The sequence below is a fragment of the Polyodon spathula genome, chromosome 9 (assembly GCF_017654505.1).
Source record: "Polyodon spathula isolate WHYD16114869_AA chromosome 9, ASM1765450v1, whole genome shotgun sequence".
NCBI classification, from domain to species: Eukaryota; Metazoa; Chordata; class Actinopteri; order Acipenseriformes; family Polyodontidae; genus Polyodon; species Polyodon spathula.
The window spans coordinates 45,620,382-45,764,560 of record NC_054542.1 but is presented as its reverse complement, the minus strand read 5'-3'; the positions used below and the strand labels follow the sequence as shown (position 1 = coordinate 45,764,560).

General features: G+C 35.8%; 1 protein-coding gene across 1 annotated transcript; it reads right to left on the bottom strand.

Moving 5' to 3' along the window:
• Positions 1-50,941: 50,941 nt before the first annotated feature.
• Positions 50,942-109,739, bottom strand: LOC121321290 (kelch-like protein 1). The gene is made up of 11 exons (XM_041260188.1): positions 109,200-109,739; positions 87,379-87,561; positions 86,465-86,601; positions 80,648-80,844; positions 74,387-74,596; positions 65,636-65,822; positions 58,909-59,133; positions 52,618-52,780; positions 52,016-52,228; positions 51,398-51,569; positions 50,942-51,079 (listed from the first exon to the last, which is right to left on the bottom strand). The coding sequence occupies exons 1-11, from the start codon at positions 109,601-109,603 to the stop codon at positions 51,020-51,022; spliced, it is 2,151 nt and encodes a 716-aa protein (XP_041116122.1). The 5' UTR covers positions 109,604-109,739; the 3' UTR covers positions 50,942-51,019.
• Positions 109,740-144,179: the final 34,440 nt, after the last annotated feature.

Here is a 144,179-nt window from a genome sequence, read left to right as displayed (position 1 = left end):
TACGCACTTTTTTTTTTTTTTTTTTTTTTGCACCATCACACTCAGTGTGGCAGTCGTTCTGCCTGAGAACTGTAGTGTAAATAATAGTAATATATGATGTGTAGAATGACTTTTGTCAGTATTTCAAGCGTTCAACAGGATTATAATACGTTATTTCACTATGACTTTGATGCTATTAAAAAAGCTCAGAGTAAATTGTCGGCTATATTGTTTAGATTTCAATATGCCGCATAAACTGCGGACCTGGCAGTTGAAGAAGCAAGTGCTTATAACTTATTCATTTTTAAGATTTTGCAGCTGGAACATCGTATGGGTATTTAATTCCTGATTTCCATTACACGAGAGTAGATGTTAAAACTTCATGCTGATTTGAACTCGGCTCTCGCCAAGATAAGCACCAACTAAGACGTAGCTTTACAGTAAACTAATGTGATCCATATGTGTCTCCATCCATTTGCATTTCCTTCCATATAATGATGTAGATATCCTTCTGTCTGGTGTTAATGGCTGAAGTGTAATGCTGGCTCCAGGGATCAGCTTATTTGCCTCCCTGGCACATCAGCACACACAACGGCTGCGATGCTGGTTCCGGGGATCAACCACAGTGCGGCTTCCCTAGCACATCAGCATGACAACCGTCTGGATTGAGCTAAGTATGGTACATCTTTGGGGTCTTCAAGTGGGCACCTTCCATCCTCAGGGTTTCGTCGACTAGCCCACAACACCTCGAGGGCTCGATGGTGATTCTGGAGTCCCAGCATCACCCCACTCCGTCCCCCACTCAGCTCAGCCCAGCTTACTTACCTGTACATCAGCATTGCTTTCTTTCTATAGTGCTTGAGATCCCCATCCAGAATCTTTCCGTCTCAATCATAGCCAGTTGCTGCTCCTCTCTGCTGCTTCAGATAAGTTCTTCACTGTGCGACGCAACTCTTGGCCACTGAATCCGACGTCTCTGAGAAACCGAGTTGTAGAGTGTGCCACAAATCCTCGACAACCCACTTCCACTGGGTAAACCCGGACTCTCCATCCTCGCTGTTCCGCTTCAGTGGATAGTTGAGCATACCGCAATTTCTTCCTCTCTTACGCCTCATCTACAGCATCCTCCCATGGCACTGTTAACTCTACCAGGTGAACAAGGCGTGCTGATCCAGACCACAAGACAATATCTGGTCAAAGGTTAGTGGTGGCAATCTCAGGTGGAAAAATAAGCCGTTGACCAACATCTGCCAGCATTTTCCAGTCTCTAGCAGCTTCCAGTTGTCCTGGGCAAGGACTGGTTTTAATACCTTTTCTTGGTGGTTGCTCTCCTGGGAGGAGGTATGTTGTCTTTTGTGTGTAATGTTTTGATGGAACAGGTGGCAACTTATTGGTCAGGTTACGCTTGTCTTCCATTGCTAAGGCCAAACATCGCAGCACCTAGTAATGGCACCAAGTAAACCGACCTTGGCTAAGAACCACCTTACATCCTGTCAAAATGTGCCTTAATGTTGCAGGTGATGAACACAAAGGACATGAGGGATCCTCTCCTACCCAGAAGTATAGGTTCTGTGGTGATGGGAGAACATCAGATGTTGACCTGATGAAGAAACTGATCCTGCTCTGTTCCATTGACCATAGGTCTTGCCAGCCAATCTTGCACTGTTCCACACTCTCCCATCTTATCCATTCTCCCTTCTTGGCCTGGGAAATGGCCTTTATACACCTCATCCTCTCCTCCTGCTTTTGCACCTCGTTGACTACCAGCTTCCTCCTTTGAGCTGGGGCTGCCTTGTGCCATGTAGGAGGATTTGAACTTAGACCAAGACCCCCTCTTCCAAGCTGAACTTGCCCCATGATATCACCAATTCGAAGGGCAGCCTTTGCATCTTCCACAGCTTTCTTTGCCGTCCACTTTCTTCCAGTTTTCAACACAGCTGCTGCCTCCCTTATGCATTTGTTGTGTGACTCTACTGATGTCATTTCCAGTCTGACCTTGGCGCACTTAAATTCCTCGGTTAGAGCGGAGACTGGTAGCTACAGTATTCCTTTACCATAAAGTCCCACTCTGCTGAGGCCAACCCAGCCATTTCCTGATGTATGAACCGATTAAAGCTTCCAGCTACTCTACGTCAAAGAAACCTTGTACACAGTCAGTGGCCACAGCAACCTCGTCAGTAGACCAAACTGAAAGCACCAGAGTTTTAGTTTGTCTGGTAGAGCGCAACTGTCTATGCTCTTCAACCCTTCCACTGCTTGTTGTCTAACTTCTCCCACACGAACTGTGTCCTTTAGATCCCCGTCGTACCATCTCTCAAGACTCTTCACTGGCTTCTCAGAGGCTGTTGGTATTGCCTCACCATTAATGAAGAATGTTTTATCTACTACTTTGCCTTTAATTATAGAGATGCTCCTTGATTTAGTGGGCTTGAATTGCATTCATGCCCATTCAATGTTATTGGTTAATTTGTCCAATAACCGATTAGTGCAGGCCACTGTTGTAGTCATGGTTGTCATGTCATCCATGTGTGCTCGAATTGGTGGTAGTCGCATTCCAGAAGCCAAGCGCTGTCCTCCCACTACTCATTTTGATGCCCTAATGATTACTTCCATTGCTATGGTAAAAGTCAGTGGAGAAATGGTGCATCCTGCCATTATTCCAACCTCTAGCCATTGCCATGTAGTGTTGAATTCTGAAGTTGAAAAACTAAATTGCAAATCTCCAAAGTAGGCTTTCACTAAATTTGTTATTGTCATTGGTACACTGGAAAAATCAAATGCTGCCCAAAGAAGTTCATATGGCACTGAACCATATGCATTAGCCAAATCCAGGAATGTCACATGGAGCTCCTTCCTCTCCTTTTTAGCTGATTGAATTACATTGATGTGTTCTAAGCATCCTGGGAAACCTGGAATGCCCACTTTTTGTATTGAAGTGTCAATGAAGCAGTTCTTTAATAGGTAAGTTGACAATCTCTGAGCAATAATGCTGAAGAAAATCTTGCCTTCTACGTTTAATAGGGAAATAGGACGAAACTGATTGATGCTTGTAGCATCTTTTTCTTTAGGTATAAAGACTCCACCTGCTCGGTGCCATGCTTTTGGTAAAACCTGTTTTTCCCATGCCACTTTCATCAATTTCCACAGAATTCGTAGAACTCCTGAAGCACTCTTGTACACTCTGTACGGAACTCCATTAGGCCCTGGTGATGACGAAGCCCTTGCTTTTTTCACAGCTTGCTCTACTTCTTTCCACTTAGGTGCACAATCCTCCATTTGGTATTCTGGTGGATTGATTGGTGGGATGTCTGAAGGAATTGACAAAGGCTCCTGCCTTTTTGAATCTGTATGTGTTTCCTCCAAATATCTCTCCAGCTTAACCTTACATGCTTTTAGTGTGCCATTCTTCTCACTGGTGAATAACTTCTTTACAAATTTGGACCTTTAGAAAAGTTAGCTCTCGCACGTTCCTTCTTTTTGTAGCATTTCCGTAGGCACTCAGCTCTGCGCAATGTTGCAAGCTTATCTTTTATGACCTTTTGTAAGAGATTGAGTCCCTCCTTTTGACTTTGTTCTGCTCTTCTCCATTGCTTCCTCAGCTGTCTCCTTTCTCTAACTAAGCGTTCAATCTCCTCCTAGACTTTCCAGGAATAGTTTGTACTTTATCCTTCCTATTTTCAACTCCAAACCTCTCCCTTCCATATGCGTAGATGATGTCCCCAAATTTATCCAGCTTCTTTTCAACTGTTCCACTTATTTAGTTATATTTAGTAACATTTAATTATGGACATGCACGAGATATTCACATACACAGAGATATTTAAAATTGAATAGCAATAGGCATTCAAAAAGTGACTATGGCGGTGCTAGTGTTAAACTGTTATATCGGATTTACAAGATCATTTCTTTTTTTTTTCCCCATACCCTCAATGATCCATATACTTTAAGTATCAATATAGAATACAAAAGTAGTACGGTAATACAGTAACAATAATTGTTTCTCTGCTTCATGTGCTTTGCTTTTCTCCTGCATAATGTGTTCTTCTGTTCTAGTTGACCACATATAAGTATGCTATATGGCCCGACAGGGTGTTCGTATACATCGAATATGCGGACGCCTCTGGGCGTTGTGCGGCATGAGACAAAGTCCTTATTGCATTAATAATCCAGTTTAAAAAAAAAATAAAATCATAAGTTTAGGGCAAAAAACGATTTGTTTATTAAGTATCCTAACACCAATAAAGTAGTCCCATTTATAACTTTGAAATACACACTAAAAGTTAAGCTGAGTAAATTAATTTAATTGATGCATACGTGAGTGCTTTATTTTTTAATATTCTGTACACTGGCATCGAAAAGATACACCAGGGGGTGTTTAGATGGCACTAAGTTCATTTTTTTTCCTCTCAGTGCACATGGTTTGCGCAGAACAGATGGCAGGAATAGAAATAAATTCAACGACATCTTGGATTTCTGTCATTTTTCAAGGTCTGTGTAGGAGATGGGTGGATAATGTGCAGAAGTGTCATTTTGTGTTTTTCTGTAGCATTTACAAACTGCTAAGAAGACATTACTTGAAGTGACAAAGTCAGGTTGAGTATAAAGACAGCAATTTTTTTTTTTGGGGGGGGGGGCAATTTTTTTATTTAGGCATTCGCCTACTTACTACTTTTTTTTTTCTTTTTGCTAGCAATTGGTTACTCAGTATTATAGTTACTATACATCTGTAACTGTAAACAAGATGGCTTCCAGTACTTTAAATTCTGTGAGGCAGTACAGTGTCTGTATCCATCCAATATCAATCAATCTTTATTTTATATAGTGCCTTTCATAGTGGACCACCATTACAAAGCACTTTACAAGATAATAAGGAACAGTGCATAATAGATTAAACACAGTGAAATACAAGGCACAGTACATTAAGTACAAACAATAAAAAATGCAAATACATTAAATATAAGGCTAGGATGTGAATTCTAAACATTGTGGATGCGTGTGTCATACAGAATCACACAAACAAGATGGAGTAAAAAACCTTAAATAGCAAGTTAGCTGGAGGAGGCAGCAAAGAGCCTGTTAAGTATTCAACTCATGGTTTTTACCCTCTTATGAACTCAAGAGTAAGCCAAACTTAAAGTAAACGTAACATTTTGCTTGCGGTAGAATGTAAGAAAAGTATTATTGCTTTCAATTCATGTTTTGAGTTTACCCTCACCGGTCCGTTTATTCAGCGCCTGTCAGGCGCGTCAGGTCCAATTTATTTTCACACTCGCTGTTTATTTTATTTTCTTTCACAGTAAAGCAGGTTTAATAAAAGGCACCGAATCGCAAAAGTACACTAAGTACTGCATCTCCTGCCAATCCCCACCCCTTGTTCACTGTATTATTCACATACCTCTTTATAGACATGCATACTGATAAATCCTCTCCTGATCACTCGTTTTATCACCAAACTCCACAATAATGCGATCCAAGTCATTATTTTATTACTATAACATCTCAAAAAGCTCTGAAAATGTCTGTGATATTCTTTGAGTGCTGGATGCAGAAGCAGCTCTCTCCTTTGTTTATGTCCTTGTTATCTCTGTGGTGCATGGGGCTATCAAATACGACCTTTTTTTCAGCTTCATTCACTCGGCCATTAAAGGGTTTTCTCGGCTTTTTCCAGAGAAAAAATGACTTAGAGACCTGTGCTTTACATCTGGAAAGGGAAAATTGTAATGTCAGACCTGGTCCGACATAGGACTGCCAGGGGTTAATGAGCACTATAGTAATTGTTTGTTGTATGTGATTTATACAAATTGATGTGGGTTTTACAAGGCAATTATCATTCTGCATTAAAAGCTAGAATCTAAATTTAGCTGTCTTGATAATAGATAATTCTTAATAGGTTGTCTGGACGCAAAGAGCGTGGTTATCTCGCAAGAATGAGAATTGCCTTCTGAACCAAAACTATATATATGAGACTGATTTATTGATATACCAGAATTGGGGTGTCGTTGTTTAAATTTTCTGTTTCTGTACTCTTTAGTTTAGTTAATTTTTGCTTTCTGTATTACTTTAGTTTAGTTGTTGCACCTTCAATTTGTCTTTTATTTAGTTTTATTTCTAATGAAACTGTTCATTTGTATTCACTAGAAGCATTGTCCAGTCGGATTATTTCAATAGAGGTGGGTTCTACATGATTTTGAATTCAATTAAGGTATTATATAATTACAACTTAAACTAGTCCAAATACAAACATGTCTTGCACACTACAATTGAATCTTTGGCATTCCTCTCTAATTATTAACCTTCCTTACATTTCTTTTTTCTTTTTTTTTTCTCTTTGGGTGAAACGCTTTGTGGTGGCCCTCGTTAAAGGTGCTATACACAAATAAAGATTGATTGATTGGTTGATTGATATGTCTACATATTCAACTAGAACTGAAGAGAAGCTCCTGAACCAGGTGAAAGCATTTTAACACAGACGTATCAGAAATAGTTGAGCAATTACAATAAGCGCGATTGGAAAAGGAAAACCTAAGAAAATGCAATTTAAATGTACTTACTCTTTAAAGATTCGATGGCTAACGTGTGCCAGAGGGTAAACGACTGCTCTACTCAGATACTCAGAAGCTAATTGGTTGAGGCAATCCCTGAGGTTTAAAGAATTACTTTAAGAATATGTAATTCATTTTATGTTGGGTTTAAAATGGAAAAAGTACAAAAAGTACAATCTCCTGTATTGTGTTACAGCATCAGGTTTTCTTAAATAGGTAACGAATGTAAATAAGCCCCCTTACAAAAAATAAATAAATAAATAAATAAATAAATAAATAAAATAAACAAGAATTCACTATTTAGATAGACTAGTATTAAATGTTTTTCACTGGTTTGCTAAATGTAAGCATTTTTACTAATATATAATCTATTATGTAATTTAAATGTAATTCAAATTTAGTTTTGTGTCTCAAATACCTATGTTTGCTCTCAGGAGCTTTGAAAGGGCAGTGGCCAACTTACAGAGATTCATTTTGGAGGGATTGGAAATTCATCATAGTCTCCAGGTATTTTCATTAAAAAGAAATGGCATCTTTTTCCCAGTAATGCATTTTTAACACACTAAGTAATGATCCAGTCTGCACAGCAACCTGTGTGTGTGAATGAGGGGCCAAAAACACTCAGTTGTTTTTAATGGAAACAGATTATAATTACAATTCTACAGTCCTCTTGGCAAGGAAACATCAGCTCAGAACAAAAAAAAGTCTCCTTGAAAGAAGGGAATTCATTAATTGGATTAGTGGTTCCCAGACTTCAAGCAGTAAATAAAAAGTGTGTTGTCTGTTACATATGCCCTTCAGCACCCTTGTCTATTTGCTATAATGTATCATCATGGTAACAGTCTATTTATATATATATATATATCTATATATATATATATAAGATATATTATATATATATATATATATGGTATATTATTACCAAGTAACATCTAAAAAATGCAGTACTACCATAAATAAGCTGAGAGGCATCATTGTAGATTTTTCCAATTTCGAGTAAATTGAACCTAATGTAAATACACAGATTAAAAAAATGAGTAAATAACTATTTATAAGGAAAGCCTGAGAATAATAATATATTGACCATTTTGAGATCACGGGATGGACTAATGAAACTAAATGGGATAAAAAAAATAAGGCTAAATACCATCATGCATAAGTCATTGAGTAAAATAGAAACAGCTTCAGGAACTTTTAAACTTTCAAAATGTTTTTTTTTTTTTGACTGATGCTTGTTATATACACAAACAAACAAACATTTGGACACTTTAGTAAACTGGCTTCATCTTACATCATTTACTCTTAAGGATTAAGTGTGCACTGTAATGTAATGCTAAGGATCTTAAGTAGGGCTTTTTTTTCAGTTTTTTCAGTATTTTCAGTATTTTTGTAAATCTTTTTTTTTTTTTTTTGGGGTGGAGGGGGTGGGCGGCTTTTGCTTTGTATATACTGTATGAAATTATTGTTTTAGGTTACTTTCCAAAATGCTTGGGCATTTGTTTTTTCTGACACAATAGTAGTAACTTGACAAGACCGTTTTGTTGCACCTTCTTTCCTTTGCTGTCTTCCACAACAAAATCCTTATGGTCACCGGCATATTCTTCTGGGGTTTTTAGGCATTTTTTTACATTGCCACAATTTGCAATTCTGTTTTGAATTCACACTATATATTTAAATCCAGCGAACAAGTCTTCTACTGTAATTGTGATCTCACTTTAAATCTTGTAAGCAGAGTCTCCAATAGAAATGTAGAATTTCCTGTCACTCAGTAGCTGGGGTGGGTTTAAAGTAGTCAGAACAAATCAATGATAGATACAAGTTAGGAAGGAGGGACATTGACCAGCTGCACTGGGAAAGGTGGTTTTGTTTTAGATTTTTTACTGTAGAGGTTTTTTTTTTTTTTTTTTTTTTTTTTAATAATTTATTTATTTTTTAAATGGATAAAGCCAGTGAAGTCCATGTGACTTGATTAACCATTTTCAGTGTTTGTTTTTGTATTGGGTTATTTATCTGTTGAAAACGAAAATCAGAAGCCCAAATTTTAAGGTATGTCAGTATTTTTTGTGAACACACGACCCCCCTTACAATAGCCTTGCAACCCCCTTTTGAGTCAAGACCCCCAGTTTGAGAAATGCTGATCTATGTCATCTATATAAATGTAGCACTTTGCTGGTTTCACATTTTGCAAAAGAAAACAGTTTAACCCAGTTCACTGAATCTATTTATAATAGTCACCATGGCAAATGGTGACTTTGTTTTTTTTATTATATAAATGTACACTTTCATTGATATATGCCACCTACCTGAAGTCATTTAAAGTCAAGAGGTACTTAACTACTGAATATTTAAATAGATGTGCATTGTTCATTTTGACCCAGATCCAGCAGTTAAGGGTTAAACCTCAATAATTTAACTGGCTTTTGCAATCAGTGAAGTTATGCATGTCCATCTAAATCACATACCGGTATGCAAAATCATTCCTGTACACCTTAGCTTGAGTATGGATGCAAACCCCAGCGTAGAACATGACACAATGAGTTTAGCATAACTTCAAACATATCTTTAATAGCAGTCTGTGGGTACAATCTTCATTTTTGTAATTTATAATAAGTTATGTAGAAATCATTTTGCACAGCTGCCAGAACCTACAAGCTGCAAGAGATGACTTCTCTAATTAGACCCTATTGTATTCATTCATGTTAGAATCACACCCAGGTTATCACAGATCCTCTGTTGCTCTTAGTTATTGGAACCATGCTCAGTTTCATTGTGTATTCTACAGCCTTTAAACAAAACTGACTGAATTAATGAATGGGGATTGGTCAGTTTATATCACCTACTTTCTACTAGCTATCTCTCTACTAGCTATCTTCAGAAATATTGACAACATATCCCTGTGGATTGTGTGCTTACAGTTCGCATAAGGTTACCTGTATTTGCACCTTTTAACAATTACAGCAAGATGTAAATAACATTTGTAAACATTAGTTTGACTAAGACTTAATTTCCTCTCCATTTTGATAGTTTTTGGGGTTGTACAGTATGCACACCTATTTTTGGTCTGTTGCTAATGAAGTAAGTACTGTTAATGCTAGTACTTTAGTAGAAACACTAAAGGAAATCTAATACATCCAAAAAAACAAAACAAACAAAAAAATGTTTTAACTCAAAATATGAAATGTAGTCTTTTGAAAACTTGGTGTCTAGACAAAATATAAGGATCATAGCCTTTGTCTTCATTACAGTTGTGTATGGAAACTGAATTTATAAAAAAAAAAATAATAATAATGATGAATCATCACAGTCTTGATTAACATTTGTGAAAGAGGGACACTTTAAAATTCACTGGTAATGGTGTGTTTTTCTTCAAATAGATTCATATTTTGCAGCTGGTGTAAACAGCATTTAATTCACTGGTAATGGTGTGTTTTTCTTCAGATAGATTCATATTTTGCAGCTGGTGTAAACAGCATTTAATGTCTAAGCAGCAACCACTGTGTAGTAAAAAAGGCAACTACTGTAGTAAAAAAAAGAAAAGAAAACAAAAAAAAACATTATATACTCCTTGTCTTCCGTTGCCCTATAGGACAACTAACTATAAATATTTATAAGTTATTCTTTTTCTACATAACGGTAAGAAATGTGTTGATAGAAAGGGGTCTTGAACCCAGACTAAGGCATCAAACTGAATGCATTGGACTTTCAATAATACATTACATTGCATGCTACATGTATTTAATTGGGAGTTTCAGCAAAATTAAACCAAGATTCTTCAACCATAAATTGGCCAAATTATCCTACCTCTATCTGCAGAACTTCCTCAGGTCAGTGTTTTCAAATCATCCCAATTTGATGAGTAACTGTTTTGTTAAATGTAAAAAAAAAAAAGAAAATATCTCAAAACAAATAACTTTTGTTTAATAAGAAATTAAATACCAAACTAAAAGTAATATAATGCAAAACATATAGTGTTAATTATAGGAAAGTCATAATAACTATATATGTAAGTAATAAGTCCAGTCCATTAGAAAAAAAATGAACTCAATTTGAATAAACAAACATACATACTACAGTAAAAACTACAATCACACTGTGCAGTGTGTCTCATAAAAAGGTGACTTTTTAATGGCATACCTAACTGTGCGTTTGTACTACATTTCACTCAAAAGGGATGGGGTGTATATGGAAACCATATTATGGATCTAGTTTAGCCTTAGCTGATGGTAGGAGTGAATGTGGATATAAAATTGAGCAAACTCCACCTCCGCCACCACCACCTCTTCGTCATCATCCTTCGCCTCCTCCTCCACCTCTACCTCCTCCTCCTCCTCCTCCACCTCCTCCTCCTCCTCTGCCTCCTCCACCTCCTCCTTCTCTTCCTCCTCCTCTGCCTCCTCCTCCTCCTCCTCCTCTTCCTTCTCCTCCTCCTCCTCCACCTCTACCTCCTCCTCCTCCTCCTCCACCACCTCCTCCTCCTCCTCCTCCACCTCCTTCTCCTCCTTCTCCTCCTTCTCCACCTCCTCCTCTTCCTTCTTTTCCTCCTCCTCCTCCTCCTCCTCCTCCTCCTCCTCCTCCTCCACCCTCCTCCCCTCCTCCTCCTCCTCCCTCCTCCTCCTCCTCCTCCTCCTCCTCCTCCTCTCCTCCTCCTCCTCTTCCTCCTCCTCCTCCTCCTCCTCCTCCTCCTCCTCCTCCTCCTCCTCCTCCTCTCCTCCTCCTCCTCCTCCTCCTCCTCCTCCTCCTCCTCCTCCTCCTCCTCCTCCTCCTCCTCCTCCTCCTCCTCCTCCTCCTCCTCCTCCTCCTCCTTCTCCTCCTCCTCCTCCTCCTCCTCCTCCTCCTCCTCCTCCTCCTCCTCCTCCTCCTCCTCCTCCTCCTCCTCCTCCTCCTCCTCCTCCTCCTCCTCCTCCTCCTCCTCCTCCTCCTCCTCTTCTCTCCTCCTCCTCCTCCTCCTCCTCCTCCTCCTCCTCCTCCTCCTCCTCCTCCTCCTCCTCCTCCTCCTCCTCCTCCTCCTCCTCCTCCTCCACCTCCACTAGTGCTTTTCTTGCAAGGGGAAGCTCTCAAAAACCTATTTACTTTGATTACAGTGTCCTTGTCTCAAAGGTCTTTTACATTCACTTCCAGACTGGATACTTCCTGAGTAAGTAGGCTGCACATTTACAGATCACACTCTCATTTGTCACATTATCAGCTCTTGTCAAATTTGAAGGAAAGTGTCTGTTTGAAGAATGTGCTACTACAGGAAGGTTGAATTTGCATGATGAACTTTGATGTATATATGTATTTTTTTTTTTCCTGCTGATCTCGTGTGTGGGCTGCTGTATCCAAGCACAGTTAACACAGCTGCTCAATGGAACATCTGTCAACACTGTTGCCTGTCACACATGTAAATACAGTACGCCTAAAGGGAGATTTAGCAGTTTACATATGCTGTATAGAATCTATTTCTAAAGCCTCCACCATTCTCATATTTGGGAATTATAAGTTTAGTGGAGGAATACACTAGTATGGAAATAAGAAAAGGAGGTACTTAAGAATTGTTTTTCCTTGAGCACAGATTAAAAGCAAAAGGTAATTTAGCTTTCTTCTTTGTCATTTTTCCAGAAACAAAAACAGTTGCTTTCAGCTGTTTGTGCTCAGTTTTAGATTGACGTTTACACCATAACCCTGCATACTAACAGAACATTCCCTTGCTTGCATACACAGATTTGTATTCACCATGGTAACAATATTTTTGTTATCGGTCTCTGAGGTAGCCTGTGGATGGCCAGAACTGTGTGTTTCTTCAGAGCTATGGCTGGTTTCAGGACATTTCTTCACAATATATCAAACTGTGGAGAGTATTGATGTACACCTAGGCAATTTCCTTAATAGTATCCTTATTATTGAGGTTTTTGAGGGAATTCACATTTCTTTTTTCTTGTTATGGTGCAACGATCTTGAGTTTGATTTGAGGCTAAATTATTGGCATGCTATCAAAACTGTTTTGGATGAAACCTACCTTGTCTTGTCACTTTGCCCCTGTACACAATGCCTTTAAACCATATTAGTTGCATTTAAACCAAATTATAAGTGCTTAATACAGTTAACATCTACACTACGCAACGTTTAATACAGGACTTGAGAATCAGACTTGAGACCACCTCAGGGGCACAGTATACATTTTCTGAAGCTTGTTGTGAAATAGTGGACGTGATCAGATGCCGAAATATCTGGTGTAATGCAATCAGTCAAGGAGAATTTCAGAGTTCAAAACAAAATGCACACATTATGATAAAATGTACTTTGTGTTTTTAAGAAACAAAGCCATAACGTTCATGCTAAGATACGCTATGTCTTCTGTGGGCAGGCTCCATATTTGCCGGGTTATAAACATAAAATACAGTGCATGGTGGGATGATCTCATATGACGTCTCACAGTCCATTGCACTTCTAGGAACTGTAACTATTTTAATAGTGTTTGCACGCATTAAGCCTGACTAAACATGAAACAGTACTTTAGAGTGGACGCTTTGAGCTGGATTAATTAAAACGTTTTTGAGTCGGTTCTCGAGAACAGTTACGTAGTGTGGACAGCGCTTACGTGTAGATCCCAGCTGTCGCGAATATACATTACGGGTGACACTGTATATATATATATATATATATATATGAATATATATATATATATATATATATATATATATATATATATATATATAGTGCCTTGCAAAAGTATTTAGACCCCTCACCAATTCTCTCATATTACCAAATTACAAATGGTACATTGAAATTTTGTTCTGTTTGATATTTTATTTTTAAACACTGAAACTCAGAATCAATCATTGTAAGGTGACATTGGTTTTATGTTGGGAAATATTTTTAAGAAAAATAAAAAACTGAAATATCTTGCTTGCATAAGTATTCAACCCCTGTGCTTTGGAAGCTCCCAGTTTGCACCGATGAAAGAAATTGCCCTAACGAGGACACAATTACCTTACCATTGGCCTCCACCTGTGAACCATTAAAGTTGCTGTCACATTTTCTGTAAAAAAAAAAACCACTGTTGAAGGATCATTGGTAAGGCTGTAAATCTGAAGGAAAATGAAGACCAAAGAGCATTCTACAGAAGTTAGAGATAAAGTATTACAAATGCATAGATTAGGGAAAGGGTACAAAATAATATCCAAGTGTTTGGATATCCCAGTGAGCACAGTTGGATCAATAATCAGGAAGTGGAAGCTGCATCACACCACCCAGGCACTGCCAAGAAAAGGCCGTCCCTCAAAACTCAGCACTCAAACAAGAAGGAGACTTGTGAGAGAAGCCACAGAGAGGCAAACAATCACTTTAAAGGAGCTACAGAGTTCAGTGGCTGGGAGTGGAGTAATGGTGCACGAGTCAACCATATCAAGAGCTCTGCATAGCACTGGCCTGTATGGGAGGGTGGCAAGAAAGCAGCAGTTACTCAAAAAGTACCATCTGAAAGTACATCTGGAGTTTACCAGAAAGCATCAGAGTGACCCAGCTGAGATGTGGGAAAAGGTTTTGTGGTTAGATGAGACCAAGATAGAGCTTTTTGGCCAGAACTCAAAGCGTTATGTGTGGCTCAAACTTCACACTGCCCATGCCTCAAGACACACCATCGCTACAGTGAAGTATGGTGGTGGCAGCATCATGCTGCTCTGCTTCTCATCAGCAGAGACTGGGCATCTTGTTACAATTGAAGGAAGAATGGATGGAGCAAAATACAGGAAAATACTGCAAGAGAATCTGCTTTAGTCCACAAAAAAACTGAAGCTTAGGAGGAAATTCACCTTTCAGCAGGACAATGATCCCAAACACAAGGCCAAAGCAACATTGGAGTGGCTCAAGAACAAAAAGGTGAATGTCCTACAGTGGCCTAGTCAAAGTCCTGATCTCAATCCCATTGAGAATCTGGCACTATTTGAAAATTGCGGTCCACAAGTGTCGTCCAACTAATCTGAACAACCTGGACCCAGAATGGGCCAAAATCACTCTGACACTGTGTGCAAAACTGGTACATACTTACCCCAAAAGACTTAAAGCTGTTATTGCAGCAAAAGATGGCTCTACCAAATATTAACGTGTTGGGGTTGAATACTTATGCAAGCAAGATATTTCAGTTTTTTCTTTTTCTTAAAAATATTTCCCAACATAAAACAAATGTCACCGTACAATAATTGATTTTGAGTTTAAGTGTTTTAAAATAAAATATCGAACAGAACGAAATTTCAATGTACCATTTGTAATTCAGTAATATGAGAGAATTGGTCAGGGGTCTGAATACTTTTGCAAGCCACTGTGTGTGTGTGTGTGTGTGTGTCTATATATATATATATATATATATATATATATATATATATATATATATATATATATATATATATATAATATATTGTATCAATAACACATTTTTACCAAAATGTTCAACACTTGTGAAACTGATTACTGTCTACTTGTAAAATGTATAGCAAAAGAAGGGTGACCAATCAGTGTGATAGACTTCAGTACAGATGTAAGAGTCATGCAGTTGCAGTTTGCAACCCTGATGGTGATGTACACAGAGATGGTTGAGAAAGAAACTAAAATTATAAAAGTGACATCAAGTAGAATACACAAAGGTGTGTTCCCAATGACCAACAAGAATCCAATGGGAATGCCCTCCCCTTAGATGAAGCCAAAAAACAGGTGGAAGCTTGTGAGGAGGCGAACTCTGACACACAACAGGGACTAATAGATTGAGGTAAGATATACATCACTTTCTAGTTTATCATTGGATGTGTTATTTGTCGAATGACAAATGAGATACTAGCCATCTGACTGACGAATGTCTGATAATGGAGTTGCCAAGTTTGAAAGTGAGTTCCCTGCTGAATTTCTGTAAATATTCTGATTAACTCCACAAGGAACACTAAACAGCACAACAAGATCCATGCAATACAGTTTGATTGAATCTCTCTGCTGTGGCAATGCTGAAAGTTTATATTGGACAGCAACTGATCACCCATTCTGAATTGTGATAGTCAAACTTATTGTAATTCAATATATATAAGTAACTACCTTGTGTCTTCCCAAAGATAATTCAATTGGCATTTATGGCCCACAAGAACCTGCTTTAACTAGATATATTTAACATACTTTATTTTTCTATTTTCCCTTCGTCCATGGAACTCCCTATTTATTTTGAGTTACTGATTATTTACGTTACTGCCTTTAAGTCCTACCTGAAGGCAAATCTCTTTGATAATACTTTTTAAGTCTCTAAACCAGAGGTAATGTTTACAAAACCACCTTCACAAAACTTTTCTTAAAACAGTCATTAATGTTTTTTTCTTAATTTCAGGCGCTGGTGTTGTGTCATTTAATTGCCAATTACAAACTTTTTAGTCTGTTGTTAGAGATCAGCAACAGCTTGGAACAGGCACACTGTGCATTAATGTCTCTTGTTCTTATGACTCCCCTTTTAATCTCATCTTCCATTGCTGGACTGGACATGGACAAATTCCATCTGTTGACTTGCTACATAATGTTTTTTTGAATAACTTATTTACTTGATATAACACCTTGTATGTGTCTCTTAATTTGATTGAACAATGTTATAGAAGAAAAATAATAAACTGTATTCTTTGGTTATATCAACCCCTTTGTAAGAAAACAATAAACCGGTCGCTTTTTTTTAAAAAATAGGAACTGTACTCAAAATAACAAGGCTCTCTGAATGGTCTGTATACATAACAAATGAATCTTGCTATGCATACTTTGTTAAAAAGTCCAGCGTTTGGACAGTATTTCATTATTTTTTTTTGTTAGCTTTCTGGCTCATCTGGAAATGCAGGCCGCCACCATATTGGATCCTTTCTGGCACCGCTGTTACGTCATGTCATTGACAGCCACCCACACCAGTGAACGCCGGCAGGGTGAATTATGTTGGAATGCAAAGCTTTAACTGGGTGCAAAAATAACAAAAGGAAAAACAGTAACAAAAAGTATTTTTCTGTGCCTAAGCCTTTAAACCAACAAAAGGCGGCCATAACAAAACAATGGCTACATAATATAGAAATGGGAAATATGCTCAGTAAAATACTGTGACTATAGAGCGAGTCAACGACAGGACGCCACACAAAGCGTGATGGAAGAGAGCTCCAGTACATTCAATGTTAATGTGTTTTAATAGTTTTTATATACTGATCAAGGAGAGGCTGTGCATTTTAGTTAACTGTTGAAATGGTTATATATTCATTTGCATTACAGTTCTCCTTTAACATAACTCTAACATCCTTTTAGGACCTGGCAGCTAGTGCAAGGAAGCCAAAGTGATGCGTTCATTTTGCACAGCTAATTTAAGACATATAAAAAAAAACTGTCTAGGAAGCCCTTCAAAAAGGACATTGCAGAAATCAATTGCTGATTAGATTAAGAACAGACTCTGCATTAGACAATGTAAGACAATGCATCATTTTGGCAGTGTTTCTGAGTTAAAAATAACATGTTTGCAATATGGGTTTCAAAAGTCAAATCAGAGTCCCAAACATTATACTCCAATAATACAAAACTTTGACTGCATTACATAGAAAATAGATTTCTTATTTCCATGATCTCTGAGATGATTATATTATTAAAACAGCCAACCTTTACAAACATACAAAGGGGTAGATTTACTAAAGTGTTGCATCTGTCGCAAACAGCTTGCGTGAAGTGTCGCGTGAAATGTACTAAAGAAACGAAACTCTGTTAGCATCATTTTAACGAATGCTTTGCAGCTGCAGTTCTTATTTGCACTTTAGCCTTAAATGAATATGTAATTCTGGGCGTTCCTGCGAAAATTTGCAAAAACAGGGTGGAGATATTGCAATGAGATGTACTAAAGCTGTGGGCAATTGCGACACTTACAATTGCATAAATGTGTTAAGAACTTTTGAAAGCATGTTTTAAACAGTCACAACTGGTACTGGCATTTCCCATTCTGCTTTTTTTCATGTATTGGCAGTTATGCTCATATTTTTACATAATTTAATGTGTAGCCTAACCAAAACACATTAGTGTTATTTCAGCACAATGATTTATATTTAAATACATCGAAAACTGTAAATGTACTGTATGTATATGCGATTTTATTGTATTGTTTTTAAACTTGACACCTCCTTGTGTCAGATCGGACAAACGTGTCCAGTTTAGCGAGGGACTACTGTATGATTATGAAAAGCTTTTTGGGGGTGAAGGTCAGGGCCCACGTATAGAATCTGATGGGATTAAACTGCCTTTCATTTTTTATATATATATATATATATATATATATATATATATATATATATATATATATATATATATATCAAATGAAGATGGAACAGATGACAGATGATCGTACCAATGACGTTTACATTTAACAAAAATAATGTTATTTTGATTCTTACATTTTCGTGGATATATTTTAATCAATGTATAAAAGTATAAAATCCCAAATGATTGTGTTACTGAATTACATAACTTGTTGAAACTTAAGATATTCTTTTAAGATCTTGGAGAACTAAGGTCAGCCAGGGTGTCCTCGGCTCACCGCACACCAGCGACCCCTGTAGTCTGGCCGGGCGCCTGTGGGCTTGTCTGTAAGCTGCCCAGAGCTGTAAGTTGCCCTGGATAAGGGCGTCTGCTAAGAAGTAATTAAATAAATAAATAAATAAAAACATTTATAATAATAATAAATAATAATAATAATAATAATAATAATAATAATAATAATAATAATAATAATAAAATAATAACCAGGAATACATTGTAATATGATTGGTTGACTGACAAACAATTAATAAATAACACAACATCATATGACATTCACAGGGACTGACTGGTGATAACAACAATGCTATGACGTCAAGTGCCGCTATAGAGCTGAATGAGTTAAACCACTGGCCACATCCATGATGCACAAATTCAACGTACATTCATTTTACTGCATACTTACAAACAGCTCCACCACAGATGAAATTATGACCATTTGTGAACAATGTATTTAAAATCTGCAGAATGGTTTAGACCTTACCTACAAAGCTATACATTTTTATGGCTGTCTATTGTCTGAATGAATGTTTGAAAATGATGTACCTACAGTTGTTGTTTTGCCAAGGTGCCAATACAGAACAGGTTTAAATAAGATTTATAAGCTTGTTCTTGTGGATAGATCATAGATACCCATATCATGTGAGAATGAGTAAGTACCTACACTGATAATTTAGCACTTTTACAATACTGCATCGAGCTGGAATATCATTTTATTTTTTAACAGCTGAAGGTCTACAACCCCAGTACATCATCAGTTCCACTCAGATTTTATTACAAGTACAAGCACTTTTTCAGATTTGGTTATGACTTTACAATGTCTTTATATGTATAGTCTTACCCTGTAAGAAAATGCCAGCTTCTTTGAGCAATGAACTCTATCAACACAATGAGAAATCTTAAATATTCTTAAAATGCATTCTCTTTGTCCTGTTATATAAGCTTCATAGGTTTGAACTAACTCTGTTCTTCAATGAATCTAAAAAGTCTTAGAGATCATAATGAATGTATAATTATTGTGTATGTACGTGTGCGTGAACACTATAACAGATACATTCAAATAGAGTGCATTTAATAATTATGGAGTTTTTTTTTTTTTTTTGGGGGGGGGGGAGTTCTATTACATTCTTACTGTAACATTTCTTTTGATGAAACACTTTATCAACATAAAACTCCAACTTTTAAATTGAGGATGTCAAATACTGTAGGAGTTTTAATGACTTATACATTTACAAAGAACTGGGATTAAAAAGTACAGGGTTTTTTGTCTCTAATTACCAGATTACTGCCACTTCATTGATGTAAGGTATACCATTTCCACATGGTAGCCACATTTAATGAATCTCCTGTTCACCACTCTTATTTGTAATTGTGCATTCAATATTAGGGGCTAAGGTAAAGTACAGTGTAAGAGTGCCATCTGTGGAATTAATGTTGCATTTTCAACATGGGTATTGTTAAAGATTTAAATGTACAGTATTTTCTCTTACTGCTTATTCTGCTTGTCGTAAAGATTACACTTTAACACATATTCTGTTTGATATATTTAAACTACAAGATCAAATTTCAAAAAATATCATGCTGTTAGGTTCCAGGTATTTTATATCACTGGGCCACATAACTAAAGGTTCAGACCCCACATGAGCCAGTCTATAGCATGTGTACTGGCATCATGCTGCTGCAAAGAGAGCTTTATCTAAGATGTGTTTTTATCCCTGCGTTGCTAGAATACATGTGAGACAGCAGGGAGTATCAGCACTCCCTGCTCTTTTAAAACCAGTACAGTGCCTGTGTGAGGTTGCAGGTAGGGGGAAGGGTGAGGAGGTGAGGGGTGATGGGTGAGGGGTGAGGGGTGAGGGGTGAGGGTGAGGAGTTGGGGTGAGTGTGAGGGTGAGTGGTAGGGGTGAGGGTGTGGGCGAGGGATGATGGGTGAGGGGTGAGGGTGGGGGGTAGGGGTGAGGGTGAGGGTTAGGGGTGAGTGTCAGGGTGAGGTGGGCGAGGAGGTTGCATTATGGTTAAGATACTTGTTTGCAGTGCGCTGGGTTTCCATTTCACGCCCAGCCTCCACCCTGTTGGAATACCTAAAAATCCCCCAATAAAACTGAAATAATAAATAGCATGCCTTGCAGCTTTGTGTCTTCTCTGATTGATCTCATCATACTTTACTATGCATTGTACACAAGCCCCAACACAATCACAATAATCCCCAAAATAACTTGTAAATATATTATACTAAATAAATACATCTTGCAGATTCACAATCTGGTCAGAGTGGCCTCCACTTCAAACGTGTACTTTAATCAGCACCCCATCCCAGACATCCCATATCATTTGATTATAACTACGAAACAATTAAACCCTTTCTTGAATAAACAATACACCACTTTCTGGATGAAAATAATATCTGAAGATGCCTTTCAACAGCACTTCCAGTTCCAGCCCCATCCACTTCTGATGGTGTCAGCAGCGTAAATCCAAGTAAGAGTATTCTTATTTTTTTGTTTTCCCAGTAGGAGTACGATTTACTGAAGTATGTCAGTTTTAGATAGCTGGGCTGTGGCTGACTGGGCAATACATTGGGTTTTAATAGGATAAGTAAAACATTTTCTTTCAAAGTTATTTTAACATACAGTCATTGGTGGATTTGTGGGGCTGTAAATTTTAAAAATAAATAAAATATAAGCTTACTCCAACGTACAGCAGACCTAATGTATAATGGACAAAAATGTGTCTCTCCCATGACAGCTTGTGTCTTGTCAGCATGATAAAGTTAATTTTGAACATAACCATTTCAAACTTGCCACATGGAACAAAAAGATTGCGTTTGAACCACAAGAGCAAATGAGATTTTGGGATGTGTACATATTTAGGAAGCTAAAAACTGCTTCAGATTGAATTGCAATTTGATCACATTAATACATATTATATTATATAAAGATCAGACGTGATCATTCATCATGTGTTCAGTTGCTGTTTTTTTTAGAACAATTGCCAGCATTATGATATATGGGCATTATCTAAACAATATAGTTAACATTTAATCAAAATGCTTTATCTTGTTAACAATAATAACAATACATTACAATTACAGGGAGTATTCATTTAAGTGGAATTACATAATAATAATAATAATAATAATAATAATAATAATAATAATAATAATAATAATAATAATAATAATACTGTGATGGTTAATGTTCCAATGGTTATTAAAGTTACCTTACCAAGTTTCATTTTTGGACGGGATGTTTTTTTTTTTTTCTTCATGAAAGCTGTTAGGTATGCAGGAATTAATCACTTTTCGTTCATCATGCATGGGGTTTCCATGCAGGTCAATTTACACATGAAATAATGGTGCATGTGCACGTTTGGGAGACTTACTCATGTAAATCAGGTTTGTGGCTGAAAAAAACGGCTAAAGAGAGGGATAGGGTAAATATCATTTACTCGTGTAAATGATGAAACACACAGGAAAATCCATGCCCAGTTTCACATGGAAACCCGCATTTCACATGTAAATGTTACTGAGCTTGTTTATCCTTAAGTGACATCTCTATAAATATCGTAAGGGAGCAGGTCAGTTGTTATTGTGGATTCCAAGTAAGTGGCTGATGGGCAGTTTTATGGTTAGCAGTGGTGTAGGTCACCTTAATGGTAATGCAGGCAGCTTTTTGTATTATTGTTTTTTGCTGTGTCTGGCCTGTCATGCTGTATATCTCTTGTGGGTTTACAGTTCTGTATAAAACCACTTACCATGAACTGTGGTGTACACTTGTTATAGCAGTTGTCTGAGAATACCCTTGCTGTAAGAACTACACTAAAATTAAACACAAAGAGCAAGTGAGCTGCTTGCTAAATGTCTGTAACTGAATTCCCTTGCTTTTGAGCCCAGCTAAGTCCAAATACAACACAAGTCTGCCCTCCACTCAAAATCGCTGGAGCGAGGAGGAAACCTGGGTATTAATAATTATAGTTAGTGACTTGCGTGTGTTGAGGCATTTCGACCGCCCGGAACAGCATAACAAGCATGTGTACCAACAAGTGGTTCATGCCCTCTCAGATAGAGGAATAGAGGGCAAATAAAATAAAAAAATTCAGGAATGAGAAGGAGGTGCTCTTTGGGTGGAGGACAGTCCTGCAGAGCAATACTTGCTTCAGTTACATCTGGCATAGCTATATAGATGTTGCAGTGCTTCTGAACATGGGAGTTGACAAACTTGTAAATACAGCGATGAACTGTAGTTTTATGCACCCCGAACACATTGTGAGCTACCACTATAATGCTGAACGTTGCCCTGGTGATGCGATCTGCAGATCTGTGAAAGAGTGATGCAGCACAACCGCATTCAATGCTAGTGACATGCCACCCTGTCAATGACATTTAAAAAACAATGTGGTCAAGAGCAGTAAAACACATTATTAACCAACCAGGCACAAGGTATTTTGTTTTATTACAGCAGCTTAGATTCACTCCTGTACCAGTTCTGTGCGCATGGAAACCACATTTTCACAAAATTTCAATAGTAACCTTCAAAAACAGCACAAGTACTTTACGCATTACATACCAACCCCCACCTTTCCCATTCATTTGCATGACGTCGGGTGAAAAGCCTGGTTTACTCGAGTAAAATAATGGAAACCCAAAAAAGCATTTTATATGAGACATTTTTCTTGAGCAAATGTCTCGAGCTAAAAAAAAAACACGCATGGAAACTCCACCATAGTGAGGCTGCTAAAGTCAGTCTAAATGACAATAAATTAAATGTCCGTATTGGACAGGTTTTGAACCATTTTTGATAAAGCCATTGTGATCTATGTTAGTGTTTTTTAAGTAAATATTTTATTAATTGTTTATATCCATGTGACTCAATGAACACATTTAATATTGTGGCTATGCAAGCATGTTTCTCTGAGCATTAAAGCTATGACAGAAACATGTTTGTAAACGTTCCCTATTGTGTTGCTTTCCCTTGCAAATTCTTAAAAGTTGCTGAACAGAAGTTGGAGGGTGATTAATGTAAGGGGCTACGATTTAAACACACCTTGCATATGGGGATATCCATACATTGTATAAGTAGTCTCTATATCCACTACATATCCACAATATTCCATCCACACAGCTTTGGAATTACCTAGAAATTAATTACAGGTGCCTGTTATTTAGAGATCAAGATTACAGTTTTATGAAAAGATACATTAAGGCAGTCTTGTGTTTTTGCTCCTTCTTAAATGTAAAAAACAGAAGTATCTGACACAGCAAATGGGTACTACAAGACCGCAAAGTAATCTTTGCTTGCTCTGCCTAGTTCGTCAAGGAAAAGTCTATACATTATGTATTTGAATTCTGATTTAGTTAAAAAAAAACATGGGTAGTTAGAAAGCTTTTTAACTTGGGACCCTACCTATCTGCTCTGTAAATGTTGCATTTCACTTCATCTTCCTCAACATGGTCAGCATATAAATGAAATGCTTCAACAATTCCTTTCATTTTTTTTTTTTTTTAATTGCTGTATGTGCAATTATGACAGCCCCACAATAATAGGGCAGTATATATATATATATATATATATATATATATATATATATATATATATATATATATATATATATATATATATATATATTTTTATAGAGGGCATGGGCAGTATTTACTATAAATAGGCAGATAATTACAAGGTGACTGTATGTTACCATTACTGCTGCTAATGAGAAATTATGTTAACTAAATTATTTTTTCTGTGTGAGATCTATTTATGTCAAAATGCTATTAAAAAAAAAGCAGATTATGTTTAATAAAAAAATTGTATGTAGTTATTGATATACATATATTGGAGTTGTTTTATTAGTGTGTAAAATAAAAATAAAAATAAACTGTAATAAAACCAAATTTATGAATAATAAACCGAAAAACTGTAAAAACTAAAAATAATTTCACTGGACTCTATGAATGAGTGATCTATTGTCAATGCTTTTTTTCGCCTAGGAGGCGTGTTGATTAGTTTTCCACAATGTAGCAAAACTAGTGTAAATGAGCAGCATGACCCTTAAAGTTTTTTTTTTTTTTTTTTTTTATATATGTTTTTTCATTCCTCTCTGTGTTTTATAATGCTTACCTATACTTTTTTTTTTTTTTTTTTTTTTTTTTTTTTTGAGATTTTTAGGCTACAATCTCTATATTTATTTTAAACACACAAAGCCATAATTTCAGCTGGAAGAAAATATTGTCAGATTGTGATTATGTTGCTTTGCCACAGGAATAGAAATAGTGATGGTTACAAACCATTGATTTCAGATGGCAATGGGATGGATTAGGTCCAACATACAAGGTAGACCATCATTGACTGGTATGGTATGACTCCCGTCGCAATCACTAGCCAAGAGAGCAGCCATTACCCTATCTTATTTTAACAGTATAAAATGCACAAAAAAGAAATAACTATATATATATATATATATATAGCTATATATATACATATATATATATATATATTTCATATTTATATAGACTCATTTTTGAAAATGGGCGAGTAATTACATTCCGCGTAAATCAACAGCCATTTCACGATTTACGGTAGACTCATTCTTGAAAATGGGCGAGTAATTCAAAAACGCGTAAATCAAACTTAATTTCCCCATAAGAAAGGGGTTAGGGGAAACTTTGCTTCAAAACACATTCATAAGTCTATTTCCTTCACTGTGTTTTATTTTAAACTGTGCTTATTTATTACTGACAGTAATAAAGACATTAAAAAGCCTACTAAAATAAAAAAACAATTTTTTTAATGAAATGTTTTGCTACTGTACTTATGTTGAATGCTGGGTGGGTTGGCTTGCTGGTGCTGGCGGTGGTGGTATTGGAGAGGTAGGTGTTACTGGGGTACATACTGCGTGGCATTCAAATCGTACAATTCCAAACAAACGTCCGATTGTATTAAAAAATTGTATAAATACGACGTCTGTGTTATTCCAAAAACGAGTAAATAAAATGCGCGTAAATTGTGATGTGGCTGTATATCTATCTATCTATCTATCTATCTATCTATATATATATATATATATATATATATATATATATATATATATATATATATATATATATATATATATATTATAAATATATATAATTTATATACTGAAATACATGAATTATATGGTATATTGTACTAGTTAAAAACATGACAATTTAAGAATTTAACAAGCAATAGATTTACATAGAGCCATTATTAATCCTATTAGTATTTTCCTAGAGGGTTGCACTTAGCACTGAATTCAATAACAAAATAAAATAAAAAAACATTGTGGTTATAGTTCCTAAAATCGTTTAATGTATATGTAACAGGGCAAGACCTGTGCTGGATATTTGACGTATGCATGATCCTGTGGGGGAGGGGTCGGGATATATATAGGCTTGCCTCTTCGATTTTAATCGGGAAACCTTGCTAAACGTCAAATTCCCCAAAAATATGAGTTTGACTGAAAAACATTTATATAGGATAAACTTCGGTTAAACCACTCGTCATTTTTATTATATATTTTTTTTTACCAAAAATAATATTATAGAAACCATCTCCATTCATGTAGTTTTTATACCTGCTGCCTGTCCCGTCTCTGACGGTATGGCATACCGGCAAAAGAAAACAAAATCTAGGTGAAAAAAATATATTTAACTTTAGTGTCTCTACATAGTGCAAGTATGTTTCACCTCAGGTCATGCCCTTATCTCCAGAAGCACTTCCCTTGTAGGGTACTGTACCTGTGAATTTTATGTGTGCTGGAAATCGTACCAGTCAAATCCTACTAATACATTTTGTGTTGAGTTTCGACTGTTTTATTTTTGTGCAATAGCTTTATGATGTCAAAATGAAAAGAGCAATCTAGGCCACCCAAAGTAATATAAGACTGATTCCGACAGCTTGGACAATATAAAAACATCAGACCTACAAAAAAAAAAAGTAGGCACCGAGCCCAAGCTAAATTAGCAGAATATCTGGACAAGAGCAAAGAAAACCAAATATTCCTTCTGTTGATTACCCTGATTGTTGGAGTAAACAACAATATTTGGAATACAAAGAGAAACATAAATAGCTGTTTTTTTTATTATTATTTTATTTTAAAGGTTCTGTCAGGATGCAAATGCTGTCTATTCAAGGTGTTACATGAGCCCCCAGTGGTTAGCATGTAGTATAATCCCATTTGGAAACACACCAAAACTGCAAAAGCAGTCACTATCAGAAAAAGATTTTAAATATTTAATTTATATAGACCTTTTATAATAATCGAAGAACAATTGACAGTAAAACATTGTATAACATAAAAACACTAGCAAATCGACCCCGTCCTGCCCCCTCCGCCCCTCCATCCCTACTTTTTTTTGTGCATATCGGCACCTTTTTCAAGATGGCTCAAGCTTGCATAACACAGTTAATGACTCAGGAAAATAAATGGATTTGAGAACGAATACTACTTTACAACAGACAACTCAGTTGTGCAGCTCAAGATCTGCAGTGAAAGCTCTGGCACAAGATATGGCACCAGGTGTATACTTGTGGCTGGACTGAGGTGAGAACTGTCAGGGTCTGAAGGATGAAACAGATGCTTGAGGGAGAAGGGTCAGGGACTTTGCATTGATCAGTATTTACTAAGCCGGTCAACTCAGACAAGTGATATCCAGCAACAGGATGCACACCACAGTTTGCAGAATGTCATTATCCCTGTATAATAGACAAGAGTAGTTCCAATACAGTTAGTGATGAAACCAGTTAAAGTTTATCCAGTAGAGATGGGTGTCAGAGATTCGTTGCACACTCCATGATACGGTTTCTCAGAGATATTGGATTCAGTTGACAGGAATGGTGAAGGCTCTATCCAAGGAGGCAGAGAGAGGACATCAACATCAATGTCAAGCCTTCCCGAGGTGTGGGCTAGTCGACGAAAAAACCCTGCGAAGTGCCCCACCCAGCCCTTTCCAGATGGTTGCCATGCTTTGGAGCTAGGAAGGCTGCACTTTGTCTGATCTCTGGAGCCAGCATTGCACTTCAGCCATAAACACCAGGTTAATAGGAAATTCATGTTACCTGGAGGAGGAAAAGCACTGAATGCTCCTATATTATAGTGAAGCTACATCTTGGTTGGTCCCCACCACTACAATCTCATTTTATCAGTCCAATATTAGCATGAAGTAAATAACAGTTACTCTCATGTAATAAAAATCAACAAATACTTTGGCATATATTTCTGTTTATTTTTAATTAAAGCAGATTGATAATGTTTATTTAAAACAGACAAATTAGTTTTTTTGTTTATACTAGAAGGAGTTCAATGATAGATAATGACCTGAAATGCTGCAACTTTATTGGTTGAGGCACTGTCTAATATTCTGTTTATAATTAATATCATAATTGGAACAAAACATAATGTTCTCAACCATACATTAATGAAGATGTTAGGGTTAATTAATGAGCATCTGTGACATCAAAAATCTGTTAGAGAATTGGGGTTGCCATTAACTGAAGAAATTTAGCCCCCCTCTATGTATGTTTGGAAGACATAAAATAGAGGTCCTATTGTAAGTGATGCATAGTTCACTTTTAACTGTTTTTGAGCATTGTTGACCGTATTGCCCCATTGGGCCAAAAATTACACCTCAGAGACAGTAAGCATTCCTTGACAAAGATAATTAATTAATTGTTGTATTTCCTTGTAATGCATGTATTGCCCCTGTTGCTGTTGTTGAACACACTGAGCTATATCCTTGAATTATATGAATTATTCCTTGCTTCTGGTCCTCCTTGTTTCTGGTTCTTTTCCAACCACAATTATGTTCAGTGAGAGTAGAAAGGATCTCAAGGATTTACTGTAGAAATATTGCCCACTGCATCCACTCAATAGCCTGCTTTGCTGCCTTGGTTTGTTAACCAATTCAATTCCAGATTTAAAAATGAATGTGCATGTCTAGTACCAGATCTTTCAAATACTTTGAATTGTTATTTTTAGTGCTAAAATTGCTATAAAATAATATTAGATAGAAAATAAAACAAATCAATTCAAATCAAATCAAATCAATATATATAATGTGTAAATAGCAACACATGCAATAAACACTAAAATAAACATGTTGATACTTCACATTGTGTCTCTAATCCCTGTGTATTTACATAGTAGTTATATAATTCCTGTGTTATGCATAGTTACAATGAACTTAAATGTGTCAATTTGTTTTGCACAACATATGTAAGTACACAATTGTATCAGAGTTCAGGTTTTGTGCACAGCTTTTTTTTTGTTTGCTTGTGAAGTACTTGCTTGTTTGTTGTTGATGTGAGTTCACAGGAATGTGAATGCCTTTCAGGTAAAAAAAAAAAAAAAGTTCTTGTTTTCAAAATCCCACAATCACGCATCAAACTTTTCTTTACTTTCAGTGTCTGAATCAATCTTGAATGCCAACACATTTTGTTGGCAATAACATTAGGCAAGTAATATCAATTTGAAATATAGTTAAACAAGTACGACTGCAAATAAAATGAAAGTGCAAGTCTGTGTACACACATGTGGATCACCAGTGGTTTGCATCACCATGGTAATGCAGGTACTTTTATTTTGAGATCCCTGGGCTGAGAAGTGATTAAGAATTGTAGTACATGTTTTAACCTTCTTATATATATCTTTTAACATGTTTTCAAATTCTCAGCAGTAACCTACTGTAGCTTTTACGTTTGTTTTATAATATAAAACAGTATAGCAGAGGTCAAGCTACACTTAACACTATTAAAGCAGACTTAGGGATTGAGAGAACATGGAAAACCAAATGTTCAGTTGGTGACTAGAAGAGAACTTGGCTCCTTACATATATCTGCCCAGTTGTTAACCCCTCTATAAAAGTCAGGCTTGGTTGTACATATAGTTATATCACACATATCACAAACAGAACCCATGACATACATTGGGTGTAGTCAATACATCTTTAATTAGTATGCAATATTCATGTAGCTAGCCAGTATCCACAAGTAACATCATTGAGATTTTATTTTTCATGTAATATTATCTTTGGGGACTCTTTGGTGTATGCTATTGTGAACTTTGCAAAGAAGGTTCTTCAAGTACAGACCCATCAAGGATCACTAAATAAAATCTGTGATAGTTTTAAAACAATGTTTTGTGATAACAGCTGCTAAACATGTATATAAAGTCAAAAATCCAGGACTTTTAAAGAATGTTGATGATACCAGTATCTTTAAAGATTCCTTGAAATAGAAATATGCAAACTAGTTTTTAACTAGAAAATGTAAGCATCAGCTATTTTGAAAATTACAATTGGCAAAAAGACAAATATGCAGTCACCATAGTAAGACTAATTAGCATTCTTAGTCTTGGTGTTGATGATTTATCCCTGGATGTATTGTCTACTTCACATGCAATGAGTGCACTAATTGAGGTGATTATATGAAATTAGACAGTTTCTGAGCATGCTTGTTATCACTAGGCTACATAATCCTGTAAAACAAACAAAAAAAAAAAAAAAAAAAGCACTAGCAACATCTTAGTTCTCTACTAATTTAGCACGAATACTTTCAAAAACAGTTCTGTTTACTGCCTTCATTAACAGAGCACACCATTAAACAAAATTGGGGAAAAAAATCACAGGTCATAATTTATCAGTTTTTATCCAAGTGTTGCAGTTATTGTTAATAGTTATTGTTATAGCTGATAACATTTCAATAGATTTCAAGGTTAAGAATTTGAATGTGTAGTGCAATGTAGTACACATCCTATTTACCTCAACATGTCTCAAGAAATATTTAAACTAAATAAAAACTGCATGGCTACAATAAACTAGTATTATACAGTCGTTACTAATACTACCTCAGTTAGTAAAACAACATTTACAAATGCGTTGACACCATAAGATTGAAGTACAATAAAATTCATTCTGACCACTTATAAAACATAATAGTAGGACTCATATGTGGCAGGGCAGATGCCCCCCGGAGATTTGTTGTGCTCCACGATACATCAACAGCCACTTGCACAGATAGCATTCAACTTTGTTTCGGTCATCTGGGCATTTAACAAAAACATCCCAAACAGCAAAGGGGTTTTGAGACATGTATTTCAATATAGCTTATGCCATGCAACACTTTTCTGTCGAGATGGCGAATTAAGAAATTAAAGGTTTACCTGTTGGTAAAACAAGCTGGGGGGAGGGGCGAACGGTGCTCAGTTTCCAAAATTAAAATTAGTGTTTGCGCACATTTTGTATGTTTCAAACATTCTACCATAGCACTACTCTTACACTGTCTTGTAAACTAGGTATTCAGTACATATTGTACTGAAGCTCTACCCCCCCCCCCCCCCCCCCCACTCCCTTTTTTTAAATGAGCTCATTAGGTATTTCATTCATGCAATTATTTTCTATGTCTAAAGTAGCTGTCCATTACATGTAGATGCTCAGTTTTTACAGGGTAAGAGCACCCTCTAATGGGACTGTAATTGTCCTTTCACTGAGGACCATTTCACTCTAATATACCTTATCATGCGAATTATATAAGTACCCTGGTTTCAAGTTCACTATTCAAGGATTACTAGACTTATATTATTGTTAAAAATATAACAGTTGAAATATAAACCACTTATCTTCCTCCAGATTGAACATCTTAAATCAATGTATACCTTGTCAGATAAGCCTCAGAATAATAAAAAAAAGCTGTGCATCGCAGACAAAACACTTACCAATAATACAATTATGTTTATCTGTAATGCCTCTTTTGGCAGATGTCCCTTTCTCAAAAAATAAAATATTGCTCATGCAATTTAATTACAAAATTTAAAAATAAATTACAAATAAAATGGACAGAGACAACATTATCATCTTGAAATATCATTTTTATAAATATCGTCTTCTACTGTTTGTCCTCTGGATTACTGATTAATTATGTTTTGTTTGCTGTACCTTAGTAAACTGGGATATAAATGTCGTATAGCGTTGTGCTGTACACACAGAAAAGCTTGTTGCCAATTACTATTTGATGTTTAATGTTAGGCTTGTGGCATGCCAAAGTTATTAATAGAAGAAAAATACTGTTATATAGCTCACAAATTGTACATTTTATGATTCATTATTATTATTATAGTCTGTGGTTAAAAATAATAATTAAGTATAATACAATAGACTACCCTAATCACCCACATTTCCCACTTCATAATAATAATAATAATCATAATTAACTGAATCCAAATTCTGCAGGGAGGGTGCAAGGTTCTCGCCAGTAGATTGTTGTTGTTGTTGATGATCTACTATACAGGTAGTCCCTTCCCACAAAATTGTGGAATTGACAGTTTTGCTTCTTCATATTTTCGCTCTTCTAAAACAAATCTTGCTCAATGAATTATGCTTAAGAGATTATACTTCAACTCTATAGGTGATCATTCAATCCCAGTGCTGTTGGTAAACCGCAGCGATAATACAGGCACAAATACTGCCGTTGGTAAACCGTAGAATTATACAGGCACAAATTCCCAGCTATGTTAATTGAATACATTTTGGTGTACAAACATGACTTTTTTTGTCCTTGTTTGGTACCAATGAAAGATGCTGAGTACGGCTAGTGTATAAAGATAATGTATTGCTAAGGAACAGAACAGTCTAGCCTCAAAGCAATCAGCCATCAGATGACCAAACACGAAGATAACAAAAGCGTAAAGGATGACAAATATATATTTTTGTGCTTTGCAAAGGGCTTCGTTATTTATTTATTGCAAAGGGATGCATTTTTTAAATTTGTAGTAGTGTCAGTATTTTTTTTGTAAAGAGAAACAAACAACTGAAAAAACTAAACCATAAATCATTATCATTTCATGTCATAATTAGAAATGTTAAATAAATCGTTTCGCTTAATAAAAATACTAAATGAAGAGATCTCTTACCCCCTCTTTCTATATGCTTTTTTTCCCTATTTGGTCAAATAATCTTGCAGGGCTACTTCCAGCAGATCTCAGTTGTTAATAAAGAAATGCTTAGTACAGCCTTTAGTTATAATAGGAAGTTGTGTGAAGTTACGTCTTCACTGCTGAAGTCCTGTGAACATAAGGTATGACTTTCAGACATGTTTCCATGGCCAATTTGCACAGTTTTGTAGCATGAGCTGGATGTACACACACTTCTAAATCATACCATGTTTTGGTCGCACACTTCCTATAGCATGAGGAACGTACGTGATTTGTAGGTACTAGGTCACATTCTTACCAAAATGCGCTGTGGCTCACTTCAAGATGAAATCCCTCCTACTGATTTTTTTCCCTGGTGCATTCTTTGTACAAAACAAAATAATTGGTGGCTGCCAGGTCCAGTACAGATAACAACAGGCTTGTATATTTAGAACAAAAAAATAGAATATTTTAGGTTATATTCAAAGTAAAGACATGTATTGTAAAAAGCAGTCAAGATGACTGCACTAGGTAAAGGGGATTATAACTTCTGTGATCCTGCCTTTCAAATGCCATCAGGTTATTTAATACGTGTATTTAGAAAAAGTCAAGAATGGACAACCGCTTATCTTTCATACATGGAGAGTAATTTTAATTTTAAAAGTGAAAAACGTCAAACTGACTGCCATCAAGGTTCTAGTGCTAAGGTAGAATGAATAGGGTATTCGATGTCAGGATTTTAGGGTCTATAGCAGCATACAAGTTACAGAGAAAGAGAGGCAGTAATCTCTAGTGTTGTAAACCAAAAAAAATAAAATGGTAAGTACAAACAGACTTTGATGTATATTAAAGCTATGCAAATCTGTAATGTATGTATATTTAGTAGCTGTACCTTATTTTTCTAAGTACTAATAGCTAAACCGAGTCTATCTTTGAAGAATTAAAAACAGGTTTAGAAAATGCAGCTGTGCTCATTGGAAAGCATTTACTGTACTAATGTGATACAAAAGCAGGTTCTCAATGTTAGACTACATGCAAGTACATCAGCAAATAAGTACAATGATACTGTCTTCTTATTAGCTTTAGAATCATATAAGTGTTGAATAAGCTTCAATCAATTTAATCAAAAGATGAGGATACACACTTTAATCTGAAATGTATTGATTGATATACCAACCCAGTGGCCTCCATTTCCTTTAACAGCTGTGCTCTCCAATAAACTGAGCTGTCAGTGAGTGTCATGTGTATGAAGAGCATTATACAATGCTCTGAATAAACAGCACAGTGTAACATTTTAATTACTACAGTGCCATCTACTGGAACATTGTTACATTATATTTTAAGATTTTATTAACAAAATGTGGATTTAATACTGATCTCTGACACTTCACCCAGTTCTGAGATTTATTTTTGGTCATTTTGGATATAGTGTTACAGAGTAAATTAAAAAAAATAAATAAATAACTTTCCTTTCCTTTATAACTGTTGATTGAGTATTTCTGGATTTATCAGGGAATATACTGGTTTGGCACTTTCAGCCGAGCCATTGGTCTTAACTGTTGATGTATGCTGGACTCGGTGATGTACATGAAGTGATGTCAAAAACATAAGATTGTATTCTAGAGAAGCTGATGAAGATCGAGTAGAGAGGTTTCCCTTGACAGCTGCCAAGTTAAAGCAATGGATGGTCTGCTAATTAAAACATGCTTACTTCAGTATATTTATAGACATAACATTACAAAGTAAGAGACAGAAATCAGATCCATGTTTTTCAACAATTTATCACAAAAAAAATGAATTTCAGCTGTAAAGTATGTCAGCTCGTTATACTATGTACTATATTTATATAATGTTTACTGTCCGAATAATTTAGGTTGAAAACAAGTTAATTGCATAAATGAATTGGTTGAGGAATGCCTTTGGTTTTAACTTCTACAAAAATATTCTCACAGTTCATTATTGTGACAGTGTATTTGCAATACAGATTTAAAACAAAGCTTTTCTTCCGATGTACTAAGAAATATTTACTCAGAGCCCTGGCTTTTGCCAAGGAACGTAAGTTGAGTTTTGTTTATAGGTGACCATTTTCACCACAAAACTAAGGGAAAAAAGAAAGCAGCTGACAACACTTTGAAAAGGTGCCAACCATCTGGACTTTCTGTTTGTAACGTGCTTCTGGGATTTGAAGGATATTTTTGGCTCACAGTACGTTCTGTAATGGTTACTCTGTCGCTGTGTGCAATTGAGCATTGCATTAATTGGGGAGGATATAAAAGGGCAGGTAATTAGTCAGTTGTCCATGCAGAAAACAGACTAGTAGCCTGTAGCCCTGGACTGTTGAATGCACAGATGCACAGTAAAGTTTTTTTCTCTGTGTGCTATTGTGATAATCAGTGACAGGTAATAGCAAAGTGTATTGCAGGCCAAATTGTCAGCCATATGGTAGAAGCTAAACAAATCTGATAACCATTAGGGAGGTTCACTACTGGGGATGTGTGGCCCAAATCATGCCAAGTCAGCAAAAAAGAGGTCATGAAGGGAGAACACCAGCTGAGTAAATAATACAGTTTTTGGAACGTCCTGGTTTAGCTCAGAGTCAGTAGTTGATGAATATGTTGCTCTCTGAATTACTGTTTTGTAATTTAAAGTATATATATATATATATATATATATATATATATATATATATATATATATATATATATATATATATATCGTATTACTTCAATTTGGTGCCGCCCTCATATTAAAGAAGCCCTCGTAAGCCCACTTATAATATATAATACAAAGTGAACATCTTACCTAAAACACAAGGAATAGAATGGGGTAGGATATCCCTTTTTAACCAGCAAACCATGAGTCTCAACATTACACTCATGGTCCCAGGAAGGAGATATGGTTTCCTGCTGCTATCTGTTTACTGAGAGCCCCCTCGTCCCATCCTATTTTATTATAGGTGCCCTGCTGGCTGGGACATGCTAATAAACTAAAGGTAAATTCCAAGTAACAGACAAAACAGCTTAATAGTACAGGTAAACTTATTTACAGAATAATGATGAACAATTTAAATGCTACTCAATTCTAAAATACTGAAATTGTGATTTACTAATACAAGAGGTCTTTGATGAAATAAGGTACAAAGCCTTGTACTTCTATAATAAAATAAATTGCTCAAGAGTGAATATGTAGCAATATTTTTTTTTGGTTTTTGATGTTCTTTGCCTGATGATGAGATGAAATCACTTTATCATTTCAGATAAATCACTTGTTCATCTTCTACAGATTTTATTTACCAGGATGTTTCAGTGAGATTAAATCTCTTTTACAAGAGAAGACTTAAAATAGCAGAAATGGATGTTTTTATGCTGTTACTTGCACAGTTTGCACACATAGATTGTAGTAGGTCATCGGCTGGGTTTTTCTTTTTAATTCATATAATTGAATCCTTGGTATACAATGATGGTTGGGGTTAAAGTTAGTGTTAGTGTTAGGGTTGGGTCAGCATTGGATTTGCTGTAAAAAGACCCTTTAACATTGTTATTAAACCTTTCAAGGCCAAGCTCGGGCCCTGGAACATTTACCTCAGGGATAAGCCTGAATATTTTGGGCCCTGCCGTTTCACAGGGCTGCCTGTATTGTTTTCTAATTGCATCATTTAAAATGAAGAAATGTGATCAGTGTGTACTGATAGGCTTAAAAGAGTCACATGGACTGAATGGAAGTCTCGATTAACGTTGAACCAAGATGAGATTGTAGTTAGGCGTGAAAACAGAGAGCATTCATTTTATCTAATGGAATTTGACGAGTGATCTCACAAGGTAGTTGCACAGGCTGCAGTGCAGTTAGTTTTGGAGAATGGGAGCAACTGTGATTACTCCAGTGGGGTCCAGGATCCTGATTTAGAGTATGAAGAGCTTTTGGATTTTATTTTCGCTGTAGACATGGAAGGTAAAATGATTAATTATTTTATTTTTTATCTGTTCTTTTGTTTAAGTCTTGCTCACATAAGCTGTACTAATATGCCACGACATATTACATTAGTAATATATTTAGGACGTGTTATCGTGTTTGCCAGTTGGTTTATTTACTGATTTTATATATAAATCACCTGTGAGCTTGATTGCTTATCGATAGTTATTTAGGTAGATGATTTACTTTATACAATTTTACTTTATAAAGAGACGTTCTAAGTCTTTTTTTGTCAGCCATTTTATGTCTGCACGGGTTTGTACTTTTATTTGTAATTTACCCTCTGAACGGTACATTTTTTAACCTGGTTTTTAGTAGTGACCTTGTATAACAGACATCTTAGGTACAAGGTTGCTGTTTATATTCGAGCTATAATGTTTGAGCAATGTGTGTGTATATATATATATATATATATATATATATATATAGATATATAGATATATATATATATATATATATATATAGATAGATAGATAGATAGATAGATAGATCTATATTGCAGCTTATTTGTAGTATGTTGTTGTTTTCTTTTACTAAGAAGCAAATAACTCTACCCTTATAAAGTTGATCAGAAAGTTGATATAGTTGCACTGTAATTTTGTATTTATATATTTATTCATTTACTGTTGTATTTATTTATTTTGTTATTTACTTATTTGACCTCAAGAGGTCAAATCTCATTCCATTTATGGTCTTATTATTAGAAAACTTTATTTCTCCTCAGATTTTATCTTTTACATTAACACCACCCTTTGGTGTCATTACATTTTGGTCAATAGTAACTTAAAGTCATAGACGCTTCATGGTGAAGTGAATGCATAAATAGTTATTGAAAAATGTTTGTAATTTTACTTTGTCATTTCTTTGTCATTTCTGTGCCATTTTATATTCCAGCATGTTCTGAATTATTTAACCCTTAGTGGTCCATTTATTCAGCTCTTGTCAGGCGCGTCAGGTCCAATTTATTTTCACACGCGCTGTTTATTTTACACTCACTTTTTTTTCAGAGTAAAACAGGTTTAAAAGGCCCTGCATAGCAAAAGGACATCAGGACTGCATCTCCAGCCAAGCCCCCCCCCCCCCCCTTTGTTCTATGTATTTTTCACGTACCTCTTTATAATGATTTAGATTTTGGTATAGTAAGCAAACTTGTTAAATTCACAGGTGACACAAAAATAGGAGGAGTGGCAAACACTGTTGCAGCAGTAAAGGTCATTAAAAAAAATCTAGTCAAGATTCAGAACTGGGCAGACACATGGCAAATGACATTTAATAGAGAAAAGTGTAAGGTACAGTACGCAGGAAATAAAAATGTGCATTATAAATATCATATGGGAGATACTGAAATTGAAGAAGGAATCTATGAAAAAGACCTAGGAGTTTTTGTTGACTCAGAAATGTCTTCATCTAGACAATGTGGGGAAGAAAAAAGGCCAACAAGATGCTCGGATACATTGTGAAAAGTGTTGAATTTAAATCAAGGGAAGTAATGTTAAAACTGTACAATGCATTAGTAAAACCTTATCTTGAATATTGTGTTCAGTTCTGGTCACCTCGCTATAAAAAAGATATTGCTGCTCTAGAAAGAGTGCAAAGAAGAGCGACCAGAATTATTCCAGGTTTAAAAGGCATGCCATATACAGACAGGCTAAAAGAATTGAATCTGTTCAGTCTTGAACAAAGAAGACTACGCGGCGACCTAACTCAAACATTCAAAATTCTAAAAGGTATTGACAATGTCGACCCAAGGGACTTTTTCGACCTGAAAAAAGAAACAAGTACCAGGGGTCACAAACGGAGATTAGACAAAGGGGCATTCAGAACAGAAAATAGGAGGCACTTTTTTACACAGAGAATCGTGAGGGTCTGGAATCAACTCCCCAGTAATGTTGTTGAAGCTGACACCCTGGGATCCCTCAGGAAGCTTGTGGCAGAGCAAAGCTCTGCCCTTTAAATTGGCAGGGATGGGGTTAATTTCCCCTGCCTGCCTGGGTTTATTATGTTCAGGTGGCTGGGGTTGATTAGTTGATTAGGTTGATTAACGATCAATCAGCACCCAGCCACCTGATATAAAAGGAGGCCTCTGCTTCTCATTTGGGGAGAGGGAGCTGAGGAAGCAGGTTGGTGTTTGTTTTGTGGTTTTTGAATTTTCTAAATCCAGTGAAGGCATTGCCCAGCCTGGAAACTTTATTTTTGTGAGTTTTGTTTTTGCTTTATTTATGTTTGAGTATCCGTTATTTTGCCCTTGTGCACTTTATTTTTGTTTATTTATAATAAAATTGTTATTTTTTTGAACTGCAGACTGTCTCTGGGCCTCTATCCACTCGCCAGCCTGCCACATTTGGTGTCAGAAGTGGGATAGCGCCACCTAGAGGCTCAGAGCAGTATTTTTGGTTTTGTGGAATTTTTGGGATTTTATTTATTTATTTTTTTTTTGAAAAAAAAAAAAAATGAAGAAGCAGAGGCCTCCTTTTATATCAGGTGGCTGGGTGCTGATTGATCGTTAATCAACCTAATCAACTAATCAACCCCAGCCACCTGAACATAATAAACCCAGGCAGGCAGGGGAAATTAACCCCATCCCTGCCAATTTAAAGGGCAGAGCTTTGCTCTGCCACAAAGCTGCTTGATGAGATTCTGGGATCAATAAGCTACTAATAACCAAATGAGCAAGATGGGCCGAATGGCCTCCTCTTGTTTGTAAACTTCCTTATGTACTCATGTCGTTGTAATCATGCATACTGATAAATCCTCTCCTGTTCACTTGTTTTATCACCAAACTCCTCAATAAAGATATTCTGGAAAGGGAAAATTGTAATGTTGGACCTGGTCCGACAGGGTTTATCACCAAAACTCCTCAAATAAAGATCTTAGGAACGAAAAAGGAAAGAAAATTGTAATGTTGGACCTGGACCACAAAGGGTTAAATAGTTACTGGAAAAAAAGAGTCTTCATATGGAGACAAATTACTCCTGTATCTCCTGTGTGAACATTCCTTTATCTGCAGCGCCATCATTTGGGACCTGAACCACTGAAATAAGATAGTAGGAAGATAAATTGTTATGAGGAACCTTTTTTTAAAGAAACTTTTAAAACTTTTTTTTCTGACTATTTTGTACCTTTTTTTATTTTACCATGTTATGGATTCTGTAAACAGTTTGAAAATAATATTATTCAAGTTCTAAGCTTTTAAATAGTATATGGTTTTATGGTGATTAGATAAAATTTGAATGACTTTGACAAAAAAATACTCCCCCAAAAAAACCCTGGCTCAGAATTCCAGCATAGTGTTCTAAACATGTCTAAAACCTTTGAAAGGGTTAACTAGTTTTCTGCCTGTACACTGCTAGTTGTGCTATACAATGTGGTCATTTTAGAATGTATGCATGTCTTTTAACATCCAAGTAAGAGAGATTAAACCACAGGTTGTGCTCTATCAGTCCCACATCTCTTTCAGATACACATACATAAGAGCATGAAATGGAAATATAGTGGCTTTCATAAATGCAACAAGCAGCCACTGGGTGTCACTGATATCACCAAACCCAAAATGTCTTCCTGGGGAAGAGAAAACTGGATAATTCTTACAGGGACAAGGTCTATGTTGCATAATGTATTGATTTTAAACACTTTGATTACTTGGTAATCAAAGTTTTTTATTACTTGGTGCTTAGTGATTTGTGCTTCAAGGCAGTATAGGAAATAAAGCACAAACTTGATCTGCAGCTGTTTTTGAAACATAACAGCTAAAACAAAACAAAAAAAAAAAAAAAAAAACAGACAGCACATAGAGAATAGCCTTCCTTAGACTGATATGAGTGTGTGCTCAATACAGAGAACACAGGAAGACTAATACCATTCAAAACCATATTCACCCTAAGACATCCATTCAGTCTCAAGTCAGCTGACCTGCAACACCGCTAGTTAGGAATTACACACCTGAGTGCCAGCATGAGCATTGAGCACTCTTAGAAGAATATTGCTTTCCACACATTGGGCCATTACCACAGTGCTTTTCTAGTTAATTAACATACCAGAATCACAGTGCTAACACATCACTACAATAACATTGTTAAATACTGTGATGGCCATGAATTATTATCACCTTGTCATTTCTGTTATTAAGAATAAATAAATAATAATAATTATTAAAAGTTATTTACTAAAGAAAAGTATTGAAACTTTATAACAAAATGATTAGAAATAATAAGAACAAACACAACATTTTTATTTATTTATTTATTTATTTATTTATTTATTTATTTATTTATTTATGTTGGTGCATGTGCAACATAAGATACAAAAAGTCCCTACTGTTTAGTTTCAGGTTAAAACATTTTTTTATAAATTAAAAACAATAACTTACACATTCCTACAATTAAATCAATTAGACTATTATTAGCATGACTTGCAGTATAATCCCACCTGTACAACAAGGTCACCAGTATAGTACCACATATATGCTGTAGTGTGGTCTTAGTGTAATTTATATGTTAATACTCAAGCTGTTGGAAGCACATGAACATACGTCCAGCAGGTGGAGCCAAACCATGAGTAATAACTACAATTGCATCTCCCTTTCTGGAATGGGACAAAGGCACTCTACTGTATCAACTTAAATAGACGCCTTCTATGCATTAGAATATTTATTGTGCATTTTTAAGATAAATAAAGTATGAAGTCCTGTTTCTGTGACCTATCTAACTTCAGGTACTCTGGTTTAACCTTAAATTATAAAGTTAATATTTATATGACGTTGTTTAACTTGTAATGATGAAGCAAGGGGGTAGAATGTCCGAACCTTCCGCTAAGTGTGAGGGTTAGTCTGCCCTGTTGCAGGGACTTTGAGAAACAAAAGTTAGTGCTTCTCAAGGTAATTTAGGTACCTCAGAGGTTGCCTCTGTCTTTGGAGTTTCTATATCAGGGGTTTCCAACCCTGGTCTTAGAGAGCTACTGTGGCTGCTAGTTTTCGTTTCAATCATTCTCTCAGTTACTTAATTGAACCAATTATTGGCTTAATTAGTTAAGATTAACAAGTGTTCCAGATCTTTAGCCACTGCTGTTGTAAAGACACCTATAAAACCTGTTGGACAGGGGCTCTCCAGGTCCAGGGTTGGCTCATTTTCTATGTGTCCTCTGGAATCTTGACCTCTGAATAATCCTCCAAAGGTATTGTGGACCAGTTGGACTATGGACCAAATGAAGGTTAGGACAGCCTAAACCATCTTGTGTTTTAATGAAATAAAACAAGGATTATCTGCTGGTTCTGTCACTAATTCCATACACAACACTTGCAAAATATTTAAAATCTAGAAATGCTGAGTGCATTGCAGTCATCAGCTGCATAGATTAACCGTTCAGCAGACTGAGGCAACAAACATAGGTGGCTGTAAGAAAAGGGCTTGTAACCAGGAAGTCCCCAGTTTAAATCCCGGCTCACTCACTTAACCTCCTTGTGATCCATCTTTCAGGTAAGACGTTGTTGTAAGTGACTGTGCAGCTGATTTTGCATGGTTCACACACCCTGGTATCTGTAAGTTGCCTTGGATAAAGCCATCTGCTAAATAAACAAGGGAGTGCAAACATTAGATTCTGTTTCATATTCACTTTTGTGTCTTAGCAAAATGTTGCATTCTATGTCAAGTTGTATTTTATATTCTCCTTCCAGCTTTCCTAGACCCTGGAATAACTTTGGATTTTTTTTTTTCTTTATTGCCGACTCATTAGGCACACTGGCTCTATTCTCACAACCAGTCCGAGATCTTGAATAGCTCTAGTGGTGCTTTCTGTAGTTCTGTATAACATACAGTTCCTGTTCAGTTATATCTCTGCCATTGGATAAGGTACATTGTATAACACTATGTAACACAATTTTTTTTCCTGGGTAGTAAGTATTATTTCCTAATTGCTTATGCCTCAAAAGTATAGAAAATGGCTTAGAAGTGAGTAGTTTTTCAAGATTTACGATTATACTGTATTTACAGTATAATCATAAATCTCGAAAAACTACTCACTTCTAAATCTTTTGTAGTCATTTTTGTATTACTTTAGTATAAATACATGTTAATTTGGATTCATATGTTGTTTTTTTCTGACTTATGTGAACGAAAAGACACACATTTGCCTGTTTTCCCATTGGAAATAGTGATATTTTGAAATATCACTGTCCTGGTCACAAAAGCAAAGTTTGTGGGGAATAATAGACATTTTCTATACTTTTGAGGCATAAGCAATTAGGAAATAACACTTACTACCCAGGAACGAAAAAAAAGAAAAAATTTGTTACATGGTGTAATCTTTAACTGAGACTTTGCAGAATCTTATATGATTTCTTTAGGGCATCCAAGTTAGCTCCTTTATACAGATTTTCAGGAATAACTGTTACATCAGCTCCTGTGTGTATATTGAAATAAATGTTAGTCTTTCCCAGATAAATCTTTCCTAACCATGTCTATTCATCTTTTAATGGCTATCTGAAGTTCCTTTCTACAGACTGTTGCATAAGGGCCCTTCTTTGATCATGTATTGCAAATTGCATCTTTAACAGGACATTGTTTTCTGCTATAGGATGGACTTCTTCCACATCTTGTGCAGTTCGTCTGTTTATTAAACCTAAATTGTTTCCATGCTGTTTTAGTTTAGTACTGTATGGTTTCTTTTCAGTACTCACTGAAAACTATTTCTCATCATAGCCTGTTGTTTTATTACTGATGCACTTGAGCGAGCAAGGTAATACTGCTTTATTCAATGTGGATCAGGGTCTGATAGGAGCCTTTCTGATTGCTTTGTATCCCACAACGATTCTATCACGTGTCATTTTGCTGTATAATGCTCCATAGCTGCAATGTTTCTAGAAACAATGCAGTGTTGTAATAAAGCCATTTACAAAATCACCTGCTTCTTGCTGTAGCTCCTACATATAGTGAAATGTGCTTCCAGTTCTTTCTTAACTCTGTCATATGCAGGCATCTATTGAACTGTAAGGCATAAAGAGCACAGTACATCATTTGTATTTACTTGGGTTTCCTTTGGTTGTTGATCAAGGCCGGAGGCTAATCTAAATCTTCTAATAAAAATGACCCATAATGGGGTATTTGGAACAGAGATGAGTCCATTATACAAAAAATGATTAATTAATTACATTTCACCATCCTCAGAGATATAAAACATGACAAGCGAAGAATGCTCAATTTACATCTGCTGTACATGCCCAAGACTAAGTAAATTAAATTGGAATGTTTCTGTAATATCATTCTAAAATCTTACAAAGTTGTTGTAAACACCCTTTATAATGTAATTCACAACTATATAATGTCATGGTTCACTTGATGCTTGACATCCAAAATATTAGCATAGTCCCTCCTTAATTACCATAATATGACACCCACTAAGAAGTTTGTTGTAAAACCATGCCAAATAATAAAAAGTACAGGGTCAAGTGGGTTTTTGTTCAGGAATAATAGCTTCACTATCATAGCGTGCTACCTATATTTTTGTTTAAAAATGAAATTTCATTATCTATACCTGTTTATCATTTATTGTCATCTAGTGTTCCCTCCTGTTTAAGTTAATATGCCTTTTAATGATGACTTTAATACAAACTGTTTTTAACTTCAGATGCTTAGATGGTAGCCAGACAATGACAGTCTGAAGTCCAGTGCAACTGAAGTGATGTAATTCATCACCAGGAGCTATTCTTTTTAGGGGTTTGCGAACCTCAAAAAGTTCTACTTTGTGGACTTAGGACCAGGAAAAGTTTGCCTATATTTTCATAAATGCAAACCAGTTCCACCCTACTATTATTGCTTCAACATAATGTTTTGTAGAGTAAATAGTTCAGAAACCCTGCATTTGCTATACTAAATTTAAAAAGATAGATTAAACATATAGGAAACAGACTTTACATTGAGAGATAACATTCAGAGGTAGTGCACTAGAACAGAGATTTTCATCAAGCATAAAAGGCATCAACAAATAAATGTTTAAATTGAATACAAACATGTAATAGGGAACAGGGTAGACTTTTAAAAAGACATTACCATGAAAGAACACAAAGTATTCTTAGAGGATCCATTTTATTTCTTCAAATAAATATGTTAAATAGTTTGCAATAATATGTTTTTAACAATTAAGAGCTAATGCCTGTAAGAATTGACAGATTTCCATGTTAGTTTCACTCTCTGTATCTGGCCTGAAATCAACAAGGAGTGGCGCAGCTTGCACAGAATCATCTTCACCTCCACTGATGTTTGATCATTTGCTAGCATCTCTCTCTAAAACTCTGCTTCACAACCTAACATAAATACAAGTCGCTTACAGCATTAAAGAGTGGACAATAGGATTAACAATTGTTGCTTCATAAAGTCAAATGAAACCAGCTGAATAATGTTAAGTTAAAATATTGAACATACCGCTTTGCAGTTTTCCATATATTTGATGTATAAATGTGACATTTTGAATTCTATCATGAAGTACTTTTCTACTATTACAGATGTCATTTTGTAGTTCCTTTGATTGATGTTAAATAAAGCATCTAAATGATGTCTCAATCCTAAAATTCTCGGTGATGCAAAACTTTTTGCCATAGCTGTACAGTACTGCTTTATAACAGCACCGCTAAAAAAAAAAAAAAGAATAATAAATAATGATAAATGTAAACCCAAAGTCTGAGCACAAGGGTCAAAATTTGAAAAAGGCAATGACATGAATACAAAGGTATTCGCTTACATTACACTGTGTAACAATTTTTTTTTTTTTTTTGTTCCTGGGTAGTAAGTGTTATTTCCTAATTGCTTATGCCTCAAAAGTATAGAAAATGGCTATTATTCCCCACAGACTTTGCTTTTGTGACCAGAACAGTGATATTTCAAAATATCACTATTTCCAATGGGAAAACGGGCAAATGTGTGTCTTTTCGTTCACATAAAGTCAGAAAAAAACAACATATGAATCCAAATTAACATGTATTTATACTAAAGTAATACAAAAATGACTACAAAAGATTTAGAAGTGAGTAGTTTTTCGAGATTTACGATTATACTGTATTTAAAATTTAAGATGAAAACCTCTAAAACTTCTTTGTAGAGGTCTCTTTTACTAAATTAATAAAGGCTTTACGTAAAAGCCCAGAGCTTGTGAGTGTGCTCCTTAATGTATGCACCCCTAGGCGACGCAGGGATTTCTTGCCATTTAAGTAATTTAATTATGCTACTGATCTCCAAGCTCCTTCTCATCCAAAGAGAGGGTTCTCATGTCATGAAGGTTCATTACCATCCTGTGATTATATTCTGGAAAAAAATCCTATTAGTCAGCATTAGTAATATAAAAATGTATGTAAGAAGAGCCTTTTATCTCAGCAGAAGTAAAAGTTGTCCTTTTTCTTTAAGCAACAAACAACATTTGTAAGGCATGACATTCCCTTGTTCTGTTGTCTCCATTAAAATACTCAAATGTGATTCTTGTTGTTACTAGAAAAAAATCAAGTTTAAAATGTTGCTTCATTGAGTAGTGTGTAATCAAATGCATTTATTTGTATGTATTTGCTAAGATGAAGTATTAACAGTAAGAAATCATGATGTAATATACAACTTGTGTTTTACATTCACCTCTGTACTGCATGCAGGTACTGTTGGAGTGTAGAATAGGAATAAGCAGCAATTGGTATTTAATAAGCTTATTTTATCTTGCAATGGATTGTGATTGATTCTTGTGACAAATTCAGAATTCTCTCTAAATATGGAAGTAATAGGAAGAGCTCACATAAATTTCATAAAAATTATATAGAAAGATATACTATTGTTAATTGTTCTGGATTGCATGTGGCTATTCAGTGTCCATATTAAATTACATTGTGGAAGGGGAAACACAAGACTAGATTCAGAACGCTTCACTGCGGTCCTGGTATTGATAACGTTAATTCTGCTATACCACTGACTGAAATATTTGATAATAAAACTGGCATGTCTGTACTAGAAATATCACAAGCCCATAAAATTTTGTTTTATTTGTACATTTGCTAATTCCTTGTGGTTGTAAAATAGGAACAAGAGAGAAAACCCAAAGAATCAGTAAGTTACTGTGAGTGTTTGTAACTACACGGTACAATCACACAGTAATGATGTCTTGTTGTGTGGGTATAATGCACTACATGTCTAATGAAAAATGTTACCGTGGTTGTGCATTTACAATATAATTACCATATAGCCACAGGTAATGCAATTACATTGTAATTACAGTATACTGTACTGTAGTTAGAGACACCTCATTTAACGTGCTACAGAAGAACGACATTAGTAGGGAGAGATAATAAGATTGTTCTCCTACCACAATTTAATAGCATGGATTGACAGTGTTTTTTTTTTCAACAAATAAGAATACAATAACAAACAAAAAAAGAAAAACTGGCAAATAACCAGTATCATATCATCCGGTAGGAATCCGAATTAGGATTAAGAAAGTCCAACTGTCAGTCATAGCATGTGTAATGTGAAGAGGAGAGAACAGACATTTATAAACTGGGTGTCACTTTTTTGGACGAAATCCAAGCTTTTCTTTTTTTTATATAACTCTGATGATCTTGCTTTTTTAGACACATCCACTTTGACTTGCAATGCAAGATTATAGCAATTATTCAACAGAAATACATTCTGAATGATCTCAGAAAACCTAAAAGTAGTTGACAAAGTTAAACCTAGTCAATAATTCAACTGCAGAGTAGAGACCCGGATCAGAGCACACAGCTGAGAAGAAACATACTTAGGACAGAGGGAAGGAGGCACTTTTTTAGACAGAGTGATGAGTGTTACCAAGCCACATTGACTTGGTTTATATGCAAAATTAAAAATAAATCTCACCTTTTGGTCATGTTATTTTAGTAGTAGCTTTTGGGCAAATTGTGTTTTCATTTAGGGAGAGAAGTTCTTCATTAAAATTCATATTAACCAACAATAGTAAAATAAGAGAGGGTATATTTCAATATTTCTGTCAGTGTTCCAGTTTGGGACAGTGCAAAGCTATGGCCAGTAGAATGTTGTTATAATATTTTGTGTTATTGAGGATTCAGTATACCAATAGTCCATACGAGTTCAGCAAATTCCTCAATAGATGTTAATCCACCTGGGCATTTTTGTAACTTGCTGCAAACTGCATATTAGTCTTTTTTAACAAAGTTGTGGAACCAACAGTTTATTTTTTTTTTCTTTTTCCTGTTTTAGTTCTTGCCCCATAATTAGGTTTAAGAATTTTTACTGCAATAGCAAGCATTGTTGCTCAAGCCTGGTGCTGAGGTGGGTAGCCCGGAGCAATACTATAGGAGACCATTGGCATGAATTCCCAGCTATGCTAATTTAATTCACTTTAGGCTACAAACATGACTTTTTTGTTCTTGGTAGGTACCCATGAAAGATGCTACTTAAGGCTAGTAAGTAAGTACATATATTTATTGATATAGTGCCTTTCATACAACAATATCTCAAAGTGTTTTACAAGTCAATAAAAACAACAATTACAATAACATTAATTAAAACATTGCTTAAGGCTCATGTAACATGAACCTTACTGCTAAGGGATGGAAAAGGCTAAGCTTAAAGCAATCAGCTATCTGATTATCAAACACGAAAAAAAGTAGAAAGAAATATCTTTCTGTACATTATGTATTTATTCATGAATTGATTTTTGTTTTAGCTTGGGTATTATTTTTTTTCTTACAAAACATCTAAACTTTAAAGGACTCTCGTTTTAGGAGTCATCTGTAAAAAACAATAATTTGAAATGTTAAATAAATAGTGTTGTCTAAAGAAAGATGTTTTTCTATTTGGTCAAAGAAGCCTTTTTAAATATATTTTTTATACCTTTACAAGTAAATGTATAACATGTCTGTGAACACAATATAGCTAGGTCTTCTGTTTTTTGGTTTTAATTCATTTCATTTTTAGGTTATTATTTTGAATTATTTCGAGTTTTATGTAAATAATTTTTTTGGGGGGGGGCTGTCGCTTTTTATACTGTTGAAATTTTTGTTTTCAGTTACTTTCCAGAATTCTTGGGCGTTTTTTTTTTTTTTTTTTTTTGTGTCACAGTGTGTATAGTAACTTGACAGTTCCACAGCTAACTCCTTATGATCATGGGCATATTCTGTTGTGTGTGTGTGTGTGTGTGTGTGTGTGTGTGTGTGTGTGTGTGTGTGTGTGTGTGTGTTAAGGCAATTGCTTACATTTTGCAACAATTTGCAGTTCTGTTTCAAATTCCACGAGCATGTAAATCAACCTTAAAACTGTAATATATCTTTCAGTCTTGAAAGAATGAACAATGCTCCTTATTAAATTGCAATCTCATTTTAAATCTTGCAAGCGTGTACAATCATCCAATAGAAATTTAGGAATTTCCTGCCACTCAGTAGTTGGTGTGGGTTTAAAGTATTCAGAACGAATCAATGAGAGATACAAGTCAGGAAGGAGGGATATTTCCCAACTAAACTGGCTAAGTATTCTTTTTTTTGTAGGTTATTTTTTATTTATTTTTCAAGGGGAAAGGGTTAAAGTAAAGATGACTTGAATAACCATTTTCCAGTGTTTAAAGGATATACACCAATTACATTGTTTTTGCATCAGATTTATCAGGTTTTATCAGTTAAAACCGAAAATCAGAAGCCCTAATTATAACCTCACAAAATATAAACAATAACACTTTAAATCACAAGGGCATAAACAAAGTCAACAGGCTAGTTTATTTTTTCAACACATTTTGAAACATGCTATAATTTACATCATGGCATTCCACTGAGTCATGGATAGTAGGAGTTTTGAGGTGAAATATATACATACTTGAGTAAATAAATGAGTGATTCTGAACCGAGAGCCCTATGTTGCAATGTGCGTATTTCTGGAGAAAATACAAGCAAACCATTTGAGGCTTTCATTTTGGTTTCAAATATGAACTGTGGATAATACATACTATGTATTTTAGATATTTCTATAAAAATGTCCTATTGCATTAACATAGGACCTTTTAAATAAATAAATACACAAAAAATAAATACATCGATAAATAAATATTACCGAACAACAGTGGTCTACATTCATGATAGTACATTCAAGTTGTTTCTGTTCAGGTTCAATATACCATTTTAACATTATACATTTTGAAATGCTATTTAACTATTAAATCCACATTTCCCTTATAAAGTTTCATTTTAAAGATGGGGGCTTCCAACTGAATTAAAGCCAAGGTGATACTTAAAGATGCATATATTGTGCTGAGCAGAGCTAATGCATTAAAATTATTTAATACACCAGAACTGTTATTATATATACTAAAAACAGCTTAAATGTTACTATTACTTTTAAGGTCTCGTTGTACAGTACATAATTTTATCAATATTCTTTATTATTCTTTACTGCAAATAGGATACCAATTAAAAAAAAAAAAAAAAAAGCATACCGCATATTTTTTGGACACTTTTCCTGCTTTTGCAATCAATACACATTTTTTAACAAGCACACCAACTTAAAGATGACAATTTTAGCACAATTAAAGCCTAGGCTGAGATTCGGGGGAGGGATTATGAGTACTTGTCCCTCCTTTGATCAGTCCCCCTGATGTTCAGTTTTAACAATTGTTAGTTTATTCCATATTTCTAAGACAGAAAACTGTATCTAAGACATCATCTTGTGTATTTGGTAAATGTACTTAAATTATGATTTGGAAAGGCATGAAATAATAATAATGATATTTTGAAGTTCTGTTAAAAACTCTTGATACTGTATACATGTGCATTGGCATGGGGTCAAGAAGCCATTCTTTACACACAGAACAATATAACTAATAGTAAGAGAAGAAGTTTCACAAAATGAAATTATACTCATAGTCTTGTACATGATGCACCATGTTACATCTGTTCTCAAAATGTTGGTCTAAAACATGCCTTACAGTGTTGATTCAGTTAGAGTTTATATACAAAGGTAAGGTGCTGAACAATAATTCTTGGTACACAATGAAGATTCAGTGAAAAACATTTTTATACCACATTTGGTATTGGTTCATTGCATATGGGGCAGATAAACACAGTGCTTCCATTCTCTTATCAATGGATTGATGTGCACTGCATGATAGAGTGCTCTCAACAAAGGAGGGTCAAGTGAGTAATACAATAAAAATCTGAAAGGTGGACAGTGGAGAGGAACATAGGTTAGGGAACGGATGATTCTTAAGGCCTTGGTGCACAAGCAAATTTTGTTGGCAAGCATCAGCCATGATCCATTGACACTGAAAACAGTTTGTGTACTGTGATTGGGCAAAATGAATGTGACATATGCAGAGTAACATTCTTGTTTTTGTTTAGATTATTATTATAATTCATTCAATTATAAGTGGAAATGGAGGCTTTTTTTTCTTTCCCCCACAAGTGAAAAACATACAGTGGCATCCTGTAGACGAGCACTCACTCCCTGGCATCTGGAACTAGTAAGATGGGAAGCTGGCAAGAATAACATAACATAGGAAAACGTTTTGTAAATAAAAGTATGCTATACATCTTAGACATTTCATAGATGATGGCCTTATATCTAAAAACATGTGTACACCTTTATAAATACAGTGAAAACCGCTTTATCACTGGTTAATTGAATTAACTAAAAAGAAGGTTCCATCTGGGTCCGTTATTTCTGCTGTAAACATACCCATTGATAGGAACTGAAAGAAAGAGAGGCTAACACTGTCTTTATTTAAGCCATTTTAGGATGCATATACTTTGTGAACTGGTAGATCAATCCCCTGTGGGTTAGAGAAGGAGAAGTACCAAAGACATAAGGAGAAGGCTCTGATGTTTACAGAATTGAAAAGCATGATGCTTATATTATAAAGTACATACAAATTACCACAAAATAAATCCAGTTTAAATGAACAGTATACAACCAAGATAACCACTCATTTTCTGCAGGTTTTAAACCCAGTCCCTGCACTCTGAGGTAGGTCATCATCCCCCCTCAACCCCCCTACTCCTGGCTGAGTATTCTGGGTAATTCACATTGTATATTCTGTATAGCCATCTGATAATGAGACTGTTAAGGCTGCTTGATAACAATGACACATGCGCCAGCTCTTCCAATGTTCAGTGATGACATCTGTGTAAAAGAGAATGACAGATTGTAAAACAATACACACAAAGAAAAGGATTACAGCATGTTCACATTATGAAGAGGATTATTGCCATTTGTCAGGTATCTAAACTACAATTGTAATACTAACTGAAAGAATAATGAACATCTACAAGCAATAAACTTGTCTGCAAATAACATGTTGATTACATATGTAATAACACAATTAACATCATTCTGGTTTGCTGTTGATACCCTTCTCTTGTAATTATGGAATGATTTCTACATTGACAACTTGCCTGGATTTGGCGGAGTGATATAGAGTAAAGGTACTTTTGTAGTTACCTTTGTCCATTCATTTGTCTCAGGATCATATGATTCCACTGTGTCCAAATATGTTTGTCCATCATATCCACCAACTGCATATAACTTATCTCCAAGAAGGCATACTCCGACGGCATCTCGAGGCAAGTTTAGTGGTGCAACAACTGTCCATGTGTCTGTTTTTGGGTCATATCTAAAAAAATAAATAAAAACATTATATATATATATATATATATATTATATATATATATATATATATATATATATATATATATATAATCTATATATATATATTATATATATTTATATATATATATATATATATATATATATATATATATATATATATATATATATATATATATATACAATCTTAAAATATATCAATCATTTAACAACATGAACTTGTAAAAAGTTTCAATGAAGAATATTGTACATTATTATGTTTTTTGGGGCATAGCAGGAGCACCAAGAAAAGATTCAATAACTCATGAGTTAAAATAGTTGTGAATATGATTTACTAAAATGTGAATAAATACAGATTAATAACAGCAATGTAAATGTGCTATTATATAACTGTGTGCTGCACATAATTTGTTGTCCCACACTCACAAATGAATTGACTTTATATTGAAGTACCTCTCCACGCAGTCTGAAAGCCGTGAGCAATGATTGGAAGCTGGAGCATCATGCCCCCCGACCACATATAGAAAACCATCACATGCTGCGACTCCTACACCTCCTCTTCTCTTGGACATCGGTGAACACATACTCCATTTATTAGTGTGAGGGTCATAGCACTCCATTGAACTGAGGCAGGAACTTCCATCACGGCCACCAACCACACACAGCCTGTTAAAATGATATCAGTATAATGTCGTTTTCATTTATTACAAAAAAAAAGTTATGAATTAATTACATATGCAATACATTTGAAAAGATATGTTCTCTTGCAACCATGAGCAGCTCATTTCAAGTGTAGGAGAAGGTGTGCACAAGATCCCATGGTCATGAATAGGACAGAGCATTAAAGTCAAGCCATCACTATCTACAGTGCAATACAGGTACATCTAGGTAATCCCTCCCTAGAAGATGTAAGAAAGAAGCTCTGTTTTCATGTAAGAGTGATTGGTATCCCCAGCTTCATAAGATAACGTCCTAATTCATTTATCATATACATATGCACAGGCAGCAAACATTAGTAACATAGCTGTGCCTTGGGTTTTAAGGAATCTACCTACTTTCCATTTAAAGCTGCCACTCCAGCCGTGCTCCTGGCAGTAGACATACTTGCAACAAATGTCCACTGCTGACTTTGTGGATCCCATCTCTCCACTGTGTTCAGGTAACTCCAGCCATCATGGCCTCCAACAGCATAAATAGGACCTTCTAACAGTGTTACTCCTTGAAACAGAACAGAAATGGTGCAACAGAAACATTAGGCATACATTTTGCCCTTGAAGACATGCCCTCCCCTATGCACTTTTACAGTATATTGTCCAACCCTTTTATTAGTTACAGTATATTTTTCATTACTCCCAATTTAATTGCAACCCTTTTTAATGCATTGCCATCCCTGTAAAGGTATGAAATTATAAGCCCCTTCTCCATGTCTTTCTAAATAACTAATGACTGAAGTATTATCCAGAAAATGAAATGCTTGATCCAATAAAGTTTTCATCAACTTTAGATCTACACTGAATCATTGAAACCAATGTATAGTTACATCTGATATGGAGTACTTTTAAATACAGAACAATACAGGTAATTTCCACTTGCAAATAAAAGAAAATGCTAAAATCAAGGTTCCTATGGAGTCCAAAATTATTCAAACAACCTGCATAAGCATACACTGAGACTGAGCATGTTTGGATTTTGGAAATTTGAAGAAACATTGCCGTGAAAATGAACTGTTATCTACCGACACAGAAAAACAGATTGAATGGCACACCACAGATCGGTATCACACACATATTCTGTAACGGCATAATAATCAAATTGACTCCTGGAAAGTAGGTACAGGTACAAGAGAAAATATGCAGCGAATGCTTACATTTAATTCTAAAAATGATATCACCTTTCCATCTCTGTCCCCAATTTAAATGTCTCCATGCCTGACAGCCACTCACAAAGACATTTACAGCTAAAAAGGCTGTCGTGATGATTTGTCAAGACAAGATAAAAATGTACCTTCCAGCTCACCGCTGCCTGGTTTGACTGACCTTCTAAAGAAAGAGTAATCTGTGAACACCACATTGTACTCATACTAATTGTTAAACACAGATTAAGGATAAAATGGTTTATGAATAATTATTTCATAAACCAATGAAAATAACCCCAAATGGTAAGACATCAAAATCCCGGAAGTATTGATAGAAATACTGATTACCACATTTTTCTATTCACTTCTACACTTTGTATTACTATTCAACACAGACACAGACATACTGTGCTGACAGCTATGAGCTCTAGATCTTAACCTTGCCATGGCAACACTTATCCCTTCAAAGCAAGCAATTGCAATTGCTCATTTTGAAATTTACGTTGGGAAAAATAAATAAACAAAGTGGGCTAATTTAATAAAGAAAGTGTAAAGGACTGCTGACCTTTAAGTTTGAATTAATTCTCTTCTCCAAGTATAGGTGCCTTTTTTCACTTGAAGAAAACTGTTGCAAACTCAATGTTATTAAGGACTAAAATACTGTATCTACTTCTAACTGGGGTTCTGAAGACTGCTGGAGCGCATGTTCGATTCTGAACAGATCACATTTCTTGTGTCCAATCCATTCTCTCGATTGCTTTCTGTTCAAGATAAAGAGGTGATAATCCTTGCTTGATGTGGGCAAGCAGTGTCATGAAATGGCATTTGATATGAAATGACTGCACCAGCATACTCACCACTGGATAGAAAATCTAACTTCGGCACTGAAGAGCAGTGAGGGATCCATTCCGGAAGATGTGGGTGTCTGACATTACCACACCATTACAGATCCTACTTTATATCTATTTTGTTCTGCAACATTGGCACGGCAAGAAACGTTCACCAGGCAGTATAATTAAGACAACATGTGGATTTATCACTGAAGAGAACTGTTATTCAATCATTCATTTTGACACTATCCCTAGCCCATTTTGAAATCTTCCTGGATGTATCAGAGGTATGGAGATTAATGGACCTCATACCAGGCTCTGTATAGAAACTGCAAGCCCTGTTACATTTTAAAGCTTATTTCTTAATTGGGTAGTGTTTGAGGGTAATCAAAGTCTGTGGTTGACTTTGACTTTTCATAAAACTTTGTTTAGAGGGTGTGGAACCTTTACTGTCAGCCTAATTAATGACTTTATTAACATTCTTTTTATTTTGCATCATTATCCATCCATTAACACAGTCAGTCATTCAGTAAATGTCACAGTATGAAACTCCCACAGGTATTTGTTGAAATTGGAACTAATATATAACACCCACACAAACACACACCCACACCCACACACCACACACACACACACTGTACATAGAGCATTGAGTCATTAAATAGTAATAAGACTCAAAGTTTGTGATTTATTGTCAGGATTTTTAGTTAATTACCGGAAGACCCAATGCATACATTGTATACATGTATATATGTAATTAACAATACTTCTCCATGGTAGGCATATGTGTTCTGTTCGGGCTTTCTCAATTCTATTTAATATCTATATTATTTGCTATTAGCTGCTGCTTGCTATTTCAAGTATTATGTTAGATCGTTTCAAATTGTCACATATAGGAATAGTAATATATATATATATATATATATATATATATATATATATATATATATATATATATATATATATATATATACACACACACACACACACACACACACACACACACTGTACATAGACAATTCATCCAGTTTATTATAGTAATAAGACTCAAAGTTTGTGATTTATTGTCAGGATTTTTAGTTAATTACCGGAAGACCCAATGCATACATTGTATACATGTATATATGTAATTAACAATACTTCTCCATGGTAGGCATATGTGTTCTGTTCGGGCTTTCTCAATTCTATTTAATATCTATATTATTTGCTATTAGCTGCTGCTACTATTTCATATATTATGCTACAATCATGTATTATACATTTCTCTGTATTTAAACTATTATGGATTTGCTTGTTGTTAACCCTACATCTTGTAAAGCACGTGTGATGGTGGTCTACTATGAAAGGCACTATATAAAATATAGCTTGATTGATTGATATTGGCTGAAAGTAATTTATCACAATAATCCAACTTGGCTACACTATACGTAATGCATCAGTATAAAGTGGAATCTAAAGTAATAATTTCATATATTTTTTAAAAAGTACAACTTCAATATTAAACTTTTTTTTTTCTTTAAATGTTTATGAATATTGCTAAATCTTAAACAGCACATTAAAGGTAAAGCAATGCCTAAGGAAACATCCAAAATGTTTTTTTTTTTTGTTTTTTTGTTTTGTTTTGTTTTTTTTTTTCAACTAGATTTAAACTACAACTTCTCTTTAAAGCAATTTCTTTCTAATTCACAGCATGGATAATGAAAGGAAGTATTTCTAGCTCATTTCTCACAAAAAAGAAACAATAATTATTTTAACATTCAATTAGTTAGCTTTAAGTACTTTTCCAAAAACCTAAATCATTATTTTGCTGTGTAGTTTGCCTAATACAATGACTCTTTTGAAGGCTTAAGGGTAACGAATGTAAAACTAAAGGTAAAACTTACTTAACAGCCAGTAATTTCAGTAACAGAAGGGAAACATGGCAAAATTAAGTTTCCCAGGGAACTGAAATATTAATCATTTATAACAACATATGTACAATCTATAAGTCACGACAAGATTACAGAAAAAAAAAAAAAAAAAAAAAAAAAAAAAAAAAAAAAAAAAAAAAAAAATTCTCCTTACTATATATAAGTCCCTTTGTGGTTTAGGGCCTTCATATTTGCAGGAACTGTTAGTACTGTATGCCCCTAGTCATAGATCAGCAAATGCTGGCCTTCTGGTTGCACCAATAAGTTGGCTTAAATCAGGAGGGACCAAGGGTCTTTAAAAGTTATGCTCCATGCCTTTGAAACTATATTCCAAATTATATCAGGAAAGCTGGCACAGTTGACATTTTAAAATCATTTTCAAAAATATTTGTTTGAGTTAGCTTATTTTTGAGCTGGATTGCTAGGCCGCTGGCTTCCCTTTTATTGTATTGTTTTCATTGTAAAACACCCTGGGATATGCTTGCATGAAGAGAGCTATATAAAAGTAAGTTATATTGTAATGTAACCAGACTGGACACGTCCCACCTTCCCACTGAGGTGTAAGGACACCATAAACTTAGAAACCTGTATATTCAGGGCATCTTGAGAATTGTACACAATATTGGTTGATACTTATTTACTAGAATGGGGGTGTAAGGTTTTAAGGGGCCCAATTCAAAAGGCAGGGTTGATACAATCATAAGGGCACACAAGACTTTCCTTTAGGTATGCCATTTCAAGTATGGAAGCAGGACTTGAAACAAGCCTTTCCCATTACCTTTTGGAGAGTAGTATTTTCCATAGAAGACACATCCTGGGTCTACCGTTTATAAAATGTAATTTGTGTTAAATCCTTGAGGGTGCCTTCACTTAAGAGAACATTAGACATGAGTTACTCCCTTTACTGTGGCATGACCCATCCCACACAATGAAGAGTTCTTGTGATGAAGTGTACTTTCTATATTTAATAAGAGTACTTGAAAACAATCCTCCCATATCCAACTTTGGGTTTCAGTCCCAGCCCTACAAATATGACAAATTATTCAATTTTCAAAATAAAGCCCTAGGAGGAAACACTGTCCCTGCTAAGGTCATCTTTGCTTTCACTTTAATTACAAGTCTTGCCTTCAGGGAGCCGTTAGTACAAAGTGAAAAGGAAAATTCTATTACATTTAATTGGTTTTTGAGGGCTCTGGTTGTTGAATTATTTATATGATGATATTGGAATAAGATGCTTTTTCTTCATGCTACAGCTGATGTCAGTGAATTCAAGGGATCTATTATGCTCATTTTTTACACATCCCTGATAGCCATATTACTGTCAATTTGAGCTCAAAGCAGTACTGCTGTGTGCACCAAAAAGTGATGACAGAAATGGAAACTTATTTTGTTAGTTTCCCTTTCCAAATGTACATTATACAGAGAACCCTACAAATACCACTACATTACATCTCCTCTAAACCTTAGATAAATCCAAAGGAAGTGATACCAAGACAGGATTTTAGTACAATTTTCTTGAGTGAAGGTATAAGAAAGGTTGTGTTAAAGGCGCTAAAGAAGAAGCTCTGGATGTATGGGTGTCTACGGTATCCCTTGCTACAATATCAGGAAGTATTTGGAGTATCTTGCTTTGGGGAGCATCTTTGAACCTTGAATGTATTTTTAATGAAATCTAAAGCTGCAGGAACACAAAGTCACTTTTTCGGAAACAATGGCTTGAAACCTAGTTCCAGGAGTCTGGGAGACCTATTTTGAGGCAACTTTGCTGTATTTAACCCTAAGTCTTCCCTGGTGTGCCATGCAGTGGCCTGATACCAAGTCTACTGAAACCAAGTTCCAAGCCACTAAGTTGCTTTGTGTTCCTTTAGCTTTATACAGAATGTACAGTACATGTTCACCTTGCCAGAGGAAAATATATGATATAAGTCAATACAATTTATGAAACATGGTAATTGTTTTTTTGACAAACACTGCAAAAATACTAGTCAGTGTTTATATGTCTCTGTAATAACATGTCAGGAAGCTTGGACTCAATTGCTTACTGAAGGTCAGTTTAATAACATCATGATGAAATTTATTTTTTAGTGGCTACTTCACGAAGAATTTCAAAGAAAGCAATAAAGCATGCAGCTGGAGCAAATATTCGAGTTCTACAATAGATCACATTGTTCTGGTGTTCCCTCTTTGCCCCTAAGAAAAGGATTATGATTTGCACAATTTATACACATCTTTTTTATGTTCAATGGAGATAAAGCCCCCACATGTTTAGATCCTAATTATTTCAGCTAATGGATAATCTGTCTCACAACTAAAAACCTAAACACAGCCCGTCCTTGCGTGTATACACAATTGTGCTAATCTGCCTGTTCCAGGCTCAGAGAGATTCAGTGATGGGACTTGAGTTAATATGCTTGTGGTGTACTAATGCATTAGAACCTCATTACAGTGATGTAGCTTTTTGTATAAGTAGAGATCTTTCCCATGAGTTAATGCAAGTTTAAAGAGTGGTGGTATTTAAATCTTCCTCCGAGTATAACTTTAATAATATGCAATTTGTGTTATAAACAATAAAAAGTAACACACATCAAAACAGCTCCACACCACCTATATGTGTGTGTGTGTGTGTGTGTGTGTGGTGTATATATATATATATATATATATATATATATATATATATATATATATATATATATATATGATATATAGTATATATATAAAAATGAGGGTGCATTTCACATATATTGTACTTACCAAGTCCATGTCTCTGAGTTGACATGGGGGATACAATGGTCCAATTCTTTGATTTCAGATTGTAACATTCAACAGTGTTTAAAGTCTTCAAGCCATCTCTCCCTCCAATAACATACAGATTTTCCTCAATGACAGCTACTCCAAACTGCAGCCTCCTGCCATTCATCATCCCAGCCTGTGTCCAAGAATTTGTTCTCAGATCATATTTTTCGATGGTTGATGCACCTGGAAATACAGTCATCAAAGCAAGTCATTTAGGGTGTGACAAAACAACTGACTTTTTGTACATATACATAAAAGTAGAACTTCTAAGAGAGCTATGTGACCTTATCTTTCTGTTTCTACAAAATGCTCTTTGTCAAATTTAATGTATATCTGAGGAGGTGATATTTTTATTCTTGTATGCAACAGTCAGTTCTACGTCATATTTAAGAGCAAAACAAAGTCAACTTTTTCAACAGGTTAAAAAATATGGGGGCTGGAAATCTTTACATTTGATCTTAGCACATTTATAAATTTTCATAACCTAATTAAACTAATTAAATAATGTGTTACAACTGTGAAGTGGTCTGGCTATCATATATTTCAGTAGACCATTTATTACCTATACAGAAAAAAACTATTTTTTTACATTTTTTACTCGTCACTATTAGGAAGCTCTAGAGCTATCAATGTTGCTAATTGTATAGTTTTTTTTTTTTTAAAAGCACATGTTGCAACTGTAGCTGTATACTTGGGGGTAGATTAAATATAGACCAAAGGTGTCATGTGCATTATGAGAAGCTCTGATAACTGCATGGCTTTCCAGTTTTTGCTGCATCAAATCTAGCAGTAAAATGTAGGTCTCTGCAAAATATAAAGAGGCACCTATGTTTTTTTGTATTCATTTTGTTATTTTATCATACCGTATGTCCCAAATGTAACAGATTATGCCAAGTCAATACCCTGGTTTGAATGATCGTCCCCCATTAGTTTCCATTTTTTGAATAACCATCACAAATAATGCCTAAGGGGAAATATCACGGTTCTTGTGAATAGAAAAAAAACTGCCAAGAAGTAGTTGCTCTGTGCATTAATTATTCAGGCAATTACTTTCATCATCAATGATGAAGGTTCAGATGATGAAGACATGGACTTCGGTGGTTTCAGGTCAGATGATACAGACTCCGCAGTCTGATTGATTATGCTTTTAATGCTATAGTGCTACTTTGGATTCTACGTTTATCTTTTATTATGTGTTGCGTTTTCACACTGGCCACTGATTTCTTACTTACAGAGATAATATAAAGCCATTCATTTTAGTGGACTGAAAATGTATTTCACCAGTCAATACATATGTTAACTGGACTTCTTGATTATTTAGCGTGAATGTGTGCTGTGTTCTGCCTTTGAATTTTAAGCATGCCTAACTGTAAACATAATCTATGTACCTAATCTTAATAATGCCCCCCCCCCCCCCCACTCCCGCACCAACTACAGTTGAACACTTACATGATTAATGTCTACGTTGAAAAAACATCTTTATATAAGCAATGCATGGTTTATAGCTGTGTGAACAAGACCCACCAGCATTTAACACAAAAGGAACATGGTACTTGTGTTTAACTCAGCAGTTCACTAAAACTCTAATTAAAACATAACAGTAGAAAGCAAACAAATTAAATTACTGTGACAGAACTATATTGCTTTTATTATCATCCAATTACCAGAAATAGCAAATTACATCAAGTAGTTCCAACAACAGCTTTGTGGGAATATGCTAAATCCCTTGCCAATGTTATTCTAAAGAAAAAGTTATTTATTTCAATTAAAGTTCAATTTCTTTTTCAATGAATGTAGATTGTAAATTAGTCTACACAATAATATGTCATGTGTATTGCAGCACTGATAATCAGTTTTACTTTATTTTGTTATTAGAAGCACTATGGAAATAAACTTATATTTACCTTTATAAATGCATAGTCATTTAGCAACAACCAAACCAAATTTTTTTTTTTTTTTTTTTAAATTGTTGCAATACTGTGCCATTGGAAAGTTCAAGTTAAGCATATGTAGAAATAGTTTGTTACTGTATGTTTTTATGGAAATTCACATTTTACAAAAACTGCTTAGCAGCTGAGTAAAACTTCCCCTTGCATTATAACCAGTCCTTTCTATATTGCTACAGTAATCCACTGTGTTGGATCAGTTGTTGTTATCTGGGATATCATTCTGTTCTCATTAATATATTTTCCTGGAATATGTAATATAGCAGGCATGGGCATGTTTGTTGCAATATCTGCTTTGAGGCCATTTGAAAAAATCAAGCCAGTATTACCAAGGTCTTGGGTGTATCTGCTTATGAGTCAGTTATTTGCTCCTTACACTCAGCCTGTGATTCATCCATCAGTGAAGATCATAGCAGTTTCTAATACAATATTGGCTGATTTCAGGGAACCTGCTGAGCTAACCCAGCTGCAGAGATACAGCTGATTATTTCATGAAGATTCACCTTTTCTGTCATTTAGGCACTAGATCTGGTCATATTGTATGTAAGTCTGTGACTGACTGAACTGAATGCAGCAAACTGGTCAAATGCGTCATTTTTCATAATCTATCCCCAGGTGTTATTTTCTTGCTGTATAATTATCTGAATCTGTTAAAAATGTCACACACGTCACATCTTTTTTGTCTTGGAAGTTAGCCTCTGTTGAGTGAGTCTAGAGTTTACAGTCAAACCCAGGTGAGCACCAGTTCTAAATAACAAGCAATTGTAGTATCTGTCAGCTATGCCACATCTCATGAAAACTGTAGAATATAGTACCACACAGTTTAAACTCTGGAGGGAAATCAGGCGAATGAAATATAATATAAAACACAGACATATACTGTACAGGCAGTGAATTGAAATAAAATACAACAAATAATTAAAATTGATATACAGCAACACTGACATTTAATTAAGTAACTGGCTGTTAATTGCATTTTCTGCCTGACTATTTTAGTACTGTTGACAGTTTACAGATCTCTAATCTGGTATATTAATGTACCCTGCAAAGGCAGTTAAATGATCCATGCACATCACAGAAATCTGACAAAATGCTTAACAATAATGCATACTAACATTCCCTGAATGGTAGCAGAGCAGTAATTTCTAAGAATGAATGAAGTCATTAGTCATTAGAAAATGTATGCCATTTCACTCTGTCTAAGTAATTAACCAGACTCATCTCTACTGTAGTGTTACATCATTAAAGTGTTAATCATATAAAGACATTGTATGGCTAGTTTTTTTTTTTTTTTGTAAGAGGTCTGACAGAATGATTTGCAATGGCATTGTTCTGTAAATTGGCACAGTAACAATGCTGCTGGCTTGTAATTGATGTTGAGATTACAGAGCCCACATTTTCCAAATAGGCATTACTAAAAATCAGTTGAAGAATTTAAGAAAAGGGTCTGAGCAAGACACAAAAAGAGACAGAGAAACAGTGTCATTGGGTAGCATGCACTTCTGGTATGACAATGGAAATGCATGACAACATTTGGGTATATTAAGAAAGCCATATTTCACAAGTAATAAGAAAACATGAGGAAAACGTTCTATCTGCATGGAAACACAACATTTTGCAGCGTTCCAAATGTGAATTGTGCCCATTGAGAAAAGTTGAATGAACGTAAAATTCAGGCCAGTTTAAATTATGTTCACAACTACCAGAGCATATGTCAAAAAATCAAATTATCAAAACAAGATAAAGCTAATGATTGGAACTATTTCTGACACATGACACTTGTAAAGTACTACGTACCTATCACATGTTCTAAAGAATATCATTTGAGCCACTTTCTCATGCAAATGCTGGTTCTCAGCCATCTCAGAAACACCTTAAAAAGACCCATTCACGCAGCACAAATTGCACCATCTATGCCAGTACAATACCATCATAACCCTTTCACACAACCAAAGGGATCAGAGAGTCAAACTTTCAAACATGTAAGTCAACAGATCATTCTAATAGCAACAGAAACCACTTTAACAAAATCACAAAAAAATGATGCTGTCTTTGGCCGAAGAAGTGGATTTGGCTGCTTTTTGTTTGCTTTTAATTTTCAGTTATATTATACAATATAACAACATGTTAAATGTCAAATTGCAGGAGCTCCAGGCACACAATTCACTCAGATTGCTAGGTTCAGCACTCAAAAGCCTGGGCTGAGTAGAAATGCCTAAACATTTTCACTTGCATGTGATTATAGACACATGCATGTATTTAATGCCACTGTAACCACTGGAAAGAAGGATCGTGTAGACACTAACGCCACATTAACCTTGACAAAAGGAAAAACTTGTCAAAGCCGAGACCAGAATGCAGGTTCTAGTCAAAGAACATATGGCTAACTACATTATTCCAGTAAATCTTCACTAATATGTACAGCCAGGGTGGGGAACCTTTTTCCTATCATGGGCCATTGGCACATAATAAAATCAATCATGGGCCACACAAGTAAAAAACAACTTAATTTATTTAAAAGCAGCACAGAAATAGAGAATATGTTTTACAAAAATAACTAACTCACCCGCTTTTTGAGCTATGTTAGTGTGATGACTGAGTTTGCTTTTCCTTGGCGAGCATTGTGATATCAGCTGGCACTGAAGATGTTGCAACACGCAACTGGTTTTGCAAATTGTCTGTTAATCTGGCGAGCAAGTGATTCTTTGTAAGCTTGGAAAAAAAAACTGTTCACAACAGTTTGTGGTACCAAAGAGAAGCAATTTTCAGTGCATGTCTCCTCGAGTTTGGAAATTCATTGGCACCCACATAGAGTTTATAAAATTTTAGCAGAGGCAGATTGTTGTGTTTAGCTTGAAGTTCACTGTTGCTTTGCAGTTCTATGACTTCAGTTGAAAGTTCTCAGGTACATCGACCGCCTCAACATTGAAAGGAGTTGCAAAAATGGTTAATTCAAGTTCTTTCGATTTTAGGTCTAAATTTCTCGAGAACATTTGAGTACTCCTTGGCTACACCACTATTGATGTTGGTTTGTGTCCCTCAAGTGTTGGAAAATGCGTTGTGTTGCCTTTTTTCAGTTGGGTTTACCACAGCTTTAATTTAGATTCAAATTAATTTATGTTTGAAAGCAGGGAAGGAAGAAGGCAATTAAGGCCGTGTAATTTTAAATTGAGCTCTGAAAGGTATTGAGTTATGTCGACCATGAAGACCAGGTCACATAGCCACTAGGTGTCACTCATCTCGACCACGGGTTTACCCTTCATCTCCATGAAAAGCTTCACTTCTTCCCTCCGTTCATAAAACCGCTTCAGCACACTCCCTCTGCTCAGCCATCGCACTTCACAATAATAAACTAAATCACAGCACTCTGATTCAAGGTCTTTCAATAGCTTTTTAAATTGCTGGCTATTTAATCCACTACTTCTAATAAAGTTAGTGCTTAATACTACTACAGTCATTGTGTTATTCAGTTGTATGGACTGTGTGCACAGATTCTCCTGGTGAATGATGCAGTGACACATTATCAACTTACTTGAATCAAGACTGAGATGGTTCATTTCTTTCTTGATTAACAAATCCATTTTGTGATCCAACCATAGCTGGGGCACCATAATTATCAAGACCACTGAATTTTTCAAATGATAATTGAAGCCCATGCACTGCGTACTTACCCTTTACAAAACAAAAAAAAAAATCTCCTTTGATGGTGCAATGCATTGCTATTAAAATAAATCCTCTCACATCTCGAAATCTGGTGTGATTCCACGCAGACAAATGGCCAGCTGGGCTTTATTTGTTATGTCTGTGGTCTCTTCAATAGCCAGAGAGAGGAACTCAAAATCTGCCTTGAAATCTTAGAGACATTTCAATACTTCCTACAGGATAAGCTCACACTCTCAAATAATTTAATTTTCTCTGGAGCCAATAAGGCAGAGGTCGCAACTATGCACTTCTTTACAAACTTTCCTTTGACTTCACTCACAGCGTAGCTTGCTTGTACAAAGCTGTGCAGCTCTTTTCTTGGTTTTGTAAAAATGACTTGCTGTGCATTCAAATTTTATCTGCGTGCAGTTGTCCCAAAAATCTTTTATACACAGAGCACAGAATTTTTTTTACAGCACTTGAAGCTACCCAGGATACAAGATTTTTTTTTTTTTTTTTTTTGAATCGGCAATTGTATTTTATGCCATTTTCTCCCCAATTTGAAATGCCCAATTTGTAAGCCTGGCTCACCGCTGACCTTGTAGGAAAATAATTATGTTTCTTTCCTCTGTAACTCCACTCTGCTCCTTAGCAAGCACATATGCAATTGATGAATACCTCACTGAAGGTAATTTAGTCTTTGCCATAATCAAACAATGCATTATTGTCTGCTTGATACTATGCAAATCAACTGAAACATGTCGAGGACTTTTTTTTTTTTTTTTTTTTTACTGTCTAATGTGGCATTTCAGTGGATTAAAAATGCAAAAAAACAAAAACAAACAAACAACAAAAGTATATTGCAATTGCATGTGTAGAGTCAAATATTGAAATTAAAATTCCAAAAATTCTGTTTTCAGAATGTAATGAATTGGCATCTGGCAAACAGCAAACTAAACGGTTCAAAGACAAACATCTTACCATTCAACTAAAGAGCAAGCACTGTAATTGAGAGATAAGTATGTGTCTTATGCTGATGTCAGTAGTATACAACTCATCCGCAGCTAGGAGGAGATCCATTACAAGTTTGTATTCACCTTTGTTGTTGTCCATCCCTCCTACTGCATACAGTGCTCCAACTGTAGACTTCCTTGGTTTGGTCCGTGGACTTTGCATTAGAAGTCTTCTTTCAGGCAGGAGATGATATTTCATTGCTTCCAAGATAAGCTTTTGACATTCCAGGTCATCTTTGAAGAGAATATTATTCTCCAGATCTGCCAGAAGCTGCAATGAACATATATATTGTAGGCATTATACACTGTTTAGTAAAAGATTACTGCATTTCAAACAATGTCTCCTATCTTGTAAAGCGCTTTGTGATGGTGGTCCACTATGAAAGGTGCAATATAAAAATAAAAAAATACGTTTTAATCCTTTAATGACGGCCAAATAACTCATTTATGTTTTTTGTGCAAATGAACGTTTTTTTTTTAATTTTTTTTATTATTATTATTTTTTTTTTTAATTATTATTATTACAACAGTTTACCATGAAGGGTTTATTAATGATTTGTTAAATGTATTAATTCATACCCAAATGAGGTATAAGAGTCCAAATGATGTATGCATTGTATACATTTAAAATATTCAAATTGTACTATTTAAAATTTAGTTTTATTTCTGTTGATATTTTGAGTCTTATCCAGTCTGAACAGGTTTAGCACCTAATGTTGCTTTTACACTACACTTTCTCGATGTCCTCAAATTGCACTAGTATCATTTTAAATACTTGAGAGAGTACATATTTTACATTCAGTAATGGTAACACAAGTGCATGCTAAGTAAGATTATTGTTATGAATGAGTAAAATGATAATAATAAAAAAAAAAAAAATTCCAAGTGATTTACCAGTAGCAAAACACACACAGGTCAAAAGCATTCCAATCCTGCAACTGTAACTAAACACCGGGATCGTATTACTGATTATGATAAGGCATGTGCTGCAGACAGGTTGCATATGCCACATCTGAACACATAACTACATCATAACATCTATTCTTGACCTTTTTATTACTTTTTATCTTTTGAAAATAATTTCATCAAACTTTATTGTCTTATAATGAACCCAGTCTACAATTTATAAAATATGAATCTTGCCAAAGGTGTTGAGAGGGGAACATGCTATATGCTTTATTATCTAATTATGTTTATCTCCAACCATAATTCTTTATACTGGCAGATCAGAGAAAGCAATTACAGTGAAGTTCAAAGATCAGCATTTTGTTCCAATAGAGAACTCAAACAATTGTCTTTACCAAATGATACATGCATCGATTAGAATGTCTGTATTATGTGTTTCTAAGTATTGCTTTTTCAGCATAATGATTCTTGAATACAAAAGCTAAACATACATTCAGATGCAAAATAATTCCTACCCAAAGATCAAGTACATAAATAGACCTGAATCAATCAGAAAGAGTCAAGCAGGCTCCCAATATTTACAGCATTATTTACATTTGTTAGAAAAACTACCAGTTAAAATAAGGTTCACGGGGCGGGAATGGGGGCTACGAGATGAAGGGAGTTTTTTTTGTAACTTTGGATTGGAGGCTCGGCCTCTAGACAAGGGAGAGAGAAAAGGACGGGCCGGACTCCAACCGAGGGAGCCTTCCCTATGGAGTCAAGACTAGCCCTAATGGTCTCAGGGCCCCTGAATAGACTGAGTTATAGGCTCGGCCTTGCGACTGGGTTCGACCCTCAGAGGATGGAACGGCTCATACGAAGCCTTGACGTAAGGAAGAAAAGAAAATCTGAAAGAACACAAATAATTGTTAGTTTTGGGACTTGAGCACCAAGAGTAAGAGGGCCACGTCCAAGGAGGGTAAAGGAGGAAGGAAGACAGAGTCTTCGTTCTTGAGGCAAGATATATCACACGAGCCAAGAAAGAACATTGTGGCCGGTGGAAGTGTACAGGATAGGAAAGTCAAATAAAATAGCAATGTGAAGCCTGTTTCCAAAAATGAAACTTGACAGAAACAACAATTCGGCCATTTCTTAGTACTTGCAAGCAGTCTAAGTCAGAATTATACTTGAAAATGTTCCCTTTTAGAAAAATAAAATGAGCTTGGTATTGATTTCTGACTACAGTCTCTTGCTGTGGAACACTGAGGACGGTTGATGTCAGGTTGTACGTAGGAATGTCAGCTGTAGGGACAGGAAGTGCTGAACCTGAAGATAGCACCCATGATTGAAGTGGTGAATAATAGGCTTGAAGTAATGGAGATTGCTGCAGTGTTGGAAGCAACCCGTTTGTCCATATCATTGAGACATGTATTAATCAATACAATTGAGAAAATGAGGGGGTGAATGAGGGACTTCACTTCATGTCCTTGAAAATGTTATTATAAAGCTGAAGGATGGGATCTGTTTGGCTGCGCTGCGCTGGAGAGGAGGGGATGACCATGACTAGAGAGGACAAACTCTGGCGAGCGAGCTTGTGGAAGCAACGTGGGTGTAGCAGATATAAAGGTACAATTATAATTGAACAACGCCATACACTCACTTCTAGCCTCGATGTTGATATTGTGGTTGTGCAGGGTTTAAGAGTTTGGCGAGTGGTCAATCCTTATAAAATAGCTGCTCTGGAGGCTAAGCCTGCTGGCAGGGCGTTTTTATATCCATAGTGCCGGGGCAGCAGGTCTGGTTGCTGAGTAGAGGTCTGCATTAGAAGTAGACGGTACTGAGCTTCCATTGGAGAAATGATGAGATAGAGAAATGACTACGATATTTTGAGGAGATCTGGCAGGGAGGGAGAATGGGTCACAGCATATGCAAAAAACAAAAACAAGAGAAAGAGCTGAGCTGTGACTGGGCTGAAAAAGGGAGTCGATGATAGACAGGTGAAATTAGTCAAAAGTGATAGGTAGGTGAAATTGGGAAAGGGCGAAGCCCTGGCTCACGCACCCTGAACTCCACTAAAGTTAACATTAATCATTTAAAGTAAACAAATGATTAGAAGTGCTGGGTATTAGTACATTTACATATGTGGTCTACATGCTGATCTAAATGCTAAGGTTACAGACTATTCCTACAGTTTTTCGTCTTTCTACTCCACTAAGACTGCATTCTTACTAAATATCTTGGTTAAATGAACAGGCTAAATGTTTTAATAACCAAGAAATCCAGGTAACACTTTACATTAAGTAGGCAATTGTGAGTGTAAGTACTGAGTAATTACTTATGTTGTGTTGTGTAATTATACACGAAGATGTGTAATAATTTAATGACATAAGTAGTTACACATTACCTACATTGTAATTGTGTAACTACACTGTAAATACACTGTAAGTATATAAGTAATTACTCAGTACTTACTCTCAAAATTGCCTACTTAATGTAAAGTGTTACCGAAGACCCAAACATGCTGTGATACCCAAATAGTATTTATTTAGAACCAATGCAGAATCCCTGGGCGGGATATTTGTTCTTCTTGTGTGACCCCAGAATGGGTTTCTGCAATGGTGACGACTAAGGCTGACACCGCATTAAATGTAATACCATTTTTATTGGTTGGCAAAAATATAATATCCCACCGCTTGTTCTGCATTTGGCAGTAAATGTATAACACATGGATGGGGAAGTTGTGTACTTGTGGAATTCTTAACAAGAGGTCTGTTTGTATTTTAATGTTTTTTTTTTTTTTTTTTTTTGGTGGCACAGTGTATATGATAATGAACAGTATGTCAAAGAAACCAAGCCAAGCAACCCTTAGGGTTGTAAAAACTTTGGTTTTTCTCACGTTTTGTATAACAGGGTAATATTGTGCACACTACACACCATAACCCTACAGATGAGAATGCATGAATAAAGTTACTAAAATGTGCATCCATTCTTTCTTGTTATAACTCAGGGTCCCTTTAATTCTGCAGACAGGTTATTTTTCATACAGTATGTGACAGATGCTTGTTGCCAAGTACCTCATTGATTTCATTATTCATCATATTGTCAATTTTATTTCCTACTCCTAAATGCATTTTATTCTCATCCAGTCTGAATTTGGATTCTCATATGTAGCTACATTTTATCCTCAGATATTACATTTGCTTGGATTTGCCATGTACTGCGTATTTAATTATTAAATGGGTAGAAACCATTGGCGAAGATATTAGATTCTGATTGGCTGAGAGCTTCTCCCTAGCCATTAGATAGCTGGTGATAACACAACAGTGTGTTACTTCTTTATCCGAAGCGGCCTCATCCCAGTAAACAAAATCAATACACCAAATGTAAAAGTTTGCCTGGGTAAACAAAACCATTCCAGTCAGTCAGGATGACCACAATCCCAGAGATTAACTATAAAAGTTCAGCAGCTGAAAACACTGAAAAAGAAAATGTCTCTCCATACGGAGGTAAATGAAGCAGATTTAGACAACCTAGAAATGAATACAAAAGAGGAAAACACCAAGCGCCAGAAAAATGGGCTATGAGAGTTTTCTGTGACTGGCTAACTGAAAAGAACATTGACATTGATTTAAAAACAAAATGTCACAATAGCAGCAGCACCTCTCCAGACATACATGTTGAAACAATGAATGGCAACACCCAGTTCAATATCTACAGCTTAAACAAGAAACTATTATTGAAGACCCAAAAAAGAAAATATTATACACAACTGTTTAAAATCAAATGTTTTACTGTTAAACTAACAATGCTTGTTAATGTGGAACCACTACTTCTCTCAGTGGAAGGTTACACAAATAAAAAATAATATAAAAAAAAAAAAAAGTTTTAAAGTCTTCTTTATTTACCAACAACACACTCACAGACCCATTTAATAACAGCACTAATACACTCCAAAGTTTGTGTGTTATCATGCAATATCTGCACTTCCTGGGTGGCTGAAGGTGTGGTGCAGTTGTGTATTATTGCTTAAATAATACCGTGATGAATTTGACACAGACTTCATGACTAACAAGCTAAACTTCTCTTTAAAATGTGCTGAGTGATCCACATAGAACGTAAGGTCAAGTAAACGTAAAGCTCTGCAGCATGCACCCAGGACTGGTGACCCTGTTTGTATATTGTGTGTGTAACTGTACTGTGTTTCTTATCTGGAACTGCAAACCCTTTATTTTGAACAGTGCAATATATTTTGTTGTGTATTGCCTAGGATTATTGTTTGAGGTCACCAGACCTGGATTACATTATTAAAAGCCTTTCTAATTGGATTATCAGTGTCTTGTCTCCTGATTAAGCACTGCATCACTTTTGCACGTGTACACTGTTAACCACTTTGCCACATGTCTCCATAGCATGAGAAGTTCATAGTACTTTTAAAATGCTTCTGAATTCACATCTAACTTTGTTCTGTTAAGTAATTACGGTTTTGTATCCCTCTAAAAACAAATGGGCAACATTGCAAGTATCACAATTCAAAGCATTATTGAGAGCACAAAGCAAATAAATTGACTTCCTGACCAAATTGTCTGCAAACAGCAAGCAAGGCATAGGAAATAAGCATTAAGAGCCTATTCCTTATTATCATTTGTATTTGTATTTAATATATTAATCCCCATGTTTTATATACATCCAGAAATGAAGTATCAAATAATCAGCTAGTTAGTGACTGAGGAAAATGTATAGTGTTCTGTCTACAACTGACATGCTTTTCTGAAAATATATTGACATGCCTTTACCTAGAAAAAACAACTTGTGTATGTGAAATGCATTATTCATACAGAAATGGTCTCTTTAAAAGAAGCACTTCACCAGAGTTGATTGATGTTTCTAATGTATTTTTTTTTTTACGAGTCATGCCCTGCACACTTTGTGAGTCACTGTGGACATACTTATTATGGTAATGAAAGAATCGAAACATAAAATAAAACCTAATAACTTGAACAAAAGAAACAGCATATTAAAAGTGACAATTTGATCGACACAGATTTTCATTTTTGTTATTGCAATATATTACAGTTAATCAACCTGTCTCCATGAAATCCAAAACTGCCAACATGCACATAAACATTTTAACATTGCCCTTCAAACCAACAGATAAGTGTCTTATGACAAGATTGCTGTTGAGTGTTCAGAGTTTGAGATGGTGCAGCACATCTGAGACTGATCCTAGAATAAACATTTTTCAAAAGGTCACCAGGGTAAGACAGCAGCAAGATTTTAAGGATGTTTAAATATGATAAACACTTTAAACTCTAGAGACTCTAAGTTTGACATTTCAGGTTTTATCAAACTGACATGACAGATAAGACTTGGCAAAACACAAGTTTGCTCTTATATGCACTTGCTTATTTTTCCTGACACGAATGTGCCTCTTCTTTCTTAGCAACATCTACACAATCTGGCATTGTCTCACTACTTATCCCACTAAACTCACGGTCCAAGCTCTTGTAAGCTAAAGATTGGACTACTGTAACAACCTCCTAGCAGGTCTCTCTGGTTCGCTATCCATCCTCATCAGCTCATTCGAAATTTTGCTGCTCGTCTTGTATTCTCCCGACCTTGCTATTCTCATGCAACCTGTCTGCATTGCACTCTCCACTGACTACCTCTCTGCTTGCATTCAATTGTATTTCATTGCATTCCAAACCCTTGTCGTGCTTACCTCTCTCTTCACCACACTGCCCCCTCTTACCTCCAATCCCTCGGGTCTCCCTACACCCCCTCTCGCCATCTCCAATCCTCCTCTACTGGCCATGCTTTTCCTTTGCTCTCCTTCTTCCTGTGCCTGCTCCTTTTCTTCTCTAGCTCACCTGTGGTGGAACCAGCTATTGGAGAACTTCAGGACTGTTCCATCTCTAACTGTCCTACACTGCCTCCTCAAGACTCATCTGTTTAGACTACACTTGTAGATCTCTCGATCTACTCATCCTACTAAATACTGTACTCGCCTGACCTATGCCAATATTAGTGGATTCTCAGTTGAAGCACTATCCTTGCACAATTGCACTACTTTTGTGCCATTATATACAGTCTAACTTCTTTATAACGAACCCTCCTTGGACCTGGAGAAATGTTTATTTTATCAGGTTCTTCACTATAACAGGGTTTGGCAATTTGCTGTATCAAAATAATGAAGAAATTCTCAAATTGAATTGAACATCTTTATACAATACACAGTAGCTTTTTCAAGACAACTTCACATTGATCAACAATTAAACTGTATATTTAAAAGAAAACAGTAAAGAAATTAATAAAATGCTGAATACAGTAATTACGTGCCCATTCTCTTGAAAAACAGATCCAGTGTAGACTGCTTCATATTTTCGTGCTTTTCTCAATGCACGGTGTTTCAATCTTGTTACCTCCTCATTCCTGTTGCCATGGTTGCAGTTTGTGTGAAGATGGTAATGGTTGAATACGTCACACGATTCATACTACAACAGGTTATCTGTGAATCAGCCTTATCTTTGAATTAGCTTTATCTTTGAATTAGCCTGCCATGTGTTTTGTTTTCACTGAGAGAATAACACTTTCTCACTGGAGAAAGTTCAATCAGTCACTACTGAGATTATTTTATCCGGGTAGATTTTGTAAAAGTGATCGTTCTAATAGGGGTAATTTCCATTGAAAAAAAAAAACGGTTCTTGCTGCTTGGATCGTTAAAAAAAGGGGGTTCATTATAAGAAGGGTTCGTTATAGAGAAGTTAGGCTATATATCAATTGTTTTAATACTAACTTGTTGCATCTTCTTTTACACTGTATTTTAGTAGTATAATTAGAATTTACTGTAAACTATACTATATTTAAATATTATTTTGCATTGTAACATTTTGTTTCCCTGTAACACTTGTAAGTCGCCTTAGATAAAGGTTTCTGCCAAACATTAACAGTTTTTACTGTTAATATAACATATAAAATGCTATAAACATGTTACACATAGGGGGTGCAGAGGGCTGTCTTCGGATCTGCAGCCAGCTGACCCTTGGCCTCTCACCTCTCACAGTCCGCTGGCACTTGCTTGCTTGCTAGCCCACTGAACAGCTGACAATGTTGTTCTCATCTGGCTTTCTCCCTGTCTCTCAGTCACAAGTTTTTAAATGCCTTTCCTATCCCAGTGGCATTTGCCATTTAATTTGTAATCAGTTTGTTTTCCATTATTTGCGAGTTGAAAAACATAAAAAAGAAATTTGCTTTTCATTATTAAAAAAATGAACAACGAACAACGAACAGTGAACTTGGATCTAATTTTAGCCTCCCATTTTATACATAGGGTCTGCATAATGCACAGGAAAAGCAACAGAAGTTAAAGTACATTTGGAGACATGACTGGTCAATTTATGTTTTAAACCTACATTTGTTTGAAATGATGTTCTGGTTAGTCATTGTACTGCTGGTATGCAAGCCTTTGTATGCTTACAGAAACTCAATTAGTGCTACAGTAAAATATAAGCATTCAAGCCTTTACAGCAATTAAGATGGAAAGCTGTTTTCTGAATCTAAATGCATTAGTTATCAACTGAATACATTAAAATGTTGCAGTTTTGAAATGAAAGAATGCTGCACTGAAGTGCCTAACAGACGACATATAGAATAACTATTGTTTGATAATGTACTGTAATTTGCCTTTGTGAACAGTTCAATTGACGTTTGAACCACCCTGGCCTGTATTTGTTGCCTTTGTGTGTACAATCGTTGATTTCGTATGTGACAGTATGCTGTTTGACAGTTTGTGGATTTGCATTGCATTGATTAGGAGACAAGTGGCGTGCATGTTTTAGAAAAAGATTCTAGCAGCATAAGTAACTAAGGAAGGATTACATTGATTAAACATGATGCGCACAAGTCTGCTTCAAGAAGCTATTAAGCAGATACATGTTAAGCATAAATTACCTGAGCCGGAAGAAGTGGCAGCCTGATGTAGGCAAGCAGCATGCTAAGGTCTTTACACCTTTGCACATCATGTTCCACCCACATCAGAAGGGCATGGAATATTGACTCCTCATCAGGAACATTGACATCATCGCAGGAAAGAAGTTTAAGAATTTCATCTGCAGAAAGCAGTAGGAATTCCTGGTTTCTTATAACCTCCATGATGTTTTCCTGCAGAGAACAAAGCATGGTAAATGTTTCCCTGAAATGAAGTAACATTGATGATTTCTGTGTAAACATTATTACTATTTGTAATATATTATTACATTGAACCTGTATTTTGTTACATTTTCACCTTAATCATCAAGTTGAATAAAGTTTAAGTCACTGTGTATTTTATTACCCTACTGTATATCACAGGAATTATGGTGTTGTCTTTAAAGATAGACATACAATACCTATCCACAAAATAATTAATTGAGCTGAAAACAAAGATAATGTTACGCCCTCCAGCCACTCTTCCTCCACCACATCCTGCGGAATTTAGTTGGCATTTGTGTTGCCCACTGTTTTCTGTGATAAGACTTAAGTTTAGAAACTGTGCCACAGAACTCTATATGATGGAGCAACCTATCATTGATGTTGCTCTAGTTTCTGCAGGAAGTGTACCAAGTTTTCTTGTGCTTCCCTTTATTAATGGTCTGCTTAGTGGGTTCCTTATTTTTCACTTCTTTGTATTTGTTTAGATTACATGATAAAAAGTTAAAAGGGGAGCAGCATTTGTTTGGATACTCGACTCAGACTTCAGTCAATTTCCAATACCCATTCAATGATCTGCTCCTGCTGAATGTTCCTTGGTTCTGTTGAACCTGCTCAGTCACACAGAATTTCTCTTTTTGAGGAAATATCAGGTGTTACTTTAGCTGCAGTTAATTCACAGAATACAAAAAGCACAGTATCTTAATGGCAATAAGATCATATTTTCCATGGTGATGGCTCATTAATTGACAGTTTGCATTACTTCAGACCAGAAGAAACTTGCTGTTAACAACATGGAACCCGGGGGGTAGGGTATTCACACCATGTAGGAACACTTATAAAAGCTTCTGGACAGGGTTCTACATTTAATAAAGGTATTTCCTTCTACATAGCTCTTCATTCTTGCTATGCAGAAAAATAACTCCTCATTATGTCATGTTAGTTTTAATAACAGCACACTGATAACAGAAATGAACACTTTAGTTTTCATTACTCCCCTCCAAACAAATCCGTTGTCTCTCCAAACTAATTTCAGTTGATTGTATTGAGTTTATAAGTATGATTTGTATTGTCTCATATCATTCAAGATTTAAAACATACACACTCAAGCATACATATTTATCATCAGCAAATCAGTGGTTATTAGAATGGTACTGTTTTTAACAGGTGGTTGCTTAGTATATGCTTCAAAGAACATTAAAACAATTCTGCTGTCATGTCACCTGATCATCCCCAATGTAATTTACAGACCTGTCATGCGGGCAGTGATTATAACTGTGTATGCCTGTGAACCGTTAAGCTTCCCTAGCTGAGCTTCTTTCACTGGTAATCTCCCTGTCTGTAAGGGGCTCTGTTATTAATGTCAGCCGAGCATAGCTTTGCACCTTGGTAGCGATTACACTGCTGTCAAGAATAAAAAAAACACATTGTTTAAGGCAATATAAAATTTTGATAGGTTTACTGTATGTTGGTTTTCAGTTCACAGTGGTGATCTATCACAGGGAATTGTTCCATGCATTATTTAACATCCATAGATGTGGACACTGAGATACTAAATCAGGATATATTTTCCCCATCAACATTTGTTATTTTTGTGCAAGTTTTTGTTAACACTATTTAAGATATTATCTAGTGTTCAAAATCTACAATAAAAATCCAGTTACTTATATTAGAGGTTCTAGATTATTAGACACTTATTTTTATTGGACAAAATGCAGAGCAACTGCTAAATTAAAGCATTGTAATAAAATGAATATAAATCACATAACCACCAAACCATGAAGCAAACATTCAACCATAAAATCTGAATAAAACAAAATAATTAAACTGATTATAAACTCTGTTTAATAATTCAAATAAAATTGTAGGTCAATTGGAATTTGTACACAATGCAGCAGTTTGATCTATCACGTGTTGTATGGTCACCCCTGTTTAAAGTCTTTGAGAGGTTCAAACATTGCATCTTCACTCAGCCTTGAAACCACAGTGCTGAACTGATCTATGATTCAAAAGTGCAGTTTTGATAGTGAGCAAAGAAGGAAGGCTTTTTTCTTTTAAACAGCTTGATAAATTAACAGCTTTTTGACAGATTAGATAGAAAACAGTGGAATTCTAATTGAAAAAGTGTGGCCTCTCACCCTATGCTACTGGAACTACTGGAGATTGTAATCTGGGACTACAATTACCTTTGTTTGAAATGATGTACTGTGTAGTAAATCAAGAAGACAATGAAAGGATTTAGAACAATGTAAATAACATCCAAAAACTAAAATAATAAATACATTCACAGAAAGAAATTATGTTTCTCACTAAAATGTGAAAATTCTACTATCTTAAACTATTTCAAACAAAAACTGGGTGTGTCACTGTCAGGATGGCTGAGTAGTGATGCTACAGAACAGGAAGTTGACACAGATGCAGGCACTATGAGTGAATGTGCTGGTGCGCCATTTTTATTCAAAACAATAATAAATAAGAGGGTAGACAAAAACAACTCACAGAGCACAAATAAAAGTTCAAACAACAAAACAAATCTTGAACACTGACACCAAACAAATACCAATTTTGTCTGCCCAGCATGAGTAGCCCTTGCTTTCTTTTTACTTGCTTTTTCTCTCGACTCGCACTCCCTCACGTTCTTTTTCATTCCAAACACCCCCCTCTCCGATCAACAAATGCTGCAGGTTTATACATGTGACCATCTCCAGATTAGTAATACATTAAACTGGAAATGGTCACATTCTGCACAAGTCTTTAATATCTGCGTGGTCCACAGCACCAACCACACATTCTCACGAGATATCTGAAAGAAATGATCTGCTACCATCGCCTCTGCCAGACCACATCCAAACAATAACAAAGAAAATCACTTGTTTTAAATAAACACAAAATACATTCAAATCATACCACTATAACATTCCCATGTTTCCTTTTTAAATCATAATACACTATTTACAATATAATTTACACACAATAAATGTATTTATAAGCAGCGTTTTGCCCTGCCCCACTAATTATGTGCAGGGCTCTGTCCCACCCTGCCACAGTAATGTATAACAAACTTCTCTTGGTTTCAATTCTGTTACAAAAAAGAATCTATCTTTCACACATCAATCTTTTCAACAGAAATTGCATTCTTAATGTTGCTCTACAATTTCATTTCTGGTGTACACAGAAGTAAACTGCCCCCACTCAGGAAAACAAAACTGATGCATTCCTAATATCACATTCTGTTCCACACACATTCAATTATTAAGGCACTTTATAATTGGAATGACTTTTCACAGCATATATTCAGGAATCAATGACTATCAATTCACTGTATAAAATACATTTAACAATATTAATGACTTATAAAGGACACATCAGTCCATAAATCATACTTCTGTGATTTTGTTAAGCAATGTGCTTTAAATGCAGCTTACTATCAAGTAAATAAGAACATAAGAACATAAGAAAGTTTACAAACGAGAGGAGGCCATTCGACCCATCTTGCTCGTTTGGTTGTTAGTAGCTTATTGATCCCAAAATCTCATCAAGCAGCTTCTTGAAGGATCCCAGGGTGTCAGCTTCAACAACATTACTGGGGAGTTGATTCCAGACCCTCACGATTCTCTGTGTAAAAAAGTGCCTCCTATTTTCTGTTCTGAATGCCCCTTTGTCTAAACTCCATTTGTGACCCCTGGTCCTTGTTTCTTTTTTCAGGCTGAAAAAGTCCCTTGGGTCGACACTGTCAATACCTTTTAGAATTTTGAATGCTTGAATTAGGTCGCCACGTAGTCTTCTTTGTTCAAGACTGAACAGATTCAATTCTTTTAGCCTGTCTGCATATGACATGCCTTTTAAGCCCGGAATAATTCTGGTCGCTCTTCTTTGCACTCTTTCTAGAGCAGCAATATCTTTTTTTATAGCGAGGTGACCAGAACTGAACACAATATTCAAGATGAGGTCTTACTAGTGAATTGTACAGTTTTAACATTACTTCCCTTGATTTAAATTCAACACTTTTCACAATGTATCCGAGCATCTTGTTAGCCTTTTTTATAGCTTCCCCACATTGTCTAGATGAAGACATTTCTGAGTCAACAAAAACTCCTAGGTCTTTTTCATAGATTCCTTCTCCAATTTCAGTATCTCCCATATGATATTTATAATGTACATTTTTATTTCCTGCGTGCAGTACCTTACACTTTTCTCTATTAAATGTCATTTGCCATGTGTCTGCCCAGTTCTGAATCTTGTCTAGATCATTTTGAATGACCTTTGCTGCTGCAGCAGTGTTTGCCACTCCTCCTACTTTTGTGTTGTCTGCAAATTTAACAAGTTTGCTTACTATACCAGAATCTAAATCATTAATGTAGATTAGGAATAGCAGTAATACTGATCCCTGTGGTACACCGTTGGTTACCACACTCCATTCTGAGGTTTTTCCTCTAATCAGTACTTTCTGTTTTCTACATGTTAACCACTCCCTAATCCATGTACATGTGTTTCCTTGAATCCCAACTGCGTTCAGTTTGAGAAATAATCTTTTGTGCGGGACTTTGTCAAAAGCTTTCTGGAAATCTAAATAAACCATGTCATATGCTTTGCAATTATCCATTATGGATGTTGCATCCTCAAAAAAATCAAGCAAGTTAATTAGACACGATCTCCCTTTCCTAAAACCATGTTGACTGTCTCCCAGGACCCTGTTACCATATAGGTAATTTTCCATTTTGGAAAAATTACCTATTTCCTCATTATGTTAGTGTTTGTGAGGCATAGAGGGCAAACTGGCTAGTTGTAAAACTGCAGTTACTGTTTCTGAGTGTCCAAACAGAATGTAGAGTCCATATTGACGTCCACTCGACATCAATCCCGAGCAAAGTTCCAAAGAACATGTTCTTAGAATTTAAAGCAGCCAGAATGCATTAGAGGTTTTATTGATAAAATATACTATTGAGGGGCAGGGACTTATCAAAAACTGTATTGCAGATATACCTGTGAACAGATTATTTTGTCTGTTTTTTGTGTTGTTAATGCAGTTATATTGTAATAATGTCCAATTTCGGAAAGTGTATGCATATTAAAACAGATAGAAATTGGATATGTGGAAGTTACTCAGGCAGTTGTATAGGACTGAGCACCTTTCAAATGGTAGCTGTGCGTTCCCCCCCAAGCCTGTTCAAGTTTGTAGAACATTAATAACTTTCCCCAATGAAACATTTGTGTTCTTTCCACACACTGCACTGTTAATCAGTAAAAACTATGTCATACTAGTTTCTTAATTTCTTACTGACATTTATCATTTTTATGTATTTATTTTAACAATTTCCAACTCTCTTAACTAAAGGCTAGCACATAGTTTTGTAAAGTATAACATGAAAATACAGTCTAGAGAATTTGTGTTCAGTGCTGGGTGACAGTCCATCAAACTTGATAAATGAACGATAAATGAACGATATATACCCTCGCGTTCTGAAAATTGATTCTAGTTACAAGATGGCCAATGCAGGATAAAGGTATGTTAAAAAAGCAAACAATCTAAACAAAGAAAAAAAAAACAGGGTATCTTCTTTCTATTTAATAAAGCATGTAACATTGAATGAGTTAACCTAGCAGCAAAATGTACAGAAAACCACCAGGGGGTGCGTGTGTGTGTGTGTAAAATAACTTTAATGCTAAAAGTAGGCTACAAAAGATGCATTCAAATTCATGCTTTCATAAATATATCCAGGTACATAAAACATTTTAAAATCAATATATAACATATCTGTATGTATCTGTGTTAAATATGTTATGCTTGTAGACATGTCTGCAAACTGAGATCTGTAATTCAGAAGGGTACAAAATGGACGCTGTAATATACATCTGTAAAGTACATGTGTGTGTTGTATCTGAAATATATTGCAGTGGAATGTTCTATTCTTAGTCTAGAAATATGGTAGGCCTTTTCAAAGAAATTGCACTGGAGGCAAAAACAGTTAACTAAAACAAAGAAGTGACAAAAGTGTGTAAACTGTATGTTGTGGAAAAACTTACCATGCTGTAGTTATGAGCCACCTTCATGAGTTCAGTACAGCCCTGAGCATCAGCAAATGCATGAATTCCAAGGCAGTTTGACGGATGCAGAAGTTTAATTAGGAAGCGACAGCAAACATCAACTACCTTTGAGAGCTGGAGCAGGCATGCCGCTGCCAACAGATTCTCAATAGTTTCTTCTTTCAGTTCCAGACAACCTGCCATAAACCCATAAATACACATGTAAAAGACTAGAAGTGAGGTCTGTGCAGTCAGACAAGGCATTACAGAAAGGTTTGTTTAAAAAACAAACAAAAAAATGCAGTTCAGGTAAGTTATGTCTTCAAATTACACACCCATATATTTTGAACGGTCCCTAACAAATTCTGTTCAGCACATACATAAAAGCAAAAATCTGTAATCTACCTGCATGTGACATTCAAACAGGAGCTTTCATGGCAGAATACATCAGTCCAAATTAAAGTTTCTGATCTAAAATTCAAATTTTTGGTTTGTGAATGGCAGAAGTCACTTTAGCAATTGCCCACGTGGCAGACAACTACTCTGTCAGAAGCATTAATACCCTGTATCTTTCTAAACAAGGGATTTGGGGGAGCTCCCTAATAAAAGCTGAATCTCAAAACAGTAATTGTGTGTACAGTATTTGTCACAGCTGTGTATAATGTGTTTTAAAACAGGATTCATTCATCCATCCAACTTTTTACATAGCCGCCCTTATTCTGGTCCTACAACAGCTGTATATGCTACGGATTACTGTACCTTTTATCCAATGCCAGACTTATATTGCCACTCTTTGGCCCAAGCATTCAAGTCGTTCTTCCAAGAATCCCTACTGGTCCTTGTTGTCTGAGTCTATACCCTATATAAACTAGACCATTGGCATTCACCTCGACCTTTGGGAAAGTTTTCCAATCTTGAAAACTCTGTGAATGAAAGTGCCCAGGATTTGCCTCAGCAGTACAGTATGATAGACTAACTAGTACAACGATACAGTGTTTAGACCCTCCTCTGCTTCGATCCATTGAATAAACCCCAAAGACAGCATTTGCAATGAGTTATATGGAAGAAACTATAATAATAAAGAATGCTCTCTAAGGGTTAGAGTCTCACATTAATAGTATGGTTTTAGAGTGCTGTTTAAATTATTAGTTAGTTATTTACAGAGACTTGGGGGTGAACTATGCATCACAGCTGCTGCTGCAGAGTCACTTACAACAGGATCTCGGTGTTACATCACACCCGAAGGACGGCGCACAATGAGGTAGTGACTTGCTCAGGTTCACACACAGTGAGTCAGTGGCTGATTATGCAGCAGTAGAATATATTATTTTGTAACATGGGTAATCTTTACTAACCAATTTTAAAATAATGTAAATTACACCAGATTATTAAAGAAAGATGTACAGTATTAGTTATCTATTTTTCAGAATTTGCATTTGTCTTCATTTATCTTACTTTAGGCAAATAAACCAACTGTTAATAACTTTTTTTTACAGAGACTGAATATGCAAATAAAACAGTAATAATGAATTGTCATCAAACATCTAATATGGCAGTTTGATTTGCGGTCTAGAAACTATTGCAAGATGGCCAATGTTTTAATTATTATTTTTTTTTTTTTTTAACTTGCTTCATTGGTAAACCAGCCACTTCACCTCCAAGTATTGTTGAAGCACAATTTCATAGTATATTGCCATTCGAGCAGTGGAGGAAATTTACTATCAGTCTTTATATTGTAACGACCCAGGCATTTGCAATGCAAAAAGGACTTGTTGATGGTCCAATTTGTTTGTTCTTTATGTTTATGTGTTACATGTCATACTGTTCTGCTGTACCACGCCACTAGCTAACAAGGGGATGGGAACGGGGGATGGGGGGGGGGGGGGGGGGGGGGGGGGGGGGGGGGTGTTGGTGCCTGTGTTGGGGCTCACCAATCCTAGACATGCATTTGCAGCCCCTGAATGCATGGATGGCTTAACAGGCATCAATTACATTCTTAAAGGAGAGTAGAAAAGTTGGGGGAAAGCACTGAAAATCAGGAGCCCTAAGTATAAAGTACACCACTCTGTTGTGTGGTACAAGGGAATGAGAGAGATGATTGCATGTGCTCTGTGGATTACTTACTTTAGTAATATCGCACAACTGTCAGGGAAATGACACTTTTAATGTGGTGGTAGCCTTAAAAGGGATTTAAACATTTTAACTCCAATGCCTCGTTACACCACAGTGCTCTATCTTCATTTCAATTTAAACTACTATCGTCAACCAACATCTGCAATCACTTGGAATGATGAAACGGTTTGCTAATATTGTTATTAATGTCTACAACAGAGCAGTTTCATAATTAAAACATAAACATGTTAATTGCAAAATGTTTCAATGTTTTCACAAGATTAAATGATGACTCAATTTAATTATTTCCACCTTTAAAAAACAATATGCTCGTTTACATTCATCTGTGCTAAGTGCAACCCTCCCTGAGAGCTTCAGCTACCGAGTAACTGTGTCCCTTCGGTGGCAGGACTGGTAAAATCACTACAGTTAAACCCAATAGCGTTTGTGACCCTTATAGGAGGATTTGAGTTAAGTGCATGGCAGAAATTATGAAGATTTTAGAGCAATTTAGCTTCACAGATGGAGAAGAATGCTATGCTTCTCGCTAGCCACCCTCTCATGTTTTCATAAAGAAAAAAGGGGGTTAAATCATACCTGGAATACATGAATATAACTGTTTAATGCTTAATGATAGTGTTTTTTATGCTAAATGCTATGCTATCAGCATTATACAAGAGAAAATAAAGAGAAGCATTGAATTATACTTTTTGCTATTCATATTTTTGGAAGACATAATATGATTGAATTTGGTTGGTTGTTCATTCAAATACATAAGAAGTAACAATTCAAATGATATGAGTAATGCAAGGGCTAATGCACTTCTGACGGAAAGAGAACAAAAAAAAAATGGAACCCTATTAACAGAATTAAGAGTGTACGTCGTTCGCTTGGCCTGCAGTGTGCTTTAGTTCTTTTAAATCAGTGTGTTTATTTATTTATTTATTTATTTATTTATTTATTTTTGTATTTTGTTCCAGTGTGTGTTGGCCCTAATGTGAAATGTACTGAAAAGTTGCATTATTTGAGGAAATAATATAGTGAACAACAGCGATGTGACTCATTAAGTTCATTCTGTCAGTGTGGCCCTGACCATGTAGTCAATTATGTATAATATATATAATCTATATATATATATATATAGACTATATATATATATCCTATTATATATATATATATATATATATATATATCTGTTTAAAGTTAAACAATTACAACATTTGATGGTATTAAGATCAAATGTGAAGCCTGCATGTGAGGCTTGTCTGAACTGCTGGACAAAGTGTTTACCTTTAGGAATTATAATGTGGAGGTCAGAATTCATCCTTCGAATGTATTTTATAGTTTTGTGGGTGGTACCAATAATCTTGTAACCATCATGGGTGTAGCTATAACTAAGGCCCTGTGAAAATCACGATTTCAAAGGCTACGTGGAAATCGGGAAATTAGCCTGTAGCAGGGCAGGAGCCCTGCACATGAAGAGTGGATTTTGTGTATATATATATATATATATATATATATATATATATATATATATATATATATATATATATATATATATATTATAAATAAGTGTGTACATTGTTGTAATTAATTTAATGAAGTACCTGATGCTCTTGGGGTAGCCTGGCTGCTATGTATGATTGCCAGCTGAGGATAATCAGCAGATAGGCGCATTCCAGTATGGTGTCAGGTATAAAGAGGTCCTGTTTGTTCACCTCAGGGCTGCTGCAAAGCCACGGACAACGGACTAAAGATCGTCCATGCTACCCGGACATGGAGACCTGGCTGCGTAATCCTGATCGCCGTGAGAGTGACCCGGGATCAAAAGCGAAACGGCAGACGGCCCTGCTAGTAGCATTCATTGCTGAGTGAAAGGCAGGAGATCAAGACAGGAGTTGAAGTTGAAATGCCGGCACAGGCGAGCATGATTTATTAACAAACAGAAAGTGAAAGTAAATAAAAATGGCCATATGACGTTAACAACAATGGTAACACACAGAGAACTACTACAGCAAGCTGTACAAAAAGTGCAAAGTAAAACAAAGCACAAAAAACTATCAAAATAAATGTGCCGTAACAAAGGCATGCGCTACTCCCTAAGACATGGAGGTCCCGCTTTATACACCTCGCTCACTCCCTGAACTAATCCTGTCTGTTCAATCACAACCAGACCCCGACTCAGACTACTAGCATGGCCGTCGGCCCTTTCGCTTTTGATCCAGAGTCACTCTCACAACGATCAGGATTATGCAGCCAGGTCTCCATGTCCGGGTAGCATGGACGATCTTTAGCCCGTTGTCCGTGGCTTTGCAGCAGCCCCGAGGTGAACAAACAGAACCACTTTATACCTGACGCCATGCTGGAACGCATCTATCTTCTGATTATCCTCAGCTGGCAATCACACATAGCAGCCAGGCTATCCCAGGAGCATCAGGTACTTCATTAAATTAATTACAACAATTTACACACTTATTTACAATATATACACACAAAACCCACTCTTCATGTGCATGGCTCCTGCCCTGCTACAGTCCTATTAAGGTTTCTAAAGCAAGTTGTCTGTATTTACATTCAAGTAAACTGAGAGAAACCAAGAGACTGTAATGATTATGCAGAACTTAATTAAAAAGCTCTGTGGTCACGGAGCATAGTTTTACTGTTGCACTGCAAAAAAATAATTTGTATGCAGTAAAGCAGGACTTGTGTTTAAATACTGTACAAGGCTGCAGTCCCTAGACTGGGTGAATTACAAATTGAATTTGTGTGCAAAATTGCATCTATTGTCTACAGGAGATCAATGTTATCATGTCATAGGATTATTTGAAAGCTCTAGATTGTTTAACACCAATGATCCAGTCAAAGCAGCTACATTGGGATATCGATGATATTGGGAAAAGGAAAAAAAAAACACAATGAAGGGTACTAATAATGCATCATGAAGTGTGAGCCTTCATGTCAAAAGTAAAGAGGACAGGGTAAAGAAGATCTGTGAAGATCCAAGAGGAAAATAAAAATTATCTGGCATGACAAGAAGATTGTTAAACTGTAAAAGGATCACAATTTACTTATAGAAAGAAAATATAATGGCCGTGGATTTTGGAATGAATCAGTCCCAATTCCAACCCTAGAACCTCAGTGAGCACCATGGTTTTATTGGCTCACTGCAGGGATGCAGGGGCACACAGGAAGTGCCACATAGGCCTTTGTGCTCCTGTTGGTTGGGGAAGAAAATTAGATAGGGATAGTTCACCTTATTGAGCTTCATCGTTCCTTACTGACCAGGTGCTCCACAAATTCAGCCAGATGCTTCCCAGGCTTTGTCTTTGTTGCCAGGGTATTTGTAGCAACAAATATTTATTTGGTTTAATGGGTGGTTGGATTGCAAGATAGTTGCTACCCAAATAAATAGTAATTCTAATAAAGGAATATTTATCCTATTTTAGTTTTTATTGGTCATAAGTCATAATTTGCTTGATTTACATGAAACATAATAAGTTCAGCTTTATTGTGTGTCAGTAAATTAACTATGCTAATAAGCCATGCACAATTTTCATATATAAATGCATGAACTGCTCAAAAATGGTTACAGCGTGTGGGAAAGTAGCACAATTTTTAAAAAAATACCCAGAAAACTACTACATATGTTGACATCTTAAGTGAAAATGAATGCTTGAGCAATTTAAATAGACATTTAAATAATACCTGTGTATGCAAACTGCACCAAATCCCAGAGTGCATTAGGGTCAATCCCCTCCATTTTGATTTCTTCTTGTTTGGCTTCACACACGTCATTTGTGAACATGGCAGCAAAATAGTCTGACACAGCACTTAGAACGAGTCTGCAAATGAAACACCCCAAGGGAGTTAATTAATAAGTGTCTTTTTAATTAGTTACCTAAAGTACAGAAGGATTCCATAAAAACCACAGAGGTACAAATGCCCTTAAATTATGTTTTATAATTTTTTCTTATGTAAACAGAAATCAATCTTATAATCTCAGCTAAGCATTGCAATTTAATGTTTATCAAATTTGAAAACTGGGTTGTTGTTCTTTTGGTCCAATATGGGGGCAGATTAAATATATAATTGTTTCCAGTAATTGCACCATCTAATGGGTTGTTTAATATAAAAGACAATCTTGTTCTTCAAAGTTAACTGCAGTCACCATTTTCCTTTATAGTGATTTGATTGGGTAATGAAAATAAAATAGTAAAACCATTATCTGTATTTTATATTGCTCATATTTTTTGGCAGTAGTTCTCAAATTGAAAATAAATATTGAAGGGAATAAAATCTAGGTATTCATCCATTTTTAGGACTACTTTAACAATTTTAAAGTAAAAAACAAATAATTCTAATATATTATATATATATACTATATATATATATCCTATATATAAATAAAAAGCCTGGGGAAAAAAACTGTAATGGCTAGAGCTGCCATACTCATTATTGCAGACATCACTGAAACGCAAAAGTCAATCACCAGGAGTTTATTTAAAAAATTGAGCTAAAAAGATAAAAAGCAGCCAGTTTGTTTTGTATCATTGTGGACTAAATTACTTAAGGATAAAACAGTTTAATAATTTAAGAAATCAAAACAAAGACAAAATCACCTATGAGCCGGTATTTTACGATTTCCAGCAATCAGAATCACATCACACAGCTGCTGCTGCTTTAAGTAGGTCTCCATCTTTCTGAAAGTTTGCTCAGCATGCTGCACAGATTGGAAAAACTCCTCGGGATTGCCAGAGTCGATATCAGTTTGGGGTGTCAAGGGCCAACTGGCCACAGACAATCTGGAAAACACAAAAAAGAATACAGTTGATGCAAGTGGTATTAATTCTGTAGCCTTAGTCATTGTTTGTAGCAGGCCTCTGAAGAGCTGATAATCAATCAGATGAAAATCAATACCTCTGTGACAACCACCACAGAAAGAACTACAATACAACATCATCTTTTGAGCTTTCTTTACTGCCTGTAATAAATGTCTTAAACTGTGCTACCGGCTCATTATCTCTGTTTAAACCTTATTGGCTAAGCACTATTTTGGTGACTTTATACAAATCTTCTTTGTTGAATAAACAAAGCTAAGCAATAAAGAAACTTCCTAATGCTTTAATTTAATCTTTTCAAAATGAGTGGCTCCTACAACAAGCTTATTAAAAATGTTTAAATTCCGTCTGCCTCCTAAGTATTGGTACAGTATTCAAACACATTTAATTTGACAGCTTCTCTGTTTTAACACAGTAGTTCCTGGTTAAGAGAACACCCCTTGGAAAACAAGTACAGTGTTAATGTTATCTCAGATGAAGTTAGCCACCAGACAGAATATGAATCAATAAATAAATAAATACATAAATAAATATTGTAATGACGCACATGCATCAACATATGAAAAGAAAAGCAATATGCAAGTGTATGTTAATAAACAATAGTAATAAAGTAACAGACAAATTAATGTTAATAAACTGTCAAATTAAATTAACACAGCACCCCTACACACGTAAAAAATGCAGCCATAATATACAAGACATGCACATTATTTAACAGAATGGTGAAGCAACTCACCAGAATGGGAAACATGAAATTGTTGTCTGATTCAGGTTTTTTCCAAGAGCTCAAACAATTTCTAACTTTTTGTAGCAAGAGAAACAGCGACACATTTCACCATTTGTTTGCATGCCTTTTTGTAGCATGAAATGAGTCAATGATATGATGGCGGTTTTGGAAAGATTTAATAAACCAATCAGTGTGCCTCAAGACTCTCCTGATGACAAGTTGCTTTTGAAAAGACTGAATAAACCATTTTAATTTAAGTTTGATGATGATGAGTTACAAAACAGTACCTGTATCCACTGTGAATGAATTGCTATCAATGCCAAGGTCGTGTTCTTTTAAGCTAAGTTCCTTTTCCTTTAGCCTTAGCATTTACAATGGGAAAAGGATGTTCCCTTAAGGAAAGTTCTCTTAGGAGGTGTTCCTATATGCTAAGATTACTATACTAAACAACATTTATCCCTTGCTTCTAAATGTGTTGTTTCTATGCTCGTAAGACTGGTGTTTGTACGATTTCAGCCTCTTATTTCAGTTGGTTTGATTTGTGGAAATGTTAAATTCAGTTCCCTCCCAAAAGGTAAAACATACCCAGTTTATATCTCTCCTTCACTTTGTGGCGCCTTAAATTCCAGGAATTGTTTGTCATGCATAAAATAAACCACAATTTTTGTAGCTTCTCAGAATGCAAGTCCAAGTTAGTTTTATATTTAGTCTACCATCCATGTTAGATTACTTACACTTAAGTTACAATCTCCAAATTGAATTAAAAAAAACCTTGTCCACTTGTATAATCAGAACGCCTCTTGTCTAATACATTTTTTAGTTTCTTGTGAACATTCTCGTCAAACGTATTTCAATTCACAACAAAAAAAAAAAAGTAATTTTTTGCTTCAAAGGCTACAGAGAGTCACCCACCAAAATAAAGTGATCCATTGCTCTTGCTGCAGTGAAGAAAGGAAGGTAAGCAACTGAAGATAGAATGGAAGGTATAGAAGTAGATAGAGCCAACAGGGAGCAAGGAAGAGAAAACAGCAGATCAATGGGGAAATGGGATTTAAACTGATTCAGTTATGCCAGCATGTTACATGTTTCAGTGGACCACAGGGCATACATGTCATTTTCTAAAAGTATGGGAATTCCATAACGTTCCTTATTTAATGTACATGTGAAAGTAATGCATTAGGATGGGATCAACGGGTAAATGAAAAATCTGAGAAAGTCCCAATAAAGGAGATGATAAAATGCAGGTATCCTGGAACACTGCAATACACATGGATAAGACAGACAAGGCCTTGTATAGGTTCAAGGGTCTATCTCGAACAGAAAAAATAAATAAATACAAAAAATATTTAGTTTCTGCTGCTAGTACAGAAGATGTTTTCTTTTTTTTTTATGCATTGGTGAAATTTCCCTGGATTCCAATTGCTGTGAGCATCTTTTCATTAAAATGTGCCTTCGAACTGCCTCGAGGGCTGCCTAGGAGGAAGACTAGATTTACAAAAGAACCCTGCAATTTTATTGCCCCCCCACTCCACCCCCCCTCCCCACTCACTGGTATTTTCTGTAATAACCTAATGCCTGTTCTTTTCTAGTTATCCTTTTTTAAATATATATTCTTGAGACAGTAGTATATACCTTTATGAATAAAACATCAAAGTTATAGCCTCACAGGCATTACTGTCGGCTAGCTTTTAAAAGGAATATCTGTTAATGCTGTGAACTGCCCTATATATCTATGAAAAATGTGTTGGATAAAAGACAGATTATGTGCATTTAAAAAGAAAATTGTAAAATGGACTTAAGATAAAGATACTGTACATACTGCACCGTAAAAGAACTGAGATTGTTTGAAGCTTTTATGTTGAACTTGTTTCACCTTCACTTCAAAGCTTGGGGATTATTGGTTTGAACGATCAACATGGAAGACCACATCTTCCATGTACAGTATAAGAACATTTGTTTAAGTGTTTGGTCACAAAAAATTAGTTTGTATCCAAACTGCAGTATTGTTTTGCTATTGCAATCCCCCAGCATACAGTTGAGAACTGTCTGCACAAGACAATCATGCAATGCATCGAATTTCAAAGTTAAAAGGGAAATACAAAACTTGACAATGACTACATTCGGTGGGTTAACTGTTATGGCTACCATTATTCTGGATGTCAATTAAGCTTACTTTCCAGCTTTGCAGAAGTAACTTGATTTGTTAAAGGGGGCAGGGGGGTACAACGCTGGTACCCTTTTCTAATGATGTTATTAATTTTATCTTTAGGAGGGTTAAAAAAAAAAAAAAAATCCAGAACAGCACGCAGTATATCTGCTTTAAGCTATGTTTTGAAAAAAAAAATACTTGTGTGAGAACTGATAATGTACTTGTCTTGTGCCACACACCATAGTGCCTATTGGCTGCTGACTATAAATGCACGCTTCCTGTAGTTCTGCATAATAAAATTGACTTTGTATCAGATTCCTTCATCAGGAGAAAATGAGACAGGTGAACTAGTGCTGTAGAAGTAATATACATTTTATATGCATTAATTACATATTTTATTTACTTCAAATTGAATTAATCAAAATTACATCCAGACAAATGCATGGTATTCATTTATTTAATTTAACTGTAGACCATTGATTAATTGATATATTAGAATGTTGTGTAGCTCATCTGAAAGTACGTTGAGCTTCTATTAGCTATTTAAATATATATTTTTTTCCTGTCCTTGCTGTATTCTGGATATCATATTATAACATATATTGAATTGGAGATCCATACAGAAAATCAGTGCACATGATCATATCTAACATTATCTCACAACAGCTGGGTGACATCTAAATGTCACCCATCACACCACCTGCCAATCATAATATGATAGCTTGGCTGTCATGTCAAATGTCAGAGTCAATTGTTAATTATATCTAATTCAAAATTCCACTTTGTTGCGGTAAAGCAGAAGATTACTTTGCATTTTACTCACCCTGGAAACCCCTGATGGGCTTCAAAGGCAACATAGACAGTGCAAGCTTCAAAGCTAAAGCTAAGCGTGTTTCTATTTGCACTAAAGTTGTGACATTTACAAATCTGTGTTAGTTTGGATTTTAAAAGCCTTCTTATAATCCATTGAATACCGTGCTGTGGCTTCAAAGCTCAGTACCAATTTAATGTCAGTCTGACGAGAGGAATTCTGCATGAGCCATGGCTACATGTTTCTCTACCATGACAACAACAAAACAACCACTTTCATTTGTAAAATTATATTGGAAATGTTTGTTTAATATAACAAATCATGCTGTTCCAAATACCACTGACATGTAGATAATATAGTGCTGCCCATGCATTTTACTAATTTAAATATTTGTGGATATGTTGATTTTTATAGTATAGGAGATTGATTTACTCCTTATGGCGTAATTTTTTTTTTGTTTGTTTTGATAGTGCTATGCAATCAAATCTCCACATATAAGAAGAGTTAACAAGTTCTGTATACTGTCTTTTGATTGAACCCGACTCCTATTTACTAGTCAGTTGGTCCAATGTAATTGTTTACATCAGGAAGATTTAGATCAGGTATTGTAAAGCTTTTTTTGTTTTGTGGGGGGGGGGGGGGGTTGCTTTTTATTTAGATATTATTTATGAAAATTATTTTTTTGGCTACCGATGAAAAGGTTTTGGAACCTGCTTTTTTTTTTGTTTTTTGTTTTTTTCTGTCAAAATATGGATAGTAGTAACTCAACAGTACTTGCATACTTAAATTGTACCTACTTCCCTTTGCTATCTTCCACAGTGAAATCCTTATAGTCACAGACACATTCCTCTGGGATTTTTGTGTGTAGGCATTTTTTTTATTATTTCACCAAAGTTTTTAATTTTGTTTTAAATCCTAGGTGTCTTAACAGTAATGCAGCTTTAAATCTCCTCCATTCCTAATTGTAATCTTGGTTTAAATCTTGCAAGCAGTCTCCAATAGAAATGTAGGAATGTGCTATCACTCAGTAGTTGGGGTGGGTTTAAAGTATTCAGAACAAATCAATGATAGAAATATACCAGTATGTCAGGAAGGAGGGACATTGCCCAACTACACTGGGAAGGGTTTTTTCTTTTAGTTTTTTTTGTAGTAGTTTTTTTTTTATTTTTTTCCCCACTGTGTTTCTGTTGTTTTCCAGTGTTTATTGGCTATACACTGATTTCATTTTTTGAATCGGGGTGTGTTACAAAGACGGCTGCAGTGGGTGACGTCAGACCAGAAACAAGAAAACACGACAGAGATAGGTGGAGTTTGGTGGAGCTAAGCGAATAAATAAACAGAACAGAAAATAAACGGTGGTAACAAACAAAAACACAGGACACGGCACTGGTAGCCAAAATAAAAAGACAAACAAAACGGACTAACACTAAACAAAACACGGTGAGCTTCTATTTTACAATTACTTCCATCTCCAATCCCATTCTCCACTCGCCGAACACACAACCCCGAGTGGGTGAAAGCATGTTGCTTTTTATGCAGCTGTACCATGACTCGATTGCTAATCAATCATTCAATTGGAGTCACGGTACAACTGCACATGAATTAATGAAGTTCAATTCTGTGCTCACATATTATTACGTTTTACTTGCAAGTGAAGTGCTGTGCAATCCTCGTGCCTAAATACAAATATAAATTTTAAACACTCGTGTTACACAGACCCATTTATATCCCGTGTACCAATGACTACACACCAACATTAACACACAACACAAAATACACACAGGGGCGGGCACTTTGCTACAGGGTGTTTTATCAGTTGTTATTGGTTAAAATTGAAAATCAGAAGCCCTAATTTATATATGACTACATTTCCAGTTTATGTTGCTGATTTTGTTACTTCATGATTATTGTATTATGACCTGCATGCTGGGGTCAGCACCTAGTGTCTCAAAAAATGCCTGTAATGTTGGATTCCTAACTGCATTAATGTCACTTATAATGCAAATAAAGTTTTTTAAAATAAAATAGATTTTTTAAACAGGTTCTTCTCTGAAATGATTAAATATGCTGTCTATAGATAATAATGTACTGCAAGTAACTTACAAATGTATTTCTTAGCTTTAAAGTTTTTAATGTCAAATCAAACAAGCTGGGTAAATCACTGCAGAATTTGATAAATAAATTTTGATTTATTTGGGATAAAAGTGCCTTAAAGGTTGTTCACTCTGGGTCGCTTGTAAATGTACCCAGTACGGTGCACTTACCAAGTGTACTCAGTTCATTTGTCTTTCACACTTGTAAAATGTACTGAGCACACTTCCATCTTTTGAAGTGCACTGAGACCATTTCCCTTTCACACTAGCAAGAGTACTGAGAACATAAAAACACATCACCTCCTTGAAGCACATGCCGAGAAGTTAAAATGTCTATAGCCATGAGGAACATCCTGTTTTAATGCTACGATATTTGACACATTTCATAAACAAAATAAATGCACTGGCATTAAAAACACTGGCAAAGGTGACTTACCCTCAGGTGGCAACATGACAGGAATTATAGAATATGTCTACAGCAGCAGAAGAGGCAAAGGAACACTTTTATTCATGCACACAAAATGATGCTGACATCTTCAAACCCTTCTCAAGTTTCAAGGTACGTATCAATTTCTTTATTTTTACCAGAGTGTTCCATCAACTCCAAGCCTGGAATATTTCCCACTCACAGGTTTCCCATTTACATAGCAACAGCTTCAGGGAGTTTGACCCTGTTTGGTGCACTTGCTCGTTTGCAACTGAACCGACCACAATTTTTTTTTTTTTTCACACTGAAGCAAAAATAAGCGAACCGTACGGATGCACGGAGAGTGACAGGGTGACTTCATTATTATTTATTTAAAATAATTAAATATTTATTTAAGATTATTATTATTTTTTTTAGAATCATTGTTTCTTGACAGGCTTTCTTTAAATACTCAATTTGTAGACAAAATATGTGGTGATCTAGAGTTATATTTATTGTTCTTCATAATATGAGAATACAATAAGCAGGTTAGTTGAGCACTTGTATCCTAATATAAAGTAATATACCAGTAAGGTGTTGCCAGATAATTTTTTGTTTTCTCCTGTAAAAAACACTTAAGAACAGGAAACAACCAACGTCTTGAAATGTAATTGCCCAAACACAATGCCCTAATTTATAAACTTAAAATTGTTTTAATGTCTGACGGTTATATTTCTTAAAGAAAGAGGGATAGTTAAGAACATAAGAACATAAGAAAGTTTACAAACGAGAGGAGGCCATTCGGCCCATCTTGCTCGTTTGGTTGTTAGTAGCTTATTGATCCCAAAATCTCATCAAGCAGCTTCTTGAAGGATCCCAGGGTGTCAGCTTCAACAACATTACTGGGGAGTTGATTCCAGACCCTCACAATTCTCTGTGTAAAAAAGTGTCTCCTATTTTCTGTTCTGAATGCCCCTTTTTCTAAACTCCATTTGTGACCCCTGGTCCTTGTTTCTTTTTTCAGGCTGAAAAAGTCCCTTGGGTCGACACTGTCAATACCTTTTAGAATTTTGAATGCTTGAATTAGGTCGCCACGTAGTCTTCTTTGTTCAAGACTGAACATATTCAATTCTTTTAGCCTGTCTGCATATGACATGCCTTTTAAGCCCGGAAAAATGCTGGTCGCTCTTATTTGCACTCTTTCTAGAGCAGCAATATCTTTTTTATAGCGAGGTGACCAGAACTGCACACAATATTCAAGATGAGGTCTTACAAGTGCATTGTACAGTTTTAACATTACTTCCCTTGATTTAAATTCAACACTTTTCACAATGTATCCGAGCATCTTGTTAGCCTTTTTTATAGCTTCCCCACATTGCCTAGATGAAGACATTTCTGAGTCAACAAAAACTCCTAGGTCTTTTTCATAGATTCCTTCTCCAATTTCAATATCTCCCATATGATATTTATAATGTACATTTTTATTTCCTGCGTGCAGTACCTTACACTTTTCTCTATTAAATGTCATTTGCCATGTGTCTGCCCAGTTCTGAATCTTGTCTAGATCATTTTGAATGACCTTTGCTGCTGCAACAGTGTTTGCCACTCCTCCTACTTTTGTGTCGTCTGCAAATTTAACAAGTTTGCTTACTATACCAGAATCTAAATCATTAATGTAGATTAGGAATAGCAGAGGACCTAATACTGATCCCTGTGGTACACCGCTGGTTACCACACTCCATTCTGAGGTTTTTCCTCTAATCAGTACTTTCTGTTTTCTACATGTTAACCACTCCCTAATCCATGTACATGTGTTTCCTTGAATCCCAACTGCGTTCAGTTTGAGAATTAATCTTTTGTGCGGGACTTTGTCAAAAGCTTTCTGGAAATCTAAATAAACCATGTCATATGCTTTGCAATTATCCATTATCGATGTTGCATCCTCAAAAAAATCAAGCAAGTTAGTTAGGCACGATCTCCCTTTCCTAAAACCATGTTGACTGTCTCCCAGTACCCTGTTACCATATAGGTAATTTTCCATTTTGGATCTTATTATAGTTTCCATAAGTTTGCATATAATAGAAGTCAGGCTTACTGGTCTGTAGTTACCTGGTTCAGTTTTGTTTCCCTTTTTGTGGATCGGTATTACGTTTGCAATTTTCCAGTCTGTCGGTACCACCCCTGTGTCAAGAGACTGCTGCATGATCTTGGTTAGCGGTTTGTAAATTACTTCTTTCATTTCTTTGAGTACTACTGGGAGGATCTCATCCGGCCCAGGGGATTTGTTTATTTTAAGAGCTCCTAGTCCCTTTAACACTTCTGCCTCAGTTATGCTAAAGTTATTTAAAACTGGATAGGAACTGGATGACATGTGGGGCATGTTGTCAGTATCTTCCTTTGTAAAAACTTGTGAAAAGTAATCATTTAACATATTTGCTATTTTTTTTTCTTCCTCTACGATTTTGCCATTTGTATCTCTTAAACATTTAATCTCCTCTTTGAATGTTCTCTTGCTGTTGTAATATTGGAAAAACATTTTGGAATTGGTTTTAGCTCCCTTAGCAATGTTCATTTCTATTTCTCTCTTGTCCTTTCTAACTTCCTTTTTGACTTGCGTTTGCAGTTCCGTGTACTCTTTCTGCATACTTTCTTTTTGGTCCTTTTTTAATGCTCTGTACAGTGCCTTTTTTCGCTGAATATTTTTTTTAATTGATCTATTAAACCATTTTGGCAATTTAGTTTTACATTTAGATTTGTCTACTTTAGGGATGTAATTGTTTTGCGCCTCTAGTACTACATTTTTGAAGAACAACCATCCTTCTTCTGTGGGTGTTTTCTCTATTTTACTCCAATCTACTTCTGTTAGTCTCTGTTTCATGCCTTCATAGTTTGCTTTTCTAAAATTGTAAACCTTAACTTTAGTCTTTACTTTTGGGGATTTAAAAAACACTTCAAATGAGACCATGTTGTGGTCTGAGTTTGCCAGTGGTTCTCTGACCTCTGTTTTAGTTATTCTATCTTCGTTATTTGAAAAGACTAAATCAAGGCATGCCTCCCCTCTAGTGGGTGCCTTCACAAATTGTGTTAGGAAGCAGTCATTTGTCATTTCCACCATTTCTATTTCATCCTTCGCGCTACCCACCGGGTTTTCCCATTTTATTTGGGGGAAGTTGAAATCCCCCATTAGTATGGCTTCTCCTTTGCTACACACATTTCTAATGTCATTGTATAACAGATTATTGTGCTCACCGTCTGAATCTGGCGGTCTATAGCATGCTCCTATTATTATGCCTATTGAATTTTTGTCTGTTATTCTGACCCATATTGATTCGGTTTTATTTTCTTTGTCCAGGTTTAACACCTGGGCTTCAAGACTGTTTCTTATGTATAGCGCTACCCCTCCTCCTCTTCTGTCCTGCCTGTCTTTCCTATACAGTGTATACCCACAAATATTATATTCGTCCCCATCACTCTCAGATAACCACATTTCTGTAACACCTATCACATCATAGTTACCTGTTAGTGCAGTAGCTTCAAGTTCTAGAATTTTGTTTCTGATACTTCTAGCATTTAGATAAATACATTTAATGGTTGTCTTACCTGAGTTGTTGTTCTTGTTTTGATGCGGTCTCCCTTCTGTTTTTTTGTTGATTTCTCCCCCCTTCCTTTCTAGTTTAAATGCTTCCGAACCTGCTCGTTCAATAATGTACCCGAAAATATTAAAGAAAACTAAAAAGTGTCTATACAGACCGGTAGGGTGTTGGCTTTTGTAATGAGCAGAATTTACTACCATCTTAAAAAAACAACATGTGGTACAGCGATTAAATAGCTACTTTATAAACCCCTTGCTGGGCATCAAATTCCAACAAAGGCAATGCAAGCTGTAATCTTATTTTTCATAGTTATGCTAATCTGTTCTCATTTGATGTGCCAGGTTAACATTCTTTGTTTAACAAAAAGAGAGATACAATTCAAACCACTTGCACTGAGGTCGGCTATAGCCTACAAAGATGATACATTACCAACATTGCGGCTTTGCAGAATGGGAAATATGCTATCTGTGCAAAGCAGTACATTTCAAAGCAGACTTAAATAGTGAGAAAACCGTATGTGCTAAATATACACATCACTCCATTCAACTGGATCATTATAATAGTCTACCTATATATAAGTCTATAGGTTTGGGTTTCAGGTTTTGTTATTCACTGACTGCCCAGATCCTGTGTCAGGAAGCTGTTGCCTGTCATGTCATGTCATTTTAATATAAGGCCATTATGTTCAAAAGTCAGAATTCAAGTCATGACTGTTAGTGGATATTAAAAACACCTTTTTATTCATGGCTATTGTATACACATAAAGCAGACCATTCCCCCTGGAAATAAAAAGTGTCATAGTTGCAGACATTGCAATATAATTATGTAACTCTGATATCACTGATGTGAAATGTACATTGAAGCTCTATTACTCACATGTGTCAGCAAAACATGTTGTGGAATCATCTTGAATTATTCGTTGCTACTAGCTACTTTAAGATATTCTTAATATATATATATATATATTATATATATATATATATATATATATATATATATATATATATATATATATATATATAAATTCAGTTCTTGGTTCTATATGATACATTCCAAATTAACCAGCACATATGTATTGAAAATGTTAACTTTCTAGCAGTGACGTAACTTTGGTTTCAAAGGGGGGTGGGGGCATTGTTCTAACTGAAATAATGAAAAAGTGAGTGGGGCATGTTAGGTGGAACATAAATTACAGATTAATGGGATTGACTGAATAAATGATAAAATGGGTTTGAGTTGAGATGGTCTATAGTAAAGTAATCCAATATTAATTTGTTCAGTATTTACCCATCATTGAAAGCATATTGTAGGATTCATAGATGCACATATGAAGTTGGTAGGCTGTTCACAGCTTGTACATGATATGAATAATAGTTTATTCCTAAGCATTTGTGGTTTAATATGTATGCAAATCAAAAAGTGTACTGCTTCATACAGTAGCTTTAGAAAATGATATATTAACAACTGTCAAGTCTAATCTAAATGAAACTCTTTTTCAAGGGTTCCACTGAGAAACAGTCACAAGCACATTGACGTAAGTGTAAGGGTTAAAATGGTACTGTAGCCCAGAAAAGTGACCTAAGATACAGTACTTGATGTATTTTTATTTGAACTCATTCCCACATTTTTAAGTGCTATAATACGACTATTGTACTTTTGGGATGACTTGTTCTTTACATCTACTGACTTAGTCAAATAAGCTGGGGATATCGTCAATAGAGCCCCTTGACTTTGATATTTGAAAACAGGATGCATAAAATGTTTGTTTTTGTTCATTATATTCCCCTTTCAAGATGTTTTAAATTGTTTGCAGGGTATTACATTAATCACAGATATACACCAACTATTCTTAAAGTGAATATGTATAGGTCTGCTTATTGGATGCAGTTTGAATATTAAAACAATAACAACTCTTATAAAGTAAACATATGTTCAACCTAAGTACCTTGAGAATAACGAGTAATCACAAAATTACTTGTACTCAGAAAAATGGGCATAATCGTTACAGATACTCAATTGTGCTCATTGCTCGGCACAGGCCTAAAAAAACAGTACTTGCAATCATACAGTAGTGTGGTTGTTACTGTGTGGGAAATAAAAGGCAATTTAAAGTTGTATCACACAAACTTACAATACCATGTACAGTATTACAGTATATTCAAGTTAGTTCTGGGACAATAATTGAATGAATGATTTTTGACATGTATTTGGATAAAAAAATCAGATGTTTGTATTCGCTAGAAATGACAAAAATGGCAAATGAAAAAGCGCTCCGGGTGACACATGAGATTAATATATAAAGCAGTTCGAGCCTCTATTTAAAAGTTTTAGACCTCAAAATGTAAACAAACCAGATTATGTATGTGCAAATAATAATGGTCTCTATGGAAGGCCATCTGGGTCAAAAAGCATTGTGCTGCTTTACAGCGAGTCAGAATCTCATGGGACAGAAAAAAAGCAAACCCCTTATTCGGAAATGCCTCGCTTAAACTGTGCTCAACTTGCTGGAAATGTTGTGTCGTGATTTTTATATAGATTGTATATATTATATATTTTTGTCGTGACTATGTTATGTGTAATGTAATAAACGAGAACCAAAACGGTGAGTTTTTTCCCCTTCATTTTACAATGCTATTTCCATATTTGTTTTATTTGATGTGTTTAAAGTAAAATTTAAGTTTTAATTTTGCTTGTTCAGATATAAAAAGGCACAAGTAAACCTCATGTTACTACTTTATGAAAATGTGTCTATGGCCAGTTTACTGTGGAGAAACGACAATAGCAATGAATGAAAAAAAAACATAAATAAAATACGGTGTCAACTTTATGTATTATTTATTTCGTGAATAAACAGAACGATGTTTTACTTGAGCTGCTGTTTGGCATCCTTTTGTTTTGTAGTTAATTCACTGGGGTAAAGTAAGTCCTACACAACGTATTCTTTACTCCTGGGAGATTTTTCCTCTTTAAAGTGTTACATATTGTAACGTATTGCTGTAAAATAAAGGCACACATACGGGTCAAGCCTCATGACCCTGCTACTATGCTGTCTCTGCTTGCTACCTAAGCAATATAATGGATTTTGAATTTTTTTTTTTTAAATTCTGAGCGAATATCCAAACATAAAAAGCCTGTGTTCGTTCCAGCACTAATTCCCAATGAAACACAATCCTCTTTTAAATGTAATACAGCTTGTATATATTTCTATTTACTTTTATTAGAAATAATAATAATAATTTGTATTACTGTAATTATTTTTAAACAATTAGCCAATCACAACAAATGAACACATTCATGATAGATTAACATAAGCCATATTACTTTCTTATTGAGTGTACCAGACCTTATTTCCTTTCTTCAAAATAAATAATAATCCATAAAGAAAGTCAAGTGGATTGAGACAGTATACAAATAAACACTTATCAATACCTCAGAGACTTCAATAAATCAATTGAAATTGGATTTCAGGGAAATAACTATCTGGGTTATTTTATAAGGGGAAACAAATGAAGCTGGGGACATCTCAGTCACAGAGCTTATTACTTCAGTAAATTGTAATCTTGTCATGTGATGAATCCTTTAATTCTAATCATTTCCAGGCTGTTTAATCCTCTAACTAAACAATATTTTCTGTGAAGATAAATCCACAAACTTTTAAGTTAATACTGGGATATGTTTAATGACTATTTAATTTTAAAACATTGGGGTCTCTCTAATTGATCTTAATTCTGGCGAATCTAAATACCATCATCTTTTAAATCACTAAATTAGATCTTCTGGCATTCTACACTTTCTAAACTCTGTTCATGAACTGTGATATTTAATTTCTGTAACACTGGTACTGAAATTTTAATCATCACTGTGGCAGGACCCTTATAAAAAAAGTTTAACAGTAACAGCATGGCAAAGTGTAATAAAACAAGTAGAGTACAGCATTATAGACCAAAAATTATACGATGCAAAAATGTAATCACTTTCTGAATATGGCAAATTATTGTAGATTTGTGAGGAATCAAATGTTATCTACATGTGCTTTTTATAAGTAATGATGAGTCATTTATGATTTTTATAGCAATGCTTGGTTGTATTTGTATGAATTTTGGTCAATTGATTTTATTGCCACCTGGACAGATAAAAGTATGTGGATTCAATAATTTTGGCCTAAATTGATCATAGTAATCATTTAATTAAGCAACATAAATTAGAAAACTTGAACTGACATTTGAAATGGAAATAACACTGAAATGTTACATTTCATTTAAGTTAATTAAAAGCGATGCTGTCATATAAACATAGTGGACAATATCAGAAGATAAAATCTATTCTTCAATAAGAAAAGACATTTATAAAGATGGTCTTTAGCAGAATGCAAAATCCACATTTGAAATAAAAGGTTACATTCATGAATAATATATTCTTATGCAATATCTTGCATGCTTAAAGGGTACATCAGCGCTATATGAAAGATAAAACATAAACTATCCCACCTTACTGTTCCGAATGTATTTGGTCATTGTTAATAATATGTATGCACCCAAACATCTGCATATGTCACACTGCTATGTCCAAAATTACTGTTCTTGTGCATCAGCCAAAAAAACATGACTTCTGTATGTACCCTCACATGTACTCTGAACGTACCGGTGCATGCCCAATAAAGCATTGTATTAGTTACATTACCTCTGTGTGGAAACACACTAATCTGAGTGACAAACATGGTCTGTCTAATTTTCCATAAGGAAGACACTTGTACCTACTTTCATTTGGTGTAGTACTACATCTTTCACACTGTACATGTTTCCTTCTCATGTTGTATTTTGATGTGTTAGTGTTAACTTTGTTGAAATTCTGCTGGGTGAACCAGGGCTTTACTACTTCCTAATTTCCAATAATAATTGTACCTTTACATCTGCTACATCCATGTTGCTTCCTTCTCACAAGCGCCCTTCCGTAAACTCACTTGCCCAGAGTCCCAGGACAGACTGCAGCAGCCCCTCCTCTCCAGTCATGCTCATAACCTCCTCTCAACGCAGCAGCGCAGCAATGAGATGACGCACCCGAACTCATCCTTCATCTTCATAACATTTTCGAGGATATGAAGTCCCTCATTAACCCCATCGCTATCTCAATTGCCTCAACTAATACATGGCTCAACGATATGGACAAACAGTTGTCCACTTCTCCGTTACTTCAAGCCCAGTATTTGCCACTCCAATCATGGCCGCCGTCTCTTCGAGTTCAGCACTTCCGGTCCCCACAGCTGACATTCTGACCTACAACTGGGCATCAGCCGCCCTCAATGGTCCACAGCAAGCGCCTGTAGTCAGAAATCAAGTCCAGCCACCACATATGGCTTCTACTTTTGATATTTGTTCAACATGAAGGGTTAGATTCTCATGCTATTTAAAGCTCATTTCATTTTATTTTTCTGAAAGGGAACATTTTCAAGTACAGTTCTAATTTAGACTGCTTGCAAATGCTAAGAAATGTTCTTGTTTCTGAACTAAAGATATAATTTCGATTTTACCCTGGGAAACTGAATCACACCCTGAATCAGAAGTAAACACTTGTTTAGATGGCACAGCCTCCTTCAGCCTGTCAGGAGCCAAACTCTGCCCCCTCTTTCATTACATCTTCTGTTTCAGCAGCTCTGTCCCAGCCCCCAGAGTACAACCTGCTTACAGCATCTGCTTTAGGCTCCCAATCAGCAGCCGCCATCCTTTTGGAATGAGGTCTTTGAGGATGATCCGACCTAAAAAAATAAATATTGCATTTTTTCAAGAGGAGAAAAAAATGAAATATTAATTTTTTTAGGTCGGATCATCCTCAAAGATCTCATTCCAAAAGGAAGTACATTGTTTCTGAATCGCATTTGCTAGTTTATCTGATACATGTCAATTTTGCAAACATTCCAAATCAGCTGGGGCTATATCTAAGACTTTGGGGATGTATATATATATATATATATATATATATATATATATATATATATATATATATATATATATATATATATATATATATACTGTTTTATTGACATGTAGCTGGAACTGTATGCCGGAATAAAATGGAAAAAAATAATGGAGGCTGAAGTTGGTCTTTGAAAGCAAGATTTGCAGTTTATTTTTACAGGTTTGAATAGACAAAACAAAATGATATTGCCTCACAGGGCACAAAGAAAAAGCCTAGCTCTACACAGAGCACTAACTAAACACTGGTTTCCTAAACTACGGTTGGAATGGCTAAGCTGCTTATCCAACAAACAAAAAACAGCAATTTTTAAACAGTAACCAAACACAGGTTTACTTCCTTAATTCTTCAATCTTTCTTCTTCACATGTATATTTTACTTACCCTTTGTTTCTTAAAATGTCTCCATACTCACGATTTCCAAGCACAGACAAAGACACATCTTAAATCCCTGCCTGATTAGCTAATTGGAGACAGCTTGACCTCAGCTGCTCCTATTAATTAGCTAGTTAATCAGAGAGAGAGCTGGCTCTTGACCCCTAGTGGACATTCGGAACATAACCAGCTTTCTGGGAATAGCGCTCTTTTCAATCTTAAACTGACATACCTGCTTTCTAAAACAATTCCACACAGCTTGTTACAATATAATGAAGAAGAAAAGTCATTTACTAACTGAAAACTCACTATTTTAATAATTAGCTACAATGTTTCAGCTTCTTCAGATAGCATGGTAGAAATAGCTAAGTAGATTGAAAGTTGCACAGTGACTTACAGATGAATGTTCTAAGAACACTGACAAACTGTTCTGAGGTGGAGTTCCAATCTTAAAATGATACATTGTCTTCCATGTTCAGACCATAGGGAAGTCTTAAGTCTGTGAATCCAGAAGTTTTCCCTTTTATCAACATGTTACAACTGTATATGAGTTTCTGTTGCAAGCATCTTCATATCAGCAAGGCTATCCTGGAAGAAAACTTGCTTCCTTCTGCTCTGACAATGTTCCCCAACTCTGAGGATTGTTTTTTCCAGCAGAACAATGCTCCATGCCACACAGCCAGGTCAATCAAGGTGTGGATGGAGGACCACCAGATCAAGACCCTGTCATGGCCAGCCCAATCTCCAGACCTGAACCCCATTGAAAACCTCTGGAATGTGATCAAGAGGAAGATGGATGGTCACAAGCCATCAAACAAAGCCGAGCTGCTTGAATTTTTGCACCAGGAGTGGCATAAAGTCACCCAACATCAATGTGAAAGACTGGTGGAGAGCATGCCAAGACGCATGAAAGCTGTGCTTGAAAATCAGGGTTATTCCACCAAATATTGATTTCTGAACTCTTCCTAAGTTAAAACATTAGTATTGTGTTGTTTAAAAATGAATATGAACTTATTTTCTTTGTATTATTCGAGGTCTGACAACACTGCATCTTTTTTGTTATTTTGACTAGTTGTCATTTTATGCAAATAAATGCTCTAAATGACAATATTTTTATTTGGAATTTGGGAGAAATCTTGTCAGTAGTTTATAGAATAAAACAAAAATGTTAATTTTACCCAAACACATACCTATAAATAGTAAAACAAGAGAAACTGATAATTTTGCAGTGGTCTCTTAATTTTTTCCAGAGCTCTCTCTCTCTCTCTCTCTCTCTCTCTCTCTCTCTCTCTATATATATATATATATATATATATATATATATATATATTGTTCTTATTTTAGTGAGATTCTAAAGGTTATATTACCATGACAGTTTCTGTAATGAACGTGTTTGACTTTTAGAAGTTCGATTTTGCTTTTTAAATATTCAGTCTTTGTCTATAAGTTTAAACCTGATTCATGTTTTATGTATTATTAACTTTCCAGAGTTCTATGAACCATCACAGGTTTATTTTTCTTAAGGTAACTCAACAGCCCTTGAGTGTGCATTTTGTGTAACAGTAGGACATTACAGAACTTTTACAGTTACTGTAGATAAAATCAATCAGGATTAAAAAAAGTTTGTGATTCTTCTCTCAAATGACAATATGCAATATTTCACTGCTACCAACAATTATACTAAAAGGGTTATTATAAAATTACACGACACTGGAAATGTATGATGTTAATATTTGAAATAGTCTGAATGTGAACTACATATTTTTTTAGAATGACCAAGTGACGGTTATAAAATAATTCAAGTATGCCAGTAATATAGATCCCCTGCCATGACTGTAAATTCAAAGTGAGACCTGTTAGTTTGATGAAAAATGTCATGACCATGACAAAGTTTCATGACAACTGGAGAAGCGGTTCTCAAGATATTTAAAAACATATGATGTGTGAAATACGTATGTACGTATGACCGCTTCCACTATATCCCTTCATAGCAGAAACCATCCCCAGCAGAGAATAACAACGTAAACAACAAATTAATATGTTTTCCATTTATTACTGTTAAGCATTAAAAGACCAAGTTGTTTTGGTCACGCTTCTGTCTTAAAAGAACACTTCGACTTTGAAACTGTGGCGTTGATCTTAGAAAAAGGCACATTAGAAGGCAGAAACATTGGATTACATCAGAGGTCATTTTAAATTAATGCAGCCTGGGGGTAACCAGATGCTTGCAAAGCTAAAAAGGAAAATAAAGGTTTGGTAATATATAGTAGTACATAATGTATTGCATGTTATAGTGTTTTAATGGGGAGGACTGAGCAAAATACTCAGAGTGTAAGAGCAGCATAATGAACTGGATTTCCTTTTAATGAAAAGCACTATTGTTTCACAGTTGGGCTTATTAAAATGTGTAAATGTCAATATCACAGACAGTATACTTTAGACACACAGCAAAACAAACGTCGGGAAGTTTAAACAGATAGGAGACTCTGGGATTAAGATCTCGCAAAGAAAACTGCTTTGCACCAAGAAAAGCAACAACAAAGTATGCCTGGGGTTTCGAGCTGTGAAGCTGGACACATTGTTTTGTTGTTCTGCCATTGGAATCACCCCCAATGGACTGAAAACAAGGCTGGTATGGGATGCTTTAGTTACAGGTTTAAGGCCCGTATACACAAGATGCGATGTGACAAGCGAAAATTTACAGTGATGCGAAAAAATGAACAGAGCCTACACTTTTGAGAAGTATCTTTCACACCACAGGCGACACAGGGGCGACATTCATTTTCATTTTTAGTAATCAAGTGCTAACAGCTTTGCCTTAACATTAGTGCCTTGCAATGGGATCAAAATGGAGCCCTTTGACTTTACTGCTAATTGATACTCAAAAACACATACTGTGCTGACAAGTGTGTTTTTTTTTTCTTTTTTTTTATTCTTTGCCAGTACAACTCTGATATACTGTATATTCCCATGTAATACAGTTAAATAACTATACTTGGTTATTGAAAATAACTCAAGTTTATCATCCACAGGCAATCCATATTAGTCTCTTTCAAAGGAGGAACAAAAGTCAAGGTAATCTAACCTATTTGCAATAAACCTGTCTGGATTTTGTTGAACAAATGCTGTATTGGATTTATTCCTCAAGCAAAACTTTAGGTAATGCCTATGCATCCCAACCCTCTATTTTAATGGCAGTACAATTTAATCAAATGCCGTTACTGCCACAATGAATAATGCTGTTTGGGTATTAATGGATATATTGCTTACATACTCTTATATTCTATAAAGCATATTCTGCATTGCAGAACAGATTTTACCATAGGCTTATATAAGGAAGTGGTACACGTTGACAAAGCTAGCAGGCTTTGATCATAATTAACTCTGGGCAATACTTTGACTTTATGAATTATTTAAAATAAATCATTCCTAATCCAGACCTGTTATATTATTATGAAAGCTGAAACTACTGTAACTTAGCTATAACTTGGTACATTTGTTATACAATTTTCAGCACAGTCTTTTAACCACTTTTTGTGGCTGTAATGAGGAAGGATTGGTGATCTGGAATATAGTATTCCTTGCACATTGTTTAAGTAAATGAAACAATTTAAAACGATTCAAGTAAACCTCTATTAAGAATGTCATTGGAAAGGAAACTGGTTTTATATATCACAGTGAAAACAACATGCAAACTATGCACTACGCCAGGGCACTTAAACTAGTTTAAAGGGGCCAGATTGGAAAAAAAAAAGTTAGGAGTAGATGGGCCAGAAGTATTATACTTTTGCACATTTGCACATTTTTAAGCAGTATAAGAAATATTTTATAATGTAATGTTAGTATATTGAACAAGACCCATTATATATATATATATATATATATATATATATATATATATATATATATATATATATACACACACACACACACACACACACACACACACACACACACACACACAGTCTCGGAGCGAGTACTGTGCAACTGCTGAGCCCTCTGGATATGTATTTCCAAAAACTCCCTGTTTGGTTTCAAAATGCCTTTTCACATTGCATTCCTTAACTATTCCACTCATTGTTGAATCTGCTATTTTCACCATCAAGTTTTCTCTTCTTACTAGCTAGAGTAGGGAGAACCATGTTTATATCACCTTCAAAATAAGACACAAATAAAAAAAAATACTAATAATCACCCACAGAGAACGCAAAGTGGAACTGGTTTGTGTACGTGGCTTAGTGACTGGAAAGGGGTGGTGTGATGTGTGTGCAGCTTTACAGAAATAAGACACACATCCTAAGCACAAATTGATTTACGATGTTACTGTTTTTTTTTTTTTTTCCCTATTTATTTGTGTTAATTTTTATCACTTTTGCTGAGTGTCGGCAGGCCACTTGGTTGTCCCTTGCAGTCTGGACATGTGCTACACATTGCAATGGGAATGTTTTGCATTTTAGGATAAGAACAATGTCAGAGTGATTGTAACTTCTTAAGTAAGCAAAACTGTATGCAGTCTGTTGCATATTTCATGATGCTTCTATGAAGCCTTTTGTGTTTTGACAGCAGTAAAGAACAAAAAGACAAGTACATGTTTCGAAATTCTGCCAACTTTAGTTTCTAATCTCTTTTTTATTTTACTTCAAAAGCAATAAAGTCAGAATGGGCTTTAGAAAAGGTTCATTTTGAGGACAAGCTAACACATGTATTTAAGGTCACTCTGAGGACATGTAGAAATGATTTCCATTCCTGTAATATCTTATGCAGAGTCATTGAACATGATTGCAGCTTTCATTAATATATACCTATAGTAAATACCAACAAATCAAAAACTCCCCTTTTCATCTTTGAACTGAAAAGTTCTGGTAACAAACTTTAACATCTCTATGTTGTGATTTGTGATCATTCTCTGAAGCACAATTTCAAGTCTTATTTGTGCAGTAGTATCTTTTGTTAATTTCAATTAAAGACACCAGATGTTATAATTGATGTTGCTTGTATGTAAACAAATGTAAATGAATGTTTCAAATTCTAAAACATTGCAATACCTTAGCTAGCTACTATGCAAATATGGATTCAAATCACTTTTTAATCATATCTGAGTGAAACCCTAACAAATTCCTAAATAATGCTTTTGAATTTGCAGCCAGTCACCACACTGGCGATGTTAATGTACTGGTAGATTAATACTACATTAAACAACCAAACAAAATGCATTTAATCTGCAGCTGTAGCCAAAAGTTTTACATCACCTAGAATTTTTGGATTTTGAAATGACACATTTTTTTTTTTTAAATTGTCTGTTTTTCATTAAGTACATGGAAAACTACAAAGTGATATGTAATTATATATGTTAACCTAACATTATTCAGCAGGTTTCAATCGACTTTGTGATGCAAAATTTGTTAATTCTATAGCGTGATGCAAAACCATTGGCCATTGCTGTACAGGTATTTAGCTTTTAAAAAACAGAAGTCCTTACCTTTGCCCACAACCCTCTCCAGTCCCTTCACCACAGTCTGAGTCAGCTTCTTCCTCTTTGACTTCTTGTACAAAGGGCTTGACCTCCTGTGTAAATTCCATTCTGGACATCTCCCCAACTGCTTCCACATAAAATGTAGTCTGATGCTGTTCATTATCACCATTCCCATGTCTACCATTTCTGGGAGAGGAAAACAGCGAACCATTTACATCACCAGACTTTTTCCGAAAAACACTTCTCTCACGACCATGGCTCTTTTGTCGAGTCTGGCTTGGCCCCCAGTGCTCAAAACTGTCCTGAGGAAGGCAGCTACTGGCTGAGGTTTGCGATGGATGGCTGAAAAGTTTCCATCGCAAGCGCAGGATGTGTTTTACATCAAATTCTTTTCTTCCCGAAGCTGACATTTTCAAAATTAATGTTTGGTTATGAGATACAGAAGGTTCAATTCTTCTATCAAGGCATAGCTTGATTTTCAGTCAGTTAGACACACATGGCTACAGACAAATGATAATAATCAAAGGAACTGATCGATAAGCTTCCTTAAATGCTTTCCATCTATGTATAATTTAGAAAACCAAGTCCATGCTGCTTGAAATGATAAAAAGGCAATAGCTTATAAGTATTTACTTAATACAGTTCGAGAGAAATCAATATGAATAAAAATAACTGCAAACTTCTTTAAAAGCCTTGCTTAAGGCAGATTGTTTAAAAAAAGAAAATAAGCCTACAATGATGTATCCTGATGAGTTAGTTCAAAAAAAAAATCAGAGGAAAATAATAAAAATGCATAGAAGATAACACCTTTGCCAGGCTTTACCTTTTCCAGTCTGCACTACACAGACACACATGCTGAAGCTGAAATAACCACACAGACACATAAAAAGGATGGCTCGTAAGCAGTAATCAGATTACTGGAAGATACAGCCTCTCTGCACAGCTAGAGCAGGTGGCTAAGTCCCCCTCTGAGCGCATATAGAAAGGAGCAGTCACCTATAAGCCATCCTACTCTATAACCCCTCCCAGCAGTCTCCAGGGAGCTCCTGCTCACCGCGGCAGAACCAGCAAATAGCCTGACAATCTTCAGGCAGACTCTTTTTAAATACAGTGCTGGTAGAGACATCTTCTGTTACTGTTCCTCCTCCTCCTCTCCAGACCATCCTAAATAGAGTGATGCATCTGTGCTTTGAAAGAAATGCTGAAGGGGGGGTTGACATCCAGCTTTTATTTTGAAGCTTTGACAGATTCCTTGTAGGATTTTCACATCTACAATTGTTTCAGTTCCTGAGATTTTAACTTTAATGCTGAAAGATAAAATCAACTGCACAGCAACTATGAGTCTGAATAAAGGTGTCTTAGACATTCAGAAGCTCTGTGTTATTAAACTATTTGTGATAAAACACCAGTAAAGCAGTTCCACATGTGAAAATGATTGCTGTCATTACTGTTGTTATAGAAGCTTTGTCATGTCACCCAAAAGTTAAAATGCAATTATTGTATTGTCATGCATCAAAGCACACCACTGGTCTCTGCACCAGTATTATTGTATTAAAGCTAAATATACCAATACCCTCTATGCTCATAACAATCCCAGTGCCTTGTATAAAAATGCATAAAGGCTGCTGGCTATATAGTTACTAATGATGTTAGTAAATCAGTTAGTGATTAAAAACACAGCTCTAAATCTGGAGGAGGGAATTATTTGTTAGTATTAATGAACGATATTTAGGCCAGTTAAACCTAATTACAGACTGAATGCAATCCTAGAGTGAAAAGAATAGAAGCTTTACCCTAATGTTCAGTATGTGTACAGATACATGTGTATTTTAATTATCTTAAAAGTGGCATATCCCAAAAACTTGTTATATTGATGACGTCTTTGTAATTTGATGCTTATATTTAGATAATTAAAAGAGAGATGTGCATCTGTGGGTTTGCTATGAATATCTGTTTTACTTTTGTTTCTGTGAATGGTAATCAAAAAATTGAATATGGGAGTGTGGCAAAGTAGTTTGTAGTGCACAGGTACAGTGTTGATGCGATGCTCAGGAATGATAGTCACAAGACAGTTCATAGCGAAAAAGCAGATCTTTATCTGACAAATAATGATGTCTGGCTCTTCACAATGATATGTACCGCTCATGTAAACCACAGGGTTCATTCCCGAAATAATAATATATTAAACAAGACCCACACAGACACAGCACGGCCACAAGTCCAGAGTGAGTGCTCTTAGTGAAAGTGATGATTTACAGGTTTATTTGTGTACAATGGTGAAAGTAGTCCGGGTTTATTTGCTGGTAGTTTAGCTGCAACTCTAGGAGTTTAGCCTTCTGTAATGACAAATAACAGTTTAAAGAGACAGGCAAAAACAACACACAAAACCCACAGTTTCTTTATAAACACAGTTTGCCCTTATAGGTCTTTTCGTAACCATACCCAAGGAACGGATTGCTTGGCCACACTCCCCGATATACCTTCAGTCACGCCCCATTCGGTAGCGAGTGCAATCACGTCTCCTCTAATCCACGACTGACACATCACCTACTGCATTAAGGCGATGACTTTCTGGATGGCAGACTTCTGACTGACCCTGGAATGAACTGCCATGAGTAACAAACCAATTGTAATGTTCCCCATGACACTGCCATGCCAGTCGCACTGCACCCCTAGTCATTTTGAATTATTATGCAATATTTCTTTACCTCCCAATTTACTGGCAAAGTTCTTATTTCACTGATCAATTAACAGCTCTTTTTTGTGGTTGCATAGGCATTATTTTCAAGTTCATTGGAAATAAGCAGGCAAATAGGTAGAGTCCCAGTTTCTACCAGATACAAATGAAGAAATATTAACCTACTGATAACGAAATTATGAATAATAAAGTAATAAAGAGCTAAAAAAAAAAAAAAAAAAGGTACTTTGGCAATTTGAGGCCTAAATCTTGCCAATACACTAGTTTCTCATTATAAAAATGAAAAATTCAAGATTTTTTCATAATTTGAAATAGCTCTAATTTGTAATTTATAGCCATGGCAGGGGATGAGTTGTTTACTTGATTGTTTGTTTGCCATGATACTAAACAAAGAGATGAACAAACGCTCCATTACACTAGTGCCTCAAGAGGATGCAATAGCTCAGGATCGCATTCATTTCCATGAGGTGACCGTGGAAGTAGCAACTGGGTGACTAATGGAATTGTATCAATGGAATAGTGTCAGTGGCTGCAGCCAATAGTATTAAAAAGGATGGAATTTCTTCACTATAGAGCAGGGCAACTTTTATTCAGGAGACAGAATTGTACACTGTTTTATTTTTTGTCAAGAGAGATTCATTGCTCTTTAAAATCATGCAGGCTGCATTGGAAAAACAGCAGCAGCAGACTGAAAGGTTGAATTACCAAGTCTACAGTTTTATTGAACTCATGAGTTAGAACCAGGTTTTGAGATGGTGTTTTTTATAGATACAGCTAAGATTAATTTTGAACAGATGAATAACATCTCCTGACAGGTATTATTGGCTGGCATCAGGGTCCTTCTTTTGAACTGTGCTTTTAAAGAGGTAGCAAATTACCCTATTGCTCTTTAGTGAAGGTGAAATAGTGTCAGGGAAAATGCTGCTTCATCTTACGATATTAATGGGAAGTTGAATTGTTAAAGTAGAATATAATCTGATCTGAAATCCATAATGTAAATCGATATGATGTTTCAGGCAGGAAACTGCAACTGCCAGTATGGTTACTATCTGCCTAATGGTTATTAACAAGCTTGATACACAGACAATTTCCACATTTTTCACATTCCCATCAATGTTTGGGACTTGAATAAATTCCCAATCAGCAAAACGCAAACCATTTACACTAAATATAACCCTATCTCTCTACGCAATGTATTTGTGAGTTTACCCTCCCAACTTCCCTCCAGCATACAATTAGCCACTAGCCTTAAACAGAAAGTCATTTTATGTACTGTGCACAATGAAATTTACTGTTTGCTAATACGATATTTTGTATGAACAGCATCACAAGTTGTCGTTATTGAAAAGAGATTATGCAATACCATCGATAGTGCTGGGCAGATATCTGAATATTCTAACAAAGATTGCCTGACATGTATACAAACAAAAAAGACAATTTACTTACTTATGACAACAGGTTTTGCCTTGGACCAATTGCCACCTTGCTATAAATCAACCCAGATCTTGACTCCTGATTTAAAATGCTAAGCTTTTTGGCAGCAAGAAGTCAAGTCCAGATTATGATACACATAAAAGCCCAGGCTGAGAGATTTAACATAAACCTGCTGTATGGCACACTTTGTTTTGTAGTTAAATCAGAGGAGCAAATTAAAGCTTTTACAACATGTTGTTACTGCTGGGATATTTCCCTACTTTAATACAGTGTTACATATAAGGGATTTGATTACCATTTGTAAATTATAGAATATTCAAATACTTGTCTGAATTTTAAACTAGATCCAAACATGACAATCCTATGTTCATCCTAGCACTAACAATGTACAGGAAGTCAAAATTAAGCCACAGGTGAATGGGGGGTATGCAGGGTGTTTATTAACACTAAACTAAAGGGTTCCATTGTTAGACACATTGTTGACCGTATATCTAATGGAACCACTTCTATCTGCAATAGCATGGTGAATGGCCCATACACAATATCAGTACCATGTAACCAAGGCACTAGAATCATCCAGGAATGTAAGTGACAAGGCTGGGAGATCGATTCTGAAAGGCTTGATAATAAAAAGAAGATGGACTTTAGTTTAAGTAATAATTGCTGTCAAAAAGGTTGATTCATTTCAACCATACTATTAATAGGCTTTACAGTTTTTCTGCAAATGTGTTTTCTGCTATGTTTTTACCCAGCTTTGACAGCCTGCAGCTTCAAAAGTTGATGGGTGAAATGTTCAGCTGTGCCTCAGGTACAGTTCTGTAAGCTCCATGCTGAATATAAATATAGTTAGAAACTACCATTCCTCTGTGTAAACCAAGGTTTTACTGCAGATGTACCCTATCCACGGCACATGTGTGTGTGTTTATGCAACATACTTGCTTATAAATAATAAAAAGGAAAATTCACATGACTATGCTGTGGAGGCAAGTGTTACAAATCATACCAGTTTCCAGAATAGACAGGGTTCGGTAGGGATTTGGTTGGGAACACATAGTAATGTCAATTTACAATATACCATTTACCCCTGCAAAGCTCTGTGTTAGAGAAGCTACAAAATACCCTTTTGCGGTGCTTTGAATTTTTGTTTAATAACAAGCAATTGGGTGGCATTATACATTTTTTCTTTTAATACCAACTTGTATCCTATTAGCTTATACGGCACAAAGTCTGAGAGAAATTAATTAAAATGTCAGTACATTGCATAACTATGTCCTATCAGGGCATTACATGTCTATAGAATACTAAATGAAAACAAAACATTTTAAACAAGAGGGACCCTGGAAACAAAGTAAACAAATATACATTTAACATGATCGATTCTCTCACACATTTTTCTTTAATTGGTGATTGCATATACTTTGAGCAAGAAAGTAATTGTGAATCAAATGTTTAAATCTACCCAATGAAGCTGCATTTTGAATGTCAAGCGGCAACTGATTCCAGAATTCAGGAGCTCTGCACATAAAAGATGTCTGGTCTATCATTGGTCTCATAAAATGAATATTCAGTTTACATTTAATGTTCCTTAAAATATAATGCTCAATAACTTAACTTGCTAACATGGATTATAAGTATCTTGGCCCATCACCATGTCTACATTTGTAAAGCAGAGAGGCTGTCTTCTAAACTGCACTGGTGACAGATGGTGACGGGGTGTCAACCCCTTGTGTATATTAATTTATGTATATATTTTCATTTGTATTATTGTTGTTGTTGCTGTTGTTATTATTGTTGTTATTATTATTAAGATAGTATGTTTAAATGTGGGCAGATGGGAGCAGTCCATTATTTGTATTTATTATTTGAGACTGGCGAAAAAAGCCAGTCTCATAAAGTGTAGTTGGAATGGATGGGGTTGAATCCCCATCCCGATAAAGCTTGTGGGAATGTGGCTGAAGCCTTAATAAGGTCATTGTTTAATAGTAGTTAATGCTCCAGCCACAGAATATAAAAGGCCTCCTCCTGGCTTATTAGATTGGAGAGAGTTTAAAGGAGTCGAGAGAGTGAAAGCGAATGCTACCAGTGAGAGACCCAAAAAGGTACTAGTTTTGGGAACTACCATATTCGTTAGTATTTATTTCTTTGGCCAATGTGCCCCTTTCTTTGGTTTGTTTTTTTTAAAGTGTTTCATTTATTATTTAATAAATATACGGATGCTGACATTTTCAGCCCCTTACTACTGTCTGTGTCCTACTTCCCTGGTCTGAAGTCACCCCTGCAGCCATCTCTGCCACACAGACCCATGTTGGTATACATCAGACAGTGATGAGTCGAACCACCACAGCCCAAGACAAACTTACAAAGTCTATTCTTCACAATGTCCAAGTGATTTAAATGCATGTGTTACATTTATTCACTGAACATATTTGCATTCATGTGCCGTGTATTCATTCTGTCATTAAGATTCATGTAATGCTGTGCCAATAGATTCCAATATTGTTTTTCTCCATCCTACTTGTTCTGTCCCTCTTTGTTTGCAGTAAACTCAATGTTGTCTTCATTACCTCTCTCTGCCACCTTAGACTACCTATGATTAGAACATTCAAAACTGCTTTTTGTTTTAATTAATTTAAATTTCACACCGCATTCCATCTAAGAATCCATCATGTGCATCATGTAAAGTTAAGTTTAGAACGGAAGGCAGGTAACACTTTTTAACAGAGAGAGCTAAAATGCATGGAACAGCATACCTGGTGAAGGACTAGGATCTGAAACACTGGGCACATTTAAAAAATGACTAGATTCTGTCCTACAAATTAGATCACCCTCGTAGGAGGAATGGTGGGCTATCAACAGGCCGAGCCTTGATGGGTCGAAGGGCTTCTTCTCGTTCCCAAAGTTTTCCTATCACCTTTTTAGATGTAGCGCATGCTGATTGCCCAGCTGATTTTTATCAGATGCTGATATTGTGTGCTTATCTCATCTTCGAAATGCTTTGGACACTTTAATTCACACGAAAAAAAGTTATTCAGCATTTATGTTTTACAGCTCAGGCATCATGCAGTACTGTTTTCAATGACTTGGCAAGATAAGCATCTCGTCACTCCCTGGCTGTTCAGGCTTTAAGAAAGGTTTCAGGAATGAAAATTTATACACAATAATCTCAAAACTGGCACAATAACTTGGACTCTCTCAAATTTGCAGTTTATACTAGAGTTTAGTACAGTAAAGTAAAAGCAAGGTTAAGGAATAATGCACAGAAAGTAGGGCAAGTAATAGTTGCTGCATGTGCTTCATGAACACATTTTATAGAGACGTACTAATGTTATACAATTAACTTACACATCTAATCATAATATTTATTGTGCTTTTTTTAAAAAAAAAAAGGTTTCAACTTGGATTCTTTCGTGCTACTGATTTTGCTTAAAAATACAAAACTAAAACTGATAGACTGCTTCAAGAATAGAAAACAGACTGGATCCTAGCAACCTGAGAGTCCCTGTAAAAGGTAGCTTGTAGTGTGATAACTCACATTTCTATAGTTTTGTGGGTGTGTGTCGCAGACTTAACGTTATCTTATCTTAACATAACCAGCCGTCTAAGGGCCACATGACCAAGGGCAGTCTGAGCTGTGGTAGTCAGAACGAGGACAGGTAGAGAAAGGTCCTTTTCCAAATCCCTCCCAATGGCTACAATGGCCTCATTCTTACCTTGACTCCTAACATCTGGATCCCCTGGACAAAGCGGACTCACTCGTTCTCCACTCCCAGAATGAACACTGGTAAGTATTTGCTGCACATGCCGTTACTAACTCCTTCTTCCCCTACACTGCCTGCTCCAAACTTGAAAATCTCCTTTTTCAGTTGTCGCTCTCTGACTAACAAATCTCTACTCCTCAGCAAACTTATAACTGATACCAATCTTGATCTTCTCTGTCTAGCTGAAACCTGGCACTCTGTAAATGACATGTTAACTTGCTGCATCTATCCATCCGAAAGGGCTATTACCTCTTTGACAAACCTCGCCTCACTGGCCGAGGCGGGGGCACGCTGTTATTGCAAATTCTGTGCTCGTGTCCTCAGTTCATTCTTTGCCTGCCTTTTCTTAATTTGAGCGTCTCACTATCAAGCTCCTCTCTCCCATGTCCCTCACCCTTGTTGTTATCTACCGTTCACCTAAGAGCCTACTCTTAGGTGACTTCAACATTCAGATTGACTTGCCTTCCTCCCTCATAGTGACCGATTTCAACATGATTCTGGACTGTCTTGGACTCTCTCAATCTGTCAACGTCCCCAGTCAGACCTGAGGACACACCCTGGATCTAATCATCACCAGAAGTCTTGATATATCCAATCTCTCTGGCTCAGATCTCTCTCTCTCTCTGACCATTTCTTAATCACTGCTAATATTAATCTCCCTACTCCTTCCCCATCTACTGATACTGTTATCTCCTTCCATCCCAAATTTCTGCTGAATCCTCTGAAACTCTCAGAAGGTATCTCTGTATCACCTCTAACTGGTAATCTCTTGTCCTCAGTTGATGATGCGGTGACCCTCTACAGCGCCACCCTTACTCATATCATTGACACTGTTGCCCCGCTTACAACAAGAACGGTCAAGAAAGATCAAAACTGCTCATGGTACACCCTCGAACTTAGATTGCTTAAGTCTGCCTGCCACAAGCTTGAGCACAAGTGGAGGTCGTCTGGACAGAGAGATCTGGACTGACCATCTCGCAAGCTACAGGCGTGCACTTGCTCTGGCCAGGGTGAAATACATCTCTGAAATAATAACTATGGTAACGGTAAATCCAATGTTCTCTTTAAGACCATTGACCAAATCCTACCTCCAGCCACTGAGAGATCCAACTACCATTCTTCCTCCTGTCTTACCTGTCATGATTTCTCCTCTTTCTTTTGGAACAAAATCGACAACATCTATTCTACGCTCTCCCACCACAAACCCAGTTTACTATTTGACCACCTTGATGCTCCTCTGTTTGACCCTCCTGCCCTCTCCTCCTTCTCTCCTCTCTCCATTGCTGAAGTTTCTGGCTTACTGTTGAAATCAACTACTGCCACATGCCCCCTGGACCCCTGGCTGAATAACCTTGTCCATCTCTGTGCTTCTGAACTTGATCCCTCCATTAGGCACACTCTCAACCTGTCCCTGGACTGGCTCACTTCCTGCTGCCCTTAAGCTTGCACGAGTTATGTCGGTACTCAAAAAAACGTCCTTTAACCTGGCTGACTTATCTAATTTTCATTTCATCTCCACTATCCCTTTTCTCTCAAAAATTCTCGAAAGGGCTGTAGCCAGTCAGCTGATGAAACATCTCATGGATAACAATCTGTTTGAATCTCTACAGTCTGGTTTCTGGCCGCATCACAGCACTGAAACTACTCTGCCCCTGATTGTGAATGATCTCCTGCTCAATGTTGATGCTGGTGCTCCCTTTGTAATCTTCTGGTATCTCTGGTGTCCCCTAAGGATATTCTTGGGCCCCCTCTCTTCAATATTTACATACTTCTCTTGGGTCACCTCATCCGCCAACACAGCCTCATGTTTCACTTCTATGCTGACGACACCCAGCTCTACTTAAAACTCGACCCTGGAAGCCCCTCTGCCATGGTCCAGCTCTCGGCTTGCATTCAACACATCGTGGCCTGGATGTCTGCCAATTTTCTTCAGCTAAACACTAGCAAATCTGAACTCCTTCTAGTAGGATCTTAAACGCAACTTAAGAATCTCAATATAGCTGCCCTGAACCTCGGAAACTGTCTGCTGCTGCCTTCCCCCACAGTACGAAGCCTTGGTGTACTTCTTGACAGCAACCTCTCCTTTGATGCCCACATCTCCTCCGTGGTCAAATCTTCCTTCTACCATCTTCAAAACATCTCCAAAGTCTGTCCCTACCTTTCCCTCCTGGATGAAGAGATACTTTGTCATGCGTTCATCACCTCTCGACTTAACTACTGCAACTCTCTATATGGTGGCCGGCACGCACCATAAACCGACTGCAGCTAGTTCAGAATGCTGCTGCCAGGATCCTTATGAGATGTAAAATACTTGATCAAATCACCTCCCCCCCCCCCCCCCTCCCTTCATCAGACAGGTCCCGAGTACCTCCTCAACCTGCTGACCTGCTATGTCCTTGCCCACAAGCTGAGGTCCTCCGACTCTGGCCTGCTTGTTCTCCCCAAGCAAAAGTGCAGCACACTAGGAGAACGCTTGTTCAGCTTCATGGCTCTGACACTTTGGAACTCTTTCCCAGCTTTGGTGCTTGATGCTTGATGATCCACTGTCACTCGCTTTAAATCAATTCTCAAGACCCACCTCTTCTGTTTTGCTTTTCATGCATTTTAAGCCTGATATCTGCTATTAGCTGCTGTGTTGCTGCTATTATTTAATGTATTATGCTACAATCATGTATTATGCACTTTCCACTGTATTTAATGTATTCTCCATTGTTTGTTTTTTGTTTGTTTGTTTTTTTACTGTATAGCATGTATTATGCATTTCTCTGTATTATGGATTTTCTTGTTGTTACTGCATCTTGTAAAACGCTTTGTGGTGGTGGTCCACTATGAAAGGCGCTATATAAAATAAAGATTGATTGATTGATTGATTGATTGATAGTTTTATGCAATAAATAAACTTTAATCACACATAAACATATACAGTTGTGGTCTATTTATTTAATCTGTTTAATCACAAAAAAGAATGAATGTGGGGCTGCTGTAAATCTGTATGTACCTGAAGCTTAGCATAAACTCTCCGTTTCTAAGGTTGACTGTACCTTTTGAATTTGACCATAACACCCACGGTTCAACCCCACTGTCTTCCCCCTTTTTTGTAAATACAGAGTAACTCTTATGATATTTCTGTTGAATTTTTATGAATTCCAAAAGGCAGTGTTGCATTGGAACAGGACTATTGTACTTGTGATTCCGATCCCTGAGATGAGAGACAGGTCCTAGTTCTGATGTCCATCCATCACATTCCATTGGGACGCTACACAACAAAACATAGAAAATAAATCATCACTGTACCTTCACGTGAAAGTATTCCAAATGAGAATTGAGTGATCTATATGTGTCAAATATTGTTTTATACTTCATGTTATCAGTGTGTAGGGAATACTGACAGCTTTTGTCCTATGGCCAAAAACCCACAAGACACAAAGCATATAAAATGGAATCTGACATTAAAGGTGAATTTATATTATGTCAGATGACAGGCTTTCCACTAGTGATGCCCAAAGGGATATCAACAGCTTGTGCAATATGTCCAGTACTTTTTTAGGCACGTTAGCCTAAAGGATAAAGTCTGACTACACAGACCCAGATTACCAGAGCTAACAGAAATGGATGCATTCCAGATTTTCTTAGTATACTCTAGGTACAAATACTGATAACTTTGCCTCTAGACTTACATACAACATTATCACTCATTTAGACAGCATGGCTCTATTTCTGCTCTCTGTCCTACCAGGACAACTGACGATTGTAAGCAAAAATGACTTGGTTTATGTAAACCTTAGAAACTTAGACATTTTCTGACCAAATAGGAAGAACAAAGTATGTCAGTAGCATAATTACCTTATTATGGTTGAAAGTTCAGATCTGTCATTATGAAGAAAATATGATGATAATGAGATATTATTTATTATTATTATTATTATTTATTTATTTATTTATTTATTTATTTATTTATCTAAATTTGTTTGGCAGGCGCCTTTATCCAAGGCGATACTGGGGTTATGGGGCAAGAAACGGTTACAATGCAAGCTTAATATTTAAATACAGTGTAGTTTACAGTAAGTGCAAATAATACTAAAATACAACATGAACTAGGATGCAACAAGTTACATCTACAATGACATAATGCAAGAAGCATTTTGAGATGCAGGAGGAGATGTGGGAATCAAAGGAGGGAAAGGAGAGGAAGATTTGTGCATTATCCACATAAAGGTGGTAAGAGAAACCAAAAGAGGAGATGAGAATACCTAGCAATGGGTGTAGAATGAGAAGAAGAGGGGTCCCAAAACAGATTCTTGAGATGCACCTGTAGAGAACGTGCTGCAGAGAGTAAAAATTATCTTGAAGAACTTATTATTGTTGAATTAACTGTAAATTCATGTTTTGTATCTACGCTAATTTATTTAATTATTAAATTTTTAAAAGACAGTTTGAATTTATTTTTTTTCTGTAAACTACAACAATGTAAGAATAAAACTGCTTACCTACATGTTGTATACACTTTGTTAAGTAAATTTGAAGTTATTGTTTTGCTACAATAAGGACGCTCTGCACCTTTAAATGTTAAACTCCAAGCTTTTGTTTAATCTCACCATTAGTCCTCCAGCACATCATTTGAACTTAGAGCTGACTAATACTGCTAGGTGTAACTCATAGAAAACACAACACAACACTTGCCATAGGTGACCGGATTGAGAGTTAGAGATTTAAAAAAAAAAAAAACATTTTACATTTATATGATTCAATTTACTTTCTGACAGTGCAGGACTACACTGTAAACCAGGTACACTTTGGACGTCATTAAACATTGGACAAAAATAGAAGAAAGTTCTCGAGTTGCTATGGGTAACAGTGCAAAGAGTAATATGGTTGGTCCTGCGTTGTGGGCTCATTGTGTTGACGATTTTAGAGCTCTTTGCTGGAAACAGAAATAAGGTACAGTAGGTTTTTTGGTACCTTTTAAACCACTACATTTTTTAGACTTGCTTAAATAAAGTATATTAACTTAATACAGCTTGTTTACTTTGTTTACTTTGTTTACTTGTCAGTAGCCATAACTTGGTGTTATGCCGTCTGCCTCTGAAATTTCATGGCACTCTTGAGCAGCTCTGGCGGCACACAGTGTGCCCGGCCCACAGGCTGGGAATCTCTGTACTATAATATACTGTGAGTGACCAAGTTCTTCTTTATCTAAGACAAACCATACTCCAGTTACCCCAAAGAGTATTAGAAATTGCATTGAACCATCTCAATTTCCTGAGAAGGTTAACGACAGCTATTGGATATCATCATAAACTCCACAGAAACTATTATGCTCCACCCTGCCAATTTGAAAGGGTTTATGGCATTATCATTAAGTAGCATTGATTTACTTTGTTATATTGCTGTGTGGTGCCTCCTGATAAGTGTTATAGATGTAATTGTACAGTTAGTCTTTTAATTGGAAAAGAAACATACTTCAACCAGTGGATCTAGACAACTGCGAAATAAAGACAAGTAATTTACATCACCTTTAAATATATAATATTTCTCAGTGGGTACAGGGAAAACTTTTGTAACACAAAAACATTAAAAAATGTACTTCACCAATATATATAAAAATGGGAAGAAGTACTGTTTTCCTAACCTTTCTAATTGCCTCAGCTCAATGTATCATGAATGATCTTCTCTGATCACTCTTTCCTCTCCTTTTCACTTCTCTCTCCCTTCTTCCTCCTATTGAATCATTCTCCCTGCTTTTAGCTAACTCGGCTACCAGGAATCTTTCTTCCTCTCTCACCACAGCTCGGGATTCCTTCTGTCTGGTCGTCTCTTGCTTTGCCGCTGCCGAGCCCTGGCTGTCCACTACACTCCGCTCATCCCGTACTGTTTTGTGTGCTGCTAAGCGGAGATGGAAGAAATCCAGATTCACCTCTGATCATGATCATTATCGTCCCCTCCTCTCCTCCTTTTCATCAACCCTCCCCTCTGCCAAATATTCATACTATGAATCTATCATCCTGTCTTCTAATGGCCTTAACCACCCAGCTGCCCATTTATTTTGGCAATTTCCATGTTGAAAATGTTTTTTTTTTTTTTTTTTTTTGTGTGCAGATTTTTCATTCTTAGCCCACAAATAAACAATTTGGACAGTTTTCAAAACAATGTTTTCTGTATGTTTTAAATACACACTTTTTATTGTAATTATGACATAAATAGATTATTTCAATAGAACTTAAATAAAAAATAATAATAATGTGTTTACAATTGTAGCATTACAATTTAGAGAGGGGTTCTAGTTTTCAGGTTTTATTTTTGATCATGTGATGTCCCTTTAAACATGTTTTGAGTCGATTCGCTTTTTTAATCAAACATTCATTACCAAAGGAAGTTTTTTTACTTTTTACCCGCATATCTTTATTGAGTTAACAAACAACGTGCATTGATCTCACCTGATTCTATTTGAACCTACATTTTGTTCTGGCTCTGATCGCCGAATTCAGCTTATTAATTTCCACTGCGTTAGTCTCTAGTAGTGCGTCGCTAATTTAAACAATCTGGTATTAAGGTTTAAAGGGAGGGAGAGAGATGGAAAATAAAAACTGAAAACTAGAAGCCCTAAATATAGATCACAACATAACATCTTTTTCTCTTTTTTTTTTTTTTTTTTTTTTTTTTACAATGGCAGCATTACATAAGTATAAATAACATCTTTTTTTACAATGACAGCATTACAATATCATTACATTACTTGTGCAGGTATATCACTTTTTAGAAATTATTTTTTGTGCGATAGATTTCAAAGCAGACACACTTCAAACCCTCATCAATGCTAACTTCTTTATCTAGTACATATGCATCAGAAAACTTTTCAATCATGTCATATACAGTGTCTTCCCCAGTTTCAGGCATGGGTGTATAGCGCTATTACATGAATTATCTGAAGTGTAGGTACAATAAATAAATAGCCTGTTTTGACCAGTAACAAACCTGACAAGGCTTCCTTACAACCTGTAACACCAACAAATAAATAAATGCATCTCCTCGTTTTATTCTCTGTAGATACAGAGGCATGCATTTTTTCACTGTGATAAGCAGCTGGGTGGTTAAATCCCCACCCTCTCCCCAACCCCCCTCTTTTACAGGTGTTGATCTTGTCTCCTCCTGTTTAAAGGTAGCTGATGTATCCCAAAGCTATTCTCCAATCCAAATTCACCCCTCCACTCCCCATCTGATCTCACTCTGCCTTTCTGCCCTCCCCCTCCCTCACTTTCAGTTTTCAAGCTAATATCTGATTCTGACATTTGCTCCTCAATGGTGAACTCCAGGCCAACTACTTGTGCTCTGAATCCCCTTCCTTAATACTTCTCTGCTCTGGTTCTTTTCCCTCTGCCTTCAAAATTGCTCCTATCACCACTATTCTAAAGAAAACTTCTGTTGACCCTTCTTCTGCCCAAAATGATCACCCTATCTCTCTCCTCCCATTCCTCTATAAAACCATTGAGAGAGCTGTGCACCATCAGCTGACTTCCTTACCAAACATTCTCTGCTCGACCAGCTTCAATCCGGGTTCCATGCTGCACATTCCACAGAAACCGTCCTCCTCTCTGTAACTAACTCTCCCCTTTGTCCTCGTGCTGCTTCCCTCTCCTCTATTCTAATTCTCCTTGACCTCTCCTCTGCCTTTGACATTGTCAATCATGCATTTCCCCTCTCTCTGATCTAGGAATCTCAGGCACTGCTTTTGCCTGGTTTTCCACCTATATTTGTAACCGTTGTTTTCAGGTTTCTTTGCATGGCTTTCTCTCTTCTGCTCAACCTCTCTTTACAGGTGTACCTCAAGGATCTGTCGTAGGACCCCTTCTATTCTCAGTCTATACCCACTCACTAGGTACTCTTATCTCCTCTTTTGGCTTCTCATATCAAATATATGCTGACAATACTGAGATCTTTCTCTCTTTTCCTTTCTTTGACTCCCATATCTCCTGCAGCATTTCAGGTTGTTCCTCAATAATCTCATCTTGGACACATTCACATCACCTCAAACTCAACCTTTCTAAATCTGACATCCTTCACTTTCCTTCTACTTCTCCTCGCTCCTCTGACCTCTCTATCTCCTTTGATTCTTTCAATATTTCTCCTTCTCCAAGAAATGGAGGTGTTATTTTGTACCTTTCCCTCTCTTATTCTCAAGACATCTCTTCACTAACACATAATAGTTTTTACAACATATTTAGAATCCGCCCTTTTCTGTGTACTTATTCCACTACTGGTCCAAGCTCTTGTTCTTTTTAGACTGGGTTATTGTAAATCTCTCCTCACTGGTCTCACTGCTTCAGCTATTTACCCTCTTCAGCTTATTCAAAATTCTGCTGCTTGTCTGGTATTTTCCCAACCCTGCTACTCTCATGCTACCCCTTAGCTTCGATCTCCACTGGCTACCTATCTCTGCTCGCATCCAGTTTAAAACCCTTGCTGTTGCCTATCGCTTTAGTCATCATACTGCCCCTTCCTAGCTCCAATCCCTCATGTCTCCTTATATTCCCTCTCCGCTCATCCTCTACTGGCCAACTTGTTATGCCTTCTCTTCACTCTCCTTCCTCCTGTGCTGATCCTTCTCTTCACTCTCCTTCCTCCCGTGCCTGTTCCTCTCTTCCCTCGTCCCCTGTGGTGGAACCAGCTACCGGTTATCCTCAGGACTATTCAGTCTTTTAATGCTTTTCGCCATTGTCTCAGCTCCCCTGTAGGGTCTGAAGTTATGTGCATGTATCTAGTCAACAAACCTTAGTAAATCTACTTAATTGAAAGATAAGAATGGAAGCCCTGACAGCTACTGTGCCCAGCATCTAAGCAATTATCCTCCCATTTAATTAAATATCAAAGCTTCCATTAGGTTCCAGCTTTCTCTCTAGATTGTAATCATCAGTGTCACAGCAAACATACATCTTTAACAATAGTTCTTTGGGTTCCTGTACAACACACTGGCCTGTTTTTTCCACTGTGGTAAATTTATTTAGTGTGCAGTTTGCCCACAGCGGAAAATCTGACTCATTGTGTTGCCATTGCTTGCAATACTTTGGTCTTAGTGGCTATGATGGGGAGTTTATTTATGGTAATGCAATGAATTGATTCCTTTTTTCATTAAAGTGTCAGAGGGGGTTTGCTGTGTATGCACACAAGCATTGATAGATCATTGATAATTCAAAAGACGTTTCCAGAACAAAAAGCCTGTACCACTTTTTCTCAGAAGGTGTTATCCTCACCTGGGCCGGAGCTAATCCACTTTGTCAGCATTAAAACTTTAAGACCAGTCCCATCATTTAAAACCATTTGATATAACATAGTATGGATAGGAAATATCACAGCTACAGTATAGTCAACTAATAGGTTATTCTTGTTTAGAGTCACGTTATATATAATCTCCTGTTTCACTCATCACATCCTGATCACAAAACTGAAGCCCTCCTCTGACCTCAAAAGTGTCTCAAACATGTCATCTTTCTATGTACAGCTTGTCCATGACTTAAATGTTCAATGTATGTAGAAGAAATATCAAAATGGGATTAAACATTTAACCAGAAAACAGAATAACACATTTCCTTTGGAATAAAAAAAGTTCAATTTGTTCTCCTTTTGTAGAAAAGAGTTGGTTCACAAAATCTGCCTTGCATATATTCTTTATACATCTTGTATTCACACTAATATTCAGAACATTCATAGTGTTACAAATGTGGTGTCCTGACAGGATATGTGCATATTTAAAGGCAATATATAGAAAAAGAAAGAAAAAGAAAGAAAAAATGACAAGGGCTTTGGAATAGGAGCTGTACAGATCAAAAGTGCAAGAGGATCAAAAGACTGAAATTATTGTAATTGGCAACAGTTTTTTTCTGAAAAGATGATCTTCTGTACCAGAGATACATTTCCCTTTACAAATACATATGCTTCCAGTCTTGTAACAACAAAGACATGTCATAAGTCTTTATAGGCTTCTTTCTAAAGCTGACAAATTCTGTTACTATGGTTGCTTTAAATGTTGTCAAAAGCTGTCACTAGTAATCTTTTGGCAACTTCATGGGAAAGGCTTGAACATAATAAGCATACAGAAAAGTAGCTTGATACTCAATAGTAGATTGCTTTTATAAGCATGATACCTTATTACATTCCCCTGTTATTGCCACACAGTCCTAAATGGATTTGACTACCATAGCTCCATTTCCATGGCAGCAGTGCATATAGCTATTGGTCTTCATGCCAGTACTGTATACCGTAAAAATCATTTCATAGGTCGCACTGGCGTAAAAGTCGCTCTCCCCTTTTTGAGGCTTTTTCCAGAAAATATATTTTTCTTTTGTAAACTAAATCTGCTTTTTTAATATAATTTCTTATTAACTCAGGTGGTATTTTTAAATGTGGAGAGGCATTGCTTCTAAATGGTCAATCCTACAAATTTAAATCTCACAGCTGTATAAGGAGTGCAGCATAGTTCATTTCATCTAGTTTAACACCCCTCTTGAATTCGTCTGAGGGCCACTCCTGATTCTGTGTATCTTAACCATGGACATGGTCATGTTGCACATTTTCTTAGATTGACATTTTCATTTTAAATTACAGAAGCCGTCTATTAACCTGACCAAGGTGACTCTGACAGGTCCCAGACACTTGGAAGGCAGGCAAGTCAATTAATCTCTGACCACAATGACAGATACAGTAATTGGAATTTAAACAACACAGTCTGCTTCCTTGCATTAGGTAGTGCATTATTACTTTCAAGCATATCTAGAAGTCAGTTGAAGGATGCTCTTAGGGATAAAGCAGTGTTTGTTATTTTCATAATTACTTTTTAAAGTATAAAATGCACTTTATGACAAATATGACTTACTATTTAAGTGTGCTTAACAAAATCTAAGGATCTTTGTGAGCAAGTTACATTAAAACAGAGTCCTGAGATATAGCAAGAGATGTACAGCAGTAATCTATATTTTATACACTTCCTTTTCTAGGGGAAAACCAACATAGATTGCTTGAAATTTTGCACACGTCTTTTTGACTTAATGTATATCAATACTTAACCTTGGTGTTTTTATGTATGTTAAAAGATTACATTTACTGTCTATATGTATTTGTTGTAGTGTATTTCTACCATCTCTTTCCTCATTTTTAAATGTCTTATTCAGTGATAACAATGGCAGGGAAATACAAAGTAAATATAGAACCATTTCATTATATTTCCTTGCGTGTTTTTCATATACTGTGTGCATGCATATCATTTCAACTTCACATATTGCTCATTTAATCTGTTTGGTAATATCCTGCCATTATTATTATTATTATTATTATTATTTATTATTATTATTATTATTATTATTATTATTATTATTATTATTATTATTCATTTATTTATTTCTTAGCAGACACCCTTATCCAGGACAAGTTACAATTGTTACAAAATATCATAATGTAAAATATCACATTACAGAATATCAAATTATAGATAAGAGCAGTTGCAAAGTCAGTAGCAAAAGATCAAATTTAAATATGAGCAAAAAAATAGAGAATACATAAATAATTACATGTAACAGCAGATTTGACTAAGAGCAGTTAACTTCTATTAAAAATATTTGCTTACACGAGTAAAGTCCAGTGTGCGCATATAGTAAGTACAATGAATGGATAAGAATGATTTCAAATAAGAGCAATTATAAAACAATGTGAATACAGATACCTATAAGTGTAAAGTCAAATACAAGATACAGGAAGCAGTTATCATTAAGTACAGTAGTAGAATACGGCAACATATGGAACAGTTCAGTGCAAGTACACACTGATGCAAGTACTGGTACAGTTGGTGCCTGTGGCAGAAAATGACGTTGCGGTGACATCAGACCAGAAGGACGAACAACGCAAAGTTACCTGCCATTTCAACAAGACGTGGCGTGCACCATTTTTATTTTAAATACTAAAAACAAATAAAATGTTTAAACAAAAATAAACACTGCTCACACAGCCAAATAAAACAATTAAACCAAATAAATCCCGAACACAAAATAAATGCTAAGGTCAGGCTGAGCAACTGCCTTCACTGATCCTTAGGTCTTTTAAGTTAATCTCTCCTCTCGCTCCTCCTCTGAACACCCCACCCAGAGCAGGGAGAGCTGCAGGCTTAAATACCGTGGCCAAGGGGTTTAACTAGTCCATAATTATTCTATTACCCCCAATCTGCAAAAGTTTATTAATATGTGTGACTGCCAGCTAATTTACCAATGCACTAACCGACAGCCACACATTAACACGAGGTTTTTAAATAAAACATACACCAAAACAATACCGTATGGCTACGCCGTCATATATACAAATACAAAACACTAAACAAAACACACGGTTCGCCGTCATCTATAAATACACGAAATAAACACAATAAACAAATACAATAAATTATAATACATAAATAACACAAGGGCGGAGGGGGAGACCACGTTCTAAAAATAAACAAAATGCATTCAACAGCAGGGCTTTCCTACCACCCTGCTACAGTGCCATATAGTCCAGTTTAGTCAAGGGTCGGTTTACAGATGCCTGAACAGGTGTGACCTGAGAAGGTACCAGAAGGTGGTCATGGATTGAGCAGTCCTGATATCCATGGGTAGGTCGTTTCACCACTCAGGGGCAAGGGTGGAGAAGGATTGTGAGCTGGAAGCGAGGGAGCGGAGGGAGGTACAGTTAATTTGCCAGTGGTGAAGCAGAGGGGATGGTAGGGGGGCGAGAGGGGGTGTAGGGAGAAATTATTTTCTGGTGATACAAGGGAACAGAAAGCTCAAGCATAAGTGCCCAACTAAATTTTAAGAAAAATTTTTCTTTTATGCCTCTGGATGTCCTTGGACTCATAGACATCACAGCAGTCGAAGCATCTTCTGAGAATAAAATCACTTTCCAAATTACAAAAAAAAAATGTAATTAACATGCAGGAAGTTTGTAAGTCATGTATTGTTATATAAAGCTTGCCAATTTTAAATCATTGTTAGGCTAAGCAGCTTTATACAGGGATTTTTAAAACGGAACAATTGTCTAGGGTAGGTATAATTGGTAAGGATTTAATTTTTTTTTTTAATTGACACTACTTTAGGATGTAAGTTCTGCATAAAGTTATACATTTTCCCAAAATGGACAGATCTGAGTATCCTACAATGCTGCGTTTTATTGTAATTTTTATTTTTTTTCTTGCTCTACACTGTATTTATTTTATTTGTTCATGTTTCCAGAAACACCATCTTTCTAAATCCAATGCTGCCAATGGTCTGATGTGTGTCCACCAAAGGGAAAGAAATATGTATAATATATAAATGTATAAATATGTACAAATACACAAAGTTTTTTTTAAGCTTCAGTTTCATTTACGAATTTCATTCATTCACTTCTTGTCTACCCTCAGCACCCTTATCTATGATACCACAACCTTAATTCTTACTTTTTAAATCTTAATTAAAACTATGCTATAAAATACTAATCCGTGTGACTAAAGCAGTGGTTTTCAACCACACCCAGTGAGGTCAAGGCATTTCTTTCAACCTGTTCCCTTTTTTATGATACTCATACAAAAATAGGCACCATTTTACTCTGATCGTCCGCCCATTCTTCCACTGCCACACAATAAATACCTTGATTGTGCACCAATGTTCACCAAACACGTATTATACACTCCACGAGTATTGGTGTTATGGATTGCATTTGACAATAATTCGATAAGCTTTTGATTGTATATGAATATTTTTAACCTGAACATGAGCACATTCATGTTCTTACCTTAAGGTTTAAGCAGTCCTAAAACATTACATCATCACTTTACGCCATATCTGCATATTGTGCATCAGTGCATGCTCTGAAGAGAGCACTCAGAAGTTATTCAACTTACATAGGTGTCTACAGTAAACCTTATCAACCGTGTTTATTGTACAGGTAATACACTTAACATACAACCTCCAAGTACAACAAAGTAGAAAGCCAGGTGGAAGCAGGCTAAAGATTCATTATTATATTATCCATTATTCAGACAGGTCCCCATCCTTGTTGAGTTTTCTTGTGACTTTTCGATTTACCCAGAACTAAAATTCCAGCCATTAAAGTGTAGCTTGAAATAACACTGACCTGTTTTAAAAAGAGACGGCAGGAATCTAGATTTACCTGCTCACCGCAATAGACGTAAGTTATCCATAGTAATATGTTCTTGATTAATTTCTTTGTTCTCACGAGGGTAGGGAAGTTTTTGTCCTTCAGTATGTAGAACGATTATTTGCTAATATTGTTGCTTCTGGCTACAGGAACCACAATAAACCTCTAGGGATAGAGCTAATAGGCCAATATTTTGTGTTGAAAGATACTGTTTGCTGGAAGGTAAACTGCATTTAAAATTGACTAGATATTCCATTATTTAATAGAACAGAATATTATTTTCTATATAAAATCCTAAGGCTAAGAACATGTTAATAAATTACAACTGAAATAATACTACCTTCTATTTTTACCTATAGCCATCTACCAAATGCCATGTTTCACAAAAAAAATGAAATTCTTTCAGTTAAATGCTAGCAATTATTCAGATATTACTTGGAATATGTGTTTATATTCAGTTTGTGTAAATAACATATGCAGAATAATATGAGCAGTACTCTGAATACCTTTATCCTGAAAACAACTTGTGTGACAGTTAAGCGATAATTTTATCTATTAGTGTACTGTATTTACATAAAAAATCTAATTAGAATTTAGAATGTTTATCTTCAAGTTTACTGCACAAAAGAATATATCTATATATATATATATATATATATATATATATATATATATATATATATATATATATATATATATATATATATATATATATATATATATATATATATATCCCAATCATACTCCTTATCTTTCCAGGATACAAGTATTCAGGATACTTCTCACATTATTTGGGATAAACTATTTGCATGAACTGCATATTTATTCCAAATAACAGTTGGAGGGGACGGGTCATGAAAAAGAGCAATGCTTCAGCTGTATTTTATGATCATTTTGGATGACTCCTAAGTAACCTCTGTATTTCTAACTCTTATTAGTAAAAGATTGTGACAAAAAACAATGTTACATTCTATGTACAATATGATTCATACTATCATCATTCTTAACACTTTGTCAGCTCCAATGGTTACAAATGCATCCCAGTGTGTTCAAAATGATCATATCTGATAACTCTTTTAAGAGCTTGGAATATCTTTACATGTGATGAAACTGTAATTGCTTACCGTTATTTTGATACCAAGCAAGTTGGTGTGGCAGGGCAGACATCATAAAAAAAAAAAAATATATTAAAAGTTTTTAATGTACTTTTAGGGTACTAGTGTTGTTGACTTGTAGAATCGATGCAGGAGCGAGACAACAGGCAAAGCGTAAATGTGCCCCATCATCAGGACTTTGAAGCTTTCATAATGGTGCTATTTGGATTGGGTTTTTTTTGTACATTTTTTGTTATGTCCTTTTATTCCATTATAAACATAGCTATACTCTAAGAAAAACATACCTTTAGAATTTTGTCCTACAAGGACTTTAATTCCCAGAAGAAACGTATGTGTTGGATGCATTCCTTCAATGGGAAGTACAGCATGGAGTTCTAGATGAGTTTGCCAATTCTATTGTTTATTCATGGTTTGAAAAAAAAATTCCATTTAAAATCGAATACACATTTAAGACAATGTGTACCTCTTTTCAAAAAAGCAGTATTTTGCCTCACATATCACTCACCATTTATTTCTATGAAACTGAACTTAAATTGACAAAAAATACTGTAGCGGAAAAGTATCGTAGCTGGAGAAATTTAGAACAGCAAAATATCACTAGGCAAACGATATTTGGCAGCTGAGACATATTTCCATAGCGGCAACTCTAGATCAAGTCTAACCAATGAGGTGGGTGGTTTGGGATTGCATGATACATCATATCTGGAGGAAAACTTCAGAATATCCATCAACATGAATAAACCACTTATAATTGAAGTTGTTTCTTTGCTAAATTGATTGCTCATTTCATACACTTGCATATAGATGACAGAAAAATAACTGATAAACAAACCAGTGTTTTTATTTAGTAGATTATATAGGAGCTTTGTAGGTATGGCCAAAAGTTTTGCATCCCACCCTATAAAATTAATTATTTTTGCTTCATAAAGTCAAATGAAACCTGCTGATTAATATTTCGTTAACATATTGAATTAGATATAACTCCGTAGTTTTCCAAAAATTGAAAAATGTGACATTCCGAAAGCTAACATGAAATACTGTACTACTATTGTAGTTTCCAGTAGGTTTTTGCAATATAATTTTGTAGTTTCTTGATTGCATGATGTTAAATAAAATATCTAAATTATATATATATATATATATATATATATATATATATATATATATATATATATATATATATATATATGTATATGTGTGTGTGTGTGTGTGTGTGTGTGTGTGTGTACTGACAACTACTGTACTGTACAATTACATTTTTCTACAATATTGTAAGAAAAGTCAGTCGTGTAGTGTATACCGCTCATGTGTGTTCGGCAGGCGGTATCGCTCCGTAAAAATGCCCAGTGGTGCCACCCCACTCGTGTGTGTCCAGGGCTTAAGCAACCCATCCATACCATTCTCACACTCTGTGTGTCTCTTACCCTCTGTCCTGAGTCGATTTACACTTCATTTCTAACTGTGCCCTTTGCTTAAAGTGTTGGCTAGGGTTAACTTTGTCTTCTCCTTTTAAGATTGTAAAGGCTTTAAATAAGCCTCCCGCCCTCATTTATTGTTTATTTTTGATCTTTCAAGCCACAGGTGGTAGAAAAGAAAGACCATCTTTTAGCAATTTTTTCATAATCTGGCTGAATTATTTGAAAATACCACTGAGGAAGCTTCGCCACACAACTCGTAAAAAGCTTCCGCTACCCATGATTCATGTTGCGCTCTATCCTTTCTGTACAAACAGTTTCATTTGAAACTTTATCTGGTTCATACTTCAGATGGGTTTTGAATGACAGGCATACACAAATCTTCATGTGTACTGCTGTTTATCAATATTATAACTATGGACCAATGTAATTTCAAATATAGCATTGAAAACAAGAAGAACATATTCACTAAAACAGGAAGAATGTAGCTGATTTAGATGCAAAGTCATGTAATTGAAAATATATCATATATGGTGTCATTGAAATAAATTACTTCAGACCTGACATCGATCCAGTTACTGTTTTTTCCTTCTCTATTTATATCAAACACAGTCTCAGTGGAATAAGATGCAGTTTTAAGGAAGACTGTTTATTAAAACCATAACTTTTCACTTCGATAATATTTAAATGGAAAAAAATGCAATAGATGTTTTTTTTTCGGTTGGAAACTCTTTCAGACAAATGGTTTCTCTCACATTGTTTTTCCGCTCATTGAAATTCATCTGTGAGAATTAAAAAACAAAAAAACTAATTCAGCTAGAAGACTTCAATGGTGAAAAAAAAAAATCATGGAGCAATGTAATATTTCACATTGTCCCCAGACTTTACTTAAGACTGACTCATTGATGATAATACCATTCTCAAAGGAACCAAACCCAAGGAGGGTGAATTTGCTCAAAGTCACAGTCATCCTTTCTTCATGCCATTCACATTGCTTGTTGGCTTAGGGGTTTAATTGTACCTCTTCCCCTAATTAAGAAGAGAAAGTTGTGAAACTGAAAAACAGTATTGTTTGAAGTAGTTTTAGAGGGAGTTAATGATTTGGGCTAATATTACAAGATTAATTTATAGATTTGCTGACAAATACACTTCTTAGCATATTACTGTATACATGTGCATCCTATTCAGTTTGTATGTATCTGTTATACATAGTAATGTACTTCTATTTTGAAGTGTATCCGGACATGATTACAAAAAGTAACGGAACATACACTGCTACAAACACTGGCAACAAGAACAAAACCAGCTCAAACAGCTGGGATAAAAACTTTCACAAATTACACTGCAGTACCTGCCCAGGTCAGTATCATCACATCCATTCAAAGTACAACCACATTGACTTACACATGGAAACAATATGTTTGTTCTTTCCAAGCCTGCTATCGCAACATACCACAATAGTCACTATTGTTATGAATAATTCAAAAGATTAGATCAATATTTTAAAACTGTATTACTTTTATTTAATTCATGTTGCCACCAATGAGGATATGTTACAGTAAACAACTTGATGTCTGGTTATTTGCTACGTGCTACACACAAGACCAGCATGCGCTCACGGGCAAGATTATTTTCTGCAAATCGTCATTTGCACCTTTTTTTCTGGAAGGCAACTGGCATGTTTGAGTGAGGGATGTTGCACACACACAAGCATGTTGCAAGATCACTCAACCATTTGTGAAGGATTGACTACATAAACATGTATAACAAATACAACAGAGTGAAATGATATTACACAACATTGGGTTTAGGACACAGCCATTTTGCAGTAGACATACATACAGTGTTCCCATTGCATTCCTTTAAATGTGGTGTTTTTATAGTAATGTGCCAATGCATATTGCAGTAATGTTGCTTTTTTGTAAGGAAGGTGGGTCAAATTTAAGAAATATATATTTTCTTTATCTAAATCAAATGTTTTCATCTATAGATTGATTACATTATGCAGCTGGGATAAACTGGGAGCTCCACACAGTGAATCCTTACCATCTATGTTTTTGCACACATTCAACTGCAGTGGTGAATCAGTTTTCCTCAGCAGTTGTCTCAAGTGTTATTAGAGAAATTATTTAATATGACATTCAAAATCTCTCAGCATCATAATGCACATTTACAGGGGCTCTCAAAAGTATTCACCCCCCCTTGGACTTTTCCACATTTTATTGTGTTACAACATGGGATCAACATGGATTTAATTAGGAGTTTTTGTCACTGATCAACACACAAAAAGTTCATAATGTCAAAGTGAAAAATAAAATCTACAAATTGTTCTAAATTAATAACAAATACAAAACAGAAAATAATTGATTGCATAAGTATTCACCCCCTTCAGTCAATATTTGGTAGAGGCACCTTTGGCATCAATTACAGCCATGAGTCTATTTGGATAAGTCTCTACCAGCTTTGCATATCTGGACACTGCAATTTTTGCCCATTCTTCTTTGCAAAATTGCTCAAGCTCGGTCAAGTTGGATGGAGACCTTTGGTGAACAGAAATTTTCAACTCTTTCCACATATTCTCAATTGGATTGAGGTCCGGGCTTTGACTGGGTCACTCCAGGACATTGACCATTTTGTTTTTAAGCCACTCCAGTGTGGCTTTAGCTGTATGTTTGGGGTCATTGTCCTGCTGGAAGATTAATCTTCTCTCAAGTCCCTGTTCTCTTGCAGACTTCAGCAGGTTTTCCTCCAGGATTTCTCTGTACTTTGCTGTATCCATTTTGCCCTCTATCTTCACAAGCTTTCCAGGCCCTGACTCAGAGAAGCATCCCCATAGCATTATGCTGCCACCACCATGCTTCACTTTAGGGATGGTGTTCTCAGGATGATGTGCAGTGTTAGGCTTGCACCAAACATAGCGCTTAGCGTTTTGGCCAAATTGTTCTATTTTGGTCTCATCAGACCATAGAATCTTCTTCCATTTGGTCTCAGAGTCTCCCACATGCCTTCTGGCAAACTCTAGCCGAGATTTGATATGAGTTTTTTTGAACAATGGCTTTCTTTTTGCCACTTTCCCATAAAGGCCAGTTTTATGAAGCACCCGGGATATTGTTGCCGTATGCATAGTGTCTCCCAGTGTCTCCTTTAGAGTTACTATATGCCTCTTGGTGGCCTCCCTGACTAGTGCCCTTCTCGCCCGGATACTCAGTTTTTGAGGACGGCCTGTTCTAGACAGATTCACAGTTGTGCCATATTCTCTCCATTTCTTAATAATGGACTTTACTGTGCTCTGGGGGATATTCAATGCCTTGGAAATGTTCTTATATCCTACCCCTGATTGGTACTTTTGAAGAACCTTATTCCGGATTTGCTTTGAATGTTCCTTCATCTTCATGATGTAGTTTTGTTAGGAAATGTACTAACCAACTGTGGGACCTCTCAGAGACAGGTGTATTTAACCGGAAATCATGTGAAACATCTTTATTGCACACAGGTGGACTCCATTCAACTAATTATGTGACTTCTAAAGACAATTGGTTGCACCAGAGCTTATTTAGGTGTGTCATAGCAAAGGGGGTGAATACTTATGCAATCAATTATTTTCTGTTTTATATTTGTAATTAATTTAGAAGAATTTGTAGATTGTATTTTTCACTTTGACATTATGGACTTTGTGTTGATCAGTGGCAAAAACTCCTAATTAAACCCATTTTGATTCCATGTTGTAACACAATAACATGTGGAAAAGTCCAAGGGGGGTGAATACTTTTGAGAGCCATTGTAAAAGCTGTATTTTCAACACCAGGAAAGCCGGTAACTGTTCCCTTAGGACAGTTATTTCAAAGATTTATTTTTCTTTTCTTCATATTCAAAGCTCCACACTCCCTGCACCCAACATCGTGTACTTTTGCATCAATAACTGTCTTGCTCTTTCAAGTATTTACTGAAGGACTAGTCACAGTTCCATTGATTTCAACCATTTCTCCTTTCTTTTTTATCACCTGTAGGCATCAAGATGTGACTTTAACATACATTCTCTGAGAAATCCCCTGTGAAACCAACACCTGTTCTGGGTATTGCTTCTGGACCAGAATAGAAATACACTGACATAATTTTTTTCTTCTTCATTACTTTATAATATAGCATTCAGTGCATGGCGTAACTCAGTATTACATATGTATATATAATAATACAGTCATACTACTATTAACAATAATATCTAGAAGCGGTAGAAGCATATGAAAAGGTACAGAAAGCAGTAATAGAGCTGCATTGTGGATCTTTAATGTTCTATAAATAAAAGCATATACAAATGCATGGAATACAATTATTACTGCATTATTTTCCCCTTTGGTTTAAAGACAATCTACATAAAGAGAGTATACATGTGAATAGACAATCTGTTATAGACATGGTTTTATTAATGGAGTACCTCTGCACTTCATTCTGACAATAGCAAGGTTATTCACTGCCTTCTGGTGGTATAAGAAGGCAACACCGTCTCTGTAGCTGGAACCTACTTTTTCATTATTGTCAACTTTAAATAGTAATGTGTACAGTAAATGCTATTTAACATATTTTCATATTAACACACCCATGGTAATGATATCATGCCAGGTGTGATAAATACCATTTAAATGTGTGATGCAGTGTACTTCTAAAATCACAGAAACTTTGAAAAGGGGTTTGAAAAACACTACACAAAACTCAGGTATTATAGAGATTATTGATGGATAGATCCTTCCAGTCACGCAAAGGCCTTCTGCAGTCTAAAATAGACATTATTTAAATACTAAATCTGTATATTACATGAATACATTTTAACTTGTAATTGTTTGGGATGTGCACATAATTAATTTGACAGTGAGACTTCTAAAATAAATATTAAGATTAAGCAACTTACCTGTTTAGAAATTACAATATGTTGCAATTTGTTTTTTTACTGTACTTTGTCTCTAGCCTACAACACCTGCAACAAATTGGGTATTTTTTTGTTTAGTATATAGAACAATAAGTTAATTTAATAATGCAAAAATATAGGAACTACATTGAATTTTATTTTTCATAAGTCTACCTCAATACAAGAATGACTACACTTTTACACTTTGCAAATTTTAAAAGAATATTACGAATATGTACGTAAAGTTAAAATCTGCGAACCTTTTAACACAAGGAATAATGTGTCTTTGTTATACAAGGTGCCATCAATTTCCATTCATTATTTTCAATTAATATTTAAATAATGGCTATTTCAGACACCTGATGCTGCAAAAGGCCATTACATGACTGAAAGGATCACATTGCTTTAGCTTATCTGTGTGTAAATAATCTCTATGGTACCTACACTATGTGTAAATCCACATGATCGCAAAAGGGTCAATTTGCAAGTGACTACCGTGGCTTTGTTTGGTGTCAAGGATAGTAAAAAGTATAGGACAATGATGTCATGGATGGACAGAGCTAAGACAGAGGCGAGTGCCTGGAGCCCAGAAAGGACTTTCTTCTTCAGATTGCACATGTGAATAGAATGGCAGTGAATACATTATGCAGGTTTTTTTTTTAAATGACATCTAGTTTCCAGTAAAATTAGAAGGAAGGCTGTAGTAAGAACATAAGAACATAAGAAAGTTTACAAACGAGAGGAGGCCATTCGGCCCATCTTGCTCGTTTGGTTGTTAGTAGCTTATTGATCCCAAAATCTCATCAAGCAGCTTCTTGAAGGATCCCAGGGTGTCAGCTTCAACAACATTACTGGGGAGTTGATTCCAGACCCTCACAATTCTCTGTGTAAAAAAGTGTCTCCTTTTTTCTGTTCTGAATGCCCCTTTTTCTAAACTCCATTTGTGACCCCTGGTCCTTGTTTCTTTTTTCAGGCTGAAAAAGTCCCTTGGGTCGACACTGTCAATACCTTTTAGAATTTTGAATGCTTGAATTAGGTCGCCACGTAGTCTTCTTTGTTCAAGACTGAACAGATTCAATTCTTTTAGCCTGTCTGCATATGACATGCCTTTTAAGCCCGGAATAATTCTGGTCGCTCTTCTTTGCACTCTTTCTAGAGCACAAATATCTTTTTTATAGCGAAGTGACCAGAACTGAACACAATATTCAAGATGAGGTCTTACTAGTGCATTGTACAGTTTTAACATTACTTCCCTTGATTTAAATTCAACACTTTTCACAATGTATCCGAGCATCTTGTTAGCCTTTTTTATAGCTTCCCCACATTGTCTAGATGAAGACATTTCTGAGTCAACAAAAACTCCTAGGTCTTTTTCATAGATTCCTTCTCCAATTTCAATATCTCCCATATGATATTTATAATGTACATTTTTATTTCCTGCGTGCAGTACCTTACACTTTTCTCTATTAAATGTCATTTGCCATGTGTCTGCCCAGTTCTGAATCTTGTCTAGATCATTTTGAATGACCTTTGCTGCTGCAACAGTGTTTGCCACTCCTCCTACTTTTGTGTCGTCTGCAAATTTAACAAGTTTGCTTACTATACCAGAATCTAAATCATTAATGTAGATTAGGAATAGCAGAGGACCTAATACTGATCCCTGTGGTACACCGCTGGTTACCACACTCCATTCTGAGGTTTTTCCTCTAATCAGTACTTTCTGTTTTCTACATGTTAACCACTCCCTAATCCATGTACATGTGTTTCCTTGAATCCCAACTGCGTTCAGTTTGAGAATTAATCTTTTGTGCGGGACTTTGTCAAAAGCTTTCTGGAAATCTAAATAAACCATGTCATATGCTTTGCAATTATCCATTATGGATGTTGCATCCTCAAAAAAATCAAGCAAGTTAGTTAGGCACGATCTCCCTTTCCTAAAACCATGTTGACTGTCTCCCAGTACCCTGTTACCATATAGGTAATTTTCCATTTTGGATCTTATTATAGTTTCCATAAGTTTGCATATAATAGAAGTCAGGCTTACTGGTCTGTAGTTACCTGGTTCAGTTTTGTTTCCCTTTTTGTGGATCGGTATTACGTTTGCAATTTTCCAGTCTGTCGGTACCACCCCTGTGTCAAGAGACTGCTGCATGATCTTGGTTAGCGGTTTGTAAATTACTTCTTTCATTTCTTTGAGTACTACTGGGAGGATCTCATCCGGCCCAGGGGATTTGTTTATTTTAAGAGCTCCTAGTCCCTTTAACACTTCTGCCTCAGTTATGCTAAAGTTATTTAAAACTGGATAGGAACTGGATGACATGTGGGGCATGTTGTCAGTATCTTCCTTTGTAAAAACTTGTGAAAAGTAATCATTTAACATATTTGCTATTTTTTTTTCTTCCTCTACGATTTTGCCATTTGTATCTCTTAAACATTTAATCTCCTCTTTGAATGTTCTCTTGCTGTTGTAATATTGGAAAAACATTTTGGAATTGGTTTTAGCTCCCTTAGCAATGTTTATTTCTATTTCTCTCTTGGCCTTTCTAACTTCCTTTTTGACTTGCGTTTGCAGTTCTGTGTACTCTTTCTGCGTACTTTCTTTTTGGTCCTTTTTTAATGCTCTGTAAAGTGCCTTTTTTCGCTGAATATTTTTTTTAATTGATCTATTAAACCATTTTGGCAATTTAGTTTTACATTTAGATTTGTCTACTTTAGGGATGTAATTGTTTTGCGCCTCTAGTACTACATTTTTGAAGAACAACCATCCTTCTTCTGTGGGTGTTTTCTCTATTTTACTCCAATCTACTTCTGTTAGTCTCTGTTTCATACCTTCATAGTTTGCTTTTCTAAAATTGTAAACCTTAGCTTTAGTCATTTCTTTTGGGGATTTAAAAAACACTTCAAATGAGACCATGTTGTGGTCTGAGTTTGCCAGTGGTTCTCTGACCTCTGTTTTAGTTATTCTATCTTCGTTATTTGAAAAGACTAAATCAAGGCATGCCTCCCCTCTAGTGGGTGCCTTCACAAATTGTGTTAGGAAGCAGTCATTTGTCATTTCCACCATTTCTATTTCATCCTTCGCGCTACCCACCGGGTTTTCCCATTTTATTTGGGGGAAGTTGAAATCCCCCATTAGTATGGCTTCTCCTTTGCTACACACATTTCTAATGTCATTGTATAACAGATTATTGTGCTCACCGTCTGAATCTGGCGGTCTATAGCATGCTCCTATTATTATGCCTTTTGAATTTTTGTCCGTTATTCTGACCCATATTGATTCGGTTTTATTTTCTTTGTCCAGGTTTAACACCTGGGCTTCAAGATTGTTTCTTATGTATAGCACTACCCCTCCTCCTCTTCTGTCCTGCCTGTCTTTCCTATACAGTGTATACCCACAAATATTAAATTCGTCCCCATCACTCTCAGACAACCACGTTTCTGTAACACCTATCACATCATAGTTACCTGTTAGTGCAGTAGCTTCAAGTTCTAGAATTTTGTTTCTGATACTTCTAGCATTTAGATAAATACATTTAATGGTTGTCTTACCTGAGTTGTTGTTCTTGTTTTAATGCGGTCTCCCTTCTGTTTTTTTGTTGATTTCTCCCCCCTTCCTTTCTAGTTTAAATGCTTCCGAACCTGCTTGAGTAAAGCTGCTGTGACTATCGACAGTCAATGCAAAATACCTGCTTGACTGTTTTTGGTAATTTTGTAATGCATACAACTGCTACCACCAAACAGTGTCTTGACTGGGTTATGTCACATCTGCTGCGTTCACAAATTTTCACATACTCTTTTATTTACTCTGTACACACTCTTAACTCAGGGGAGACATTAGGAAGACAGAGATGTTATAAACTCCTAGTGGTTTATGTTCGAGCACTGGGCGAGCTTGTATGTATGTCCATATAACCCCTATTTAATCAAGAAAAAAATACTCAAGACTCGTTCATTTGAAGTTTTACGAATCAGAGCAATGCTCCTTCGCTTTATTAAAATGCTTTAATATTGGAAAGGTAGTTCGCGAATACCATCAAAATCCATAAACATGCAATAACAATTAACGTTTCTAAGTTAGTTGTAAGTTCAGCATTAAAACTTCAATTGGCATGATATATATCAGTGTAGCCACCGGGCCAGCTATACTCACGCCAATGACCTAATACACTTAGATGTATTTGTGCAGCCACCGGGCCAGCTATACACGTGGTCTACAAGCACCCACTTCTATATTTCAGTTCATTCAATATAACACTCTCTCAAAAACTAAAACATAGTTTCAATACCTTATAGCAATACAACCAATACATGTGAGATATAATAATGTCGATAATATGCTTACCTCCTATTATAAGGAAAAGTAACGTGAACAAAGGAATCAGAATTGTCTTGTGGAGATCTACAAATGATGGACCACTTCACTGCCAAGCTGAGTCTTGATTGTGGTACCTCATTGTAAAAGTTTTTGTAGGTTTTTGTCTCCATTGGAATACATGGAGAGACTTTATCAAATCCACTTCTTATCTTTCTTTGGCACGCAACAACCTAAAATTTTAGGGTCATATGCCAATAACTTTTCAAGACATGACACCTGTTCCAAACACTTGACCATGATATCATCCCCTCATTTCTCGACCCTCCTCTATCTAAAAAGTTAGATGAAACATAGTTCACGAGATTCTTGCTATTCCTCTATTTTATATGTGTATACAAAGAGAATAATGTTATTTTGAATATATGAGTGTTGTTTAAAATACATACAATACTATCAGTTATGATTATATTTGATTATGTGTATTTGGTGCCTAAGTACATATTCCTTTACACCTTTTTATTTTTCAAATTAATTTTCCTTCTCTCCTTACAGGCATGTGCTTAACAGATATTATAGGGAACTTCCATCTTATGTTTTTCTAATATAGAGTTTCTCTTCATGGATAATCTATTTGTTTTTTATTTAAGTGTAAGATTGTAATGTCTCTGTCCTATGAGTTTCTTAACAGCATGAACTCAGCTGAACTACGGCCGACCTCCTATTTTTCAGTAGCACACAAGCCAGCTAAAACCGGTTCGCTAGTGGTACACCAATCTTCCCAATTTCCAGCGATGAGCAATGTTCCCCCTTCTTCTAGGGTGAGAAGATAAACTCCCTTGTTAAATTTTAACCTTGACGTTATAATCTTTTTGATAAAAGAATTCTCGCTCTGCGTGCTAACTATGCCTCCCTTTACTTTTTTTTTAAAAAACAGGCTCACAGAAAGTTCGGGAAGAAAGGTCACATAAAGTTTACCTTCTCAAAACCTAGCCTCTACTTTTAAAATTACTTTTTATTATTTGTTTAAGCTTCTTATTTCATATTTCAAACAACATCTCTTTATGTTGCATCATCTTTTAACTCAGTCAAACTAGACAGTTTATTCCCTATGGCACATGATTACTAACTATTTTAAATGTAAACTTATCTTGATGAGAAACAATTTCATGTATATTATTATAACAGGCAGTGTTAAGCATATGG

What these genes read in the sequence shown, in the direction of transcription:
- LOC121321290 (XM_041260188.1), bottom strand. Translation starts at nt 109,603, where the DNA reads ATGTCAGCTTCGGGAAGAAAAGAATTTGATGTAAAACACATCCTGCGC. An exon ending in GGAGAGGGTTGTGGGCAAAG is followed by an intron (nt 87,562 to 109,199) that starts GTAAGGACTTCT and finishes TGTGTTTTCCAG; the next exon opens with ATTGTCTGTGGCCAGTTGGC. An exon ending in AGACAAATGAATGGACAAAG is followed by an intron (nt 51,080 to 51,397) that starts GTAACTACAAAA and finishes TCTTTTACACAG; the next exon opens with ATGTCATCACTGAACATTGG.